A 144,179-nucleotide genomic window follows, 5' to 3' on the forward strand; every position below is an offset into this window, starting at 1 on the left:
AATAAACACAAAATGCAGAAGAGACAAGTTTTATCAATTTTCATCAAGGTTTCGCATTACAAAAAAATCATGACGTGGGCTGTTTTCTTGGGATGCAGGGATATATGGGATCTGGATTTAATTTTGAGAAATCCTCGGGGATATTCCTTCCCATCTGCGTACCATTGTGTCATGGAGTCACTGAGATATACAGACCGAAAATAGGCCTTTCTGCCCGACCTGTCCATGCTGAACAAGTTGCTCAACAAGAGCTGGTCCCATTTAGCTGGCTGTGTCAAGATCCTCACTAATAATCCTTCACTCCCAATAATACTATATTGGATGGAGACATTCGTGTTGTATTTGTCCTGTTCCAGTGCTGGCTCAAATGTCTCCAAAGCTCTCCTATTCCTGTACCCATGTTGCCACCTTTCGTTGGTCTGTCTAGCCAGTGGGACACTCCATAGCCAGGTGGAGGAGTCTGGCACATTATGTTGAACGAGGTATGATGCCGTAAGCATGACTTTCTGTTGGATGAGTGCAGCTCCTATAACACACAAGAAGCTTGAACCTTTCCAGGAAAAGCAGCCGCTTCAGTCTCCACCACTGACAGCCCATCAACTGGGGCTTCTGCCCTCTGCTCCAATACCTAAAGGGGCTGCTTCTAGCTTTCTGGCTGTACTTCACACCCACCCACCATCCTCATCTTTGGAAACCCTGTGCGTAGGGGAGAGGGCAGGGCTGACGATGTCCTGGTTGGGTTGTTCCTGGGCCTGGTCAAGCTGGCCAGCTGCGAGTCATGACGCCAGGCGGAAGAGGGCTATTCTCGAGCCAGCTGCCTGCCCTTTTCCAGGGTTATGACTGCGCCCAGGAGGTTTTAGAGAGGGACTATGCGCTGTTTATGGGTACCCTGGGGAGGGGGAATGTATCCTCAATAAGGATTGTGAAGTCGTTATTTAAGAATATTTGTACTATTTATTCTATGGTGGTGGGTTTATTTAGAATATTTTTCATATTGTAAATAGTATTGTAAATACTTGAATAAATCTATTTTTTGGTTAAAAAATAAAATCACAGAAAAAAACTGGGGCTTCTGCAGGTAGGACTTTTTTGGTGCCAGAACTGAGAAAAGCACATTAGATGAATCTTACAAATAAATCATTGTGGTACAGGACAAAATGTTATCGCACGTAAAAAGTTGTTAAACACAAATGGAATTGCCCGAGGATCTAGTCCCTGTGTAAGGAGAATTATATAATTATCTTTTAAAGGATTGACAACAAGATCCTCATGCATTTCCATTCAGGACTATTAATCTTTGACACCCAATAATATTAAAATGCAAGAAGACATTTTGTGTTGTATTTGTTCCATTGCAGTGCTGGGTCCTTGGCGGTATAATTTGAATATTTCTTCACCCTCATTCTTTCCACAAAGAGTTACAACACTCCCCCCCCCCCCCCCGCAAATATTAATTCAATTAACTTTTGGAAGCAAATATCGAATTTGATTCCACTCACCTTTCAGTGTATTCCTGATCAGAACTCACAGTGTACAAAATGTTCATCAGGCAATTATCTTACATCTGTGTCCCTTAGTTACTAACCATGCAGATTGTACAAACAGCACAGATCAGTTGACATCCCCCACCAGAACTGCTTCAGGGCCCTTCGTTTCCTCCCTAGAATAGGAGTCCAAACTGAACTCAATCATCACCTGCCTGAACTTGTTCTCACATTCAACAACCTATTGTTTGATGCCACTTAGCTCCCTCCAAGTAAAAGATGTTGCAACGGATATTCATATGGGTCTGGTTTAAGAGATACAATGGACACTCTGTATTCCAGCCTGCTCACTGACTCTTCCTCACAGCTTTCGCCAGAACATTAACTGTTCTGGTCCTGGTTCCTGCTCTCACTACAACATGGAAGCTACCTTCTAAATTCCACACTCCCTCATTTTCACTTAGTTCCTCCCTGAATTTTCCTTCTTCACTCCCAGAATATACTATCAGGCTGTATCTCAGCCCCTATTTAATAAAGAGAAACTGTAGATGTTGGTTTACACCAAATGCTAATTTTGCATGTCAGCTCCTACTGATTTCACCCCTCGTCCCACTGACACACGTCTTCACTCCTTTTCGTGTTCTGAAGAAATGCACACTCCATGATATCCTGGACCATTCCTTAACTATCCCCCACATTCTGACCGTTCCACAGCATGTTTCCTTGCAAAACTTAGGGTGCAATACACTTGCCTTTGCATTTCCTTTCTTCCCGTTAAGGAGGGCTCCAAATATTCCTTCTGAGCAAAACAAGTGATTTGTCCATTGTGCAATACCATGGTCACAGCTCACAGTGCAATCACTGTGGAGACCAAATGCAAGGTGTATGGGGCGACTCCACTCATTCAGCAAGTGCGACCTTGTCCTTAGGGCTTCCTAGCATTATAAAGTAAAATGTCAAGGGTTTGGACAGGAGGTGCAAGACATGAGTGATGGTTGAGGATGTATTATGCCTTGAAGTTCTTCAGCAGTGGATTTTGGCTGGTTCAACATGGATGGTTTAACACAATGAATTTTTCCAAGTATTATTGGCTCTTCTTATCCTGTCTGGTGCAATGGTAAAGGATCTCCATTCACTGAATCTTTGCGCCAAAACCTAACTATCCATAGCTCTTCCCTCCACTAGATTTTACTGACATCCATTTGAGAACCTTTACGGTGTGGTCCCCAGATATCCTTCCACTGCCTTGATCATTGCTCTGAAATCAGTGTCTGCTGAAGCAGTTTGATATAATTCTAATTATTGTTAATTTAAATTTAAATGGTGAATTTAATGATCCATAAGCTTTTAAGTTGTCAAAAGGTTTCAGATTCTGAAGCAGGACATTTCCCACTCCAAAATGTTTCCAGTCAGAAGTTCATCCTGAGCATTTCATCATCATCATATATATACACAGCCGGAAACAGGCCTTTTCGGCCCACCAAGTCCGTGCCGCCCAGCGATCCCCGAACATTAACACTATCCTACACCCACTAGGGACAATTTTTTTGGACGAGGTGAACTCAATTGGACTTAGTATTGATGCACTTAAAGTTATAGAGTCAAACAGCATGGAACACACACCCTCTGGCTCAAGGGTTCCCAACCTGGGGTAAATCTTCCCCCAGGGGGGGGAAATTTCACCTATCCAGGGGATAAATTTGAATAAAATAATAATAATGTGAAAAAAACCCCAGTATTTTTAAATTTCTCCTTTGTCGGTTGCTTTATTATGGTAGAAGTGTAAACTCAAATTACTGAACAAAACAGGGTGGGGGGGAATTTATTTTCGAAAAATTGCCAGGGGTAAACGGGACGAAAAAGGTTGGGACCGTTCAAGTTGCTCATGCCGACCAAGATTGATTCCAGATCACCAGATTGATTCCTGGGATGGCAGGACTTTCATATGAAGAAAGACTGGATAGACTCGGCTTGTACTCGCTGGAATTTAGAAGATTGAGGGGGGATCTTATAGAAACTTACAAAATTCTTAAGGGTAGATGCAGGAAGATTGTTCCCGATGTTGGGGAAGTCCAGAACAAGGGGTCACAGTTTAAGGATAAGGGGGAAGTCTTTTAGGACCGAGATGAGAATTTTTTTTTCACACAGAGTGGTGAATCTGTGGAATTCTCTGCCACAGAAGGTAGTTGAGGCCAGTTCATTGGCTATATTTAAGAGGGATTTAGATGTGGCCCTTGTGGCTAAAGGGATCAGGGGGTATGGAGAGAAGGCAAGTACGGGATACTGAGTTGGATGATCAGCCATGATCATATTGAATGGCGGTGCAGGCTCGAAGGGCCGCATGGCCTACTCCTGCACCTATTTTCTATGTTTCTATGTTTCTAAGATGCCCTATTTACACTAGTCTTACCTGCCCATGTTTGGCCCATATCTCTCTAAACCTTTCTTATCCATGTACCTGTCCAAATGTCTTTTAAATGTTGTTATAGTTCTTTCCTCAATACCACCTCTGGCAATTGGTTTCATATACCCACCATCCTATGTGTGATAAATTTGCCTCTCTGGTTCTTTTAAATCTTTCCCTTCTCACCGTAAATCTCTTTGTCTTTTGGTTTTTGATTCCTATTCTGCATGTAGTCACCGATTCCCCTCATGATTTTATACACCTGTATAAGATCGCCCTTCAGCTTCCTGCGCTCCAAGGAATATTGTCTTGTCCAGCCCAACCTCTCCCTATAACTCAGGCCCTCAAATCCTGGCAACATCGTCATAAATCGACTCTGCACACTTTCCCAAGCTAACAAAATCCTTTCAATGCAAGGTGACCGAAACTGAACATAATTCTCCGAATGCAGCCTCACCAAGGTGTTGTACAACGGTAACCTAACATCCCAACCTCTATACTCAATTCCCCGATTGAAGGCCAAACTGAAAGCCTTCTTGACCACCCTATCTACTTATCTATCTATCTAGCCACTTTCTCGGAACTACATACCTGCACTCCTATATCCCTCTGCACACCACTCCCAGGGCCCTGCCATTCACTGTGAAAGTCCTAACCTGGTTTGACTTCGTAAAATGCAACACCTTACACTTATCTGCATTAAACTCCAATAACAATTCCTCAGCCCACGATAAAGATCCTGCTGTAATTTTTCATAACCATCTTCGCTATCTACGATGCCACCCACTTCAGTGTCATCCTCAAACTTACTAATCATGCCTTCCATATTCTCATCCAAATCGTTGATATAAACCATAAACGGCACCAGGCCCAGCGACAATCCCTGAAGCACACCACTAGTCCCAGGCCTCCAGTCTGAAAAACCTTCCACCATCACCCTCTGCTTCCTTCCAGGAAGCCAATTCTCTATCCTGTCGGCTAGCTCTCGCTGCATCCGATGCAATCAAACCTTCCGGAGCAGCCTCTCATGTGGAACATGATCAAATGCCTTGCTGATGTCCATATCGACAACGTCTGCGACTTTGCCCTCATCAATAAATAACTTTTTGGTTATTTCATCAAAGAAACTCAAGATTCGCAGGACATGATCTCCCATACACAAAACCATGCTGACTATACCTACTCGGCCCCTGTCCATCTATATTATAACGGACTATAGGGATTCAGGCATTGCCAATTGGCTGGCCTCAAAAGACAAATTCATGTACACCAATCATTTGCTCTTCCCATTTTCTTACGAATAGATCAGGCTTTGCCCTCTCCCTTATATGGGCCTCGACATATTGCCTTAGGAAACTTTCCTGAACACATTTGACGAATTATACCCCGTCTAAGCCCTTGGCATTATGACATTCCCAGTCAATATTGGGAAAGTTAAAATCCCCTACTATGACAACCTTATTAGTCTTGCAGCTGTCTTCACTCTCCAGGCATATCTGTTCTTCTAATTCCTGTTGGTTCTTTGGTGGCCAATAGTACACTCCCAGCAAGGTGATCATCTTTTTATTTCTCAGCTCCACCCATATAGCATCACTGAAGGAACCATCAGTAATGTCATCTCAGACTAGTGCCATGACATTCTACATAATCAATAAAGCAAAACTCATTCCTCCTTTACCCCCATCTCTATTTCTCCTGTAGCATCTGTACCCTGGAACATTAAGCTGCCAGTCATGTCTCTCTCTTGGCTAGGTTTCTGTAATGGCTACCACACGTACCTATCCATGCCGAGCTCATCTGCCTTACCTGTCAGGTCTCTTGCATTAAAATAAATGCAAACCAATCCAACAGTCCTACCCGTGTAGGAAGGAACTGCAGATGCTGGTTTAAACCGAAGATAGACACAAAATGCTAGAGTAACTCAGCGGGACAGGCAGCATCTCTGGATAGAAGAAATGGGTGACGTTTCGGTTCAGAAGGGTCTTGATCTAAAACGTCACCCATTCCTATCCAGAGATGCTGCCTGTCCCTCTGAGTTATTCCAGCATTTTGTGTCTATCAACAGTCCTAACGTTCCCTGCCATGCTTATGCCTATTCTGTCCTTTGCACTTTCTTTCATCAACTTCCTTACTGACTTCCAGCCTCTCACCTACCTCAGTCCTATTGTCTCCCATTCCTAACCCCACCCCCCAATTGTTGAAAGGTCAGCAACTGGGATATTCGTTGGAAACTGAAAATAATGTTTATCAAATTAAATTTATGAATTTGTAGCTTAAGAATAATCAATTGGAGTTGACAGATTTAAAAGCATTCCTACAAAACATTCTGAGGAAATTGGTCAAATCCATATTTCTTTCAAATACTTCCAAACCTGGAATGCATTTCATGCCTTTGTTATTCACATAACATCGTTCTTAGTACCAAACCTAGTATGGAGATGGTAGATGGATCATTTGTGGATAATTTAGCCAAGGTTCTTTGCTTGAATCAGTCCAGAGGAAGGGTCTTGATCTGAAATGTCGACTGTCCATTGCCCTTCACAAATACTGCCAGACCCCCTGACACACATTAGAAATGGTGTTGGGTAGACTGATGGGACTGAAAGCAGATAAATCCCCAGGGCCTGATGGTCTGCATCCCAGGGTACTCAAGGAGGTGGCTCTAGAAATCGTGGACACATTGGTGATCATTTTCCAATGTTCTAGGTCAGTTCTGGATCAGTTCCTGTGGATTGGAGGCTAGCTAATGTTATTCCACTTTTCAAGAAAGGAGGGTGAGAGAAAGCAGAGAATTATAGGCTGGTTAGCCTGACTGTAGGGATAAATGGGTCCCTTTCAGAATGGCAGGCAGTGAGTGACTAGTGGGGTACTGCAAGGCTCGGTGCTGGGACCGGGGCTTGTATACGCTGGAATTTAGGACGAGAGAGGATCTTATAGAAACATATAAAATTATTAAAGAATTGGACACGCTAGATGCAGGAAACATGTTCCCGATGTTGGGGGAGTCCAGAACCAGGGGCCAGTTTAAGAATAAGGTGTAGGCCATTTAGAACTGAGATGAGGAAAAACCTTTTTTCATACAGAGTTGTGAATTTGTGAAATTCTCTATCAGATGGCAATGGAGGCCGATTCGCTGGATGCATTCAAAAGAGAGTTAGATAGAGCTCTTAGGTCGAGCGGAATCAAGGGATATGGGGAGGAGGCAGGAACGGGGTACTGATTGTGGATGATCAGCCATGATCATATTGAATGGCGGTGCTGGCTCGAAGGGCCGAATGACGTATTCCTGCACCTATTGTCTATGTATCTATGTATTCCTCCAGCAGTTTGTTTTTGCTTCCGATTCCAAAATCTGCATTCTTTTGTGCCTTCTCTCCTTGGATGAAGGTCCAATGACCTCTGCTGGTGAGTATACCTTGTTGACCTTGAGGGCAGAGCATCAGATTCATTTTCTGGAGTAACTCAGTGTGTCCGGCTGTATTTCTGGAGAACATGGAGAGGTGACATTTCGGGTCGGTCCCCTTCTTCAGACTGATTGTAGTGTCGGGGGGGGGGGAAGGATTAAGAAAACTGGAAGAGAGGAAGGGCAGGATAAAGCCTGGCAAGTATTAAAGAAAGACACCAAATATGAATAACTCAGTGGGTCAGGCAGCATCCCTGGAGAACAGAGATGGGCAACGTTTCAGATCAGAACCCTTCTTCAGACTGATTGCAGGGAGGTGGGAAAGAAAGCTGGAAAAGAGGAGGGGCAGGACAGAGCATGGCTGAAAATAGCTGAACACAGATGAGGAGGTTTTTTGATAGGCGGATTGTCAGACAAAGGCCAGGGATGAACAGACATGCGAGCCCGAAAATGATCAAAGAATTGTGAATTGTTACGCTCGGGGATAGAGAGGTTGCGAATTGTGTAGCTATTGGAAATGGTGCAGGTGGATGGAGAGGGGAGAAACTGGCGTAAGATCAGCCAGGATTCAGGGGAGGGGAGTGGGGGGGGTGGGTCTTGGTGTGAAAAGGGAGGAAGGAAGGTGGTCTGTTGTGGGCTAGTTACCTAAAATTGGAGAATTTAATGTTCATACCATTGGGATGTAAGATACCTGTGGAATACGAGCTGCTGTTCCTCCAATTTGCGCGTGGCCTCACTCTGACAGTGGAGGAGGCCCAGGACAGAATAATAATAATAATAATAATAATGCATTACATTTATATAGCGCTTTTCAAACACTCAAAGACGCTTTACAGGGATCAGTATGGGAAAGAGAGGGGGAGTTGCAATGTTTGGTAACCTTGAGATCACAGAGAGCTTGGCAGACCGAGCGTAAGTGTTCAGCGAAATGGTTGGCAAGTCGATATTAGGTCAGTAGTTACCTAAAAATGGAGAATTCAATGTTCATACTGTTGGGTCGTAACTGTTGTACAAAATAATCTATATTATTGTTGGTATTTTTACTTTTGATCAAAACTAGCTATAAAAGATTATCAACAAAAGAGCATTCAGTTTTGCAACAGACCAAAATCACAGTTAATTGTCTTCCCAGCTGGATTATCTCCCAACTAATGCAAAGGCCCATGAGATTACCTTTGTCATTTAGAGTTTGTCGTTTGCTACTTAGGAAAATTCCAAAAAAACACGTTGGAACTTGTGCAAGGTTAAGCCGTAAAAGTACAGAACATTCAACTGTGCCTGATTTCTCTGATTTGACGGAAGTCTACAGAACAATACCTTCTTCTCTCCTGATCTTTGATAGCCTTCCCTTGAGATATGAATAATTGACAAGGCAAGCAAAAAAAAAATCTTATTAAATATAACTGAACTTGTCTCAGTACAAAAAACAATGAATGTTTTGCAGGTGAACAAAAATATAAGCTGACATACAAGCAGAACACAAGGAGTCAAAGGAATATCCACCCATGTGATAATTTTAGATACTTAAGTGTGGTAACATTTCTTAACAATTACTCTTTGTATCTGTTAAAATAATTTCAGAATCCAAAAATGACCTCTGCACTTGAGTCAGCTCTTCAACCTTCTGTAGAGTCCTGTCTTTAAAATGCAAGACTGAAAGATTGCATCTTTCAAAAGATGCAGAGACCTTGGAAAGAAATGAAGGATAAAAATATTCCAGCGCCACAGAAATTATATTCATTTCACACACTCTGTAAGTAAACAAATGGAATGGTCCAAAATTGTATTCCAGCAAACCATTTTGATTATTTGTTATGGTTCAATGGGCTATTCAAGATGATTTAGTTGTACGAGCTGAATGAGGCTTTTTTCAATTGCTTTATGAAAATAGGAACAATAACATCTGATTTCATCACAGCTGCATTGGAGCATAAAAGCATTTGTGTCACTGCACAATTACAGCTTTATACCCCCTGTTAACTTTCAGTTACTTGAAACTAACAGCTCTTGTATCTGAATCATCAAAGACAAAAAATAATCAATGCGAGGAAAAATATCCAAGATTTTTGCTTTTGTGATTTCTTATATCATTACACAAAGACACGTGGCAGATAAGTAGATTTGGACAGAATGCATATAAAAAAACAAAAATTGACTAACAGATAATTAAGAAAGGAAAATAATAAACAGATGTGGACAGGATATTTCTCTTTTTGGGACAATCTACAATGAAGTGTCACCTTTAAAAAATAAGACATCACCCATTTAAGACAAAGATGAAGTGGATTATGTCTCTTAGTGGATCATGAATCCTTTAAACTCTCTTCCTCAAAGGGTGATGGAAGGAGAGTCCCTGGACATTTTAAGGCAGCAAAAGGAGAATGAATACTGCAGATTGACAAGAATATTGGAATGAAGTTACAATCAGATCAGCCTTGCTATCAAGTAGGGGTGCTGAATTGATAGGCCACATTGCCTTATTTGAATGCTCATAATAGCAGATGGATTATTCCCTTCAGTTATGCAATTCCTGAAGGTTTACAGTTTACTTTACTTTAACTCCGAGCTTGTAAATGAAGGATGTAAATGATTCAAAATGAGTGCTTCAGTAAAATGAAGTGCTATAGGGAGAGGTTGAGTAGGCTGGGTCTCTATTCCTTGGAGTGCATGAGGATGATCTTATTGAGGTGTATAAAATCATGAGAGGAATAGATCAGGTAGATGCACAGATTCTCTTGCCCAGATTAAGGGAATCGAGGACCAGAGGACAAAGGTTCATGGTGAAGTGGAAAAGATTTAATAGGAATCTGAGGGGTAACTTTTTCACACAAAGGGTGGTGGGTGTATGGAACAAGCTGCCAGAGGAGGTAGTTGAGGCTGGGACTATCCCAACATTTAAGAAACAGTTACTGGGACTATCCCAACGTTTAATAAACAGTTAAGAGGCAGGTACATGGATAGGGCAAGTTTGGAGCAATATCGACCAATAGCAGGCAGGTGGGACTAGTGTTGCTGGCACATGTTGGCCCGTGTGGGCAAGTTGTGCCGAAGGGCCTGCTTCCATGCTGTATCACTCTATGACTCTAATATTTTCTGCAAAATCTGCACCACAGTGGCAATATGCATTTACCTGATGAAATGGCAATACAATTTTCACTTCCCCATGTGTAATTACTCATCCCATTAAGTAATCAACCCATGCAGCACCTTGTTTTTTAACTTAGAAAATGTTTATCTTTAACAGTATTTTTGAAATCCACTAAATACTGATCATCTCTGGGGGAATGTTTTGCTTTTTAAATTTAATAATAGTTTTATGAATTGCTTATTAATATGGTACATTAATATTGTGCTAAACATTCAGACAAAGTAATCTCCAACTTTTGTTGACGCCTACCTTAAAGACTATCAGTTAAATTGCCACATAGAAATGCCTTTTCTACATGTTTGTTAAATTAAATTGCTATCATCATTCTGGGCTGTAAATATTCCTCTTCCCATCCCTACTTTAAAGATCTATCCTGATATTTCTGGTGTCGGTTCATGATCATTTGCTTTAGCATAATTATCTTTGGGACTGTGGCTCAATGCCGAGGGGTTTGATTTTTAAAATGCCTCCTTTATGATTCTTCATCAACACCAGTAGATCTGCCACAGGAAGATATGTTGGAAGACACAGGTAGTGGAATTCAATTGTGCCAAGGGTTCAAAATGGACCATAGCATATTGGCCACTTGTTAAACATGCTTCCTTTCCACCAAAATTAGAGATTAACACAAAAAGCTGGAGTAACTCAGCGGGTCAGGCATCATCTCTGGAGAAAAGAAATAGGTGACGTTTCAGGTTGAGACCCTTCTTCAGACGGAGATTAAGTTTTATATCCATTGTTTAGTGTTATTATCAGGATCAATAATATGCAGATAGTAAATAGCTTTTCCTTTCATTCTGTTCATGGCCATTTTTTTGTTCATTTTGCAGACAAAAATGGAATCACGGTATTCGGTGAAAATTAGCGATGAGATTTCTTTACTTGCATGCACAATTTTAAATCTCCTACCGATTTTTGAAAGGTCAACAAACAGCAGACCAAGTATGTACCGATATTTGTGGAAGAGCAGAATAGAATGACAGCAGGTGACATAAACTTTAGAATGCATTCGTAAATTACTTTTGTAGAATTAATTTAAAATTACACCTGTCAGTTGAAGATTTTAATAGATAGTGAAAATGTAATGAATTCTGTTTAGTACATGTATTAAGGGCAACATGAAATAAACTGCTACAAAGATCTCTATTGAAGCCACATCTTCCATCACCTAATCCAAGCATTGCTGTACAATGTTAACTTGCAAAGTAAGGTTATGCTTTGGTGTCTATATCTTACACTGGATAGAGAATTACGTGCACCTCCAGAGATAAGGAGTAGTCATTAACAACAGTTGCTGTGCAGGAGCTGGCCATATCTGAAACAGAAAATAGGTGCAGAAGTAGGCCATTCGGCCCTTCGAGCAAGCACCACCATTCAAAATGATCATGGCTGATCATCCAAAATCAGTACCCCGTTCTGGCTATTTCCCCATATACCTTGATTCCTTTAGCTGTAAGAGCTAAATCTCTCTTGAACACATCCAGTGAATTGGCCTCCACTGCCTTCTGTGGCTGTGAATTCCACAACTCTCTGGGTGAAAAGATTTTTTTCTTCTCAGTCCTAAATGGCCTACCCCTTTTTTCTGGAATCCTATATGGTTTAATAATGGGACTTACATTGTTCATCTTTAATAACCATTGGATAAAGTGACTGAGAATAATCTGCAGTCATGGTTGTGGATAATATGCAGATTTTTGTTGTTGTTGGATAATCCACCTGTGAATTGCCCTGGGTTATTTATCTTACATTACAGAAACCTTGTGAAAAGGAAGTTGTTATTGTACATTTAAACAAATTAGGTGTTTGCACAAATAAGCTCACAGGTAGAGTTCAAGACAACAGAAACGGACCACAATTGACAGATATTTTCAATACAGCCAAGCACTGCATGATACGTGAAAAAGATTACACTTTGGTGTTTCTGGCCTACAGCCACTAAAAGGGAGGCAGACCTGACCATTGTAATTCATGAAGCATTTAGAGCCAATGCACAGTATAATGAGGTTGTTGCAAATTGATTGATTAGTATGTATAGCTAGGTTAATTAAATGTAAAAGTGGAAGGACAATCCTCTTGTCGTGTTAGGCATTAATCACATTGTATCTACAATAATATTCCAGTTTTATATTCTTTCATTTCAGGGTTATCAAAATTCTGGAACAAGTTCAGAGGACAGATATTTGAGTGATATCTAATTCAATGGTCCCGAGTCACAACAGGTTTTGATAACTATTTTCTGTTTCCTTTTGAAAAGTGCAGAGATTGAGAAATAGAATGAAGGCATTTGTTTTTGCACAAGTAAATGGTTATCTGGATTAGACACAGGTATGAGAAATGGTTATAATGAAGATGTGTTAAGTCTCAAAGTGAACTAGACGGTAGGAAATCTCCCACCTTCTGAGGTGTATCGTCACTGAATGAAGTTAACTATGGATGCATTGGGTAGCAAAGCAGAGATTGAATATGCTGCGTTTGCTTTTATTGGAGTGTAGGAGGCTGTAGAGATGTGGTTGATGGCATGATGATGAGATAGACTTGATGGATCAGTCTTTTTACTCTGCTCTTTATCCTATGACCATTACTGGCCTAGTCAGTGCGCAATGATGAGCAAAACCTTTTCTACCATAACTTCTCCAAATTATTTTCCTGCCTTCCTCTCAGTTCAGTTTTAGCTTTTGTTGCATGTTTTCCAGTCAGCAGAAAGATAATACAATCGAGCCATTTACACTGTATAGATACATGATAAGGGAATAATGTTCAGTGCAAGGTAAAGCCAGTAAAGTCGATCAAAGATAGTCTGAGGGTCACCACGAGGTAGATAGAAGCTCAGCACTGCTCTCTGGTTGTGGTAGGATGATTCAGTTGCCTGATAACAGCTGGAAAGAAATTGTCCCTGAATCTTGTCTTACTCTCTCATTCTCTTCATATTGCCAATCTTTACTAAATAGGAAATAATGTAAGAGCCAATTTATTTAATAAAGAGGGAGAATTGAATTTCTTAACCTTTAAAAAATTAGGAGTATGGCCTTACACTTGCTATTATAAAGCTGGGATTAAACAATAAGTCTAACTGAAAGTGCATCAATTTAATACATGTCACAAATACATTACAAATTGCTTCAAATTCCTAGGAGTCAATATCACCAGCAACTTGTCCTGGACCACCCATATTGAAGCAATGACCAAGAAAGCACACCAATGCTTCCACTTCCTGAGAAGGCATAGGACGTTCGGCATGTCACCAACAACTCTACCAACTTCTACAGATTCGCGCAGAAAGCATTTTATCACGATGCATCACTGCATGGTTTGGGAACAGCTCCATCGAAGACTGCAAGGCATTGCAGAAAATTGTGGACGCAGCCCAGACCATCACGCAAACCAACCTCCCTCCCTTCCATTGACTTCATTTACACCTCACCCTGCCTCGGCAAGGCCACCAGCAGAATCAAGGACTCTGGCCACTCCCTCTTCTCCCCTCCCATCAGTCAAGAGGTATAAAAGTGTGAAAATGTACACCTCCAGATTCAGGAATAGTTTCTTCCCAGCTGTTATTGGGCAACTGAACCTTCCTACTAACTAGAATAGTCCTGAGCTACTATCTACCTCATTGGAGACTCTCTGACTCTTTTTGGTCGGACTTTACTGGACTTTATCTTGCACGTAACATTAATCACGTTATTCCCTTGATCATGTATCTGAACATTGTGGATGGCTCGATCGTGATCATGTATTGTCTTTCTGCTGACTGGTTAGCACGCAACAAAAGCTTTTCACTGTACCTCTGTACACGTGACAATAAACTCAACTCTAAAACTCTGGATTATTTAGCCGAAGTATGAGGATGAACAGCTATATTTTGGTTAGATTTTGACTTTGATAGGATTGATATGATTTGCAGTGGTGATGATTTGGTGGCACTTAAAAATAGTTCTGAGATTTGGTACAATTGTGTTTGGAGTACTGGAGTTTGATTGTACAATGGATCTACGTAAAGAATAAGGCAGCAAATACGGAAAGTATCTAACAGCACTGGGCATCTCAGGGCGTGGAGCAATCATTTGAGTCTTTTCAAAATATCTTTGTCAACATTTGGTAGAGATGTATGGTTGCTTCCTGTTTATAGCCATGTCTGTACATCTTGTCCATTCCCATACAAATGTAAACAATGTAAAAATTATATTTAGTAAATATGAAAACACTTGAAATTATGAGAATTTTCAAATTCAATTGGCCAAATATGTCGAGATGAATTAAAAAGATCTATGATTCTGACAGCTGTTAACAATGTGAAAGTCTGTGCCATTCTCGTTATGAACCAGACAAAAAGCATTTCCGCTTCAAAGTTGCAGGAATGTAAAGATTATTTGAATAATCCATACATACAATTCTACAGCAAGAGATGACAGTTTTCTAAAGATTACCGAATATATGATAAAATCTACTACTGCTGTGTAATCATTATTTTCATTTTTGCCCTGCAAGGCCTTCTCACCTGAAGAAATATTCTGACACTCGTCCTCCAATTTTTCTACAAATTAGAAAGTTTCTTGAAGCTCAAGAAATAAAAACATCAGTACACATAGGTACAGGTGTTCAAATTGCACGGGAAAAATTGTTGCAAACTCAGATTTGTCATTCAAATTCCACATTGCAGTTCCGTTGCAAAATATCGAAATCAAATTGAGACAGTTTAAATAAAATATTAACGTAGGAACACTATTCAATAGATAAATGTAACCACATTCTATCTAAAATATGTAACTTTTAAAACTAATACATCTTTTTAGTGTAATGTTTTGTTTAGGATATTTGAAGCTTCAATCATTCCAAAAAAAGTGGACAAATAATTGCAAAACCAATTTCACAACCAAAGGGAATTTGATTATCATTTTACACAAGCAGATTGTCAATAAGGGCCATAAGATCTTATGATGAAAAGGTCAAAACAAAATCTATGACAGCATTAGAAAATAGGTGCCGAAACAAGCAATTTTTCATAAAGTAATATAAATCTTACTCTTCTCGTTATTTAAATAGTGTAGTCTGGAAACTGTTCAATTGTATGATAACTAAATTTCAATATTGCTGCTTATTCACATGACAAAAGAAAGTCCTATATTTGTCACATTTTATCATTTTTGCATACACAGGAGTGTATAATTGGTACTGAGAATCAGTTTTACTCAAAGAATTTAGTACCAGATTTAACTTATTTAGTATATTTAAGCTCTGTTTTCTTTTATTATACTTCAACTTACCAAGAAACTGCTTTTGTTTCCAATTGTTTCTGTGGTACAATTGTAAAAAGCATAATAGTCTCCCCCACAAAATTCTTGACTCGGGATAAAGTTGTTCTTCAAAATAAAGTATGCCTGTGAAGTTCTTAATATCCAAATGAAACAACTTACACAACTAAATCACATTTGAGAGAAATAACAAATTTAAACCATTCCTCAAAATCAAAAGTTTATTTAAACACATGAGATCCGTGTGTACATGGATCTATTTTGAAGTGAAACAAACTATTTACTCTTTTATAAAAAATACTGGCTCACACAGAGGGCATAGTAACAAAAGTACAAAAGCTATATATATATATATATTACAACCTAAAATTTCATTACAATTGTTATCAGACAATATTAGGGAAGAATGAATCATTTACAAAACTTGGATTGGTGATCACTGGATTTCTCCACATTAAGTATGCCTGCTAGTTAAGGTGCTTAGTCTGTGAATTTACTTGTTTCTTTCATCTGCTTTCAATCACCTGACTTTAATCATGACTTCTGCTGATTGTCAAGACATTCACGGAGTTTGTCTTCTGTTAATGTAAGTCGCTGTTCAAGAATCGTCACTGTCTGAAGAATAAAATTAAAAGAAAAAACCTTGTTCACAAGTGGTAAAGAGACATGAAGCGCAATAAGGCCATTATATTTTATTTGTTGTGAACTTCTGCATCTTATATAAAAAGATGCCATGGACAAATATGCTTGACACAATATATATTAACAGGCTACGAGCAATCATATTCAAATGACATATTCTTTTCAAAAGGCCTCTCAAAAGTTTATGTTTCATGTTACGTTTGCTTTATGTTTAATCAGTTGTAGAATGAAAATGATTTAACACTAAACATTTATAACTCAGTAACACATATAAAATGATTCAAATCCTTTATCTGCTGCCATTTATTCTAATTCTGCCTCCAACACACAACCAAAGTCTGGAAAGGCAAGAGCATTTCTGCTCTCTTTCTGCCCACAATTCAGTTACCATAACTCTTAATCTTCCTTTAATTTATGACCTCCACATCTGGTAGTGTGCGATACCACTAAGCAGATCACAGTAATGCAGTTTCCTTTATAGTCCCTTGAGGTTGGGGCCCATATGGGACAGACCTTTGCAGAACAGAGTACAAGGAGTTTCTACTTCCTCAGAGCAGTACATTGTAAACTTCTTTCCATAAAGCTCCAAGTACAATAGCACCCCATTTATTAAATTCTTCATAAGAAACTGAAAGTTGAGGAATACTGGAAATACCAAAGTCACATTAAATAATTGTTTCCAATAATCTAACTTAATTCTTTATTTAATATGTGAATAAATACACAAAAATATTTAGCTAAGGCATTAAAATCTAAGTCAAAATCAAGACATGCGTATCCCATATTTTACAATCTATACGTGAGAAAAAGACCTGCTTTTATATGCCGTCCTCAAAAGGTCATAGAACACTTTAGAGCCAATACTTTAAGGACAATCATTATTGGGGTATTGATATGCCAAGTTAAAATGCACCAAGAAAAGGTGTTTGAAAGCTTTTTTGAGAACAATTTACTAAATTTCTCCAGTGAATTTCCGAGACAATTGAACATTAAAACATCTGAATTCACTCCCAAAATTGCACTTTGTTTTGAAATGTGTCCACAGCAAGATGTACACAAGATGTAACAGTTGGCACAAGTTAGCTGAGGCAGGAGGGTGTTTATCCTTCAAGTGGCAACAAATATTTATAATTTGGATTTTTATGGTCATCAATGTCATTGCATAACACTTGTACTACAGATTACTGGAATCAATGAAGTGATTTCAAAGTCACATGTGGGACAACTCTACCCACTAAAGATGGGAAAGAATGGGAGACATATAAGGGAAGGCACAAAAGGACATGGGAGGGAGCTAAATTCAAATTAAAATAAAGACAGAATGAGAAATAAAAGGAAAAGAGGAATTTAAGGTAAGAATGATGCATTCAAAATGCATCTCACAAACATAAAATGCGAGTATTCGAACTTAGAAAACTGTCCTATATCAGTGAGATGAAAAAACAAATTTGCAAACCAGCTAAAATTTCCACCCTTCACTAGGATACATCAAAAAATATCACCCTGCACTGATAAGTAAAAATAAAATTTCACCTCAATATCAAGTTGAACAATATCTAGTTACATTATACTTCAGAAGTCTATGTTGTGGATCAGAGATGAATAACTTCTCAAATTTGTTTGAATATCACATACAATGCAATGGAAACTTATAATGAGGTAAAAGATCGAATGCATGCCTTCCTAAATAATATTAAGACACTACAAATGGCTATTTGTTCGAGAAAATTGAAATGGTGGCACTGCCAGCAATGTGCTATACCTGCTCAAGTGCTATTAACACAACCCAAGCCTAAGTAACAGAAAAGCAGTATGTGAAGGCGGAATTCCTCTCAACTTGGCAATAAAGGAAAGTGATGATCCAAAGAGCACATAATGTATTTAAATAGTGATAGAATTCTGTCACCATGTCGTAGGCCAAAAAAACTATATAATTGGAAAACTCAGTGGACGAAAAGACTAAGATAACAAAGACAGAAGTTAATTGCCATCATTGTATCTTCACATTTTGGACAAATTTACATAAATAGCAAATCGCTGTACTGACCGTTCGACGATCAAATAGTTACGGGACTCATGGGAACTTAACATGTAAAGCTGAGCAAATGAGCACATTATTTTTGGAGGTATCACAAAATGCTGGAGTAACTCAGCAGGTCAGGCAGCATCTCAGGAGAGAAGGAATGGGTGACGTTTCGGGTCGAGACACTTCTTCAGACTGAAGAAGGGTTTCGACCCGAAACGTCACCCATTCCTTCTCTCCTGAGATGCTGCCTGACCTGCTGAGTTACTCCAGCATTTTGTGATACGTTCGATTTGTACCAGCATCTGCAGTTATTCTCCTACATTATTTTTGGAAATGTCTTTCCCATTATCACATCTCAGTCTGGACCTGTGCTCCAACACGTCATGTTACCAAGTAAAATCTTTCAAAAATGTTTGCAATAATAACACGGTGCATTGATTCGCAGGCATTTATGGCCCTTTTTATCCCAAAAGTTGTAATGTTGTAATGAGAAAATATGCATGAAAGAAGTAACAGTTCAAATAAAACGTATTTTCAAAGGTTGTATTCTCCTTTGAACAGATCAGAAACAATTAAAGTCTGCAACACGCATTCTCCACCTCCAGTTGTTGAAATACTTCACACTGGGTGTGATGTTTTCTTCTTAATTTTTAATTCATCACTGATTCATTTTCTCGGCAGAAAATCAATAAAAAAAACGAAGCATCGTCTTGCAGTAAACTTCATGAGGAAAATAAACCAATAGATTGTTCAATGTGTTCCTGCAGCCAAAAGCTGTTTTCAGTGGCAGATCAATAAATAAACGCGGTAAGCTGCTCTCTTCTGAGCTTCCGAGGGTCATTAAAGGAGGTGAATTTTGAAAGTAGCTCCAAGCCAATGTCACTTCCAACAGGAAATGTTATTAAAGAGAGAGAGAGCCAGCGTGATCAATTGACATACACATATCATGGGAAATCAGAAGAAGGTTAGGGTTATGAAATAAGGAAGAGGGACTGTAGGTTGATTGGCCTTTGTAAAAAATATATGCCCCTAATGTGCAGGGAGTGGATGAGAATGTGGGATAACTTAGTTCATAGTTAACAGGTGAACAATGGTCGGTGTGGACGCTGTGGGCCGAAAGGCCTGTTTCCATGCTGTTAAAAAAAAGAAATACAGCTCCATAAGCCTACTCCATTATTCGGTTAGGTCCTGGGTCATCTTTTACCACAATGCCATTTTCCTGGACTAATCCCATCTCTCTCAATTTTCTTAATATCTGAAATTCTGTCACATCCTCTCTTGCACTATATATTCAGCAACTCAAATAGTCTTGCAATAAAAGGCAACACACCATTTGCCCTCCTAATTGCATGCCATGCTTGCATATGATCCTTCACTAATATTTGTACAAGGCCACCCAGGTCCCCATGTAAACAAACATCTTTCTGACACTTAACATTTAAAAAGTACTCTGCACTTCTATTTTTTTCTATCAAAGTGGATGACCTCACATTTTCCACATTATATTTCACGAATCATGTACTACCTCATTCATTTGATCTGTCTATTTCCTTAAAGCCTCCCTACATCCTCCTGACAACCCATGCTGCCATTCAACGTTGTTTCATCAGCAACCAGCCTTATCTATATATCTCCTAATTTATAAAGTTATCATATAATATCATATATATACAGCCGGAAACAGGCCTTTTCGGCCCTCCAAGTCCGTGCCGCCCAGCGATCCCCGTACATTAACACTATCCTACACCCACTAGGGACAATTTTTTTTTACATTTACCCAGCCAATTAACCTACATACCTGTACGTCTTTGGAGTGTGGGAGGAAACCGAAGATCTCGGAGAAAACCCATGCAGGTCACGGGGAGAACGTACAAACTCCTTACAGTGCAGCACCCGTAGTCAGGATCGAACCTGAGTCTCCGGCGCTGCATTCGCTGTAAAGCAGCAACTCTACCGCTGCGCTACCGTGCCGCCCATCCTGAAAGAAGTATGTTCAGATCTGGGTCCAGGACGACTCTAGGAGCAGACCACACAATTTCGACTGGCACTTGACTCAATGTTGTGTTTCACAGATATTAACCTGCACTATGTGCATACCACTTTAATAATAAGACAAACCTATTGGCAACAAGGAGTACGTATGGCTTCATTCAGCAACCGTTGACTAATTAACTGATTTATTTGGCAGGGTGCACACAAATTGGCTACTGTATTTCTTCAACAACAACTTAAGTTGTTTCAAAACCAATTAATTGGCATAAAGTGTTTTGCTACATCTTAGAACATAGACTGGTACAGCACAGGAAAAGGCCTCTCAGCTTACATTGTCCTTCTGAACATTATGCCTTTAAACTAATCTCCTCTGTCTGCACGTGTTCCAAATCCCTTCATACCCTGCATACCTATGTGTCTGTCTAAAGGATCCATAAACACCACTGTTTTATATGCTTAAGAAGGTATAGCACATGATATTAATGTAATCTGTTTTTCTTTTAAACACAACCAAAGGATCAATTGAGTTATTCTGTCTTTGGAGGCCAGCAAGGGAGTTTTGGATACATTGCCTGGTATATCTATATATTCCCTGGCCATTAGCATACAGAAACAGAAATACTGGTCACCTAAATATATTGCAGCTTTGCAAGTGCAGTTGTTTTTCACGATTTATAGTTTGATCCACAACATAAACAATAGTTTATAAATGACCTGTTCAAAATAAAACATTATTCATGCAATATTAGCTGAAGTGAAATAAGTAGAAGCACAAGGATGAATAAAATCCTCTATAAATTGTAGACATATACAGAATATTAAAAATTATTTGGAAAGTAACTATTAAAACAAATCTAGGGAGTGAGATTTTCAGATCAAAGTGACCTGCTTTAGACAAAGTTATGAGTAAAGAATTAAATTGTTTTTCTGTAGGGAAATTTTCCCACTTTTAGAGCAATCACACTTTTAAAATGTCAGTACTCAAAAAAACTCATCCATTGACTCTGTACAGCTATGATCTTTGCTATAGTTTTACTGGCACCCACAATTAACTCAGATTAATAAGGGGAACCAATCTGGGCATCTTTATTGTGGCAGCAACACTGTTGAATCAGACTCCCGGGTCAGAGGGTAACAGTCCAAACAAATGATCAAGAGGATAGAATGTCAATAAATTCTCCAACATGCCTAGAAGCCTTTTTTTTTGTCAGACGTGCTATTTAACACATTCCACAAGAGAAACACAGTGGTTTACAAACCCATTTCCTCCAGCAATATAAGCCACATGTTGTTCCTCTCAGGTAGACAAAATGGTGGGTTTCAGGCCAAATATTAGAAACATGTGGAAACTAGTGGATTCCTCCGAATTCACAAAGGTTTTGCTCATATAATTTAGATGTTTTCAAATAAGAATTATTTTATTTCAGTCAGGAGATGTGACTGTATCATAAAGCTCATGTTAAAAAAGCTCTTGTTTAAATAGCGACAACTAACATTTTGGTTTAAAAAAATCTTTACCAGAATAGTTAAAGTAATGTAGTGCAATAAAACTCTTTAAATTTGAGAGTTGCACATGAAATGAGTAATTTGTAAGAACTATTTATATTATGAAAATCTGTGCAAAATCCACATAAACAAAACTTGTGTGATATGTACTTTAACACAGCATGAATTCTTCAAACACATTTGATGACATTGCCTTGATTTAAATTACTGTCACTTTCAGGTGGAAGTGGATTCCTAACAGTATTACTGAACCTACTGGAAATTGTATAGTGAAATATGTGGGAAATGTATTCTTGTTGTCAGACTCAATTTTCCAGTAGGATTGGGAGTAGAATCTAAAATTTCTGCTTTAACGATGGTCCCAATTCTTTGAATGAGGTTTAGCTTCATCAACAAATTCAACCCTACTACACTGACCACCCAAGAGTTACAACTATAACACATCTAAAACAAAATAACTAACTAATTGGTTCAAATAGTAGATTGAGAAGTGAGTATAGTACTGAAACACTGATTACCTACACAGCAGTAGAAGATCATGCTCAGGTTATGCTGTTGCACCATGTGTAGGAAGGTACTACATATGCTGGTTTACACCAAAGATAGACACAAAATGGTGGAGTAACTCAGCGGGTCAGGCAGCATCTCTGGAGAGAAGGAATGGGTAACGTTTCAGGTTGAGACCCTTCTTCAGTAGACGTTTTGGTTTGAGACCGTTCTTCAGAAGAAAGGTCTCAACCCGAAACGTCATCCATTCCTTCTCGAGAGATGCTGCCTGTCCCGCTGAGTTACTCCACCATTTTGTGTCTATCTTATGCTATTGCACCTGCAGAGGTGACAGCATGCACATGCTCCACACTACCCCAAACTTACAACCAACACTAACAAGCTGAATCACATTTCGAGAAAGAGCTAAGATGTAAAACCAACATTATTAGTTTGAACACTCATTTGTTTTATCTGCTGTGGTTGCCTTGGTTAAGTCAACATGGCTAATGCCCTTAAGCTAATAGCATGTTGACAAAAGATGGTGAACCCAACTGAAACACTTTATAAATCCTCTTCGAGCTTGCAGGATACAACAGTTCCTATGGCACTTGGATCATCCTGAGAATCAGGTGTTTTAAAAATAAATTTGCATTGGGTTTGTCCACATGGTACTCAGTCACAACATTCAGCACTGACTGTAAATGTTATATTCAACACAGATACATTTATTAGTGTTATCTCAGGCCAAATAAGATATTTTAGGTTTTATTCATTTTTTAGATTACCAAGATATTAGTGAAATGAGTTAATGCTTACATTTATAATTCACATCAGGTTAGGGTTATTCAAAGCCTGCATATTTAAATGAAGCACTATGTTGAGTGAGAAATGGTTATTACTTGTCGGTTTGGTTGTTTCCAGTAGTCTTCTCATAATTCTCATTATGTTTCTGTTATTTTCATATTTTTAAAAGAACTTGGTACATTTAACTTTGGTAAAAGTATAAGAAAAAAAGCTCTTATTACTTCGATGGGAAATCAGTGTAATGAGCAAATTGCATACTTTCAGTTTGATAGAGTTGCTTTCAATCTTCATCCTATTAAATAATAGACGATTTGTCAGCAAATCTACATTTATTTTAATAAAAATAGGCTTGTAGTGATACACTTAGCCAGGTGCCAGGAGTGGCCATCTCTGTGTTTTCAATTGCTTGCCCAATTAGATTTTTATGAGCAGGCTAATGTCTTGAAATCTGCTTTATATGTGGCAGTGTAAATCTTTAAAACTGAAATCAGCTTTCAGTCTGTGAAATTTTGGGGGAGTTTGAAACCAATATACTAGATTAAACAGGCCCAGCTACAATCAGCAGACTTTAAATACAGACACAAGGAACTGAAAATGCTGCTTTACAAAAGAATGTTGGAGTACTCAACGGGTCAAACAGCGTCTCTGGAACATGGACAGGTGACGTTTCAGGTCTTTTTCAGACTGATTATCCATTGGTGGGGAGGGAGAAAGTTGGAAGTGAAAGGGGGCAGGACAAAACATGGAAAGTGATAGGTGGATACAGATGAAGGGGAGTTTGATAGGCAGATGGCTGTGCAAAGGTCAGGGATGAAAAGACAAAAGGTGTGTGATAAGGATAGAAGAGGGGTAAATTGTGAAGCCAGAGGAAGGAATATAGGTGGAAGGGGACGGGGAGAGAATAAATGGGTGAGAATCCAGGCAGAGCACAAGTGAGAGGGAAAGGGTATGTGGGGTTTTGTGAATTGGAGAATTCAATGTTCAAACCATTGGATTGTAAGCTGCCCAAGCAGTTTGAATGTCGCCTCACTCTGGCAATGGAGGAGGCCAAGGACAGAATGGGAATGGAAGTTAAAATGGTTAGCAAACGTGAGATCCTGTAGGCCTTGGCAGTCCGAATGCAAGTGTTCAGCGAAACGGTTGCCTAGTTTACGCTTGGTCTCATCGAGGTAAAGGAGGCCACATCAGAAACACTGAATGCAGTATTTGAGGTTAGAGGAGGTGCACATCAACCTCTGTCTCACCTGGAAGGACTGCCAGGGTCCCTGGATGGATGTGAGGGAGAAGAGAAAGGGACAATGTGAGAATCTCCTGTGATTGGTGTACCTGGGAAGGGGATAGACAATAGACAATAGACAATAGGTGCAGGAGTAGGCCATTCAGCCCTTCGAGCCAGCACCGCCATTCAATGCGATCATGGCTGATCACTATCAATCAGTACCCCGTTCCTGCCTTCTCCCCATACCCCCTCACTCCGCTATCCTTAAGAGCTCTATCCAGCTCTCTCTTGAAAGCATCCAACGAACTGGCCTCCACTGCCTTCTGAGGCAGAGAATTCCACACCTTCACCACCCTCTGACTGAAAAAGTTCTTCCTCATCTCCGTTCTAAATGGCCTACCCCTTATTCTCAAACTGTGGCCCCTTGTTCTGGACTCCCCCAACATTGGGAACATGTTATCTGCCTCTAATGTGTCCAATCCCCTAATTATCTTATATGTTTCAATAAGATCCCCCCTCATCCTTCTAAATTCCAGTGTATACAAGCCCAATCGCTCCAGCCTTTCAACATACGACAGTCCCGCCATTCCGGGAATTAATCTAGTGAACCTACGCTGCACGCCCTCCATAGCAAGAATATCCTTCCTCAAATTTGGAGACCAAAACTGCACACAGTACTCCAGGTGCGGTCTCACCAGGGCCCGGTACAACTGTAGAAGGACCTCTTTGCTCCTATACTCAACTCCTCTTGTTACGAAGGCCAACATTCCATTGGCTTTCTTCACTGCCTGCTGAACCTGCATGCTTCCTTTCATTGACTGATGCACTAGGACACCCAGATCTCGTTGAACTCCCCCTCCTCCTAACTTGACACCATTCAGATAATAATCTGCCTTTCTATTCTTACTTCCAAAGTGAATAACCTCACACTTATCTACATTAAACTGCATCTGCCATGTATCCGCCCACTCACACAACCTGTCCAGGTCACCCTGCAGCCTTATTGCATCTTCCTCACAATTCACACTACCCCCCAGCTTAGTATCATCTGCAAATTTGCTAATGGTACTTTTAATCCCTCCGTCTAAGTCATTAATGTATATCGTAAATAGCTGGGGTCCCAGCACCGAACCTTGCGGTACCCCACTGGTCACTGCCTGCCATTCCGAAAGGGACCCATTTATCCCCACTCTTTGCTTTCTGTCTGTTAACCAATTTTCTATCCATGTCAGTACCCTACCCCCAATACCATGTGCCCTAATTTTGCCCACTAATCTCCTATGTGGGACCTTGTCGAAGGCTTTCTGAAAGTCGAGGTACACCACATCCACTGACTCTCCCTTGTCAATTTTCCTAGTTACATCCTCAAAAAATTCCAGTAGATTTGTCAAGCATGATTTCCCCTTCGTAAATCCATGCTGACTCGGAACGATCCCGTTACTGCTATCCAAATGCTCAGCAATTTCGTCTTTTATAATTGACTCCAGCATTTTCCCCACCACTGATGTCAGACTAACTGGTCTATAATTACCCGTTTTCTCTCTCCCTCCTTTCTTAAAAAGTGGGATAACATTTGCTATCCTCCAATCCACAGGAACTGATCCTGAATCTATAGAACATTGAAAAATGATCTCCAATGCTTCCACTATTTCTAGAGCCACCTCCTTAAGTACTCTGGGATGCAGACCATCAGGCCCTGGGGATTTATCAGCCTTCAGTCCCATCAGTCTACCCAAAACCATTTCCTGCCTAATGTGGATTTCCTTCAGTTCCTCCATCACCCTAGGTTCTCCAGCCCCTAGAACATTTGGGAGATTGTGTGTATCTTCCTCAGTGAAGACAGATCCAAAGTAACGGTTTAACTCGTCTGCCATTTCTTTGTTCCCCATAATAAATTCCCCTGCTTCTGTCTTCAAGGGACCCACATTTGCCTTGACTATTTTTTTCCTCTTCACGTACCTAAAAAAACTTTTGCTATCCTCCTTTATATTATTGGCTAGTTTACCCTCGTACCTCATCTTTTCTCCTCGTATTGCCTTTTTAGTTAACTTTTGTTGCTCTTTAAAAGAGTCCCAATCCTCTGTCTTCCCACTCTTCTTTGCTATGTTATACTTCCTCTCCTTAATATTTATGCTGTCCCTGACTTCCCTCGTCAGCCACAGGTGTCTCTTACTCCCCTTAGAGTCTTTCCACCTCTTTGGAATAAATTGATCCTGCAACCTCTGCATTATTCCCAGGAATACCTGCCATTGCTGTTCTACCGTCTTCCCTGCTAGGGCCTCCTTCCAATCAATTTTGGCCAGCTCCCGCCTCATGCCTCTGTAATCCCCTTTGCTATACTGTAATACTGACACTTCCGATTTTCCCTTCTGCCTTTCCATTTGCAGAGTAAAACTTATCATGTTGTGATCACTGCCTCCTAATGGCTCTTTTACCTCTAGTCCCCTTATCAGATGGATTGGGTGGGAAGGGACGAGTGAATCAAGAAGTTGTGGAGGAAGCGTTCTCTGTGGAAGGCAAAAAGGGGTGGGGATGGGAAGATGTGACATTAAATGTAAGTGAAATTAGACCAGTTTTTCGATCTTTACTCTGGTGATTCAGATAAGAAAAACCTCCTTCATATTTCACTAGAAATGTGTTGCAACTCATGCCACCCACCTGAGTAAGGACATCCAGCTGACCTACTATGTGCTCCAGAGTACTTGCAAGGGCGGAGGGAATGCCACTCCCTTCTTGAGGATGAGACTGGTTGAAGGGAAGAGCTGGTTCTGACTCTGATGCCGGAATATTGCTTGAATATTTCTTTTGTTGACTTGGGAAGTTTGACCCAGCATCTGAAAAATCTGTCTTCAACAGCTGCTACAATAAAAACAGAACATATTTAAAAGCTGGCATTTTGTTTGAGGCTAATCTTCGTCATAAAGATTTTTAGTAAAATCATCCAAGATCACTAACTGTCACATCCATGTGCTACACGTTAGGGGCAATTTACAGAGACCAATTAATCTACAAATCCGTGCATCTTTGGGATGTGGACGGAAACCAGAGCACCCGGAGGAAACACACGCAATCACAGGGAGAACAAGTAAACTCCACACAGACAGCATCAAACCCACGTCTCTGGTGCTATGATGCAGCTCTACCAGCTGCGCCACTGTGCCACCTCAGTTTAGTGGACTACAAGTAAACATGAATAAATACCCTCCCCTGACATCAGTCTGAAGAAGGGTCTCGACCCGAAACGTCACCCATTCCTTCTCTCCATAGATGCTGCCTGACCCGTTGAGTTACTGCAGCATCTTGTGTCTACCTCTGAATAAATAGCTTGATGCCTAATATTTGTTCGTCCTGCCAATGTGAAGTTCAAAAGTCCTCACCCATAGATTACTGCCTCTAGCACCATTTTCAATGTTGATGACATCAGCTGCAGCCAAAGCCTGAATATTCAGTTTCATGTCAATTAAGTTAAAAAATATGAAACTGTTGTTCTAATATACTGAAGCACAACCTCATATTTAACTTTCTTCAGTGTTAGGTTAAGACTCCAACTTGCAGGACATGTTTCATAACTTTCATCTGTCAGGATAGCTGCTATTTAAAGGTTCCAATCTGCTCATTCCACTACTTCCTAGCATTCTTATCATTAGCAGTTCTTAGTATTTATGCTTACAATCTCCTTTAAGGAAGGCAATTATTGTTTTACATTATATGTACAAACAAAGAACATTTGATAGTTTTCTATCCAATACAGCATCAATTCAATTCAAAAGTTTTTCAATCAAAACTACTGCATCATCTATTTTTAAAGATATGCTTATGTCAGCTCATTCGTCTAGTCTACCATAATCTGCGGCATGACTTTCTTCAGTGAATGAAGCAACCTTGGTTTATGCAATGCCTGGTCTCTGAAATGCCTGGTCACATTATATCTGAAATGGAAAGAGTGGGCCTTGCTCCATTTTTGGCCATGACCATGCAAACTCAGGGGTTTGCGGGTCATCTACTTTGATTAAGTGGAAAGAAAACTTATTAACTATAATACCGTTAAGAATGTGATACTTCCCCACGGCTTGTGGTTTTAAGTGGTATTTTGCAACAGATTTGCCAACTCATTTCTGGTTCTGCAAATGTATATTGAAACTGTTAACTTCTACCCTCAATAAATCACTGTGTCACCAACCACAATGTGATGCATTGCCCAGATATCATAAGTTCCTAACACTGCTTACTTCATTTGCCTTCCTTAAAGGAGATTATAAGCATAAATACTAAGAACTGCTAATAATAAGAACGTTAGGAAGTAGGTGCAGGAGTTGGTCACATGGTCTCTTGGGCCTAACTCACCAATGCATGTATCATGACTGATCTGCTCCTGGCCTATCTCCTCTCTCCCGACCTAGTTCTCCATTGCTATCGCTTGTCATAATTTCATGAATGTATCTACTTCCTCTTTAAATGCTCCCAGTAATCTAGCCTCCAAACCCTTTGGACTAGATAATTTCAGAGATATATCATCTTTGATTGAGTGATACTTTATTATCACATGACATGTCACAGTGAAATTCTTTGTTTTGCATACTGTACACGCTGTATGCAAAGTCGCCACGTACAGGGCACCGCCAAAGTTAAAGTGTTTAATGTAGTCGCCACCGGTCACTCCATATTCGGCGGCCCACCACACCCCCCCCTCTTTGATCTCTTGTCGGCCCCTCCAAGCCGGGCCCCCCTTTGTTCTCGACGGTGCATCCTCAAATGACTTCCAGCACCCAGCACGACCCCATCCAACCTCCGGCTCAGCCGGACCTCCGGGTCCACTCTTGGGCGGCTCCATGGCGCTCGGCAAGAGCTTCCGACGGCCCACCTCGCTCCTTGACGGTTGCGCGCAGATCCCGCCGATGTTCCTGGCAGGCGAGCTGGGCCGACCAGAGAGCTTGACACCCCTTGCTGGGAACACCCGTGGACGTAGAGGGTGATGTACTTCAGGTTTAAATGAATGTCCCCATATCTTGTAATGTTCTCTAATTTGATATTCGCCATGGAGTGGATAGACATAACATCTACCTTATTACGCCTTCTAAGGATCTTACATATTTCAATAAGATCACCCCTCATTCTTCCAAACTAAAAAAGATAGATGTTACTTTATTGAGCTGCTTGTGATTCAGAAATGCCAGTAATTAGCCCAGTGAATCTCTTTTGGCTTACATCCAAGGATAACAGATCGTTAAACGACAGGACCATAAAAGGAAATCATCTAAATCCAACTTTTGAAAAACTTCAAGTAGCAAACTCCACACTCAAATAGTCATTCAAGTATGAAAAATCTAATATCGTCCATAAGACAAAATTATAACTTGGGTCATGCAAATTGAACTTGAATTAATATGACAGTTTGAAAAATAAAGGAAGACTAGCAAATGTAGCAGAAGTATTTATACAGATATGAGGAACAAACTTATATCTCGCTACTTTATACACTTGAAAATTTTGGTATATTTTACAACACAAAAAATTAAAAATTCATTAGTATTCAATTCAGCTTCAAATACTAGCCTGCTTCTCGACATGGAAGTGTCTCATTTTTTAAGATGATTCAAGAAAAAACAGTATGCAATGGAAAATATATGACAGACAGGTATTTCCTGCTGAGACAGATCCAAAACAGGTTAGTGAACATCTTCCAGTGTTTCAGAATTCCAGTCTGCTTTGCAGTACCTTATTGAAAAAAACAATCAATTTGGACAAGCTACAATAAAGATTGTCCTCTCATCTCAGAAATCATTTTGCAACGTAACACAAAACTATAATTCCCCAGAAAAAAAGATAACACCTCATATTTTTACCACTTTAACTGAAACTGCCAGTTGATTGACTCATATTAAGCTAGTGTAGGAAAATAACTGCAGATGCTGGTACAAATCGAAGATATCACAAAATGCTGGAGTAACTCAGCGGGTCAGGCAGCATCTCTGGAGAGAAGGAATGGGTGACGTTTCGGGTCGAGACCCTTCTTCAGATTGATGTGTAGGAAAATAACTGCAGATGCTGGTACAAATCCACATCAGTCTGAAGAAGGGTCTCGACCCAAAATGTCACCCATTCCTTCTCTCCTGAGATGCTGCCTGACCTGCTGAGTTACTCCAGCATTTTGTGAATAAATACCTTTGATTTGTACCAGCATCTGCAGTTATTTTCTTACACACCAGCAGGTTACATTCCAAGGTGGAAATCATCAGCAGTATTTACTGAATGCAATGATAGCATTAAATAGTAGATCCTATGAATTACCTCAATTGTCAACTATTTTCCCATTATTAATTTGTTCAGGTCCTGTTCAAAACCAACATTAAACTTTGTGGGGTTTTTTGGCTAAATTGACCAATGGCGTTCTTTATTCAGACATTTGGTCCTGACGTTCTTTATTCTGTTTGAGGAGAGATTTACAAACTTAATATCTGCCTGCACAGAAATACATTTTGATTTTAAATGTGTTTTTCAGTATTTAAGCATCACGGGCAAGGCCAGCAATTATGGAGGTCTAAACTTCTGCTGGTGGTGAGCTACCTTCTTGAACCGTTGTACGCCTTTGGCATTAATGTACTCCTACAATGCTTCTGGTGGGGAGGGGCGAGGGAAGATGATGAAGAAATCTCAATATATTTTTAAAGTAAGGATGGTATGCAATTTGGAGAGTAATCCAATTGATGGTGTTGTCAGAGTAACCGAGGCAATCAATTTGTAAATGGTACACTACTGCAATTGCAGACGAGAGAATGACCATGCAGGGTGGTGGATAACCTCCCAATCAAGCAGGCTGTATTGTCCTACCAGTTTTTCACATCTTTAGTGTTGAGTGTTGTTTGAGCCACACCCAGGCAAGCAAAGAGTATTCCATCATATTCCTGATTACAGGCTTTGGGGTGTCAGGTTTTAAGTCGGATCATAGGGATATCAGCCTCTGGACCTTTCTTACATATAGCACACTTGTGTACAGCATTATGCAAGCTGATCCAGTTGACGATTGGGGACTCTGCCATTGATGTCAAGTATAGATGATTAAATTCCACGCTAGAAATGATCAATGGAAGGCAATTTTGTGGCATGAATATTACGTGCTGGTTAATAGTCTGAACTTAAATGCATCCTAGGCCTTGCTGCATAGGCATGGACTGTGTCATTTCAAGAGAATTATAAATGGAATTGAACACTGCAAACATTTACATTCCTTCTCACTTATGACATGATGATAGGTCATTGAAGTAGCCGAGAAGGATGGCCTAAGGAACTCCTTATGTCCCAAGCCTCAGAAATGTGATCTGCAACAACACAACCAAATTCCTTTGTTCGAGATATGTTCAACCGTTGAAGTGCTATCCTCTTAATTTCCAGCGAGTTCAGCTTTATCAAGACTCCGTTAAGATACATTTGGTCAAATGCTGTCTTACTGTCAAGGGAAGCTTATCTCACCTTGCCTCTGGATTCTGCATGTAGATTCATATTTGGACCAAGCTTGTGATTAAATCTATAACTGTTTGATCCTGGTGAAGCCCAAAGTGGGCATTAGTGAGCAAGTTCCTGGGCATGAAATGCTACTTCAGAAAAATACAAAATGCTGGAGTAACTCAGCGGGTCAGACAGTATCTCTGGAGAAGATGGATAGGTGACGTTTTGGGTCGGGGCCCTTCTGAAGAAGGGTTGTAACTGAAACGTCATCTCGCCATGTTCTTCAGAGATGCTGCCTGACCCTCTGAGGAACTTCAGCATTTTGTGTCTTTCTTTGGTACACCCACATCTGCAGTTCCTGGTTATAGCAAATGCTACTTGATGACATAATCATCAGTAAAGTGATGGAAGATGTTAAGCATAGACTGATTGGGCTTTAATTGGTTGGACTGAATTTGTCCTGCTGAACAGGATATACCTGGGCAATTTTCCACATTGTTGGGCAAATGTCAGCATTGTACCTAAAGTGGAGCAGCTTGGCTTGATAAAAGTATTTCAAAAGCTCACGAGAAAAGAAACAGGAAACAAGCTGCATCTGCAACCTATAAATTATATCGTGAACAAACCTATCTAGTGGGTACCTGGAAATGATCAAACAAACAAATGTAAAACATGTGTTAATATCAGCTTTTAAAATAAGTTTCTGATGTCAACATAAGAGTGTAACTACGACTGGCATGTCGCAGAGATGCAAGTTGTAAAATCTTGCCTTCATTTGGTCTTAAGTCATTTGTGTTTCCTACTTAAAGTTGTATTATTTTTATTGAAATATGAATCAAATTGACATTATTAAAAATACCAGTGAAAAATGTGTATATCCACTCACTTAAGGGATTTCTTTTTTAAAATCTTTGCTTGCATAACAGCAAACCAACTATAATATGAACATGCCATAAATCAGATCAAGTTCAAGAATTTTGTAGTTAAATGTATTGTAAATTTTTCATATTTTAATGAAATCTATTAATATTGTTTACAGACAGACATTTAGCAATACTTCTAACAGAAATCACAGTTATGCAATTACCTTTCTTCAAATTTAATTAGGTGTTGAGTTAGTCAAGTTTTTTGCCACAACTTAGTGAAAATGCCAAAGTTGATCAGGAGTTACAATTTCTTTAATATAAAGCCAGTCAACAGTGATACATATGACAACCAGGCTTAATTCAGGACTAATGATCCCAATAAACAATTTATTCCCAATCCCTCAGAGAAAGTTAGCAAGTTCACACAGAAAGTATGATCACCATTAATCAATAGCAGACTAGCCATGGAAGAAATGGCCACCTTCTTCACGAGTAAAATCCAAAACTTCAAATGAAACAGTGGATATCAGATCATAAACCCCTATTCAAAATGAAAGTGTGTAGGCAAACCATACAAAGACAATGGCTTCATGAATGGGACATAACACTTTACTCTTCCAAATTTAACGAGTATATTTTTGATAGTCTAGAGGTCATTGGTGCTGAAGACTGGCATATCTTCAATTTCCTTAACCAAAGCCAGGTATAAAGTGGACACAGATTAATGTTGCTCTAGTCTGCTTCGGCGATGTACTTTAGTTACAATCTCAAAGTTCCTAATGCATGAGAGCTTGTTGGCTTCCCACAGTTAAGTGCTTGCAGAGTAGCAGTTTCTTTAGTAACAGTGCTTCATGACAGCAGAAGCAGATTAAAAACCAAAACTGTGAAAGGAGTAACAAGCAGCATATTCAATAGGTCAGTTTTATGAGCATACTAATGAGGATACTCAGACATTGCACTGGAGCTGAATAAGAGAATTAGGTTGCTGCTTTATGACGGTCAGCTGTAGAAAACCACCCCTCACGAAGAGGTTGAGCTGGCCAGGATTTCATTCCTTGGAGCACAGGAGGACGAGAATGATCTTATAGAGGTGTATAAGATCATGAGAGGAATAGATTCACAGAGTCTTTTACCCAGAGTAGGAGAATCAAGAACCAGAGTACATAGGTTTAAGGTGGGGGGGGGGGGGGGGGGGGGGGTGGATTTAATAAGAATCTGAGTGGCAACTTTGTCACACATTCTACACATTGCCTTTCCTTTACTCCACCATCGACAGTTGTATTTTCAACAATTTGTTGTTGTGTTTGGAACTTCTCCAAACTACCTCTTGCACTACCATGGAGTTGTTTTGAGTGGTGTTCATGTATTGATTTTTTTTTGTCCAGTTGTCTTGGATAATTTATGCATAATTTGTATATGTATGTTGTCTGGGTCTATGTGCCTTTAATGCTGCTATAAGCAGCACTATACCAAAATCTCATTGCACTTATAGATATGACAATAAATATTTGACATGAACCCTGCCTGTACCTCATGTTCAATCCCTTCAGCTTGAAACTTATGCAATCCAGGGGCCACGCTAATCTTTTGCAGCCTTGTGTGTTTTACCATGAGGATAACCACTTTCAGGTGCGTTTATTTCCGAACGTTCTCTGACTCAAGATGACTCTTTTTATCCTTGAATTGAAAAACTCTGTCACAGGCACTCTTTAAATAGAAAGCATTGTTGCTATGGTTTCTCCTACAAATATTACTATGTGACCTTTTAGCCATTCCATGCTAATTGAAGAACTCTTCAAAATAATGCCATGTTGATCTCTTCGATAAGCAGTTTGCAATTCATTGCAGATGTATAATAATTGAAAAAGTAACGTAGTGGTCAGCTTAGTTTCTCCATAGGAGTTACTCTGTTGTCTTCTCCAGCTGAAATGGGCCTCCACTTATTGTCCCAATCAGCATCAATTGTGTCAAAGTTGAGATGGTGGTGAGCTTCAATTTTCAATGCTAAAATATCATCAACAATCTATCCTGGACCATCACATTGATGCTATGGCCAAGAAAACACTAGCTTCTCTACTTCCGCAGAAGACTAAGGACATTGGGCAGGTCTCCAAAGACTCTTACCAACTTCTACAGATGCACTCTTAAGTTTGTATTTGACTTGTCTGATAGCTGGAAAAACAAATGTGCAATAAAATGAATCCGTTTTATTTGTGGAAATAATAACCACCAAACCTAAGAGGGACAAGTTTGAGGCAATGTTTCATTGCCCTAGCTCGACCTACATAAATTATTCCCTCACGAAGTGCAAAATGTAATGTTTTAGAAATATTTGACGTTAACATTATTCTGCTGTACTTTAATTTTTACACTTCAAGAGGAGTTATTTAAAATATAATATTTGGAGCTTGGCAGTTGCAATAATATTATGGTATCGATCTCTAAACACTGATGGAATACAACTAAAGTCCTGAACAACTTCAAGCTAGAAGCATAATCATTCTGAGAAGCTTCAGAGATCCGAGTGGGACTGTAATCAAATTTCTCTATGTACCCAGTACACAGGCTGTGGAAACTTTCAGATGATACTTTTTTGCACAAATAAGATGAAACCAATTTAATTGGTTAAATGAGAACTTAGTACTGACACATGATAAGTTAAGCAATAAGTAAAGGATAAATACTGGAATATTATAGGTTGGTGGGATGCATTGCACAAAGCAGGCATAACAAAATCCAATTCTGAAGCCGTAATTTTTCAACCCAAAATGCCTTGGAGATATTTGGACCAATTTTCTCTTAAATGATTTTCAAGCAGTGCTCGGAAGGCCTTAAATCAGTGTTATTCTGCTTTTGTCTGCACAAATTTAATTTAATCCTAACTTTGGGACCCTTTGGAAATCTGACGTCCAGGGAAACAAGGCAGACTTCCAGTTTACTTGTTAAGTTTTACTTTGTTTGGATGATGCACAAGGCCAAGATATGTATCAAAAGTTAAGTTTTGGTTTGACATGGAACACACGTGCTCTTCCAACTTCCTCAGAGCTGCCCATGGACATTGCTGATAGCAGTAAATTCCCCAAAATCAACATAAGACTGCTGTCTTTCAGGCAGGAGGACCAATATTCTTTGTGTACAGAAATACAAGCAGTTGCATATAGAAGTATGACATAAATTTGCAACTCACCCAATTTATTTAGACGCGGCCCAATCTCATGTCAGCCTTGATTTTTCCAATTTGTGCATTCAGCCACATTCTTAAATTTGGACCCAAAATCCAATGCTGATAATGGTTTTTAGTCCTTGGGGTCAATGTCAAATTCTGAATGCTATTATATTCAAACCGAATAAGCAAGTATATTTCAAAACAAACTTAATGATCATGGTAACCGTTAATCCAGTATGAACCAAGAGAGCATTGAATAGGACCAGAATCAAAAAGAAACTTCTCAATCAGATCAATAAGCACCTTTAATGCTGATGGCTGGAATTCAATGAGGCAAAACGATAAACGATTCATTTTGTGCAAAATAACAGAAACGGAACAAATTATTTAAGGAACACCTGAGAAAAAGATTTGCACAAACATGACAGAATTTCAAGTAAAAAATAAAGGGCATTAAATAACTCAGATTCAAATATCCAGTTGAACCTCGGGGGAAACCCTTGGATTAGAATAGATTGAGAGTCAAAATGTAGGGAAATGTTTTGGTTTGAAATAACACAATTTAGGAAATCTCAGCAGGAGAATCTCATGTGCTCTTAGACTCTCATCCACACAATTGTTATCTCCAGATTTGACTATTCTAATATTGTTCTGGCCTGCCTCTCATCTCCCACTACAGAAATATAGCCAAAACTCTAGTTCCCTGTATCTAGAACAATGCTAAATTTTGAACATCGATACTTTGAGTTGGGGGGAAAAGAACAAGTTACAATGATGGTGGAGTGGAAGGTTCTTCAGAATAACTAACAGCACATGAAAATTGATTATCTGGTTATTACCATGATGCTACTTTGTGAGTTATTTATGCATAAATTATCTGCAGCACATTCAACAGGTTTACAGTGCTGATACTTCACTTCATTACTAACATTGGCTCCTGATACGAAAAAATCAAGTTTTTAAATTTTCATCCTAGTTTTAAAAATTCTTCTTGCCGTCTTTCCCCTCAACTCCGTAGTTTCTCAAACCTTGTTTGTTTGTGGCAACCAGTCTTCTCCACAGGTAACATCTCCTCAGTTTAGTTTGAGTTACTATTAAGGCTCATGCTTTCCTTTCTTAGTCCACAACTCTGAAATTGCCAACCCAAAAATCATGCATCTCCAAATTGTACCTCGAATCCTTCCCCTTTTGACTAAATGCTTGCAGTGTTTATGTTACTTGCCACTTATCAGTCCATTCCTGAATTATTTTATAGTCTTGCGTCATTGTATAAGTGTCATGCAACGACCATCCACAGTGAGAAGCTAGCCTTGACACTCAACAGCAAGAGTAGGTCAAACTCCAGGTATGCCAAGGCATATAAAACATCCTCTGACATCCAAAAATATCTGTACTGTCTAGGTCCAGGAGCACATTCGAATACTCTTTGTTTTATAAGATGTGAAGCTCTAATAACATTCAACCCCCAAACCATCCAGAACTAAGCTGCCTACTTGATTGGCAGTCCATGCCTTCCGTATGTCTACAAAGTGCACATCAGTTGCTTACCTAGACGATTCTGATAGCACTTTTGAAACTGCAAACTTCATTACAAAAACGGACAGGATTGGCAAATGCCTTGGAACACCACCACCTGCAGAATCCCCTCCAAGCCGCATATTGCCCTGAATTGGAAATCGTGTTCCTTTATTGTTGCAGGATCTAAATTCGGCAGTTACCTATCCAACAAATGGGCTGTAGTGGTACATCGGCAGCTCACTCAACTTGCATTAACATAATTAGAGATGGGCATTTAATCTAAGGGTCTGCATCCGTTAGACTTTTTCTCTGGGACTGTTATGCCACAACGTTGAGAAACGATATTCAGCCCTCTGGTATTTTTCTCTTCGCTCAACTTTGTGTTTGACTTGATTGTATTTGTGCATTGTATTATCTGATTTGATTGCGCAGCACACAAACAAAAGCGTCTCACTATATCTTGATATGGGTGACAATAAACCTAAACCTGAAAAATGAATTCAAAGTCGTCAGACTTCCATCTACGCATCGCAAAATATGGACATAACAATCTGCCACCTCCGGACTTCCCACAGAGAGCCCAGTCTCGCTATGTCAATTGTGACTAATTCCATGCCTAGTCAGAGCTGGTAAAGAGTGAAAGACGCCACTGAATTCAATGGCAATTCAAGGACAGCAAATTTGGAGATAAAGAGGAAGACAGGTCATTTTTTTCCCCTAATTATTTTACTGTAACACATTACCACAAACTAAATTTTCCTGTACAACAGCATCTTCTGTCAAACCCACAAGGTTTGTTCTAGAGGCAGGTTTTCTGCATACTGCACCTGAGCGCCATTTGCAACTCTCCAACTGAGAGTGTGTTGTACATCTACAGGATTACCTCTTTGTATTGGGATGAAGGAAGGTCCCGAGATCGAGCTCCACAGGCAGTCACTCCTACCAGTAGAACAGGTCCAGCAAGATCCAGACCCATATTTCATAAACTAGCAGTTATTTTCACCAGGTTTGCAAACTTTATATCTCACTTTAATACATTTTACATTCACTTAAAACCTCAGTGCTTGAAATAAAGAAAAAGATTTGTCTCTCTGAAACATCTTAAACTAGTTATTGTAACTAGAGGGCAAATTCACTAAAAATGTTTCCAACTTAATCAGAGTTCTAGGGACATGTTTTTTTAAACACATAAAATACTTTGGATTCTACTAGAGTCAATTCCTGGAACTAGATGCATGCATCCTGAAAATGAGCAAGATTTAGGATTGTGCAATGACACCAGGGAAAGTCCTCTTGCCATTTCCCCTGTTATGTCTACTGTTATTAACTGTTATTCTGTGGTGATTCTGTGAAACTAAATAATACATTTCCAGAACTGGACCAGTAGACTGATCTGGAAATCTGATCAGGACAGACTGCTCTATTTTAGGTATAAACAGGTCAATCACTGTCAAGACCTTACCACATCTAATGAATAATCTGTGATAAAATGCTCATTACAATGCCATCAAACTTATTGGCTTTCATGCTTGAGGGCATGAGGAGCAACACAGGTGCCTGGAATAATATGTTGTTACCTGACGATTATTAAATTTGATCAGGGTGATCAAACCTTTGAAAAAAAAACAACAGGTTCATCTAATTTTTTTTCATTTAAATGAAAATTTAATTTTAATTATAATTCACTCCCGAGAATGAATTCTAAATATGTTTTAAAATAGTGATATTTGACTTAAATTCTACAGGTGATTTAACCTAGAAGTGGGTTAACCTAGAAATCAGTCCGGCTGAACAGAGCAAGTCTCTGCGCCTCGTATGATGGCCTGCTAATTTTCATCTTTCATGGGAAACCAAGAATAAGTAAATTGTAAATCAAACAATGAAAGGCCTTGATAGATTAGATGTGCAAAGGATGTTTCGAGTAGTGGGAGAGTCTCGGACCAGAGGCACAGCCTCAGAACAAAAGGGAGTACTTTTAGAATGGAGATGAGGAGGAATTTCTCTAGCCAGAGGGTGGTGAATCTGTGGAATTCATTGCCACAACTAGCTGCGGAGGGAGGTATTTTTAAAGCAGAGATTAATAAGTTTGTTATTAGTAAGGATGTCAAGGGTTACAGAGAGAAGGCAGAACAATGGGATTGAGAGAGTAAAATAGATCAGCCAGATCAGCAGACTCGATGTGCTGAATGGCCTAATTCTGCTCCAATGTTTTATGGTCTTATACATGAACATACAGGTTTCTGCTTATGATGCTCACCTTTAAATGGAGAATGCCTTCACCACTAATGAGATTAAAGAATCTGATGAAAGAGATTAATTCACTTCTCAAGAACAGAGATTGTTTGGCATATTGGATCTATGCCAGCTCCCAGCAGAACCTCATCAATCCCATTCAATGTTCTTATTTCCATATCAGCAACTCGCTCTCTCACATGGCCATCAACATCCCTTTCGATTCATTTGCCCTTATCTTCACCATGGGTAATGCAATTAACATAAGAGCACATATTTGGATTGAGGGAGAAAACTGAAGCATCCAGAGGGAAACCCATTTAGTCATGGGCAGAACATGCAAACTCCACACAGACAGCACCAGAGGCCAAGATTTACCCTGGGTTGTTAGAGCGATGAGGAAGCAGCACCATCACGATGCCCACAGATAACGGCACTAGCATACAGGATATTGAAAATAAATAAAAATTAAAGACTGCATCTATAAACAAGAAACATAGACGAACCCTGGAAATTAATCCTGTTTTGATTTCTGTAATTTGGATGACTAAACCAGTCTAAGCAACTTAATTTTCCCCAGATTCAAAACTGGTGTCTTTTCTTCCTATAAATACATAAATGAAGCAGCTACCAAATCAGAAGCGCAAAATGAAAAGAAACGTGGCCTCACAATTACAAGCATGCAAAAATGATGCTTAAAGACCAGAATATCATGTTCCCATCCAGTCCCCCAAAAATAAAGACCTCCGATCACTCACTCCCTGACCATCTCTTCACTGCACCTCTTCATACAATCATTTCAACCAGAACTTTTTTCCCCGTTTGCAAGCTCCTTTCTCTGCAAATGAAATCTTTTTTCAAAACCCACCCTCTTTCTGGCAACACTGAACTCACCACTGAGCTCTGGCAACACCTGAGCTCGACAAGACAGTCCCTGACTGAGACTCCAGATCCAAGCTGAGATTAGGATCCAAATATCTAACTCGGGTGCATTAAGGTGGAAAGGGTCGGGAGAAGATTTACCAGGATGTTGCCAGGTTTCGAGGGCCTGAGCCACAGGAAGAGTCTGAGACTTAATTTCTTGGAGCGCAGGAGGATGAGGGGTGATCTTATAGAGGTGGATAAGATCATGAGAGGGATAGATAGGGTAAATGCAGAGTCTTTTACCCAGAAAATCAAGAACCAGAGGACACTGACTTAACATGGGGGGGGGGGGGGGGGGGGGGAGGGAAAGATAACACAAAGGGCAGTAGTTATATGGAACAAGCTACCGCAGGAGGTAGTTGAGGCAGGTACTATCACAAAGTTTAAAAAATATTTGGACAGGCGCATGAATAAGATAGATTTTGAAGAATATGGGCCAAATGCAGGCAGGTGGGACTAGCATAGATGGGGCATGTTGGTCGGCATGGACAAGTTGAGCTGAAGGATCTGCTTCCATGCAGCATGACTAAAAAAAAAAAGAGCATTACAATCTGACATAGGAATAAGGCCCAAGACCCATCAAACTTATTCCAATATTCAATAAGAAGATGGCCGATGCTGCAACTTGTCCATTTTCCCACCCATTTCCCTTCGTTGCTTCGGTGTCCAAGGAGAGCTATTAACCCGTTTTGAATATACTCAGCAAATGAGCATCCACAGTGATAACAGGTAAAGAATTCCAAAGATTCACATGTTCTAAATAAAGAAATGTCCAATACCAGTAGCAAGTGATTGAGTGCGTATTGTGAAATTGTAACCACATTTCTGGGCTTTTCAAACATTCGCAGCATCTACCATACTCAGAATCTTAAATATTTCTTCTGAATTCCAGACAGCAGAGGTCAATCCTACACAATCTTTGCGTCACAGACCAAGCCTCCACACGAGACATCAGCCCTGCACTCTACTTCCTCCAATTATATCAGGCACAAAGCATTCCTACTTGTAATAAAGGTTAACATTCAAATTGCCTAATCCTCCCAAATATATGCACATTTACATTTCTGCACCATGAAACAGCACACTAAGATTTTCATGTACACTAACATGTTTTCATAGTTTCTGTTAAACCTAACATCCTTACTTTTCCGCATCATTCCTTGTCATTTTCTTGACCACTCATTTTAACCTATTTATTTCCCATTGTAGTCATTTAAAAGGACATAAACAAGCTGGAGTAACTCAGCGGGACAGGCAGCATCTCTGGACAGAAGGAATGGGTGACATTTCGGGTCTGAAGAAGGGTCTCGACCCGAAACGTCACCCATTCCTTTTCTCCAGAGATGCTGCCGGTCCCGCTGAGTTACTCAGCATTTTGTGTCTATCTTCGGTTTAAACCAGCATCTGCAGTTCCTTCTTACACAAGCACAACATGGGTCCCTTTTCCAGAAGAATAGAATTGAAAACCAGAGCAACTATATTAGTTGCATAGAGTCTTGGTTAGAACATACTTTAGCACTGTGTTCAGTTCTGGTTTTGGTGTGTTAAAAGAGAGAGATTCTGGAGAACATATAAAAAGACATTAGTATTAAAACTGAAAGCTTTAAGGAAAAAATGAACACGACAACTCTTTTCTCTCTTTGTAAAATAAGCTTCATCTTAGTTTTCTTCTCCGGTCAACGGAAATTTAAGGGCATGTTGGTGCTGCAAGGTGGATGGACCAAGATGTATTTTGTGAACCTAGCTATGTACAAAACAGCGCTGCATTACCACAGTGACATAATTTTTAAAAATTCTTTCTAACATATCTGGAAATTATCCTACATTAAATGCCAGTTCCATTTAAAAAAAATATGCGTCTTTGTTAAACCCAACAGCATGTTTAATATATAGGATTATTTTGTTCCATTTAGTGCAATGATGCCAAATAGCAATCGCTATGCATTGAGGAAAACTCGATATTCAATAAAAATCAGTCAGATTAGTTGAACTATATTCAGTGGTCCAATTTATCTAAGAATTAGGAGACATTATCAGATGCTGAAAAAAGTATGCATCCTGAATATTCAATTACTGCTATGTTGATTTCAATAAAGGCCTCAAGAATTATTTAACAAAACGGAGATACTCTATTCCCAAATTATAAACAGACAAGGTACTTCAAGATATAATTGTTGGCACAGTCCCATTTATCAGCATAAATTTGGATGCTGCCCAATTTGTGATGCTGGCCAATTTGTGATTCATTATACAGAACATAGACCCAAGAGTGAAACAATGTGGAAACAGGCCCTTCGGCCCAACTTGCCCACACCGGCCAACATGTCCCAGCTACTTTAGTCCCTCCTGCCCGCGTTTGGTCCATATCCCTCAAAACCTGTCCTACCCATGTACCTGTCTAACTGTTTCTTAAATGTCAGGATAGTCCCTGCCTCAACTACCTCCCCTGGCAGCTTGTTCCATACACCCACCATCCTTTGTGTGAAAACGTTACCCTTCAGATTCCTATTAAATCTTTTCCCTTCACCTTGAACCTATGTCCTCTGGTCCTCGATTCACCTAGTCTGGGCAAAAGGTTCTGTGCACCTACCTGATCTATTCCCCTCATGATTTCATACGCCTCTATAAGATCAACCCTCATCCTCCTGCGCTCCAAGGAATAGAGTCAGAGCCTACTCAACCTCTACCCATAGCTCAGACCCTCTAGTCCTGGCAACAGCCTCGTGAATCTTCTCTGTACCCTTTCCAGCTTGACAACATCTTTCCTGTAGCATGGTGCCCAGAACTTAACACAATACTCTAAATGCAGCCTCAGCAACATTATGAATGGTGCTGCAGTGATCAGAATTATCAGAAAATACTTCGACTTTTGACATTTAAAATAGTTGGAAAGTCTTTGAGGAAGTTTCCCTCAAAAAATCTACAGGACATGCTGAGGCTTTAATTATTGGTCTCCAACAACAATTATTTTCCTCTGTATAGTTTCACTGGAATGTTTTCCTCTTACTTTCAGTTTTGTAAAGCCTCAGTGATGATACAAATCGCTAAATGTTACTAACTGCTTAAAACAATTATCCTCATCTTTCCATTGGTGTTCACCTGAAAGGAAAATTACAATTTCTGAAAAAATATGCTGCAAAATCTCAGCAGCTGTTTCCCTTTGCTTAAACATCTCCGCGGAGGTTAAAAACAACAGACACGTTTCTATTGTTTTTAACCTCCAGCAAGAAGTTTATGAAAAAGTGACGTTTCTATCATCGAGATTATAACAATTACATTTCTGTTCACAATAGAATCAGACTAGCAACACAAGTCGAGGACATTTAAAGAAGCCGAATCGCTACTCTTCATTTGAGATCATTTAGCAAGCTGTAAGCAATGGAACCATGGAGACTTGAAAGGTGCATAAACATTATTACCTCTGCGCATTTGGTGGAATAATGTCACACAAGGACAATTTCTTGATTTTCTCTTTTCATATTTCATTTGCTGTTTCAGATATGCATCTAGAGATACAAAGCGATAGAAAACAGGAAATTGCCTATTTTCGAGCTATAATGAGGTTTGCATTACAGCACCATATGTCATCAATGTATTCTGGTCAGACATTATCAGTGACATTGAATCACTCAAAACCAGATAGTCATTATTAACAAAACAAGCAAATTGACAGAGAGCTAATCCTTCCGCCTAAACCATAACAGATGGTTTCAGCATTTGCACCGTGTGTTTCTGTCACAAATTTACTTTAATAAAACAAGGTTCTTTAACTTTAACACCACACCATGATATTCTTTAAACTTTTGTGTGTCAGAATTTAACAAAAGCGCATGGACCAGCCCAGTTATGTGTCACTTTAGATTTCCATCTCATTCTGACCTCTGTCTTTGAGTTTTTACGTTGTTCCATGGGAGCTCTAAAGCAAACATGAGTAACAAGAAGCCACCCTCAAATCAGGCACATTACAGCCCCCAGGACTCTCCACAATAAATCATTTCAGATAACTTGCCATTCTACGCTGTATCAGAATTGGCCAGTTCTGACAAAAGGTCATCAACCAGTAACATAAACGTTCTTTTTCTCTTTTCACAGTGCTGCCACATCCATATATTTCCAGAATTCCCTCATTTCAGAGTTCCAACAATACTGGATGTTTTATATGTCATAGTACCAGCAGTACATACATCTTTTCTTTCATCCCCTTCTATTTGCATTGGCTCCAAAAAGATTATCCGCAACTAATCCTTCACCACCCTCTCTCTCAACCAGTGCCCTTACTATGATCAAATCTCTTGGTCTCCACCGACACCACACACATTCCCTTTCTTCTTTCCAGTTCTCACTTTTCTCTGCTGCCTAAAACATGACTGATTTCCAAATTCCTAGCTCTGATGAAAGATCATCTACCTGAAATTTAACTGTTTCCCCACTTACATTTACCTGTCTAAACGTTCCAAAAGTACTTATCCTAATTTAATCATTCTTGCTCCATTTCTTTGAGTTTAAGGCATTATATCAATGAAAATTATTGTTCTTGCAGAAAGATAACCAACATGGAAAAGATAGTTGGACTGCACAATACATCAATATATAAGGGATGGACAAATTACAGAGTGGGGTGATGTTGAACTGAAAACTATGAAGAAAAATCAGCTATTTCAGTGTTTTAAACAAATGAGAATTTACAGGCTTTGGAGTTCCAGGCCAATGCAGGAAATGGGTACAGGCACACAAGATAAATAGGATGGTGTGGGTCAGGAAAATTAAAGTGAAGTTTTGAGCACACTAAATCTTAAAATGACTACAGCCTTATTGGCAAATTTTGTAAAAAGTCAGTTTTAAGTTCGACCAAATGTTTCCCAACTCTCCAAAACCGATAATTGAAAAATACCACACATAAAATAACATACATTTCACAAAATGCCAGAGTAACTCAGCAGGTCAGGCAGCATCTCAGGAGAGAAGGAATGGGTGACGTTTCGGGTCGAGACCCTTCCTCAGACTTAAAATAACATACAGGTCAGTTGGACAGAGGCCCAAGAAAAAAAGTCTGAGATAAACCCCACAGAGCACTGGAATAGTAATTAGTTTAAAAAGTTTACGTTTCAGAAAACAACCTTTGCTGAGGCCGCAGCAGAACACACAATTTTATACAGGTAAAGATCGGTAAACCTTAGAAAGGAAAGCTCAGGTCATCTCAGATTTGTGAACTAGCTTGAATTTTGTTGCTAGACCTATCCTTCCAATCAAACATTTACTTTCACTTGAAACCAATTCCATTGTCCTTACTGTTGTGGAGAATAAGTTCATTGCCATTTGTCCTTATCGCCACCTGTTCTGCTGTATAACGACTCATCTAGCCGATTTAGGCCGGCATAGTTCGTAGAGCTTCTGCCTTCTAGTCCCTATGACCCAGATTCAATAATGACCTTCAGTGTTGGCTGTGTGGAGTTTGCATTGTCTGCCTGTGACTGCTTAGGTTTCCTTCAGGTGTTTCCTCTCACAGCCTAAAAATGTGCAGGTTGACACATTAATTGGCCACATGAGGACAAATATGTATAATAATATCTGGGTGGGAATTGATGGAATGTTTGGAGAATTAAATGGGTTAGGATAGGACTTGTGGGTGCATGATGGTCAGCATAGACTCCGAGTCTGAGGGCCTGTTTCCATGTGCTGACTATTTTATGATTGGTTGCGTGACAAGCTGATGTGGTCCTTTTCCAAAATGCCACAGATCCTCTTTCAGTTTTGCTAGACTGCAAGTCATGACAGCATTTGGTAAATTGGTACCCTCGACAGAGATGACTAAATCTTTGAAACTAGGTTTCTTCAGGGTCATTGACATGCACCAGTCTTCCCCTGCTGACTTCAAAATCTATATCCAGATTTTCATGCATTTCCACAGATATTTTTTCACAAAACTGCTTGAATAAAGAGAAGCTTTTATATATTGAAGTATTCATCCGGTTACCAATACTGATGTATCAGAAATGACCCGCTCTTAGGCGAGAAAAAACAGATTCCTAAAAAAAAGAGCCTTTTCTTCCAGTAGAGGTCAGTAACATCCTTAACTTTAAAAAATAAACTTACTGAATATCTACTTTATATGCAAGGCTGGCATTTACTGTCCATTCTTAAATCCATTGATAGTTATAGAGTCGTAGAAAATCATAGTCATAAAGTGTGGAAATAGGGAATGGGAACAGCGCCATCTATGACTGCGAGAAATTGCAGAGTTGTGGACGTAGCCCAGACCATCACACAAACCACACCCCTTCCTTTGACTCCATCCACACTTGACGCTGCCTCAACAAGGCCACCAACATAATCCAAGACGAGTCTCACCCCAGTCAATCTCTCGTCTCCCCTCTTCCATGAGGCAAGAGGTATAGACGTTTGAAAATGCATACCTCCAGATTCTGGGACAGTTTCTTCCCAGCTGCTATCAGGCATCTGAACCATCCTTTCACTAGCTAGTGTGGTCCTGACCTCCCATCTACCTCAGAAACCTTTGAACTACAGGTGCTCCTCAACTTACAATGGGGTTACGTTCCGATAAACCCATCGTAAACCGAAAATATCGCAAGTCGAAATGCATTTAAATACACCTAATCACGTGGCCGGAAGCGAGCTGCAGGTCGCTGTCGTTGCCCAGCGTTTGCACCATTGTAAAGTCAAAATATCATAAGTCGAAGCATCGTTAGTCGGGGAGCATCTGTGTCTTTAATTGGGCTTTACAGGACTTTATCGTGCACTAAATGTTATATTCTTTGTCCTGTATCTGGACACTGTAGACGGTTGATTGTAATCACGCATAGTCTTTTCACTGATTGGATAGCTTTACACTGTACCTCAGTACACGTGACAACAATAAATTAAACTAGTATACCCATCCTCTACCTGGTCTTATTGTCACAGTATTCATGTGGCTGACCCGGTTGAGTTTTCAAATTAATGATGACCCCCATGATACTAGTGTAGTAGATTTCATTCCCTCAAGTACATTAGCAAACAATGTGGGCATGTTTGAGAATTTCACGAGAATATAATTACAGATTATTTAATGAACCAAATTTAAAATTCCCCTATGTCATGGTGGAATTTGAATTTACATCTCCAAATCAGAATCCAGGGCTTTGAATCAATAGCCCTCAAATTTAGCAACTGTTATCGGTACTGGTTAATTTAGTGTTTGACAGTTCAAACGCCCACAATGAACTTTAGTGACTGAAGGCCAAAAAAGTCACTCATTTAACTTTTCTGCCCAGTGCTATTCCAGTCTGATCCTGACAATGGCTTCATCCAATTTAACCTGTGCCCCAAATAGCCATCATAACCAGAAAAGGGATTATCCAATAGCAGTTATTCCAAATCCTTCACAACGTTGAATACTAATTTCTTGATCAATTTGTTGAAGGACTTCTGGTGCAAACAATTAATTAGAAACAGATTGTTATTCACTGGCTCAGATTAAAAGGACAACATCAATATATAACCTGCTTTGTTTGAGTAGCACCAAGTAGAAAAACATATTTTGTGAAATTTAATTTAATTTGTAAAATGCACAGAAACAAACTTCCTTGTGCACTTAACAGACGATTTACTACATCTGGCTAATACTCAGTAGTTTACCTGACCAGCCAAACAAACAAAGCAGATCTTTGACATGAACAATAGACCCAAGATCATGACAGTAGATGCTGCAAAACTTTCAACATTCTCAGAATATTAGGAATGCTATAATATATCATGAACAGTTTTGCAATTGTCATGACTTTATGCATAATTTTTCTTTAAAAGCCTTTGCCTTCATTGACTAGAATCATAAGAATTACATAAATAGCCCAAGCATTGATATGGGTATTTGTTTAAAAAAAATATCATAAGCTATTAAACTGATTCATCATCAGCAATAATATTTTGCCATCTTATTCACTTCTGAATTCTTTGGCTGGAATCAGTGGATAGCAGTTACTTACCAAGTATGGATAACATCACCATACCTTTAGAATGAAATGCCACATATGTCAGTTATCATATGTCAGTAACATTCCAAACTCTGATTCAAACGTAGAAGAGTTTGGAACAACACTCCAAATGATGCTCTAATGCAACAAAATATATATTGAAATTCCCTGGGGTACATCCAGTAGTGGGAATGGCACCTGTCATCTGGAGCAAGTAACACTTAACTATACTAAAACACAACTATTTGAAGAGCTCAGCCAGACTGACCCTTACTCAGTCACTAACCCAAAATGTTAACCCAGTCTGAAGGGTCTAACTCGAAACGTCACCCATTCCTTCTCTCCAGAGATGTTGTCTGTCCCGCTGAGTTACTCCAGCATTTTGTGTCTATCTTCGGTGTAGACGAGCATCTGCAGCTCCTTCCCACACATCCCTTTAATTCTAAATGTATAGCCATAAAGTAAACTTACTCCAGTCTTACTCAAACATGACCCCCTGTTGTCCCTGACCTATGAAATTGACACAAATGGTTTGCATAAATACAATTTAATCATCCAAATCTGATGACCTATCGGAAATAGACCCAGCTCATTTGGTCTGTCTAAGCAAGTTATTTTAGACTAGGGATACATCTCATGGCTATTCCCTGTATTTGTAAAGCTTCAATTATCTGAAGACAACCCAGGGAGCTGAACAAAGGCAAAACGGCAGATAGATTGATAATCTTGTATTGCTATTGTGTTTTTTTACAATCTCACTCCCCTCCTCCATCTCCCCCCCACCACCCCCCAAGTGTTTTTCATAACGTCAGCATGTTCTAAAGAACTGTACAGCCAGTACTTTAAAGAGTAGTCATTGTTGTGATGTATCTAGATGCTCACTTTTGCAAGGGAGTGTGTTTGTCAACTTTAGCAGCCAATGGCATCTGACTGAAGGGATACGGAGGGAGGGCACACAAATAGTAACTAGAATTATAATTTGATTGCAAAGCAAGGAACCATTAGCTCACACAAATGTGAAAGTAGAGGTTTGTATGAATTAACTTTGTGTGCAGACAAGAAAAATATGGTAAACTGGTTACGTAAACAGTATTCTCATTTTTTTATCTAACAATCTAAGTACTACTTCACTCTGGTTACAGTTTAAGTTTTTGCAGGGAAAATATTTGTAGATATGCACATTGTGGTTTTACAGCAGACAGTTTTTTAAAAAACTGAAAGCCAAAACTAATTACAGGAAATCACAGATACAGTTTTAAGTAATCAAAGTTAAGTATCAGGAAAAATATAGACATTTCACATCCCTGAGTCTTTAATGTTCAACTTCCTCATACAAAATGTGAAAGATTTAAGTTATTTAAACGACAGGATTCTGTTTCAAATTAGATGGCAACCACACAAGGACCACCAAATTAAAATGACTACCAAATGCAGAGGAAAAAGAACTTGATTTCCTGCCAACACAAGAACAGGAGACAAGAAAGGTGCCACCTTGTGGAAGCCATAGAAATTCCATTCTAAAAAACAGGCATGAAGGAAATTACGGTTGAAGAGAGAAATCATGCAAAGGCAAATTATTTCAGTATCTGATTTCACCCCCTAAACATTCACACTATGGCAGCTAACATCATCTGTTTATTCATAAGGTAGGTACTGCTGATCAAGGTACTATGGCTCCAAAATAGGATGATTTTTTTAACCAGTTCTACCAGTTTTATTGGTGGAAATTAAAAAAAACTGAAGCAGATTCTATCAAGAGCTCTGGGTATGTTTATAACCTAAAGTTAACTCCTTAACATTTATAGGGCAAACAATGGTGAAGGATGTAGATTCCCTAAACTAAGAAAAGAAGAATGCAATCCATCTGGCACAATGCTAATGAGCCGGACGGCAACCAGTCATTGGTACTTGGTCTGTGTAGGAAGGAACTGCAGATGCTGGCTTAGACCGAAGATGGGCACAAAAAGCTGCAGTAACTCAGCGGGACAGCAGTATCTTTGGAGAGAAGGAATGGGTGATGTTTCGGGTTGAGACTTTCCTTCAGACTTGGTCGTTAAGAGTGCATGGTGGGCAACACGTGAAACAAGGAAAATTCAACAAAATCTGGCTTCAAGACTCACACAACTTTTCAAAAAAATAAGTTTTGTAGTTGAAGCAGCCAAATTTGGAGTTGGGAATTTCGGGGTATCTTGGCATTCATCAGAAAAGTCAACTCCTCGCTTTTTGGCAGGATATATCTTGTCTTATGGTCATTTTTCCATGGTTTAAAGCTTTCCCACATGATGCCAATAATACTAAAAAAGTTTTTTCAAATTGGATTTAAATTCACGGGTCTGAAAAATACGTTTTTATTTAATCACAGAACAACCAGATTTAATCAACAACATTCCTTGCGCTTTTTAAGGACCAACATTCAAATACATTCTTAGTCCTTGCTGAAAACAGCAACCTCCTGCAATATCAAACAGAGCCGGGACTGCTTTGCTTTTGGAGCCGAGGGTTATGGTCATTTTGAGCTTCCCGACAATCATTAAACCTCAGAATCATTCAAGGCTGCTGCTGAACCCCACAACATTGGGAGATCACCCCAAATACATTTTTAATGGGAGAAAACTTCACCTGCTTTACTTTCAGCACTGAGGTACGTACAGACACAGATATTTCTAACATTTCAAGCTTCCACAAATTGTCCTTTGAAAAAGCTTGCCTGGTTGAATCTACGGAGGGATTCAATCGACCTCAAGTAAAATATAGAAACAAAGAAAATAGGTGCAGGAGGAGGCCATTTGGCCCTTCGAGCCTGCACCGCCATTCATTGTGATCAAGTAAATTTTCTTGTCATATGTACCAGTGAGGTGCAATGAAAATCTTGCTTGCAGCAGCATTACAGGCATTAGACTCGTGCAACACACAAAACCAAAGTACACATACAAACTCTGCAAGACAGCAAAAAGAAAAAGACTGCAATAAAGGTACTAGTGTAAAACATACTAAGAAAAAGTCAATGGTGGTCAAAGAGGTGGGCCGTAGCGTTCAGTTGTTGAACTAGGATTGTGCAAGTCAGTTCAAGAATCTAATGGCTGTGGGAAAAGTAGTTGTTCTTGAGCCTCATGGTGTGTGATTTTAGGCTTCTACATTTCTCGCAGCAAAAAGGGCATGGCCCCAATGGTGGGGAAGATTGGGTCCACATTGGAGTGGGTAGAGCTGCAATCATCCAGCAGATGGTGAATCTGGTTGAAATGGTCGGGAACCAATGCAAAGAACATGTCTCCGAGGATGAACTGTTCTTCACTAACCTGCCAGGTTCTTTAGATCAAAACTCACGATAGCGTGATGAAATAGGGCTGAGAAGGGTAAAGGGAGAAGTTCTCCTTTCACTTTACAGTTCAATAGGTTGCTCCCAAAAAGTGTATAAGCAAGTTGTGACTTACCTGACCCTTCAACCTTCATGTTGGTAAAGATGAAGAGTAATGCAAGAGAAGAGAACCACTGCTTAATAAACTTTAAGGTGCTGTGTAACAGTTCTCTAATATAGTGTCCTGATGTGGCTATTGTGGCAACAGAGGTGGATGCTCAGTGTAGTACGAAAAGTGCAGATCAAGTCACCTGTTCTGGAAGGTGCTGAGTTCCTAAGAAGTTGTCGCTGAAACCTTCCATCAAATGGTGAGTTTGAGAGAAAGGGTAAGGAATAAGTAAAAAAGTACCAAAGTCTCTCTCATTCTCCGGTAACTATTTTTTTGATATATTTATTTGATTAACTTACGATCAACAGTGATTCCCGTTAGGTACAGAGACTCGGTCTAAAACACGGTGTCTGTTCTAACAGACTGTCTGATATAACAGAGTAAGGATTCCCCCCCCGCATTGATATCACTGCCCAGGGTCAGACAGCGTGTATTCCTAAATGTGTATTCAGGAAAGTATAAAGTAACATAAAAACAGATAAATTAATCAAATTTTAAGAAAACTTACCTCTGCAGCATGTGTCTTTGAAGCACATTCTGGTAACTGAGAAGAAAACGCCAAGCCCTTCAGCACACAATTAACAGGTTGAGATTGATTTTTCAATTTCTCCTCATAATTTGCAGCATCAAAATTGGTCTTCCATACCATAACCTGAAAATGTATTGTATTTGGTTAGTTATCAGCATAACTCAATATTGAACATCATCCCAATTAGGGACATCACTTCATTTATGATCTATGAAAAAGAAAACATGGAAGCAAGAGTGAATCAACTTCAAAGAAAAATAAGTGCAATAGGTTTGTCTTAATACATGGATATAAAGTTGACATAACCTGGATTGACAGAGCATTTTTACAATTTTATGAAATGATTAAAATGCTCTTCAGTTGATGGTTCACTACTCGTGTGGCCACTGATGTAATGCAGGAACTAGTGGTAACCAAATTATCAACAATGTGGAAAGAACATTAATACAAATACTTAAGCTGTTACATTAGTGTCGATTGAGGATTACATTTTGGCTAGAATACCAGGACAGCGTGCATCCTTTTTGAAAAATGGAGATCAAGGCTGCTTATCAGTCATGGTATCGAGTAGAAAAGTTGGGAATATTATGTTACATTTCATCGATATCCAGATAAAGCTGCAGTTGGAGTATTATGTCCAATTTTGTCAAATTTGAAGAATGTCTAAGCTGGAAAGAGAGCAGAGAAGATTTAGGAGGATGGTGCCAGGACTCGAAGGTCTGAGTTATGGGGAGAGGTGGACAGGCTAGAACTTTATTTTTTTGGAGCGCAGGACGCTATGGGGTGTATAAAATCATGAGAACAGATAGGTTAAATTCATAGAATCTTTTTCCAAGATAAGGGAATCACACACCAGATGACACGGGTTTCAGGTGAGAGGTGTAAAGATTTAATTGCAAGTTGAGAGGCAACCTTAACACACAGAGAGTGGTGGGCACATGGAACGAACAGCTAGAGGAGGTTGTTGAGGCAGGGACTATGACAACATTTAAAAGACAATTGGACAGGGACATGGATAGGAAAGATTTAGAGGGACACTTCAATCAGTCTTATGCCCAAACAATAATGTAAACAGACTATCTGCTATCAGAAAACCAACATCAGAAGTCTCAAAAACCCCATGAAGAACATTCTCAGCCAGTGCCCCACAGATAGTCTTCAGGGCTTGTTTGATGAGAATAACCTGGAGATCCAAAAGGAAATTAACCAAAATACAAGGCCTTCATGGATAGGAAACTTAATCAGACTTTAAGACAAAAACAAAATATATGACTCCTGAGAGGTGGGATACAAAAATTTGTGCACACCTAAGGAACAGATAGCAGAAAAAATACAAGATCGAGTGCTGTAGAATCCAGGCATATTGGGGTTGGCAGTTTGTGGCTGAACAAGTAAATGCCCCCTCTTCCATATCTCCATCATTTAATCTGCCTCTTGCCAGTATCAGGGTTCTGTTTCCTCCCTTGATATTAGTAGAATTACCACCACTATTAAGCAGCACTTTGGTTTGTTTTTCCTCACCAAGGGAAAACAAATCCCATTAAACAAATTCCCCAAATCCATCAGAAGATAAGTGAACCAATATCACTCTGTTACATCAGCTCTTCTCCCTGACGAATATCCCCGAGAGGCTCTAATTACAACACTCACAGCATCTGCATGCCTGACACCAATTCATGAAACAGATACTCTGCTCGAAGCTCCAAGACAGGAAAAGGTTTCTGGAAAAAAAATAAAAGCTTCATGGATTTCCTTGCATTTTCTTCAGACAAAATACACCATCCTCATTGAGTTGTGACTGCTCAAAATGGAGAATAAGTCTGAGGCAAGACACTGGGCACCTCTCGTCTCTTTGACGAGCGCACAAACGCTAAATAAAACTGTTTATAGTTTAGTTTATTGTCACGTGTACCAAGGTACGGTGAAAAGCTTTTCATTGCGTGCCATTCAGTCAACGGAAAGACAATACATGATAACAATCGAGCCATTTAAAGTGCCATTTACATTATGTGGTAAGGGAATAACAGTTTGTGCAAGGTAAAGCCAGCAAAGTCCGATCAAGACGTCAGAAGGTCACCAATGAGGTAGATAGTAGATCAGGACTGATCTCTAGTTGAGGTAGGATGATTCAGTTGCCCGATAACAGCTGGGAAGAAACTGTCCCTGAATCTGGAAATGCGCGTTTTCACATTTCTATACCTGTTGACTGATGGGAGAGGGGAGAAGGAGGAGTGGCCAGTGTGCGACTCGTCCTTGATTATGCTGCTGCCCTTGACGAGGCAGCGTGAGGAAAAATGGAGTCAATAGAAGGGAAGTTGGTTTGCGTGACGGTCTGGGCAGCATCCACAATTCGCTGTAATTTCTTGCGGTCTTGGACGGAGCTGTTCCCAAACCAAGATGTGATGCATCTTGATAAAATGCTTTCTATTTGGCCTGTAGAAGTTGGTGCGAGTTTGAGGGGACAAGCCGAACTTCCGAAGCCTTCTAAGGAAGTTGAGGTATGTGAAAGTGACAAAAGGAGCACAGAACAACCCACACATCCTTCCTGTTAAGCAGTACAGTCTGCAGATCATGCACCTTGGGGACTTTTCAACTTGGAGCTCCCAGAGCTGGAGGAGATCCACTTAATGCTCAATCCTGAGGGACGATCTAGGAGGCAGCAGCTGTGTAGAGATTGGCTGCTATTTTATATAATAGTGACTACACTTGTAAATGTACCAAGTAATCATTGATTTTTTAATTTATTTTTAACTAATTTACAAAATTAGGGTGTCATTGCCAAATCCTGAAATTACTGTTTATTTCCCATTGCCTTCGAAAGGGGATATAGAATCACCTTCATGAACTACTTCATTTTGTGCAGTGAAGGATCATTCAGTGCTCCTGGGTAGGGAGTTCCAGTATTTTGACCCGATGAAAATTAATGATGATGCATTTCTAAGTCAGAATAATTCGTACCTTGGAAAGAACCGTGCAGGTGGTTTACTTTCCCATTTCCTTGCGTTTCTACATATTAGATGGTTTGATAGTGTGTAATTTGCAGCCACAGTTAAATCAGAGGTGGAATGACTGAACATGCAGGTTTTTAGATAGGGGTTTCAATTAATTGGGCTGCTTTGTTCAGAATGGTACTGAATATCAGCAAGAACATCAACGGCCCAAACTCCCAATGGACCTGCCTGTTGAGAGCTAAGAACCAAGGAGAGCTTATCTGGGACAGCAAATGGGCCAGAACCTACTGAAAGAAGCACTGCAAAGAAATCTTTAACTAAGGTTTGCTTTCCATCATAATCCCTGGTGAAGTTCTTAGAAATGACATTTAGAATAATGCAAGTAGTCAGAGGAAACCTAGATGCCTAAAAAAAGAAAAAACAGCAGGAACATTGTGGGTTTTTTTTTAAGCCCGCCATGCAGTCATTTTGCTGAAATCTTGCGATAACAAATGAGCCACAATCGTAGAATGTTAAAATTCCACAATAAATTCCATGGAAACAAAGTGTACCTTTCTCAATAAACTTATATAATTTTAAGTTGCAACACAATGAATGCAACATTCGGATGCTATACTGAAAATTCTTGAATGATGAGATTCTTTAGTTCTACACTAGCCTTCTTATTTTAATGGAACAGCTAGTTCATACTGGCCAGTATAATTGTAGTAAAATCAACGTATTAATTTCTTGGGAATGCTGGAATTGTAGCAATAGCTGTAGGATCATTACAAATAACTCTTTTTAAGAAACAGCCTAAAACAGAAATTAAAATAAATTAGTAGTGGCAAATATTCCACTGCACATTTCCAAAGTAAGCTCAATATATGGCAATAGAAACAGAATGCCGCTCTAAACTTCCCTATAAAACTGGCTTTCCACAATATTTTTTAAAACTCCATGAGATTAAAAAAGTCTTTAAAAATTGTGAATGTAATTGCTATTTAGAAATATTTCTAAACTGAATTGAAAAGGATCTGTACAGTTAGAAAAAAACATAAATCAATGGAATAGGTTTAGAGCTTTGAGGCTTAACAATAGTTCAGTCGATCATTATACATCATGGTTTTAAGAAAAGGTGCATAAACCAATAATATCTCGGTTGGTTCTGAGACAAGAAGCACTTGTCTGCCCCTCGTACTATTGCTGCCTGCACTGATGCAGCGAAGCTTAGCATTCTCCCTGGAGCATCAATGATCCCAGCACCCTAAGATGGAGGGAGACCTCAAAACACAACTGTCGCCCATCCCTGATATCCTGGAGGTACCCAGGGAGGACCTACTTGGCCATTGATCAAGAGGGAGACTGCAATAGAATTTTGTTTTGAAAGATGCCGCCTGCTGAAAGTATTTCTGGTATAGTCTGTTGTCTGCAATAAAAAGTTTCTCATATTTACTCTGTCCAAAAAACGATGGATTTGATCACCACTATAAAATCTCCCCTTCACCTTCAGTTTTGAGGAGCTCCCGGTTTCTCCAACTCGGCTAACATTCCAGTAATTTTTCCACTGGACTCTAACCAAAGCTCAAATTCTATTCTAGTTTGGCATTCAAAATTAGCCACCATGACCCACAAAGCTTACTTACTCTTGTGTTATCAAGGTTACAACTTTTAAACTCAAGTGCAATCATCGACCTCCCCATTCTGTTTGGATACTTAGTGGTCAGCGTGAACTTGGAGGCTGAGGTGTGTAGGAAGGCACTGCAGATGGTGGCTTAAACTGACGATGGACACAAAATGCTGGAGTATCTTAGCGGGACAGGCAACATCTCTGGAGAGAAGGAATGAGATTCCTTCTCTCCAAAGATGCTGCCTGTCCCGCTGAGTTACTCCAGCATTTAGCGTCTACCTTTGGAGGCTGAAGCACCTGCTTCGGTTCTGTGTGACCCAATGACTGAAAAGAAATACAGTAAAAATGTAACATTTCTAATTCAAATCTTATTAATAAAACAATGTTTAATAATACTTTGAATATTTAAGGTACAACTACATTTTAAACGCAAGGAAGTTATAAATAAATTTTGAATGTACGTTTTGCAATGTTGTTATGGCAAAGTCGAGACACTCACCTGTTCATCTGAACCACCCGAAGCAAAGAAATCTCCGGCAGTGGAAAAAACGACACAAGTGGCAGGACCCTTCAAATAGACAATAAGGAACATGTTCAAATGAGAGAGCATGCTGAGAAACCTTCAAAGAAAAACGCTATGCATGCAGGCAGTCAACATACAATGCTGAAAACGCTTCCAAAGTGGACAACCTTCCTCTGCCCTGCTCATAAAAATAGAACTTTAATTCTCACCATTTATTCTGCTCATTTAAATAACAGTTCATTCAAACTCACACAATAGCTTTTTTAAAAATTGGAATCCAGTTATCATTTCTATTCAAGGAAGCCAACAAAATTCTACATCAAAAGACTGCAAACACATGGTTCCCAAACCGCATTAGATGAAGATAAGGCAAAAAAAAAATCTGTCCATACAAAAGTAGTGTTACCACCACAATCAACTCCCTTGCGTAAATACTCCGAATAAAAATACGTTTCTCCTTTTCCCTTGTAATAAGTGGAAGTCAACCAATGGGCGATACGGTGGCATAGCGGTAGATTGGCTGCCTTACAGCACCAGAGACCCTGGTATGATCCTGACTACGGGTGCTTGTCTGTACAGAGTTTGTACGTTCACCCAGTGACCTATGTGGGTTTTCTCAGAGATCTTCGGTTTCATCCCACACCAAAGATGGACAAGTTTGTAGGTTAATTGGCTTGTTACAAAATGTAAAATTGTCCCTAGTGTGTGGAGGGTAGCGGTAATGTGCGGGGATCGCTGGTCGGTGCGGACCCGGTGAGCTGAAGGGCCTGTTTCCACGCTGTATCTCCAAACTAAACTAGGTCAGTCTCTTAGATTCTGCCATCATAAGTAAATTTAAAATTCATCCACATTAGCCTTGAAAATTAACATTCCTATTCCATAAATTATTGAAACTAATTCAATATCAGTTATTATTTGAGCTCAACAATAATAACTTGTAACTACATAGTGCATTTAACAAAGCAAGCATCCCAAGGCATTTGACAAGAGCAGATGACCAAAAGATAGACCTCGAGAAGCATTTTAACAGAGGAAAAAATAAAGGTGAGGTTAATCGAAAAGAACTTCAGTTTATCACCTCGGCAGCCAACATCATAGTGTAATTATTAAAATCATACACATGTGATAGCACTAACTTGAACGAAAAACGTATTTCCAAGCTTATGGAGTTTAGAGATAGGAAGAAGCACAATCATGAAGAGATTTGAAAACAAGATAATTTCAAAACAGAAATATTGCTTAACTGGGTATTGATGCAGATCAAAGAAGACAGAAACAATAGACAAGTAGCAATCAATGAGAGTTCAATTTTGGACAGCAATCTAGGATGCTTAAATCTATGGTAGTTAGAAGCACGAGGCTGGTCAGGAATGTGTTTAAGGGAACATAGGAAAGGATTAGATTTTCATAACAGACAATCTCATTCAGAAGTGGAATGGAGGGATATTAATAAAGTTGAAAAAAAATAGAGATAGTGCGACTATCAGAGCTCAAATAGGACAGCAGAGTTATGAGTGGTCTGATTTACTCTCAGTCAGTAGTGGGATGAATTTAGTTAATGGTTTGGCAGTGTCTGGCATGCACAAAAATACACGATTTAATCTTAGTTGCTTGAAATTCTTGCCACTGAATGAGCAGCCTGACAATTTACAAAAACACAGAAATTATAGTGATGACAGCAAGATAGAATTGTATTAGTGTACATATGGATAAAATGTGCTGCAGACATTTATTCTAGATTACTCCTTTGTAGATTTGCACTTTCTACCAGGAAATTGGTCCATGCTCCTCTGATATTTTTCCGTCTTTTTAGAAATTAAGCATTGTCCATGAAGTACCATGGTTTTTGCTTATACTTTTTAATACTTTGCATTCAAGAGAGAGCTAGATAGAGCTCTTAAGGATAGCGGAGTCAGGGGGTATGGGGAGAAGGCAGGAACGGGGTACTGATTGAGAATGATCAGCCATGATCACATTGAATGGCGGTGCTGGCTCGAAGGGCCGAATGGCCTCCTCCTGCACTTATTGTCTATTGTAAAAACGACACAATGATAGAATTCCTATAAAATGACTACACTGTAATATGAAAGGCTGAAATATACTTGCATCCGGCTGGCAATTCCTTTGAGAACTATTGCCAATGCCCTCCTTGTGGACGAGACCATCTCTGACTCTGCGCTTGTTCATTGAAAAACAGAAGGCAGAGACCGACCCCAGGCAAGATGTTGACGCATTTGACCTCCACCCAGTCTCTGAATTTATCACTGACTCCAGTGGAGAGAAGCAGGAATACCAAGAGCAATTTGCATCCAATCCATCAGCTCTACACTAAGTAGCTCAACTCCATTCATTTCATTGTGGTCACCAATGAAATTGTGGTACAACCGTTTAAAAATTGTACTTTATTTTTCTTTATTATTGTGCTTTTGATGAATCAAATTATTTTAAGTAATCTTAACTATTATAAGTATTTAAAGCAATTTGCACTGTCCAATTGTCAGAATCTTTTAAAAAACGATTAAAAAAGTGATAACAGCAAGCTGTCAAAGGCCAATAGAATGCTCTGGGGATGGGGCTTCAGGTCCTCTGATCTGCTATTGCAGTTTGTCACTGAACATTTTCTCATGACATGCCACCATTTAAAATGCTTTGGAAATATATGAAAGACGGTGGCATGCCATTTTAGAAGTAATGTTTGAAAATAATGTTTGCCACTTTAAAATGTAAACTCTGATATGCTACTTCAATTGAAGAATAGTTAGAGAAAAATAACAAGTCTATGAAATGCAATATTTAATTTAGTCCAGATTAAAACTGGTCCATGGTTATGAACAACAATTTCAAATCATACAGGTGTCTGTTTTTTATATATATATATATATATATATATATATATATATATATATAGATAGAACGCACACTCTTAAATAACTAGTATAAGAAAATAACTGCAGATGCTGGTACAAATCGAAGGTATTTATTCACAAAATGCTGGAGTAACTCAGCAGATCAGGCAGCATCTCAGGAGAGAAGGAATGGGTGACGTTTCGGGTCGAGACCGTTCTTCAGACTGATGTCAGGGGGGAGGGACAAAGGAAGGATATAGGTGGAGACACGAAGATAGAGGGAGATCTGGGAAGGAGGAGGGGAAGAGAGGGACAGAGGAACTATCTAAAGTTGGAGAAGTCGATGTTCATACCACTGGGCTGCAAGCTGCCCAGGCGAAATATGAGGTGCTGTTCCTCCAATTTCCGGTGGGCCTCACTATGGCACTGGAGGAGGCCCATGACAGAAAGGTCAGACTGGGAATGGGAGGGGGAGTTGAAGTGCTCGGCCACCGGGAGATCAGTTTGATTGGAATAGCACACAGTTGAAGAATGAAAGCCCACACACCAGAATAAATGTTACTTAGCCAATTATGTATTAGAATAAGTACTATTGCTCTCAATTTATTTGTCCCAAATGCAAATGATCGCTTGTGAAAATGCATGCAAATACATCAAACACTTTTCTAATATAAATGACTTGGGTAATTACTGAAAGAGAACAAATTTTGCGCTGTTAGATTAAAACAGATTTAGAGTAATCTGATGTTAAATTAACACTCCAAAACTCTTAACCCTCCTGGTTCAATTAACCCATCGCTAACTTCCTATAAAAAACAGGTGCATATATGGAAAAGCAGCTGTAAAATGTCAGTCTGAAACAGACAAGCTCTTGCTTAACACCAACCTTGGAAAGGAAGGACCATCTAAGTTATAATTATACACAGGAATGTAAACTTGGCCACACTCCCTGGGTAAACGAACGACGATCAGCTGGTATCTTACATACCAGGCGCTTGAAACAGAGGTCTTATTACGTCAAAGCATATTTCTGGAATACTATCACTTCCCCTTCTAATCTATCACTTCCTCAGTTCCCTCCCAGAATACTAGTGAGCTGCCAGAGAAAAACATATGTCAAGTCTGGAACAGGCACATTCACCCATATAAATAAATACAGCTGGCATATTTCTCAGAACAGGCTGTTCTGCAAGCACAAACACTATTCTGAACTGCTGCACATAGTCCACTTTTTATTCTGATGAATGGTGTTCTATTCTATATGTACTTTACCAACTTCACATCAATGGATACCAAACAAAAAAAACCCAGATATACTCATCCTAATCATATTCAAAATATTTGTCTTCAAAGATAGTGATAGCACAACTTTATTTTTAAAATTAGACAGGATAGATAGTATTTCCTTTCCGTCCTTCCTAAGTTAATCAGTGTCAGTTGTCAGAAACGTCGAATCAAATGCAGTTTACAAATGCAGAATCTGAGTATCAAAATACTAATTTATCACCAAGGTCATTAAAAAGCTTATATATTGAAAAAGGACAGTGAAAGAACTTCAAGGTTTACAAAATAAAAAACGAAATAACTATAAAAGCATTGGAATTAAATAAACTGGAGACGCTACAGATGGTATTCTCCAACTACAATTATGAGGAGAGACTTGATATGCTGGAAGTATTTTTATGGGGGGAAAATGATAAATTGCATTAGGATTTTAATGCAAATGTTCAAGTACTTTAACAGAATGAATTGGAATTGGATAATACTGGGCATAATCAGGCTGTAGTGGGTCCCACTTCCTAGGATCAATACCCATAGACCACACATTTTAGGTTTAGATTTATTATTGTCATGTATACTGAGGTACAACTGATTAGATCAGGCAATACTGTACATAAATGCAATCAAATCACACTCAAGTACAATATTGTAGAACAAAGAGCAAGATGTAGAGTGCAGAATATAGTTCTCAGCATTGTAGCACAAAAGTTCCATAGTCCAATGTCTGGAATGGGGTAGAGGTGAATCAGACAGTACCCTGGCTTACGCAACGACCATTCAGTAGGCTGATAACAAAGGGGAAGAAGCCGTTCCTGAGATAACAGAGAAGCCGCCGTTTCTGCCTTCTGTAACTGAAGGTGAAACTTTTTCAGTTGCAAAATCTTAAATGATCTTAGGTTTTTAAGATGAGAGTAAATAACTAAAATGAAAATAAATTGAAAAATAAAATTTATCGGCCGCATTTAAAAACAAATTAAACAAAAAACTTGAAAAATTTGCCTTTGGTTTTGCTACCTAATTCACAAGCCCAAATCCCTCATTGAAATCAAACCTGGACCAGAATGGACCTGGCATTGGATTTGTGAGATAATTCCTCAGCACAAGGATGGAAAATTCCACGCAGAGTATCGTGATGGAGTGTAATAATATATGGGATACCACCTGTCATTCAGCAAATCCCAGGCTTCCAGAATTGACATGGCACATGTAGTAATCAGGGAAAAAATGTGTAGGAAAGAACTGCAGATGCGATTAAATTGAAGGTAGACACAAAATGCTGGAGCAACTCGGCGGGACAGGCAGGCAGCAGAGAAGGAATGGGTGACGTTTCAGGTCGTGACCCTTCTTCAGACTGGGAAGCTATTCAAACAGATGAGTGCAGTCGTTCCATCTGGGACTACCAGAAAAAAAAAAACAGGATGATGAGGCTTACTTCATCTCCTGGCAAAGGAGCTAATGACACACGATCACCAAATTTCAAATGATCACAGAGTGCAATTAAATGGACGAGAAGTTACTGTAAACAGGATGTTGTTTGACATATACTTTAAAAATAACACTACATAAATATATGCACTGGGGTTTGTACATTATAGGCAGAGAGTACGGCTGTGGGATCATTTTTTGATTCCTCTGATACAGAGCAATTCATTGGGCATACGAGTATTATTTTTCATCCACGAAACCTCGCGAATGGGAATAAAGAGAACTGCAAACATTAGAAGCAGTGTTTAATTTACTCAGACTGTCAATGGTTGTGTTGGCACTAACAGAGCCAAAGACAGATGATTGCCAAATAATTTGTTTTAATGCGATGGCCGGCTGTCAGCCAGAAACGTTAGGAGGTCAGGTAATGAATAAAACTGCTGTTCCATGCAGGGAACTAACGGCCAGTTAAAATGTTAAGATAGTGTAGCAAGCAGGAAACCTGAAGGTAAAGTCTGCTTACTACAATCACTTATTTAAATAAGGTATCTAATAAATGTACCAAGATACCTGACAACAGGGAACAGGAGAGAGCCATTTGATAGACACCAAGAGTTTGATCAAATCACTCTTTAATCTTCTATATTCATAGAGGATAACCCAGGTTGAAGTCAACTCTTTGCATAATTAGAGATTGTCCTGGTATTACAATATATTACAAGACAAATACATTTAACCCAAGGCACTGTGTCAAACTTCTCAGATGGTGCAATCAGTGCAAAAATTCATTTTTGAACTTGAACCTCCAATAGAGCATCATTTTTGTTTTGCTTTTCATTCAGAAATCAGATGTTCTCTCTTTTTTAAATACAAGAACAAATGCACTTTATTTTTAAAAAACATTTCAACTGCTGTTTTCATTCCCAAGCTGGTCAGCTTACAAACAGAAACATTATGTGCCAAACAGAGAAATTACAAATGCACAATTAGAGAACTACAAACAGAATGTTTATAGATATGGGATAGGCATTTAAAGGCTTAGTTTAGTTTTGAGATACAGCATGGAAACAGGCCCCTCAGCCCAGCTAGTCCATGCAGACCATTGATCGCCTCTTCACGCCGGTTCTAAACCACTTTCTGCACACATGGGGCAATTTACAGCAGCCAATTAATCTATAAACCTGCACATCTTTGGGAGGAAACTAGACCACTCAGCAAAAACCCAAGTGGTCACAAGGAGAACGTACAAACTCCAGACAGACAGCACCCAAGGTTAGGATTGAACCTGGGTCTCTGGCGCTGTGAAACAGCAGCTGTACCAGCTGCACCACTGTGTCGGCCATGTGCGGACCAATGCTCTGATGAGTGAGATCAGTTAAATTCCTTTAATTTGTATTTATTTATTCGTGTCATCACACAACTGTTTGCCAATAGCGAGCAAATTCTAGTGCCACGTGGTTGGCCTCTGCAAGATCCTTTCCAGTGCATGTGTCATGCAGCATGTCACAGCTCAGGAGATGTTCCGTAGTCTGGCGGCCCCGTCCACACTCGCAGTCTGCCGCATCTTCAGCATATCCCCACTTTAGCATGTTCGATTAGCTCCTCCCCATGCCTGTCCGCAGTCTGTTGAGACTGCGCCAGGTTATCCATGGTTGGTTGGAACCTGGTGTGAGTTTCTCAGAGGGATCGATTGCCATGTGTGTGTCTTCCGGAGATTTCTCTAGTCTCTCTTCCCAGAGTTTGAGCCTCCTGGGTGATGCACTGCAGTCCAGGGGATGGACAGAAGAGAGGAAACGTCTGTGTGATTTCAAACGCTGAGGTAGCAAAGGGTGGTCATGTAGGGGGTGTCTTTCACCCTCTGATTGTCTGAGGTGTTCTTTTTGACTGGCTACGGATCTTCTGATTCCAGGAGGTGCAATGCCGGAGAGCAGGTAGATGTTGTCAGTCTTGGTAGGAATTCCTTTAATCAACGGCTATAATGATGACCACCCTATTACCAAATTGTTGTTTAACCAGAAACACCACCACTAAGATCTACATGTGACTTCAGGTCTTGAACAATATGGTTGATTCATCAATCCTCCAAAATGGAATCAAAAGTAAATGGCTTGCTTCGAAATGTTACGTCAAAACAAAATTGTTAAACCAGATGGTCTACCCACATCAATCCTTGGACTGGAATTTGGACATGGTTGAATCGCTCCTTGTGAATTACTTCGAAATGTAAGCAAATCCTAAGGGAAAAAACCCCAAAATGCTGGAGGAACTCAGTGGGCCAGGCAGCATCTGTGGAGGGAAAGGACAGTCGGCATTTCCGACTCTTTTTCAGGCTGTGTTTTTTGCTTGCGACTTAGTTCTCAGTAAGGACATAACTGGCGGACTGGATCTGCACTGGCTTGTGGGAGAATCAAAATGATAAAACACACTCGCCCCTAGCATCATAATCTACCAAATTTTGCAGATGTCCTTGAAAGCACTGGGTGGAAAGATTATGACACAATCCTTGAGAAGAGCCAAGATTGCTTCTTCAACACCAAGGACACTGTAATTGTGGTGCAGATCAAGAACAGAGCCGGCAGCTCCAAACTGGGCACGAGGCACTGTGGGCAATCAGCAGCAGTGCATTGCACCACGACAGTACACTCAAGCCAGTGGCTTGACTGTAATCATGCATTGTCTTTCCGCTGACAGGTTAACATGCAATAAAAGCTTTTCACCGTACCTCAGTACACGTGACAATAAACTAAACTGAAACTGAAGGGTAACAACCTTGATTCAATGAATGCGTGACAACATGCCAGGACCAGGTAAATCTAAAATAGAAAAGTGGTGACAACCTGATGAAGTTTCAACAGCACTATTCTCAACAGAGGTGCAAGCCCAGCATATGAATGGCAAAAACAAGATTGAAGCATCTACAATCTATATTATTGGTCAAAATAAATGAAATTAAAATATTTGAAAGAAATGCCATGAGAAACTACTCTGAAATACAATAACTTCAAACATCAATCTTTGGTCAAAATGTCCAAAATTTACTTTATTCAAACAAACAAAATTCTTATAAAAGGTGGATCAGCACCGGCGACAACCAAAGTCACCTGGCTACAACCTACGACAGCGCCCATCACAGGAGACGACAAGCTACAATCATTGGCGTAAAGCCAGCAGTCGCCCAAAATTTTCGAGCAGGGAGAAAATTCCACGGCGACCAGAAAAAAGCTACGACTTTTTTGGCGACTACTCACGACCATGCCCGCGACACACTGGCGACCGTGCGGCGACTGCCTAGTCACCTGAAAAAATCGCCAAAGTGGGACAGGCCCTTTAGGTTACTCACCCTTCCTACACCCCCCACACTTGTCTGAACAGGAGCAAGAAATCTCAGATAAACTCAAGGGCTGAGGCTCCTTTGACATTGCCTCTTGAATCCTCCTACCTGCCTCACTTGAAGTCACACCCTCCTTCTCCTGACCACGGACCAAATTGGAGGCAGTTAATCTAATGGGTGTGACTGCCTCCAGAAACACAGCATCCAGCTGATTCTCCCTGTCTCTGATATGCTGCAGCATTTGAAGTACAGACTCCAGGAGGTCAACTTTGAGCCAGAGTTCCTCAATCAACCAACACTAGATGCCAATGTGGTCACCAGGAACCGCCAAGGGGTCCACCAGCTTCCACACCACATGATCCTGCATGCCTCCTTGATTTATTTCCAACAATTCGTATTTGCACGTCCCACCTTCTGCTGCTCTGGGTCTGATATGGCAGCACTCTTTTCCCTCAGTCCTTCTCAATAAACTTCTCAGACCTCAAGTTGCACTTTTCCTCCACACGGCAGTTCGCCTCAATATGGCCGCTCCGCTGTGCATCGCTTTCCTTCTATTTGTACTCTGCCTTTTGCTCAGCCAATCGGGACACCTGCTTCTCTCTATATCCCATCTTTTTTTAAATTTTATTTATTTGTCATATGTAGGTTGGCACAGGGTCAACGGTACAATGAAATATATTTGACAAGACAACGGGTCACCTCAGCAGTAATATTCCAAGGATAGTAAAAAGTAAATCCACACAAGTTTGCCGAGTTGACTCGGAGCTCTCGTTAGTACAGCCATCTGCACGGCGCACCATGTGACTTCTCAATCAAGTACACACTAAACGAGCAAAAACAAACATTTCACTTTTCCCATCGATTTAAAAAAAATCACCTTCATCTCTTTCATCCTGACCATGAGATAATCAGAAACAATATGATACAATGGAACTTTATTTATCCCAGGATAGAAATTGATCTGCCAACAGTCATAAAACACAAGATACATGAAACATTAAATTAAGTGATGAGTGGATAGGGTTGGGGATGTGCAAAGATTTGAAGAGGTGGGGGAGGGAGAAGGAGAGTCAGTCTACCCCACGACAGAAGGGGGAGGAATTGTACAGTTTAATAGCCACAGGGAATAAGGACTTCCTATGGCGTTCTGTGCTGCATCTTGGTGGAAACAGTCTGTTGCTGAAGGTACTCCTCAGGTTGACCAGTGTGTCATGAAGGGGGTGAGCTGTATTGTCCAAGATGCTCTGCAGTTTGAGGAACATCCTCCCCTCCAAGACCCTCCCATGAATCCAACTCCACCCCCAGGAGGACGTCAGCCTTCCTAATGAGTTTGTTGATCCTGTTGGCGTCCTTGGCCTTCGCCCTGCTGCCCCAGCAAACAACAGCGAAGAAGATGTCACTGGCAACCACCGGTAGGTTGAACATCTTGCTGCAGGCGTTGAAGGAGCGGAGCCTTCTCAAAATGTACAGCCGGGTTCTGTCCCTTCTTGTACAAGGCCTCAACAATCCAGGACCAGTCCAGTTTACTGTCCCAGTACACTCCAAGGTATTTGTACTCCTTGGTAAACTGCACATCCACACCATTGATGGAGACAGGGGACAGGGGCGTTCCTCACTTCCTAAAGTCCATCACTAACTCCTCAGTCTTGTAAGTGTTGAGGTGCAGGTGATTCAGGCCACACCACTCAAAGTTGTTGACTACACCTCTGTATTCAGCTTCCCTCCCATCACTGATGCAGCCCTCAATTGCAGAGTCATCCGAAAACATCTGCAGGTGGCAGAAGTCCGAGCTATATCTGAGGTCCGAGGTGTAGATGGTGAACAGGAAGAGAGGTCCTCATGGTTCCCTATAGGGCCCATGTTGCTCACTATCACTTCCGAGACACAGTTCTGTAGCCTGACATATTGTGGTTGTCCAGTCAGGTAGTTAGTGATCCAGGACACCAATGGAGATTCCACCCGCATCTTCGTCAGTTTGTTCACTAGCTGTGCAGGTGGAATGGTGTTAAAAGCACTGGAGAGGTAAAAAAAAACATGACTTTCAATGCTTCCCGGCTTAGGCAGGTGAGCAAAGGAACGGTGGAGCAGGTGGATGATGGCGTCCTCAACCCCCATCTTTTTATTTGGTAAGCGAACTGCAGGGGATCCAGATTGGGTTTAACCAGGGGTCGCAGGTAAGTGAGTACCAGCCTCTCCAGGGACTTCATGATGTGTGAAGTCAGCACCACCAGGCTGTAGTCATTGCAGCATACAAGAGCCAAAAAAATTGCCATTTCCAACAGTGAGACTGTAATTGTCAGCCAATGATATTCAATGCCATCCAGCAAATCCCTCAACATCAACTTCACTGACAAGATACCATGTGCCAGAATGTTGAAATATGAAAGATGACCAATGTCATGAATATTCTGCACAATTCCCAACATAAAAACTCAAATATTGTACATACAATGGTGCCTGGAAGCATCATGTTTTTGCAAATGTTTTGGCTTTCACTTGTATAAGACATGTTAAATTAATAATTAGAACACTGCAAACTGAAACCTCTCAACATATTGGACAAATTTATGTTTTGCAATAGTTCCAGTGGAGATTTTGTGAAATTCAAAAGAGATGAAAGATTTTTTTTTTTTTTAAAGAATTGCTGTCTTTGTAACCTTAAGAAGAATTCTCACCATAACTTGGACTTTAGTTTAGTTTTAGTGATTTTAGTGATGCAGCATGGAAACAGGACTTCGGCCCACCATCCACACTGACCAGCAATCACCTGTACACTAGTTCTATCCGACACACTAGGTGCAATTTGCAGAGGCCAATTAACCTACAAACCTGCACGTCTTGGAATGTGGGAGGAGCACCCGGAGAAAACCCACGCAGTCACACGGAGAATGTACAAACTCTATACAATCAGCACCCGTAGTCAGGATTGAATCTGGGTCTCTAGGGCTGTAAGGCAGCAACTCTACCATTGTGCCATCCGACTTCTTTGACAAGATGTGAAAATAAGTAATTAGTTGAGAATTTGGTATACTTGAGGGGGGGGGGGGGGGGGGGAAATAAAATCAAACTGTCACCCCGCTATAGGAGAAATGTATTTAAACTGTATAGGATGCAGAAAAGATTTGCCAGAAGGTTAACAGGAGCCACAGACATGAGTTATAAAGAGAGGCCAGATAGGCTGGGCCATTTTTTCCCACTGGCGTATAGAAGTGACGTTAAAAATGTATACGAAATTATGAGTGACATATAAAAGGCAAATGTTCACTATTTTTCCCCGGAGCACAGGAGCGAAGTGGACTGCATAGGTTTATGGTGAGAGTGGAAAAATCTAAGAGACCAGAGGGCAATTTCTACCCACAGAGGATGGTGCTTATAAGGAATAAGCTTCCCAAAACTGTAGAGGTGTGTACAATGGCAATTTTTAAAAGACATTTGGACAGGTTTAGAGGGATATGCACCATGTGCAGGCAAAAGGGACGAGTTCTGCTCTCAAACCTGGTCGGAATGAACAAGTTGGGCTGAAGGATCTATTCACATGCTGTATGACTCCATGATAGACACAAAATGCTCGCATAACTCAGCGTTACTCCAGCATTTTGTGCCTATCTTCGGTGTAAACTGGCATCTACAGTTCCTTCCTGCACCGTATGTCTCTCAATCAAATGAGGATCCTGGCTGAAGTGCCAAACTCTAATGAAACCAGCTCACCTGATGACCATGGAGCGTGTAGAGCAACTTTCCCTCCAACAAATCAAGTATCTTCAGCGTTGAATCATTGGATGCAGTGATGAGATAATTTCCAGTTGGATGAAATGAGAGGCAGTTTACCACAGCACTATGCACTGCAAAAAAAAAAAAGATTACCTCACAAATTAAACTAGCAAAAGATATTCTACAAAAGAATACCCTAAACAATTTAGAATTAATGACTTTTATTTAATGCCGTATTCCACTATCTGCTAAAAATCATATTCAGCCCAAAACCTAGAAAACAAAATGAAAGTCATCATCGGCGATCACTCAAAGCGAGTATGACTGTCCTCTTAAAGGACGCCTGTGCGTGACTTTGTTTAATGTGGGGAGACTGGTGCACAGACAGCCACCACACGGTGACAGATTTGGGTCAGGATCCAGTGGCATGGAGTCCAAGACGACCGGGGACCCTTTTCTGCTGCAGCCTTCATCCGCCTTCCCAGCTGTTGTGATGCTCCACTAAAGTCAGCCATCATCCTCTGCCTGTTCCACCGTTGAGGTCCTGGATGAATTGCTCTTTGTCAGGGACCTCCCCCTCGACCTTACCGCCGTGGGTGATCCTACCAGGAGCATAGCTCCAGATGGCATCACTCTCAGAATCTCAGGACCACACAAGCTTCTCCACCATGACAAGGTGACAATTAAAGTAACCTCCTGATGTGTGGAGCCTTCCTACCAGACTGGCGAGCTTTAGGTCCTCGTTTACCAAGCATCATGAATTAGTAGGATTTAGTTTTGAAATCAATGCAAAATGATCAGGCCAGGTATTCCTACAGAGTGGGTACTCACTCAAGCCACTATGATCAGCATAACTTGCTTCCAGCATCTTGCGCCACATCTTAACACTGATAAAATTTCTCTCTTATGCCAGACCAACATTTTTTTCCAAGCAATTATTTCTCCCTAATTACAAGCACTCTTTCATGTGTAAAATGTTCATACCAATAGTTAAGACACCATAACAGTTACATGATTAAATTTGTAATCCAGCAGTCTGGATTAACGGTCGTGGGACCTAAATTCCAATCTTGCTATGGCAACCAATTAATTTAAGTTCAACTAATTAATGAAATAAATCTGTCATTATTTCAGTTACCGCCTTTCTTACAATAAACTATGATGATATCATTAAAAAAACATCCAGTTAATTAATATTCTTTCGGGGAAGAAATCTGCTGTCTTGTCGGGTTACATACAACTCCAGAAGCATATCAATGGGTGGTTGAGAAGGCCGAACTAATCCCATAATTGCATCAAAAACACCATACACCACAGGAGCGTTCATTCCATGGACTGCAATATTCATAGTGAGCTCTCCTTCGTCTTCTCAAAGGCAAACAGAAGCTTGTGATAAATTCCCATATTCCATGAATAAATAACAATGATTAAAAAAAATGGTATTAATACTAGATTCATATTCAGCCTGTGGACAGAGTTTGTTCTTACGATTATCAAATACTCCCTGCAAGGGAAGTCACTTCAACATTTGTATGGTTCGCCAGAAAGTCAAATGATTACAAAACATGTTAAAAAGTCCATAAGGTATATACTCAAGAGTTATGTTGTGGATGTAATCATGGAAGAATAATTTATGGAAATGAATAGGCAAACCTGTGTTGTAGTCCACATTACAGGTATTACAAACTCATTTTCAGCTCTCAAACCCTCTTTGTGATTGAAGGAAACTAGGTGACAGGAATTACTTTCATAAATTATCGACAGCAGGATGCAGGCGACTATTATAAACCCATTTAAGGTTGTTATTATTTCAAGCACATTTTACCTCCAGCTACCCAAGGCACATAACAGAAAATACAATCTCCTTACCTCGATAATGTTGAAGAAGCTTGTTCATACGAATATCCCAAAGTTTTACAGTATTGTCCGTTCCTGCTGCTGCGATACAGGTTCCATTGGGATGAAAATCTACATAGTTAACAAATCTTTGAGGAGGACGAAAAAGTAATTTTTAGTTGCTTCTTATAGAAAGCTGTAGTACTAAGCTTTCTCTTCCATACATACATTGAGAACCAATTTGCAACGATAGCATCATAATTGATCACAATGTAGAAAATGTAAGAAATTTAACAGACTTGGAATTTTATAAAACAATGACCTTCTATATCCAGGTGGGATATCTACCTCCTTCATTGTTCTTCCCAAATGAAATAAATTTGTAAACTTTCACAAAACAAAACAATTGACTAATTTCATCACCTACTGAATATGACACGAAAGAGAACATGGCAAATTGCTGAATAAGTGAGAATTAACACTTGGGCGGAAAAAATACTGGGGATTGATTTGTTGTGCATATAATTGCGAGACAGAGCTCACCATTATTTATGCATAAATTAAACAAGTTACAACTTGTTTATGCATAACTAATACGCACTTATTACTCAATGATATCTAAAATCATGGACTGCTGTTTAAAATACACTTACACTTCTCTGTTAGAAATAGACTGCTCCTTTGCAGAAGCATGGGAAGGGGGGGGGGGGGGGAACAACATTCTTACTCACTCTTCAAAAACTGCCACTGAAGATTTGACCTTAAATTCTTGAAGTCTAAATGATTTTATGTATTGTTAATTTCTACCCAACAGCCTTACAGCGCCAGAGACCCGGGTTCGATCCTGTCTACGGGTGCTTGTCTGTACGTAGATTGTATGTTCTCCCCATGATTTGCGTGGGTTTTCTACGTGATCTTCAGTTTCCTCCCACACTCCAAAGATGTACAGTTTTTTAGGTAAATTGGCTTGGTATAAATGTAAATTGTCCCTACTGTGTGTAGGATAGTGTAAGTGTGCGGGGATCGCTGGCCGGTGGGCTGAAGGGGCTGTTTCTACACTGTATCTCTAAACTAAACTAAACCTCTGCGTCACTAAAAACATGCCCAATTGTTGTTAAAGATTGCTTCTTTTCCTCACTCCCTTATTCTAATCTTTATTTTATTCTATTTTACTTTCTGCACTGAAATAGTTTGAAGCAAATCCGGTTTAACGTCTGGAGTACCACAACAAATAACATGTAGGTCATTGAAATATGTCACATAATAGAATATACGGAAAGTATCGAACACCAGATTCCTCCCTTTCCTTCTGTGGAAGCTCAAAAACCTTTGTGTGCAGTTGTGAACTGATATAAAGGTCAGGAACTTGGTATGCAGGAAAATCATGAGTCCAAATGGCTATCATTTCTTTCCAATGCACAACGTGACAATGCAAGCAGTACAATTTGCCTATGTTCGACTTTTGATACACTAGATATTTATTAATCAAAAAGTGCTCACCCTCCATGTTCATAAAATGAATATATACATTCCCTAGTTGCTTTGTCCCAAATTTTAATAGTTTTATCATCACTGGCAGAAACAATGAGTCGCCCATCTGGAGAAAACCTAAAATTTAAATTTTAAAATGTTAACCACTTACAATCCAAATTATTTTATTAATAGTAGTAGACATTTGTTCCAACAAAAGAGTAAATCATAGAAAAATTACAAAATGTAAAATCCCACATTATTGAAATCTCAAAACATGCAAGTTTTACTGAAGCAAAAAAAAAATCAGATAATCTCTTCCTCAGTCTGTATCAGTACAAATCGTTTTACAATACAAATTTTATTATAGCTACTATAATTACATGCAGTCATAGAGGGACTAATCTAAATTTCAAAGTACATGCAAGATCACACCTCCCATCATTTCCACCTCTTTCCTTTTATAGGTTGATTGCTTGCATTTAAGTTCTTACTTGGCACAACGGACCCAATTTATATGCTGGCTCAGAGAAAAAAGAAACTTCTGACGATGAACAGTCCAAACTTTAATCGTTTTGTCATCAGAAGCAGTAACTAGCGATTGTCCATCTCTGGAGAACTGAACACTTCGTATGGTCCCTGTGTGAGCTTTTAATACTGTTGACTCGCCCTTCCTAATAAGAAACGGGACAAGGAAAAACTTAGTCAATCCATAAAATACAGTACTACACAGAAGATCACAGACCACATGTAGAACAACAGACTACATTACTTTCTCTGAACTAAAGTTCACTTCCACCCTTTCTCAAGTTCCCAATGTTATGTAAGAAATAATTAACTCACTAGAGAGGAGGTAGGAGCTAAGAGACCAAGAGAAAGGAATGCAGACACTGCAAAGGAAAGGTGAAAGATAACTGCATGCATTTGAACACATAACAAATTTCAACAGGCTTGTTAAATTCATGTTTCCAGCATTAAAAAAAAATGCAGTCCATTGATTATATTATTCAATATGTTATACAGGTTGCCATTCTGAGGCATAATTACATGATTGGCACATCCTCTCCGATGGCAAGATGGCGCCCAACCCAGGCAACAATTTGTGTGCCAGCCAAATGAGCAGATCTACAATTACTAACTAACATCCACGAGAACCAAGTCAAAAGAAACACTTTTCCATGCTTTGCCATAGATCTGTTAACTTCCTTCCACTCAATTCATCTATACTGTAGACTTTAGCAATGCATCAGGATACTCCTGTAGAATTTTAATGAGCATCTAAGGCAAATGTGAAGTTTATTTTCCAAAAATGGAATACGTCTGTAGATTAGAACCTACATATGGTTCAACACGAACACAAAAATCATATTGGCCAATGCAAAAACCTTTATTTGAATTTCTTTATTTGTCATTCAAAAAGTTTTGAATGAAATTTAGTTACCATGCAGTCATAAGCAGTAAAAACACCCTGCTACATAATTCAACACAAACATCCATCACAGTGACTCTCCTCCAGGCACCATCTCACTGTGATGGAAGGTAAGAAAGTTTTATCTCTTTCTTGCTTCTTCATCAGGCATTCAAAACTGCTGCGTCGAGGCGATCTAGGCTCCCGATTCTGAAGCCCCGCCAGGCGATGGAAGATCCCGCGGCCGATTTTAAGCTGCGCTGGACGATGAAAGGTCCTGCAACGGGCCGACCCAAGCCCCACGATTCTGGGCGGACGAAGATGCTGTTGCTCCCGAAATCGTTGGCAACCAGGGACCTGCGAGCTCCCGATGTCACAGTCCACAGGGCCCGCAGCTGAAGCCTCCGAAGTCCAGTCCAGATGATTATAATGTTGGTAAGATACTTCATAAGAATGAGGATTAAGAAACACAAAAATGAGCCAAAGCTTGATAAATAGGAATCAATCAAATTGAGCTTGGATTGTTTTCTCTGGAGCATCGAAGATTGAGAGGAAACCTGATACAACCATACAAAATTATGAGAGGCACAGATAGGGTAGCTCGTCAGAACATTTTTCGCCATGGTGGAAATGTCAAACATCAGAGGGCATAGCTTTAAGGTCAAAGGGGGATAGTTTTTAAAGAGATATGTTGGGCAAGTTTCTTTGTATTCGCAGAAAATGATGTGTTCCTGGAACACGTCGCCAGGAGTGGTAAGAGAGTTATACAGCGTAGAAACAAGCCCTTTGGCCCAACTTCTCCATACCGACCAATGTCCCCCTCCCTTTCCAGCTTGACAACATCTTTCTTATAACCTGGCGACCAAAACTGAACACAATACTCTAAATGGGGCCTCACCAATATCTTGTAAATCTATAACCTGACCTCCCAACTTCAATACTCAATACTCTGACTGATGAAGGCCAATGTGTCGAAAGCCTGTTTGACCACCCCATCCATCTGTGATGCAACTGTCAAGGAACTATGCACCTGCACTCCTAGATCCCTCTGCTCGACAGCACTCCCCAGACCCCTACCATTCACCATGTAGGTCCTGCCCTTGTTAGACTTCCCAAAATGCAACACCTCACAGTTCTCTGTATGAAATTCCATCAACCATTCCTCAGCCCACCTGCCCAGCCGATCTTGCTGTAATTTCTGGCAACCATCTTCATTATCTATAATACCATCCATTTTAGTGTCATCTGCAAGCCTGCTAATCATGCCTTGTATGTTCTCATCCAAATCATTGATATAGATGACAAACAGTAACGTGCCCAGCACCAAACCTGGTGGCACACCTCTTATCACAGGCCTCCAGTCCGAAAAACAACTGTCCACCATCACCTTCTGCTTCCTTCCATGAAGCCACTTTTCTCTCCATTCAGTTATCTCTCCGTGGATCCCATGCGATCTAACCTTCCAGAGAAGCCTACCATGTGGAACCTTGTCAAATGCCTTGCTGATATCCATACGTACAAAGTCTGCAACTCTGCCATCAACAATCTTTTTGGTCACGTCTTCCAAAAACTCAGATTCGTGAGACTTGATCTCCAACGTACAAAACCATGCTGACTGCCTCTAATCAGCCCTTCTCCTTCTAAATGCATGTATATCTTATCCCTCAAAATACTCTTTAGTAACTTTCCGACCATAGCATTTGGTTCCCAAGCTTTACTCTGCAGCCCTCCCTAAATAGACACACAAAGGTCTTCTGGCACCTCACCTGTATTTTATGATGGCTCCTAAATCTCAGCCAGGGCACCTGCAATTACCTCTACTTCCCACAGTATCCTCGGATATATCTGATCAGGGCCGGGAGATTTGTCTACCTTCATATGTGTCAGGACTTGATGTGTGGTCGTTGAGGCAGATACAACAGCAGCTTTTAAGAGAGATATATATATATGGGTATGCAGGGAATGGAAGGATATGGTTCATGTGCAGGCAGAGGAGATTAGTTTAACTTGGTATCATGTGAACTGAAGGGTCTGGTCTTGTGTATTTTTCGATGTTCAATGTAAGCAAATCTTGCCTCATAATTGTACTGGAGTTCTTCCTATAAATGACAGGAATTCTGTGAATGTAATGTATTTGGATTTCACCCATCAGTATGGTGTAAATATGCTGTATGAGAGTCAAGCAGAGAAACATAATGGTAGATATCAGTGAAACTACATTGAAGTGGCAAGAGGTGCCCAGCGGTGTACCACAGGCCCAGTACAGGCAATGCATATTTAAATAACTTGGAGCTGGACACCAAAACAGATCAGCGTAATTGTGTGGATGACAAGAAAATAATAAACCACAAACGATATACCAATGGGATTTGAATAGGTCGAAGTCGTGTTGATGAGAGGCAAATGGCATTTAATGTGAACAAATGCAAGGTAATGAGACCAAGGAAGCATGAACAATGAGAATGTGAACTAAATGGTTCCAGAGGGACATAGCTCACAAAAACAGTACAGTGTGTGCAGTAGTAACAAAAGCTAACTAGATCCTGGCACAGGTAATGCCAAGAACTATCCCCATTGTGAGTTTCTTTTGCTCGATCATTGCAAGAACAGCGAATACACTTGTGGTTACTACAGCAAAGATATGTAGGCATCTGATTCGGCACAGAAAGAGTTGAAATAGCTCATTAAGAATACTTATTACTATAACAAAATTTATAGTAACAACATATCCATCGCACAAACCAGCCTGCCACATTAACACCATCTACATTTCATGCTGTCTCAGGAAAGCAGCCTACATTATCAAGGACCATTTTCACCCAGTTTATTACTTCCTCTCTCCTCTACCAGACCCAATAGATAACTGCCATATTGAATGTCCAAAAAAAATGTATCCTCCTCTGCCAAAAATATATATAACCACAAGTTCATATAAACAAAATTTTGCAGACAAAAATTGAGTAATAGTCAACTTCATATAAACAAAACTTGACTATTACTCAATTTGTTTCTGCAAAATCAGAACAGTAGAAAACTGGTTTGAAGGTAGAAATAGAGATTGGTGGTTGAGGGTCATTTTTTGAAGGCCTGTAACAAGTGTTGTGCCACAGAGATCAGTGCTGGATCCACAGTTGTTTATGTTCACGATTTGCAGGAGAATGTAAATGGCGGCAAATTTACGAATGTCACTATTGCAGATGACTGAATTGCTGGTATAATTGACAGAGAAGATGGCAAATTAGGATTATAACAGGTACTAGCTTGAAGATTGATGACCTGTACATATACATAAAAGTTAAAAATACATAAATTAACGAAACTGACCACTTAAGTGACTTGGATAAAAAAGTAGGTGATCTGATTAGCGAGTTTATAGAGATGACACTACATTTTAATTGTGGATAGTAAGTTCACAAATAATTATTCAGAAAGTAAATTAGTGAAAGTTTGAATAGGGAAATGGTAGCTGGAGTTTAATCTGGCAAAATGTGAGGTGGTCCATTTTGGGAGCGAGAGGAAAGTATGCAAGACTCTTACGAGCACTGATATACAAAGGGATCTTGGGGTGCAAGTCTACAATTCCCTGAAGGCTGCACTGCAAGTAGTATTGAATGGTAAAGAAGGCAAATGGTCTGCTTACCTTCATTGATCAGGGCATTGAGTATAAAAGTAGACATGGCGTGTTGCATCTGTATAAAACTTTGGTTACATATTTGGAGTACTGTGCGCAGTTGTGGTCATCATACCACAGGAAGGATATGGAGCCTTCAGAGAGAATGTAGAGGAGATTCACCAGATCTTGTCTGGGTAGGTAGGCATTCACTACAAGACGTTGGACAAATGTGGATTGTCCAAATTGAGCGGAGGAGTCTGAACTGATAAAACTATATAAAATTATGATAGCCATAGATAGGGAAGATTGAATCTTTCTCCCTGGAATAAAAGTGGCAAATACTAAAGGGCATAGTTTTAAGGCGAGAGTGAGAATGTTTAAAGGTGAATTGCAAGGAAAGATTTATTTTTAAACTCAGGTCAGTGCCAAGAACTTGCTGCCAGGGGAAATGGTAGAAGCAGATACAATAGCAACACTTAGAAAGCATTAGATAGGCAAGACTGTGGGCCAAAGAGCCTGCTTTTTTTTCATTCTAGTAATATATTTAAAAAAATCTAAAATCCAAAATCAGAATCAATGGTTCTGCACACTGAACTAAATATGTACAGAAGCCCTGACCTGGTTGCAACTTAAAATGATAAATGGCAACAGTGTCATCCAGAAATATTGTAAAAATCCAGTCCAAGGTGTTTAATACCATTGTTCATTTTTTGCTTTGTATTAAAAGGATTCTAAGTAAAATGACATTTATTTTTGATCAGACTGTTGGAGTAGCGCATCACACACTTGAAAAATATTACATTCCCGCATTTTAAATTGAAGAGCATAACCTGAAGGCCTGTATGTGAAAACAAACTGCTTTAAGCCGATGCTGCTAAATATAGTTACCGCCTCTCTTTATCACCAACCATAATTGTTACATTTATTTTCTGATTTTTATTTGAACACTCAGTGTTGCCCAGCAACAACCTAGAAGTACCTTCAGACCTTTAAATTCAATCATCAGTTCTTTTGGTCACGAACCTTTCTAAAAATGGATTAAGGGGATTTTTCTTCAGAAGATGTTAAGAAGTTATTGTAATTTTCAAACGAACAAATGTGAGCACTAAATTTCTTCAATATATTAACAACAGTTTTGCTTTCAAATCAAGTACATTCATATTATTTCATAACCAAAATTCATAACGGTTTGCTGCAATTCATAGGACTTAGAAAGGCAGACCATTCTTTGCAATCATTCTCAATGTGTGTGCAAAACACTTTATAATCAACCTGTTGTTTTCAATGTACAATTTGCTAATATGTTTAGCAAGGCTCACCAAGCATACATATTTCCAAGCAACATCATTAAAAATAAATTTGAGGGCAAAAACTCTGATTACTTTCCATTAGGCTTGTCGGTTTCTAATTACTGACAGTAACCATTCATGAGGGGATTTTATTCACATCACCTTCAAGCCATTGCTGTTGAGCGATGGAAACATCTGATGGAGAACAAGGAGAGATGGGAATGACAGAACTCCTGCCGAAGACCAGAACTCCAAAGTGGGCATGCCTTGAAGAGAATTTGCAGTGCACTAGTGGTATGGAGACACGAGACTCGAGCAAAAAAAAACCCAAACTGCAACTCAGCAGGCCATCTGTGGAGACAAGGAATGGTCGACATTTTGGGTTGAGACCCTCCAAAAGATTGCCATATTTAAAAAAAATCTGCTATGAAGGTTGAAAAATCAGCCACCCTCATCCCGTCCGATCTAGATGCCATACCAAATATGTAACATATCATTGATTCTTAACCAGGCTTGAAATGCCCACTCAGACCATCACAATTGCTATTTTCAACCAGAAAAGTGATAAAACCAGAATGGCCACTTGGCATTGTTCTCTCGGCCAAATTCAGGCACAGAAAAAGCACTTTCCTGCTAGCATTACAATTAATATGCCAGGGGTACAATCTTGTTATGTTAAGTTGGAAGATATGCTGGAAGCAGTCCCAGATAAGCATTACAGTGAGATTGCAACTTAGCGATCTTGCAGAACAGCATGCAATAAACAAAGCCAAGTAATCCCACAATCAACAGATCTAATCAAAGCTTTGTAATCCTGCCATATCTTGTCACAAAAGCTGGTCCAGGGGTAAAGAGCTAACAGGAGGAGGCATTTGCGTCATCAACTGTGGCAGGATCCAGCATGCAAGTATTAAAGACAAAGATGAAGCAGGAGCATCTAGACTTAGCCAGAATCATTTCGGCATTTCAGCTTCCTCCTAAGACCACCACAAATCAAAAAGGCCAATCCTCAAACAATCCATTCACTCCATGCATCATCAAGAAACAGGTGAGAGTATTGGATCAAGCTAACTTTAGAGACCATAACAAAACACCCCAGCTGTAACACTGTAAATAACCATACTTCTATCCAAGTAATTTCAGTACAATTACACCAGCAGCATCTAACCAAGCAAAGTGGAAAATTACCCATTAATGTCCCATCTCACAAAAAAAGGTCAAATCCAGCTAATACCTGTCCTATCAATCTACTTTCAATTAGCAGCTAATCATTGAGTGTCATGAAAATTATATCAAATAACGCTTACACATAAGCGACGTAGTCATTAATAGCTACCTTGTATCGCTAGGAACACTCAGATGCAAACTTAATTGAAATCTTGCTCCAAATGAAAAAACAGACCATTTGCCATTTCCAAGTCAAAAGGACTGCCTTTGGTGTCGAAAAAGACTTGACCGGCATGTGCCACCAAATGACACCAGAATGTGTCAAAACTAAAATCAGTAGACAAAAAGGAGAAAACACTCCCAATGATAGGGTCTCATCCTGTACAAAGGAAGAACAGTTTTGGACATTAATTATAAATGGAGAATCTAACATCTATGCCAGAAAAATGATTGGAAAATTTCTGAGGCACAGGATTGGTCTGCACTTGGAGACCAAAATTAATCAAGGGTAGCCAGTGTGCCTCTAAAGGGCAATCCCATTTGGCTCATTTAGATCAATTTTTCAGATCTAACTAAATGTGTTGAAAGGATAATGTGGTTGATGCAGTCTACATTTACTTCAGTAAGGCCCTTGACAAGATCACAAATGAGTAACTGGTCCAAAAGCTAAGAGCCCTTGGGATCCAGAGCAATTTGACAAATTGGATCTGAAATCAGTTTGGTGGAAGGATGCAGAAGTCAAGAATTGTTTTGTGATTGAAACGTTGGGACCAGCTTAAAGTGTAGGGAACAGAACTGAGATGTTGGCTGTTTGTTATATATATTATCTATCTGGATATGAATGGAAGAGGTATGATTAATGTGTTCCCAGATGACACACAAAAATGGTGCTGTTGATAATGATGAAAGTGGTCTTCAGAAGGATACTGACGAGTGAGTTAAAAGGGAAGAGGAATGGTCGATGAAATTTTAGGAGGACTAATAAGGCTGGAAAATGCACAAGGATTGGAAGGTTCTTTGGGAGTACTAAGGAGCAGAGCAACCTTGGAAAGCAATATCATAGGTAGACAAGGTAGTGTTTAAGAAGACAAACAGAATTATTTCTTTCATTTGTTGGGACAGAATACAATAGAGAAGTTACAACTATCTAAAATATTAGTAAGGTGACATTTTGGGTACTACGTGCCATTCTGGTCACCACAGAACAGTAAGGGCATGATTGAATTGGACAGAGTCCAGGAACATTTGCCGGAGTGTTGCCTGGTGTGGAGCATTTCAGCTATGAGGCTGTTTTTTTGCAGTGGAAGAGTGTTTTCCGGGGGCGGTGGAGACACCCAACGAGGGTATAAAATCTATGAGTATATATAGGATAATGACAAGATGAGAACAGGATGATGAGAAAGACACCACCTACAGGTTCCCCACCAAGTCACACACTAGTCTGACTTGGAAATTTAATGCTGTTCTTTCATTGCTGCTGGATCGATATCCCAGAACTCACTAACCAGCAACATTATAGGAGTACTTTCACCAGAAAACATGCCTCAAAGTGGCTCACCACTACCTTCAGAAGAGCAATAAATGAAGCTCTTGCCAGCAATGCTCGCACCCCAAATCAGAAATTAGCATTCCACTCCATTTCCAAAATTGGAAATTTTGGCTTCAATGAAACAGAATGAGAAAAAAAAAAGAGTACAATATAGAACAGCTACTATACTGCACGTTTTGCCCATGGGACTGAGTTTAAATGGTCTAACCTTTCCATTTTCAATAGAGCAGTGGCAACAGCACCATCTAGTGACGGTTTTGAAATAAGAAAAAAAAGCGAGATGCTATATATACAAATAAATATTTATGTTAGTAATGCCATATATTGTGCTAAAAATATTATAAATTATTAGGCTACAGTAACAGTTGCACAAATGTGATAATCATTTGAACTGAAAAAAATGATGCAATGAAACAGATAAAATTTGCTTTGGATGTGCAGTGCTAGGCAGCCCTTTACAGAAAGAATGTGGAGGTTTTGATAGGGTGCAGAAGAAGTTCTTAGAGGATGTTAACTATAAAGAAAAGTTGGACAAATTAGGATCATTTTCTCTTGAACGTTAAAGTTTGAGGGGCAACGTGATAGAACTATATAAAAATTCTGAGAGGTATAGAAAGGATAGACAGTCAGAACCTTTTTACCAGGGCAGAAATGTCAAAGTACATTAGATTAGATACTTTTATTGTCACATGCGACTGGCCACAGTGAGGTGCTTTGTTTTGCATACCTAGGCATACTTTAAGATGACAGGGGCAAAATTTAAATGAGCTGTGCGCAACAAGTTCTTTACACAGAAAGCAGCGAGTCCTTGGAATGTGCTGACAGGGATGGCGAAGGAAGATACTATTGTGGTATTTAAGGGGCTGTGACCTCCACCACCATAGAGAACAATGCTAAAGGAGGATGACAAAATTATACCACCTACTTCCCCCACCAAGTTGGAAATGTAGCGATTCTTTACACAGAGAGTGGTGGGTGCTTGGAACGTACTGGTAGGGCTGGCCTCAGAAGATACTATGGTGGCATTTAAGGAGCTAGTGGCGGGCTGAATCATTTTGGTTCCCAACCTTCCCTTGTCAGGATTGAACTCTCACGTGGACTGGCGTGATCTGGGCCGACCAGGGGGTCCTGGGGGCGGGTTAGAATTTGTGTGTGGGCGGTTAGAATTTGAACTCGGGGATGCGCATGTGAGCGATGGGGTAGTATTGGTTAATTTAAAACGGAGTGTTTACACAATGCATGGACCTCTACAGTGGTGACCCTGACGATCCAAAACGGCCTATTTTGGATTGTATCATGTCTGCAACACAGACCAGCAGAACGCAGTTTTGATCAAACTGCCCGCTTTCTGGACATCACAGCCCCACGTGTGGTTTCAATAGGCTGAAGCCCTGTTCCACATCCGCCAGATCACCGCCAATGCCACCAAATACTACTATGATCTCAGTGCACTGGACCAGGACACCGCCGGGCGCATAATCGATTACCTTCGCCACCCACCAGCCAATGGCAAGTACGAGGGCCTCAAAACGCTCCCCATGCGCACTTTTGGTCTCAGCCGCCACAACATGGCAGCCAGACTCCTGCACATGGATGGCCTAGGCGACCCCAAGCCGTCTGTGCTTATGGATGAAATGCTCGCCTTGATGGACGGACACAAGTCCTGCCTCCTGTTTGAACAGGTTTTCCTTGAGCAGATGCCTGAGGACATGCGCCTGCTCCTTGTGGACGACGATTTCACCGACCCCCGACGGCCTGTGCGGACATGCTGTGGCAGGCAAAACAGCAGAGTGGCGCCACCATCACCTGGGATCGTCATTTGGGGAGGCGTTTTCTCGTGGACACGCAAGCAGAGGTTAGTGTTTTGCCCCCATTGGGTGCTGACTCTCATTCCGGAATGAGGGCCATTCTCTGGCCGCCGCCAACGGCAGCAACATCAAGACGACAACCGCTGCTGGACGCCGATGTCCTCCGGGCGCACTCCCCGCTGGTCGACGTGAAGGGATGTTAATTCTGAGACGACCGAGTCGATCGCCTTGCACCATGCCGAATTGACTGCGCCACATCTCGGCTAGGTGGCCTTCTCTGATAACAAGTACGCCAGGATCTTGGCCGGTTTCCTTGACATCATAACACCACAGGGGGAAATGGACATAGTGAGCGGTTCAGACAGCCCGTGGGCATCCCCGCTTCACATGGTCCCCAAAGCGTCTGGGGGCTGGAGACCCTGTGGGGACTACCGCCGACTCAATGACGTCACAATGGCCGACTGGTACCCTGTCCCTCACATCCAGGACTTCACGGCCAATCTGGACGGTGCCAAGGTTTTTTCCAAAATCGACCTGGTACATGGTTACCATCAGATTCCAATCCACCCGGACGACATCCCCAAGACGGCTCTCATCACCCCGTCTGGGCTCTGAGTTCCTATGCTCAATGAGCAGGGCCTGGCCATCAACCTTGCCAAGTGTCAGTTTGGCCTCCGTTCCATCAGCTTCCTCGGCCACCACATCAACCAGCACGGTGCGGTCCCGCTCCCGACCAAGGATAAGGCCATTATCAAGTTTCCCAAACCCTTTTCGGTGAAGGGATTCCAATAGTTGTCGGCATGGTCAACTTCCATCACCGCTTCGTGTCAGCAGCCGCCAGAATCATGCAACCGCTGTTCAAGGCCCTGGCCAACAAGCCGAAAGAGCTCGTTTGGAACGACACAACCACGTTCGCGTTCAACAATGCCAAAGAGGTGCAGGCAAAGGCGATGATGCTGGTACATCTGTGGGCCAACGCGCCAACAGCTCTCACGGTTGATGCATCTAGCACAGCGGTGGGCAGAGTGCTGGAACAACTGATCAATGGAAGCTGGCAGCCCCTCGTTTTTTTCAGTCGTCACCCGAGACCCCCCCGAGCAGAAATACAGCGCTTTCGACCGGGAGCTCCTCACATTCTACCTGGCCATCCGGCAATTCCGCGACTTGCTCAAGGGCAGGGATTTCACAGCTTTCACCGACCACAAACCGCTCACGTTTGCCTTTGCCAAAGTGTCTGATCCCTGGTCATCCCGGCAACAGCGTCACTTGGCATACATCTCACAGTACACGACTTGCGTCCAGCACATCGCAGGCAAGAGCAACCGTGTGGCAGATGCTTTGTCCCGCACCGCCATCAATGCCATCCACACTTTGGCCCCAAGTGTCGACTACACGGTCGTGGCGGCCGCCCAGCGAGAGGATGAGGAGATGCTCGCCTACCGCACCGCCATCTCAGGCCTGTGTTGGAGGATGTGCAATTCGGGCCCGCTGACTCCACGCTCCTTTGCGATGTGTCCCAGGGGACTTCATCCCGGCGGCATGTGGACATCAGAAACTGCCCACGACCACGCTGACACACCTCCTTGAGAAGGTGGGCACGCTCTCTCCTGTCCCAACGTCCCGCCATGGACTCGCTACCACGTACATCTCACCCACCGTCCACGACTGCCAGTACGTTTTCCTTTGCTGCGATTCCTACCGTACGCCACTGCAAAGGCTTTACAAGGGACCCTTCAAGGTACTGCAACACGGCACCACGACTTCCGCCATCAACTGGGCGGAAGGCACAAGACTGTCTCCGTGGACCATCTTTAGCCGGCACACTTGGACATTGATCAAACAGTGCAGGTGGAACAACCCCCTCCGCAGAGGGCATCCACCGTCACGACCGCACCTGCCCTCATCTCTGCCAGCTGCGACCCCGAACGCAGGAGACATGTACACGAGATCAGGCCGCCTCACTCGTCAACCTAACCGCCTCCATTACTCTGGTTCTGGGGGGGTCATGTGTCGGGCTGAGTCATTTTGGTTTCAAACCGTTGTTTGTTGGGCTCGAACTCTTGCGTTGACAGGCGTGATGTGGGCCGACCTATCACAGGGTCTGGGCCTTCGCATGCGAGCGGGTAGAATTTGAAGTCGGGGATGCATGCGTGAGCGACGGGGCTGTATCGGTTAATTAAAAACGGAGTGTTTACACAACACGTGGACCTCTACAAGCTTTTAGATAGGAACATGGATGCGCAGAGAATGGAGGGTTATGGATCACGTGCAGACAGAGCAGATTAGTTTTGGCAACATGTTCTGCATGGACATTGTGAGCTGAAGGGCCTGTTTCTGCGCTGCACTGTTCTGTGTTATAAAGATGTCCAACATAAAAGTCTGCCCCTCTCCCCACCCTTCAAAAAGTGCAACATGATCTTTAATAGTTAAACAAAACTTAGTTTAGTATCTCATTTCAAGAATTGTACCCGAGAAAATAATGCACTCACTGCAACCCTAATTATTGCGTTGGTGCGAAAGTTAATAATACGTTCAGGACTTTAAAATAACAAACAAAATCAAAATACGGGAGCTATGCTAAATGAACTTCTATGAATTAACAGCTGACTGCAGAATCAAGTGACAAACCCCCCATGTTACTCGGCCATCAATAGCTTATTTTCATTTTGGAAAAAAGCAAGTGCCAAAATAACACTCGAGGTAAGAATGGCTTTACTGTGTGATGTAGGAATGTAGAAACCAGGACCTGCAGATGCTGGTTTACATCGTGCTGGAGTAATTCAGCGACTCAGGCAGCATTTCTGGAGGACGTGGATAGGCGACATTTTGTGTCGGAACCCTTCCTCAGATGGATTTGTGGGGGCGGGTGGGGGGTAGGGTTGAGGAAAGCTAGAAGAGGAAGAACAAAACGTCGCAGGTAATAAATGGACACAGGTGAGGGAGGTTTTAGAGGAAGGTGGTTGGAACAAAGGCCAAAGATAAAAGCAGAAGGTTTGAGACAGGACTAAAGAGTTACGAATTGTTAAATCTAAAAGAGGACTGTAGGAGCAGGGGGTGGGAAGTACCCCCATCGTTTAAGAAACAGTTAGACAGGTACATGGAAAGGACAGGTTTGGAGGGATATGGACCAAGCTTGGATATGGGTTGCAAGCTATCCAAGACGTGCTGTTCCTACGGTTTGCATGTGGTCTCACTCTGGCAATGGAGGAGGCCCAGGACGGAAAGGTCACTGTGGGAATGGAATGGGAGGCTAAAATGGTTAGCAACCGGGAGATCTTGTAGGCCAAGGTGGACCAAGCACAAATGTTCAGCAAAACGGAGGCTAATGGTTGGATTTGGGATACAAACACCACTGCAGCTGCAAATAGTCTACAGGATAATACATAATTTCCAGATGGACAACTTTAAACTACACTGATCATATTCCGGTGATGGAAAAATATCGCCACAAAGTACAGGTTTGTACAAATTAGAAGAGGCCACTTATTTCCAATTTTTCTGCATTTTGTTGGCTTATTAACACATATTTCAGCGGCATTTTATTAAAATAGTTCCCTGCCAGTCAACCCATGCCATATCTTAACCCCACTTTTTTTCCTCTTCCTTCTTATTCCTTTCATGATTTTTATTTTGTCCCTACAGCAACATATCACCGCGTCTATTCTATCTGCAAACCATGCAGTTCCCCGATTATGTCCCTTGCTCAAACCCTCTCAAGGCGACCCAAAGTTTTAGTTTTAGAGGTACAGTGTGGAAACAGGCCCTTCAGCCTACCAAGTCCATGATGACCACAGATCACCCATTCACATTAGATCTAATTTATGTTATCCTACTTTCTCACTGACTTCTAAGACACCGGGAGCAATTCTATCGAGGCCAATTAACCTAAAACCTGCACATCTTTGGGATGTGGAAGGAAACCGGAGGAAAAGCACGCAATCACAGGGAGAAAGTGCAAATTCCGCACATACACCCAAGGTCAGGATCAAACCTGGGATTCTGGCATTGTGAGGCAGCAGCTCTACCAGCTGCACCACTGTGCCGCCCTTAATCTGTAGCCTCTTCTGGTTTACCAACTGGAACTCAGCCTTTGTGAGAAGCAACAACTTGTGCAGATCTGACATCTTGTAATAATCATCCGCTTCTTTAACCTTCTCCCTCCAAGTGCCCATCAGCAAGGTACATATAGGAATACGAATACTTTATTGTCACATGTGACTAGGCACAGTGAAATTCTTTGCTTGCATACCCAATGTATACAAATAGCGGCCACCTACAGCGCTACTAAAGTTACAAAGCACGGCGGCTCCTCCTTTTGTCGTGTCCCCCCCCCCCCCCCAACAGCAGTACCCCCAATCCGGGTCCCCATTGTCCTTTGTTCCCCCTCCTATTGTCCATTGTTCTCCCCCCACCTCCCTCACGGCAGTCCCCTCACGCTGGGTCCTCCATTGTTCTTCTCCCCCCCCCCCCCTCACGGCGGTCCCATATCATCAATGCCCTGCGTAGACACATCCATGAAGAACACACACGGAAACAGCAGAGGGTCAACTGACCCATCACCCAATATTGACCATGGACAATTTGGCTTCAGCCCTCAACTTCTCTTCTGTGCTACACAACCCCCATTTCCCAATCTTTAAAAAATGTATCTAGCTGCACTCTAAATACTTTCAATGATCACGATCTCCACAATTCTCAGGGAAGAAATGTGCGAGTACGTTGGGATATGGGGGGGGGGGGGGGGGGGGAAGCAGCAGTAAGGGAAAGAGAGATGGAGAGTGTAGGTTACCCCAGTGTTCATCTCCCATCTCCATTTTCCATTTCTCTTTCATCCTACTTTTTCCCCTCCCCAATCACGTCCATCCAAATCCTTACCTCCAGTTTAACGTTTCACTGCACTCCTTTTCGTATCTAGCCTTTGTCACCCACCTGCCAATTACTGCCCTTCCACACCTATCACTCACCAACCTTTGTCCCATCTCTCTTATTCAGTTTTCACCCGCACCCCCCTTGTCCAATCAGTCCAAAGAAGGGTCCCGACCCAAAACGTCGCCTGCCCACAGATGCCAAGCGACCTGCTGTGTTTCTCCAGCACTTGCAGTCGTTTTCTGCTCCGTGGGCAGTTATGATCAATTGCGTTGTTCTTAACTTTTACGCAATGGTGTCATTCATGTTGATCTGATTCTCTAGCCGGGCAATAGTGGCAGGGTCGACATCGACTACTGTTGCAGTGCATGAGACTTCAGCCAATAAACTTTTAACTCCAAACTTTACATGATCTCTCAAAAATCATCCCTTCCAAGAAGAGGAAAACAAATTCTCACGTTCACACAAATTCCTACCTCTAAAACATTGTCATTTTTACAATATTCAAGGCATCATAATTTTTTTAATTTCATTTCACTTAGCTCTCATCATAAATTTCACCCTGGCACTACAGTGATCCACTTCACACCAGACATTTATTGGACTGATCCATTACAATCATGCAAAATTACTACTCAGAAGAGGATATAAAAAAACTTTTAAAATAAAACTTAAAATCAAACAGAGCTTCAGATGCACAGAAAGAGGGGGGAAATGGTTTAAGAAACAAAAACTCACTTTAAAAAAAAGCTGAAACAAAGACATGCTGCTAAGATTTATGGCCCCAATAACATATTTTGTCCAGCTTGGAAGCCCTTTGGGAAAGAAGAAATTATAAAGTGATTACAGAAAAGAATTACCAAGATGCTACCAGGAGCAAAAGGCTCAAGTTTGAAAGATGCATCTGAGAAAATGATGGTCTTTTGAACAGAACAGAACAGGGGGGTGCTGAGGAGGGAAAAGGGGAAATCCCAGCCTGTGTCAATGAGACAGTGGATGGAAATGTTATACTGTTATCATACGAATGTATGAAAGGTATTATGAGAATTCTCTACCAAGGAACATACTTACATAAACTTAGGTACAGTAAAAATAGGAACCCATCTGAAACAAAATCCACAGATCAAGAGCAGTAAAATGTATTAATAAAAAAAATATTTCCTTACACACTGGGAACCCAGAGGCGAACTGTTTTATCTCGTGAAGCAGAAGCCAGTAAATGACCAGAGGGAGAGAACTGGATTGAGAGAACTGCATCTTTGTGACCAACAAATCGATAAGCTCTCATCTGTGGTTTCAAATTCCAGACCATGACACATGAATCCATGGATCCTGTTGCTGTAAAAGAAAATACCCATTATATTTTAACTATTAATTATTAATAACAATTAAATTTTTAAAAAATTTAAATTTACATTTTCCAATAATTGGCACAATTTTCTTATAAACTTTCCTACCTAAAATTAATAAAAATACCAGAACCAAACAGCAATATCTTTGGAACAGTGATTTCTATGAATATACAATTATCCTGCACCCTATTGAAAGAAGCTGCAATTAAACCAATGGCATTTTGTTTTTTTGAAGGCAATCCCCTTGCCCATTTCAACACGAGCTACCCAAAGACTCCTTGCAAAAGTACTAGTGTCAGGCATCCTTTCCCTCAACCTTTCCTCCATTGGCATTGAGTCTATATACAGTTATTATACACCCTCCGAGTCATAGAGTCATAGAGTGATACAGCGTTGGAACAGGCCCTTCGGCCCAACTTTCCAACACTGGCCAACATGTCCCAGCTACACTAGTCCTACCTGCCAGCATACGAGCCATATATCACTCTAAATCACACTCTAAGTATAAAGATGCTCCAACCAAACCTCCTCCAACAATTGCGTGCAAACTACTTTCGGGAATCACTGGACACACAACAGAGCAAGACTGCATGAAGGTTCAGGAGGTTTGAAACCAATGGAACCCTCACTGGTGCTCTGGGGATTCAAGAGGGAATCTTGAGTTTTCCTGATATTTAGAGTGGTCTTGGAGAAAATAATCAACATTAAATGAACAAAGCAAACATCAAAACAAACATTTAAAAAGGCAACTATCTGACTGCATTATTAATGTGGATAAAATAGATGATGGTGCCACCCTGTGGCAAAATATGATTATGCTGAACTTAATTGCCAATTATAAAACACAAAAAATTGGCTGTGACAGATGACCAATGTTGCTCTATCCTATATATCTTTTTTTAAATGCTTAAAGGCTGATAATTGGCCATGGCTCAATCAACACTTTCAATTCTGAACCACCTTCTCATGAACCTTCCCTTCTCCTCTTAAGAATGATTAGTCTGAACCTGAAATTGTCTACGCCTTTAACAAGAAAAAGATTAGCACTTTCATAACACCATTTCTGTTTCAGGACTTCCAAAATACTAAACACACAATGGGCCACACATGTACCATGTGTCTGCGATTGGCTGAGTGACAGCACTAGTTTTCGCTGCACTCCATTATTGAATTCAAATGGAATACAGCTATAATGTCCATCTTTCTAGTTTCCTTTAGCATTAACCTGCAAGGGAAAAAACACAATCATCTCCAAGATGCTGCACAAAGATCAGACTTGGCACAGGTTACAAGTCCTTATTGACTTCGATGGGAATCATAGGGCATACATTTAGGAGATTAAATAAGGTTATCACAATAACTTTTATAGTTGTAATTATTTATTTTAGAAACAGTAGTTTTTAAAAAGCCATTAGAATTGACAGCAGGTTTGAGATATGACAAATTTCCACAGCAAGTTTGTTCTAAACAGCAAGTTTGGTCTTATGTTAAAGCCTGTCACAGGATTTCAGGGAATGAACTACTGCACCACGCTACCCAAGGCCTTGTACTATCTGGACCTTGCCATCCAATTTGAGAATGTGGTCCAGCAAAATCAGCTCTCTACATCCAGTCAAGATATGCACAGACACTCCCCGACTTACGCAATAGGCGACTTACCCAAACAATTCTGTATTCAGTCCCGAGTGCAATCAAGACATTTTATAATTTCCACAACACTGTACAATCACTCATTTGCACTGGAAATATGGCAGCAGTGCTTACCCAGAAGGCTGCCCACCACAGAAAGTGTCCCACCACAGAAAGTGTCCCACCACAGAAAGTGTCCCACCACAGAAAGTGTCCCACCACAGAAAGTGTCCCACCACAGAAAGTGTCCCAAAGGCGCAATGGAGCTCAAGCTGGCAATGGCGGCAGTGCTGACCTAGAAGGCTGCAGTTAGAGCCTCCACGGCGAGAGTCAGTGATTCCGACTTACGTAATGTCTGACTTACGCAAGGGTTCACGGAACGTAACCCTTATGCAAGTCATGGAGTGCCTGTATAGATATTTGGTGTCTACAGATGACATTGTTCGATAGCCAGCCAAATCCACCAAGACGCAGATAATGGCATTTCTGCACTGTGGGAAATACTAATACTGATTGCTTCTCGTGAAAAGACCTTTTACATTAAAAGTTATGTAAATTTATGCAAACATACGATTCTGTGCTAGTCAGCTAGGTTTTCATTTCCAATTCCAATTCAGCAGCAATGTCTGTTGTGCTGACATTTGTAAGCAACAGGATTAGGTGCAATTATGATAACCTTCCTTGTAGCTCACCAAGCAAATCAAAACAGTTAGCCATAGACTTGGGCACATTAGTACACGTTGAAGTATGCACTTGGCAGTACACGGGTACTGCTGGAAGCGCCGCTGTCTCACAGCTTCAACAAACCGGGTTCAATTCTGACCTCTGCTTACAACTGCATGGACTTGGCAGATTGTCCTTGTGATCATCTGGGTTCTCCCTTTCCAATTCCAAAAGCCTGTTGATTCTTATATTAATAGCTAAATTGCCTTAGTGCAAGTGGACGTTAAGAGAATCAGTGGGCATTAATGGGCATGTGAATAAGAATTATTTGGGGGGAAATAAGTGAGATAATGGGATTGACACTATTTCTGAGATTTGACATAGACTTGATGAATCAAATAGCTTCCTTTTCTGCAAGGAGACATACAAATGATTGCCAATTCTTTTTTTCATAAGTTAACTGTCTGTATTCATCCATTGTAATTGGTTATATTCTACTGGACCTGTAAAAGCATGTGGTATTGACAGGCATTTGTTCCAGAACTTCCTTTCTTGGCTTAGAGAAGGAAAAGTTAAGCAGAACTTTTCCTAATGTCATTGAGTAATGGAATAATGTTCATGTGACTAGAGATCATGCATAGAAAGCACAAGAGAGGTAGAGCTAACAAGTCATTTACTTTGTGACCAACTTACTCTGTGACCAATCCCAACATTTGTATTAGTTAACTTTAGAGATACAGCCCTTCAGCCCACTGAGTCCATACCAACCATTGATCACCAGTTCGCACTAGTTCCATGTCAACCCACTTTCTCATCTACTCCCTACAAAATTTTCTGTAGCAGCCAATTAACCTGTAATCCCAGGGGTCACCAGAGCACCACGTGGAATGCCACGTAGTCACAGGGAGAACATGCAAACTTCACACAGATAACACCCAAGAGCAGAATCAATGCTAAGTCCTTGACAGTATGAGGCAGCAGCTCTACCTGCTGCGTCGTTGCACTGCCAGCACGGTGTATTCTTAATGCTGTAGTCACTTTCACCATCTAGAGCAACAGCAAGTCAAGTTCATGATACCCAACATAAAATTGGATGTTATGATTGTAGGTGATAGATAGAGATGTTGATTGATCTCAGATTATAGTGGGAAAAAGATCTTGAGGAGCACCATTTTGTTTAATATCAGAATAAGTGGCTTATTGTGCTCTTGCAGCACAATGTCTTGGGGATACATCTTCTGATTTATCTGACAACCTCCCCCTTAACTTATGCCTCTCCCTAAACGTTATTAACAGAGCTTGATCAAGAAGTGAAACATACCCAATTGCTTCATGTTAGCATTAAAGTCAATACTTGTGATGGTGTCACGATGGCCTTTAAAATGCTGTTCCAACGATGGATCCTCCTGTAAAAACAAAAGTTAGACTAAATGTGATTGTACAAATCTTAATCACAGTATGCAACATTTTAAATAATAGTGCATGTCATATCTCTGTGTAAAATACTGTTCCATAAAAGACAATTGTTCATTTTTTAAAACATTGATCAGCTTGCAAGGAAACCTTGCAGCATTTTTGTTCTGCTAACCTACAATCACAGAGTTGCAATGGAACGTCTGATGGTCACTGACAGTTCTCTGGCTACGAGGGGGAGTTGAGGGTGGGATGGGTTTGGGTGGGGGGGTATAGTTTGACAGGGAAATTGAGAGTCAGAAAGCACTGGAGTATGAGCTGAGCTTAGCTGAGGGAAACTATAACTCCACTGTTACAGTCCAGGACATTCTCAGACTACCCAGCCAATGAACAAATTTAATATCAGGAAAATGATTGTAGGTTGAAAATTCTCTAGTCTGGTGTTCTTTGGTTTGGCAACTCTTGGGGTCCAGTATATTTTTTAATCTGTAGCACAGTTCTGTACAAATTAACTATTTCTAACTAAGATTTAAAATTAAAATCTGTACTAAACTGCAGCTAAACCTACCAGTTCAACTTTGGCAATGGCAGCATTTCCAACTAAATGAAACTTTGGGTTGTGGATGGTTCTCGACATCCTAATACAACCCTGGGAGGATCTATACTTAAAAAGAACAAATCTCCTCCCCAGAGGAAGATGATCAGAGGTGATTTCTGTTGTCCGGCAAGGAGATGCACACAGTCTAGGCAGCTATATAATGTGGAACATTATGGGGACATCCACTTTGATAGAATATATAGAAAAGTTAAATTGGGTGTCCTTTCACATGAGTAACTGAAAGGTAATATGCAGGAAAAGCTATCAAAGAGAAGGCAAATAGTATTGGTCTTTATTGCATAGAGCCCTGTTGAGATTGAAAGTCAAATATTGCAATCTCTCTATGTAAGGAATGATCTACTTCCAATAGCTGGAATGCAACAAAAATTCATTAGATTGATTGATTCCTCGAAACTTGTGCTGGTCCCAAAAGAAGAGATAAAACAGAATGGGCCAGTCTCATGATTCTGGAGATCTCATTAAAACACACTAATTCATTAGGGGCATGACAGAGTAGACGTAGGAATGATGATTCCCTAGCGAAGGCATCTAGAACAACCATTACTGTCTAAAAATAAAGATTTGGTCATTTAGAACTGAAACAAGGAGAAAGTTCTTCGCCCAGAGGATGGTGAATCATCTGAATTATCTCTCGAAGGCAGCTGATTCTCTCTCTAAGCTCAGGCACTGAGGAGATTCAAGACGGGGACTGAATCATTTTTGGATATTGAAGGGAATCAGGGGATACTGGATTATTCTAAGGTAAAAAAGACACGGGCGCTTATTGGATGTGGAGAGGATGTTTCCACTAGTGCGAGAGTCTAGGACTAGAGGTCATAGCCTCAGATTTCTACCTTAGAAATACCAATGCTGCTGGCAATATCACTGTTGCAATATACCAAATCTAATGTGACCCAATGCCCACAAACACCAAAATAATGACAACCAGATAAATTGTATTTTGATATGATTTGCTAAGAGATAAACAGGACACCAGGAATAACTCCCAAGATCTTCGTCACAATACTGCTAAGGGTCTTTGTACATCCACCCAAGAATCAGACTTCTGCTTAACATCTCATCATGAAACCTCTTACAACATATTACTCTCTAATAACCATTGAAGTGCCAGGCAAGATTTTTGTACTGTGCTCTGAATGAGCCTCCAACCCCAAAGGCAAGGGTGCCACCAAAAGAGTCAAACAAGTGGAATCAAACAAGGACTGGAGTTGACTGACACAGAAAAGATGAGCAAATCCAACTAAAGGTGTTAGCAGTAACAAGCACTGGAACTATTTCAATATTGCATTGGGGACAAAAATGTGACTTGAAAAAAAGGTTCAAAACTAAAAATACATGAAGGACAAGTCTGAATTTGGAAGGTTTCAGTGCATTCAACAATTTGAGAGAACAGGGAATTTTGTACATCAATCAGCTGCTTGTGAGCAGTGAGGGGCACAAGCGAGACATCTTAAAAAAACAAGGCGGCTGAAATGCTGGAATAACTCGGCAGGTCAGACAGCATCTGTGAGAACGTACTCCATTGATGCTGCCTGACCTGCAGAGTTACTCCAATACTTTCCGTCATTTTTTTTGTAAACCAGCATCTGTAGTTCCTTGCATCTTCTCTTAAAATAGCGAAATCAGCTAGTAATCAGACATCATTACCATCATGGACAGTCTGTCAGTTTCATAGCCGGTGGCTACAGAAATTGACAAGAATTGCACCTATTGACACGTGTTATATTATACTTTATTTAATCACTCAACCGTTAGTGCTTTGGCAGTAACAAAAATAAACTTATACCTATTTTAAAAACGTTATTTTTTGCAAATCGTGCACAAAGTAACTTTAGTTGAGAGTCTAAAACTCTCTTGCCTGTAACCCCCTTGACACAATTGTTTTAATAATGCGTTTTCCCCCCATAACACTTGGTTTCATAGCAACACAACTACTGCACAGCCTTGTGGCAGGACTACCAGCATTTGCACAAAAGATTACACTCTGGTTTAAAATATTGGGTCACAGGCTGGTCCGTTAAATGACAAGGTATCTGTGAACAGGAGCACACATGTAGAGCAGGGCCTGATATTGATCTGTTATGGGCTCACGTTAATATGAAGAGATTGCACCGAGCCAGTACCCATGCATGTCCGGGCAACCTGCAAAGTCCGGGTATCCAGCCCAGGGTGACGGGGCAACTAGGGGGTGGGGGGCAACTAGGGGGTGGGGGGGGCAACTAGGGGGTGGGGGGGGGCAACTAGGGGGTGGGGGGGGGGGCAGCTAGGGGGGGGGGGGGCAGCTAGGGGGTGGGGGGGGCAGCTAGGGGGTGGGGGGGGCAGCTAGGGGGTGGGGGGGGCAGCTAGGGGGTGGGGGGGCAGCTAGGGGGTGGGGGGGCAGCTAGGGGGTGGGGGGGCAGCTAGGGGGTGGGGGGGCAGCTAGGGGGTGGGGGGGGCAGCTAGGGGGTGGGAGGGGCAGCTAGGGGGTGGGAGGGGCAGCTAGGGGGTGGGAGGGGCAGCTAGGGGGTGGGAGGGGCAGCTAGGGGGTGGGAGGGGCAGCTAGGGGGTGGGAGGGGCAGCTAGGGGGTGGGAGGGGCAGCTAGGGGGTGGGAGGGGCAGCTAGGGGGTGGGAGGGGCAGCTAGGGGGTGGGAGGGGCAGCTAGGGGGTGGGAGGGGCAGCTAGGGGGTGGGAGGGGCAGCTAGGGGGTGGGAGGGGCAGCTAGGGGGTGGGAGGGGCAGCTCGGGGGTGGGGGGGCAGCTCGGGGGTGGGGGGGCAGCTCGGGGGTGGGGGGGCAGCTCGGGGGTGGGGGGGCAGCTCGGGGGTGGGGGGGCAGCTCGGGGGTGGGGGGGCAGCTCGGGGGTGGGGGGGCAGCTCGGGGGTGGGGGGGCAGCTCGGGGGTGGGGGGGCAGCTCGGAGGTGGGGAATTAGGGGGTGGGGAGGGCAGCTAGGGGTAGGGTGGGGGGGCAGCTAGGGGGTGGGGGGGCAGCTAGGGGGTGGGGGGGGCAGCTAAGGGGGGAGGGCAGCTAGGGGGTGGGGTGGGGTGGGGTGGGAGCTATGGGGTGGGGTGGGGTGGGAGCTAGGGGGTGGGGGGGCAGCTAGGGGGTGGGGGGGGGCAGCTAGGGGGTGGGGGGGGCAGCTAGGGGGTGGGGGGGCAGCTAGGGGGTGGGGGGGCAGGAGCTAGGAGGTGGGGGGGGCAGCTAGGGGGTGGGGGGGGCAGCTAGGGGGTGGGGGGGGCAGCTAGGGGGTGGGGGGCAGCTAGGGGGGGGGCAGCTAGGGGGGGGGGGCAGCTAGGGGGTGGGGGGCAGCTAGGGGGTGGGGGGCAGCTAGGGGGTGGGGGGGCAGCTAAGGGGGGAGGGCAGCTAAGGGGGGAGGGCAGCTAGGGGGTGGGGGGCAGCTATGGGGTGGGGGTGGGGGGGGCAGCTAGAGAGTGGGGGGGGCAGCTAGAGAGTGGGGGGGCAGCTAGAGAGTGGGGGGGCAGCTAGAGAGTGGGGGAGCAGCTAGAGAGTGGGGGGGGCAGCTAGGGGGGGGTGGGGTGGGGGGGGCAGCTAGGGGGTGGGGGGCAGCTAGGGGGTGGGGGGCAGCTAGGGGGTGGGGAGCAGCTAGGGGGTGGGGGGCAGCTAGTGGGGGGCAGCTAGGGGGTGGGGGGGCAGCTAGGGGGTGGGGGGCAGCTAGGGGGTGGGGGTGGGCAGCTAGGGGGTGGGGGGGGCAGCTAGTGGGGGGCAGCTAGGGGGTGGGGGGGGCAGCTAGGGGGTGGGGGGGGCAGCTAGGGGGTGGGGGGGGCAGCTAGTGGGGGGCAGCTAGGGGGTGGGGGGGTCAGCTAGGGGGTGGGGGGGGTGGGGGGGCAGCTAGGGGGTGGGGGGGGCAGCTAGGGGGTGGGGGGGGCAGCTAGTGGGGGGCAGCTAGGGGGTGGGGGGCAGCTAGGGGGTGGGGGGCAGCTAGGGGGTGAGGGTGGGGGTGGGGGAGGCAGCTAGGGGGTGGGGGGGCAGCTAGGGGGTGGGGGGCAGCTAGTGGGGGGCAGCTAGGGGGTGGGGGGCAGCTAGTGGGGGGCAGCTAGGGGGTGGGGGGGGCTGGGGAGTTAGGGGGTGGTGGGAGGCCGCTGGGCGCGGGTCAACCAAGCCGGGCAAACAGAGTCAGACACAGGTTAGCGACGAGACGGGCACCGGTCCCCGCGCACGGTGAAGGCCGCACTCACCAGCAGGGAAGTCATGGTGTTGACGCTAAGGCAGCGGTGGTGTGGATGATGGCGCCGCTGTGCCCTAGGCCGCGTTGCCGTGGTTACCGTCGCCCTGACCGGGCACGGCTCCCGCGTAACGCGCCGCCGCTCCGCTAAAAGGGGAGGGCGAACCCCTCCGTTAAAGGCACACAGCTCAGCCGACAAAAAATATATTCATTCACAACATGCACACCTCCCAATTTCTGAAGACCATCCCCATATAAAGGCTCCAAAACCAAAACTACTTGAAAGATGAATATGGGCATTGGAAGGAACTGCAGATGCTGGTTTAAACCGAAGAGAGACACAAAATGTCTATCTCCACAACTTGATCAAAAAGGCCCACTTCAAAATGTAATCACTACTCCACTCACTCCGACCTGCGCGAGATAACTACAATACAATACAATACAATATATCTTTATTGTCATTGTACAGGGGTACAACGAGATTGGGAATACGCCTCCCATACGATGCAATAAATCAATTAGCTAATCAATATTAATTTAAACAACCCAATGAAACAAATTAGAACAGTTTTAAAACAGAATAAAGTGCAAGTAGATCTGTGCCGGATCACTGTGCGATGTGACCATCCGGCTCAGCAGGACCGGTTCATAGCAGCTATGGCCCTGGGGATGAAGCTGTTCCTGAGTCTGGAGTAACTCAGCAGGTCAGGCAGCATCTCTGGAGAGAAGGAATAGGTGATATTTCGGGTCGAGACCCTTCCTCAGTATCTGAAGAAGAGTCTTGACCCGAAACGTCACCCATTCCTTCTCTTTCGAGATGCTGCCTGTCCAACTGAGTTACTCCAGCATTTTGTGTCTATCTATGAAATTGGAAGGATTCAGTTCAAAACCATCCCCATAAGACATTGATAGGACGGTGGTATTTTAGACTGGTGAACAAAATCCTAGAAGGATATCCAGGATTTAGATCCAGGGACGAAGAGACAGTCAGGATCCAGTGAGATTCAGATTGCAGCATCAATCGCTGAAAGATCTTGCTCTTTTGAAGGAATGTACGACTTGTTTCATGCACCTCTTCCAATTGCTGAATCGTTGGTACTCTAAACTATAAAGAGCATGTCATTTCATTGAAACATTTGGAAAGGGAGAGATCTTCGCATTGCACTTTTTGGTCAAGAACATTTTGCTCAATTTTATTAGAAACAATACTTCTGTCATCTTTGCCAGTTGATTATTTTTGTTTATATTTTGAGGCCGATATATAAATATCAGCAACAATTAGAAGAAACAAGTTTAACTTTTTTTTTACAGACTGTGTAATGCATCCTTCACCCTCTGTTGCCTCTGTGCCCATAGTTCTGCACTCATTCTACCCCCCCCCCTCCCTCGCCCCACCCCAATGGAACAAGGATAGAGATTCCCTGGTCCTTACCATTCACCCCACCAGCCTCTGCATGCAACACATCACTCTCTGACATTTCCACCACCTGCAACATGATCCCACCACTAGACATCTCTTCCCGTCCCCATCCCGTTCTGTAGAAATCACGCTCTGCAACTCCTTGGTTCACTCATCCCTTCCCACCCATCTCCCCTGTAGCTGCAGGAGATGTAACACCTCCCCCTACACCTCCTTGCACCTCCAGCTGGGCACCCTTTAAAACTGAGGTGAGAAGGAACTTTCTCACCCAGAGAGTTGTGAATTTGTGGAATTCTCCGCCACAGAGGGCAGTGGAGGCCAAATCACTGGAAGGATTTAAGAGAGAGTTAGATAGAGCTCTTGGGGCTAGTGGAATCAAGGGATGTGGGGAGAAGGCAGGCACGGGTTATAGTTGTGGACGATCAATAGACATTAGACAATAGGTGCAGGAGTAGGCCATTCGGCCCTTCGAGCCAGCACCACCATTCAATGTGATCATGGCTGATCATTCCCAATCAGTACCCTGTTCCTGCCTTCTCCCCATACCCCCGGACTCCGCTATCCTTAAGAGCTCTATCGAGCTCTCTCTTGAAAGCACTCAGAGAATTGGCCTCCACCGCCTTCTGAGGCAGAGAATTCCACAGATTTACAACTCTGACTGAAAAAGTTTTTCCTTATCATCATCATCATCATATCATATCATATATATACAGCCGGAAACAGGCCTTTTTTTTTGGCCCACCAAGTCCGTGCCGCCCATCGATCCCCATACATTAACACTATCCTACACCCACTGGGGACAATTTTTACATTTACCCAGCCAATTAACCTACATACTTGTACGTCTCCGTTCTAAATGGCCTACCCCTTATTCTTAAACTGTGGCCCCTGGTTCTGGACTCCCCCAACATTGGGGACATGTTTCCATCCTCTAATATGTCCAACCCCTTAATAATCTTATATGTTTCAATAAGATCCCCTCTCATCCTTCTAAATTCCAGTGTATACAAGCCTAGTCGATCCAGTCTTTCAACATAAGTCCTCAACAGCCATGAGCACAATAAATGGTGCTGCTGACTCGAAGGGCCAAATGGCTTCCTCCTGCACCTATTTTCTATATTTTCTATGACCCCAGCAACCCTTGCAGGTGAGACAGAGGTTCGTATGCATCTAAGATAGACACAAAAAGCTGGAGTAACTCAGCGGGACAGACAGCATCTCTGGACAGAAGGTATGGGTGTTGTTTCGTGTCAAGGCCCTTCTTCAGATCAGTCAGGGAAAAGGGAAACGCGAGACCTCGGACAGAAAGGTCAGTGTGGGAATGGGAAGGAGAATTAAAGTGTTTAGCAACCAGGAGATCAGGAAAGTCCAGGTGGACTGAGCGAAGGTGTTCAGCGAAACGATCGCCCAGTCTACGTGTGCTCTCGCTAATGTATAAGAGTCCACGTCTTTACAACGGATACAGTAGATGAGGTTGGAGGAGGTGCAAGTGAACCTCTGCATAAGCTGAAAGGATTGTTGGGGTCCCTGGTCAGAGTTGAGGGAGGAGGTATAGGGACAGGTGTTGCATCTCCTGCGGTTGCAGGGGAAGGTATCTGGGGGGGGGGGGTGGTTTGGGTGGAAAGGGATGAGTTAACCAAGGAGTTGCCGAGGGAATGGTCTCTGTGGAAGGCGGAAAGGGGTGGAGATGGGAAGATGTGGCTAGTGTGGGATCCCGTTGGAGGTGGCGAAAATGTCGCATGATTATGTGTTGTATGCGACGGCTGATGGGGTGAAAGGTAAGGATTAGGGGGACTCTGTCTCCGTTGTGACTAGGGGGAGGGGGAGAAAGGACGGAGCTGCAGGGTACCGAGGAGATATGTGTCATATGCACCTCCTCTAACCTCATCTACTGCATTCAGTATTCCCATCAAATTTTTGTCCCCTTATGCCACCCTTTTTTCACCCTTTTGTGTCCTCATCCACTCCAACCTCTATTCACCCATCTGCTAAGAAAAAATACTCTTTTTCACCCGTATCCAACAATCACTCGCTGGGCTTTATCCCGCCCCCATCTGTTTTGTAGCTTTCTCTCCTCCACTACAATCAGTCTGAAGCTGACCTGAAACACCGCCTAGGCATCTTCTTCAGAGATGCTGCCTGACCTGCTGAATTCCTTGTTTTTTGCTGTTTATGGAGGCCCAAGTCAGAACGATCAGTATAAGGAGGGGCAGGGGAGTTAAAATGGTTAGCAAGTGGAAGATGGTTAGCCAGTAAGTCTTGGTGGACCAAATGTTCAGCGAAATGGAAGCCGACGCCACGCTTCGTCTTGGCGATGTACAGGAGGCCACATCGGGAACACCGGATGCAGTAGATGAGGTTTGAGGAGGTGCACATGAGCCTCTGTCTCACCTGGAAGGACTGTTGGGGACCCTGGATGAAAAATTACTTTTGTTCGCCCTGTGTAAACAAACATGAAAAGTAAAGGTTCTTCTTCAAATACAGGCAGAGGAAATTGCACCCAGATTGTTTCTGAAATCACAAAAATTGAAGGGGTATGAAATTAATGAAGTTCATGAGGGAAATAAGAATTACGTTCAGACAGTTTGCGAATTGTTTTTCAAGGAAGGCAGCAAATTGTATTTTACACAGTGCGCATCCCTGTTTATCACACCACTGAAACCTATAGAATGAAATGAACATTGAGCTTCCTCTAGACATTTATTATACATTTGCAGATGACTATTCACAGTGTGTAACTCTAAAATAATTCATTCTTCTCATAGAAATTATTATCCAATGGTACTCCAACACAGGCAGAGAATAAATCAATAAACAGGAAGCATTTCACGCATCAACTGACAGAAAGTCATTAAACAATAAATGATGACCAACTATCTGTCTCCCCATAGAGAGATTCAGTCAAATGAAGCGTAAACAGGAGAATCAATGGCATGCTGTTGTTTCAGTATTTCTAACTCATGTTCTTTCTGTTCACCCAAACTCCTATCTGATATTTTGAGTTTAAAATGACTAAAATAAAAAGGGAGAATTCTGTGAATGCACGGCAGATTTTTTAAGTTTCCAAAAAACAGTAAAAAGAAAGATCAATGTTCTTAACTGATCAGGAGCAGATAAGACTGGACGAAACAAAGAACAGACAAGAAAATAACAGACCTTGATCAACCGAAGATAGACACAAAATGCTGGAGCAACTCAGCGGGATAGGCAGCATCTCTGGAGAGAAGGAATGGGTAATGTTTTGGGTCGAGACCCTTCTTCAGACTGAAGGCAATCAGTGAGAATTGAGTCTTCCAGCATCTCTGGAGAGAAGGAATGGATGACATTTCAGGTCGAGACCCTTCTTCAGTCTGAAGAAGGGTCTCGACCTGAAATGTCATCCATTCTTGACCCAAAACATTACCCATTCCTTCTCTCTGGAGATGTTGCCTGTCCCATTGAGTTGCACCAGCATTTTGTGTCTATCTTCGGTGTAAACCAGCATCTGCAATTCCTTTCTACACAGACCTTAATCAACCACTGAAATTCCTGAAAAGATTGGAAGACTCAATTCACACTGATTGCCTGCAGAGGGCAGACATTTGTGATAAAAACACATCGAATGGGTTAAGGGACTATTTGAGATCCACTAAAAATCCTGATCAATTGGAGAAATGAGCAAGAAATCTCCCTGAAGTCCAAACGAAAATAAATTGCTAGAAAGACTGGCAGGTTGTAAGAGGTAAACATGCTTGAAGATGCAGAGAAAGGTGACGGGGAACAAACAACAAAATGGATGACCTGTTGCAGGAGTGATCACATAACAAAAAAGATAAAGATGAAGGGAAATGGAAGTGGAGCAATTGAAGAAGAAAGAATATGAAGTGGAAGTCTAAAAAGAATAGCAGATTTTAAAAGTGGCTATCAACAAGCAACTGTTGAGGTACAAAATGCTGGAGTAACTCAGCAGGTCAGCCAGCATCTCTGGAGACCGCGACCCTAAGGGTCCCCAATAAAGCATAATCTATCCATGTTCTTCAGAGATGTGGAATGACCTGCTGAGTTAATCCAGCATTTTGTGATTTTTTAAAATTGTAAACCTGTATCTGCAGTTCCTTGATCAACAAGCAACTGTCACATCAACTGTCCCGAAATGTCACCCATTCCTTCTATCCAGAGATGCTGTCTGTCCCGCTGAGTTACTCCAGCATTTGTGTCTATGTTCGGTTTATTTTCCACCAATTGTTTGCCAGCTCTTTCCCACTCACAACTGTTTATACTGGCTCATTTCCATCCACAGGTTCTAATTGACCTGATGGGTTCCTCCAGGCTATTTACCCAAATTTCCTGAAGTTTAGGTAGGACTTTAAAATTAATGATGCCTAACTCCTCTGTAAAATGTGGTGTCACCTCCTTAGTGTTTCAGTCGTGCAATTCAGATAGAGTGTTCTTTGATTATTCATTTAGATCATTTCGGTGCAACCATTAAACTGTCAAATTAAGATGTATACTGTAGCAACAATAAATTCTCATTATTTAATGTTTGGTTTATTGAAATATCGCAAAGAACATCAGCCAGTCATTAACTGCCACAATTTTAGACTGAGGTACGTTAAGAAGACAAAAAGGAACTGCAGATGCAGGAATCTTTCGTAGAACGCAAGAGCAATTTTGGGCCCCATGTCTGAGGAAGGATGTGCTGGCGCTGGAGAGGGTCCAGAGGAGGTTTACGAGAATGATCCCAGCAATGAGTGGGTTTACATATGATGCGAATTTGAAGGTGCTGGGCCTGTACTCGCTGGGGTTTAGAGGAATGAGGGGGGAACTCATTGAAACTTAGCAAATAGTGAAAAGCCCAGATAGAGTGGATGTGGAGAGGATGTTTCCACTAGTGGGAGAGTCTAGGACCAGAGGTCATAGCCTCAGAATAAAAGGACGTTCCTTTAGGAAGGAGATGAGGAGGAATTTCTTTGGTCAGAAGGTAGTGAATCTGTGGAACTCATTGCCGCAGAGGCCAAGTCAAAAGATATTTTTAAGGCAGTGATACGTAGATAGATTCTTGATTAGTATGCGTGTCAGAGGTTATGGGGAGAAGGCAGGAGAATGGACTTAAGAGGAAGAGATAGATAAGCCATGATTGAATGGCCAAGTAGACTTGCTGGGCCAAATATACTAATTCTGCTCCTATCACATAAACTTACGATCACAAAGTGCTGGAGTAACTCGGTGTGTTAGGCAGCATTTCTGGAGGACATGGATGGGCAACCTTGCAGTCAGGCCTCTTCTTCAGACTGGAGAATTAAGGAGATAATAGGACATGTAGAGATAATTATTAAAAAATAACTTGAAGGAGAAGAGGTATGCGACCAAAGAAGAATCTGTAACATCCTCTCTTATGGATAATTTACAGTCTTCTGCCTGGTGATTTTGAAAACAAATCCAGCAACACTTAATAGATCAGCTTTCATTTGTTTAGTTTAGAGATACAGCGCAGAAGCAGGCCCTTCGGCTCACTGAGTCCGCGCCGACCAGCGATCCCCACACATTAACACTATCCTACACACACTAGGGACAATTTACATTTATACCAAGCCAATTAACCTACAAACCTGAACGTCTTTGGAGTGCAGGAGGAATCCGAAGATTTCAGAGAAAATCCACGCAGATGCAGTCAGGATCGAACCCGGGTCTCTGGCACTGTAAAGCAGCAACTCTACCGCTGCGCCACCATGCCACTCCTATCCAATTGCAGCCCTAAAACATGCTTGGTCTCTATCCAGAACAACACCAATCCAGGACCTCGTCGATGACTAAAGGAGATATCCTTGAGCTGTCACTTCTCAGAACACCACAAGGGCAGGCATCTGACATTCCTCAGAGAATAACTCAGAAACACACTGGAGACTGAATCAGATGAATGAGGCACAGGTTGTAGAGATCCATCTATTTGTGATTCCCTATGAGGATCAATCTGCAGTGCAAGAAATTCCAGCTCAGCCCAAACAATCCTTCCTACTCTGGATGCAAGCACTACTCATCACCACGTTACACTTATGTAAATCTTGGAAAAGAAAAATGAAGGGCTCTTTTGCATACCTGGGGAAGCATGGTATGAAAACAAATGGAACTCACTTATACAAAAAAAGTTTTATATTTTAAATAGTATTTTTAGAGAAGAAAAATGGCCCAAACCACAAGTAAAAAGAATAATCAAACAAAAACAGACAATAGCTTACTGAGGTATTAACATTGTACCTAAAAGGAGTGAAAGTGGTGGTGATATTAAAAGGGGGGATAAACTAAGGCATGGCAGCCGGTTATGGGGAAAAGGGAATGGATACTGCATAGAATAGTTGTATAAGAAAATAACTGCAGATGCTGGTACAAATCGATTTATTCACAAAATGCTGGAGTAACTCAGCAGGTCAGGCAGCATCTCGGGAGAGAAGGAATGGGTGACGTTTCGGGTCGAGACCCTTCTTCAGACTGATGTCGGGGGTGGGACAAAGGAAGGATATAGGTGGAGACAGGAAGATAGAGGGAGATCTGGGAAGGAGGAGGGGAAGGGAGGGACAGAGGAGCTATCTGAAGTTGGAGAAGTCGACGTTCATACCACTGGGCCGCAAACTGCCCAGGTGAAATATGAGGTGCTGCTCCTCCAATTTCCGGCGGGCCTCACTATGGCACTGGAGGAGGCCCATGACAGAGAGGTCAGACTGGGAATGGGAGGGGGAGTTAAAGTGCTGGGCCACCGGGAGATCAGTTGCGTTAATGCGGACCGAGCACAGGTGTTCAGCGAAGCGATCGCCGAGCCTGCGCTTGGTTTCGCCGATATAGATAAGTTGTTGTTGCGGAGTGAGTTGAGGGCTGCACGTTCAGGAGGGGAGAGGTTGGAGTTAGTCAGGGGAGTGGAAAATTTGAGGCGGCCGATGTCACGTTGTTGCGGAGTGAGTTGCGGAGTGAGTTGCGGAGTGAGTTGCGGCATAGAATAGTTGGATGGCTTCTGTGAGGAAATTTTCCAATGATGTTGATCAAACTAGAATTGAGTAGAATCAACATGAGTAAAATCTTTTCTGTATGAGTGCAAACTTAAATCTTTTAAACTTTATATTGTGTTTGTATGGTTATCTGCACACTTCAAGTATTTGAAGGTTTTCTATTATAGAGTCATAGAGCAATGCAGCATGGAAACAAATCCTTGGCCCACGACAATCAAAATGCTTCATCGAAGCCCACTTGTCCGTGTTTGGCTCACATCCCTTTAAACCTTTTCTATCCATGTACCTTTTAAATATTGTTATTGTACTGTGGCTATTAGTACATCATTTTAGACAATAGACAATAGGTGCAGGAGTTGGCCATTCGGCTCTTCGAGCCAGCACCGCCATTCACCGTGATCATGGCTGATCACGCTGATTTTGACTGTAACGACAAGGATCTATGCTTATTAACTATTGCATTCATTGTTGCTTGGAAGATCATAAATGCTGAATACATACCATGAGATAGCTTAATATTTGTGTGCGTGTGCATTATCATCTACTGTTGAATTCCTTTATCCACATTCTAATGAGTAAATGAATGAAGCAAGTCAAATTCATTAAATACTTTGGCTCCTGCTACCACTTAAAAATAAATCCTGTGAACTAAGCAATGGGCACTGCTTGATTCAATGTCACCTTTAAATCAGTGTTTGATCCAACACTGGGTCGTTGAGGCAACGTGCCCAGTCATGCCACTAAATCACTGCTCAGTTCTATCATATATATACAGCCGGAAACAGGCCTTTTCGGCCCACCAAGTCCGTGCCGCCCAGCGATCCCCGTACATTAACACTATCCTACACCCACTAGGGACAATTTTTACATTTACCCAGCCAATTAACCTACATACCTGTACGTCTTTGGAGTGTGGGAGGAAACCGAAGATCTCGGAGAAAACCCACGCAGGTCACGGGGAGAACGTACAAACTCCTTACAGTGCAGCACCCGTAGTCAGGATCGAACCTGAGTCTCCGGCGCTGCATTCGCTGTAAAGCAGCAACTCTACCGCTGCGCTACCGTGGTAGTTGATATTATAGTTGGTTGTTGATATTATATGGGAAGGATTAAAACCCACAGCTGCATTTGGCTGGATCTGGGTATAGACCATTATGACACATGTTTCTCTGCCCAATATTGAGAAGCATGCTGCCATGCCAATATTCATCATTCCATAAGTCACAGGAGCAGAGTTAGGCTATTTGGCCTATCGAGTCTACTCTGCCATTCAATCATAGCTGATTTGTCTTTCCATCTCAACGCCATTCTCTTGCCTTCAACCTGTAGCCCTTGACAGCCTAGAACCTGTCAATCTACGCTTTAAAAATATCCGAAAACCTGCCCTGCACAACTGTCTGTGGCATGAATTCCACAGATTAACCATCCTCTGACTAATAAAATTCTTCCTCTTCTCCTTTCTAAAGGTATGCCCTTTTTTTCTGAGGCTGTGCCCTCTCGTACTTGACTCTCTCTCTCTATTGGAAACATCCTGTCCACATCCACTCTATCTGGGCCTTTCATTAGTTGGTAAATTTCAATGAGGTCACCCCTCATCCTAACTCCAGCGCGTACAGGCCTAGATCCTGTCAATTTAAGCACACTTTTACCTTGACATTATTCTGCTCTCTACTATTGCCGTGGGTGGGGTGGATGCTATCCAAGAACAATTCTGGATCCACACATCACTTGCCATTTCTTGCCCCACTGCCTCCCCTCACCTCTTTCTAACAACTATCTCTTCTCTATTCCATCAATCTGAAGAAGTGCCTGACCTGAAACGCCATCTGTCCATTTCCCTCTGCAGAGGCTGCCTGATCTGTCAAGTCTCTCCAGCAGTTTGCTTTTCACTCATGATTCCAGCATCTAGTCTCTTGTATCCCCAGTTCCATATTGTTCACATTGGCTTCAATGCTGCGAAGATTTCCTTTCTTCTTGTTCAAACGTCCTTTCAATAGTGAACCACACTGTTAAAATTGCTTTGGTTGACTATCTTGGCTTTGGACTTGCATGCTGAGCATATGTGATCTTTTTTCTTTGTAGTAAAAATATTTTGCTATTTTAAATTGACATATGTGCAGTAAATGGCTTCCAATATATCTCCAACAGCAATTCACACCAGACTCAACCGCATGCTTCAGATTCTCTTTTGGAATTTGTGCTTCTGTTGCTGCTCTGTGGTATGTGCATCTTGCACTTGACAAAAATCTTAAGCTTTCCCAGATGTCATCTCCATATACATTAGTATTTAGTCTGGAAATGTCAGATTCCTTGGGTTGAATAACTTTGATTAATTTGGTCAGCGATTAAAACCACAAATTTCTCACACATCGTATGGCCTAAAAAGGCCGTAATGTTACTGTTGGAGAAGATTTCGTGTTTAACTTGTACCTTGAATCTGCCTTCACATGGGGCCCTATTGCCCTTTTAATTACAGCTCAGACAGGAACAGACACAAAGAACATCTCATAGAGCAGTGATGAGTTAAACAAATCAGTTTATTCCAGACTTTAACAGAGTTCACTGCAAAGCACTCTGAGAGAACCCAAAGTGTTTCAAAGATTCACAGCACCCACTGCATTTTTACTATGGTTACATGTGGATTTAACATTTTTGAAATAATTCATCAATGATGCCTTTCATCTTTGTTTTCTCACCAGAGTAAGGGAACCTTATATTCCCTGTTAATTAGAAAACCACTCTCCCATTTGTCCAAATAAATGGGCGCAATAAAAAAAACAGTATTCCCTGATCAGTTTTATTTCCCTCAGCTTAGTTTACAACCCCCAATGTTTATTTCAACTTAGCTATGCTGTCGAATCTAAATATCATGATAAATTGATTCATTGCCTCTCCACACTGTATCAGTCTTTGACTCTGCAAAAGGGTGCAGCCCTTTTCGGGTGCAACCCAGTGAGGGAAGTGCCCAGTGAGAAAAGTGCGAGTCTTTGGCTGCGAGTCTTCGGCGAGGAGGCTGAGGTGAGGAGGATTCAATTGTTTTAAGCCAGAACTGGTTATAGACACAAGGTAATGGCGGAAAAGTTGGTGCAGTGTGTTTCCTGCAGGATGTGGGAAGACAGGGACGTTGCTGGAGCTTCTGGGAGCTACACCTGCAAGAACTGTGTCCAGGTGCAGCTCCTGAAGGGACGTGTGGTGGAGTTGGAGAGGCAGTTGGATGACCTCAGGGCCATCCGGGAATGCGAGAGTTTCCTCGACAGGACCTATTGTGAGACGGTCACGCCAAGGGTCCAGGTCGAGCGAAGGTGGGATACTGTTTCAGGGGGGAGTGGACGAGGACTACAGGAGACCCCAGTGGCTGTGCCTATTGCAAATACGTATACCCTCTTGGGAACTGTCGGGGCAGAAGACGTTTCCAGTCCGAGTGGCGGACCTGTTGGCAAGTGATCAGCCATGATCGCATTGAATGGCGGTGCTGGCTCGAAGGGCTGAATGGCCTACTCCTGCACCTATTGTCTATTGTCTATTGATACTCGACAGGGGAGACCGAAGTCAGGAAGAGCCGTAGTGGTCGGTGACTCCATCGTCCGAGGGACGGACAGAAGATTCTGTGGCAGCAGGAGGGACTTGAGGATGGTCTGTTGCCTCCCTGGTGCAGGGTTCAACACATCACGGAACGGCTTCAGAAAATCCTAGTGAGGGAAGGCGATCAACCTGAAGTCGTTGTGCACGTGGGCACGAATGACGTCGGGCGGAAGAGGAAGGAGGTGCTACAGCGGGAGTTTAGAGAGTTGGGAAAAACACTGAGAAGTAGGACGTCGAAGGTGGTTATCTCTGGACTGCTACCGGTACCTCGTGCTGGTGAGGCCAGGAACAGAGAGATAGAGGGTATGAATTTATGGCTGAGGGGCTGGTGCAGAGAGCAGGGATTTAGATTTCTGGACCACTGGGATCTCTTCTGGGCTAGGGGTGACTTGTACAAAAGGGACGGGTTACATCTTAACAGCAGGGGGACAAACATTCTGGCAGGCAAGTTTGCTAGTGTGACACCTGTGGCTTTAAACTAAGTAGTGGGGGGGAGGGGTTAACAAATTGTGAATATGAAGATGAGGTAAAAGGGAATACAGGAGATATTGCAAAAGACTCTCGGAAGAATGGGAACAGAAGTTCTAGAGGGGAAAAGAAATTAAGGGCAGGGCCAATTGTGACCGATGTGAGGGGGGAGGTAAATACAGAAGTTAAAGTATTGTACTTAAATGCGCGTAGTATAAAAAATAAAGTGGATGAGCTTGAGGCTCAGTTAGTCATGGGCAAGTATGATGTTGTAGGGATCACTGAGACATGGCTACAAGAGGACCAGGGCTGGGAACTGAATATTCAGGGGTACACAACGTATAGAAAAGACAGACAGGTGGGCAGAGGGGGTGGGGTTGCTCTGATGGTAAGGAATGATATTCATTCCCTTGCAAGGGGTGACATAGAATCAGGAGATGTTGAATCAGTATGGATAGAAATGAGGAATTGTAAGGGTAAAAAGACCCTAATGGGAGTTATCTATAGGCCCCCAAACAGTAGCCTCGACATAGGGTGCAAGTTGAATCAGGAGATAAAATTGGCGTGTCAAAAATGTAATGCTACGGTGGTTATGGGAGATTTCAACATGCAGGTAGACTGGGAAAATCAGGTTGGAAATGGACCCCAGGAAAGAGAGTTTGTAGAGTGCCTTCGAGATGGATTCTTAGAACAGCTTGTACTGGAGCCTACCAGGGAGAAGGCAATTCTGGATTTAGTGTTGTGTAATGATCCTGATCTGATAAGGGGACTAGAGGTAAAAGAGCCATTAGGAGGCAGTGATCACAACATGATAAGTTTTACTCTGCAAATGGAAAGGCAGAAGGGAAAATCGGAAGTGTCGGTATTACAGTATAGCAAAGGGGATTACAGAGGCATGAGGCAGGAGCTGGCCAAAATTGACTGGAAGGAGGCCCTAGCAGGGAAGACGGTAGAACAGCAATGGCAGGTATTCCTGGGAATAATGCAGATGTTGCAGGATCAATTTATTCCAAAGAGGCGGAAAGACTCTAAGGGGAGTAAGAGACACCTGTGGCTGACAAGGGAAGTCAGAGACAGCATAAAAATTAAGGAGAGGAAGTATAACATAGCAAAGAAGAGTGGGAAGACAGAGGATTGGGACTCTTTTAAAGAGCAACAAAAGTCAACTAAAAAGGCAATACGGGGAGAAAAGATGAGGTACGAGGGTAAACTAGCCAATAATATAAAGGAGGATAGCAAAAGTTTTTTTAGGTACGTGAAGAGGAAAAAAATAGTCAAGGCAAATGTGGGTCCCTTGAAGACAGAAGCTGGGAAATTTATTATGGGGAACAAAGAAATGGCAGACGAGTTAAACCGTTACTTTGGATCTGTCTTCACTGAGGAAGATACACACAATCTCCCAAATGTTCTAGGGGCCGGAGAACCTAGGGTGATGGAGGAACTGAAGGAAATCCACATTAGGCAGGAAATGGTTTTGGGTAGACTGATGGGACTGAAGGCTGATAAATCCCCAGGGCCTGATGGTCTGCATCCCAGAGTACTTAAGGAGGTGGCTCTAGAAATAGTGGAAGCATTGGAGATCATTTTTCAATGTTCTATAGATTCAGGATCAGTTCCTGTGGATTGGAGGATAGCAAATGTTATCCCACTTTTTAAGAAAGGAGGGAGAGAGAAAACGGGTAATTATAGACCAGTTAGTCTGACATCAGTGGTGGGGAAGATGCTGGAGTCAATTATAAAAGACGAAATTGCTGAGCATTTGGATAGCAGTAACAGGATCATTCCGAGTCAGCATGGATTTACGAAGGGGAAATCATGCTTGACAAATCTACTGGAATTTTTTGAGGATGTAACTAGGAAAATTGACAGGGGAGAGTCAGTGGATGTGGTGTACCTTGACTTTCAGAAAGCCTTCGACAAGGTCCCACATAGGAGATTAGTGGGCAAAATTAGGGCACATGGTATTGGGGGTAGGGTACTGACATGGATAGAAAATTGGTTGACAGACAGAAAGCAAAGAGTGGGGATAAATGGGTCCCTTTCGGAATGGGAGGCAGTGACCAGTGGGGTACCGAAGGTTCGGTGCTGGGACCCCAGCTATTTACGATATACATTAATGACTTAGACGAAGGGATTAAAAGTACCATAAGCAAATTTGCAGATGATACTAAGCTGGGGGGTAGTGTGAATTGTGAGGAAGATGCAATAAGGCTGCAGGGTGACTTGGACAGGTTGTGTGAGTGGGCGGATACATGGCAGATGCAGTTTAATGTAGATAAGTGTGAGGTTATTCACTTTGGAAGTAAGAATAGAAAGGCAGATTATTATCTGAATGGTGTCAAGTTAGGAGGAGGGGGAGTTCAACGAGATCTGGGTGTCCTAGTGCATCAGTCAATGAAAGGAAGCATGCAGGTACAGCAGGCAGTGAAGAAAGCCAATGGAATGTTGGCCTTCATAACAAGAGGAGTTGAGTATAGGAGCAAAGAGGTCCTTCTACAGTTGTACCGGGCCCTGGTGAGACCGCACCTGGAGTACTGTGTGCAGTTTTGGTCTCCAAATTTGAGGAAGGATATTCTTGCTATGGAGGGCGTGCAGCATAGGTTCACTAGGTTAATTCCCGGAATGGCGGGACTGTCGTATGTTGAAAGGCTGGAGCGATTGGGCTTGTATACACTGGAATTTAGAAGGATGAGGGGGGATCTTATTGAAACATATAAGATAATTAGGGGATTGGACACATTAGAGGCAGGAAACATGTTCCCAATGTTGGGGGAGTCCAGAACAAGGGGCCACAGTTTAAGAATAAGGGGTAGGCCATTTAGAACGGAGATGAGGAAGAACGTTTTCAGTCAGAGAGTGGTGAAGGTGTGGAATTCTCTGCCTCAGAAGGCAGTGGAGGCCAGTTCGTTGGATGCTTTCAAGAGAGAGCTGGATAGAGCTCTTAAGGATAGCGGAATGAGGGGTTATGGGGAGAAGGCAGGAACGGGGTACTGATTGAGAGTGATCAGCCATGATCGCATTGAATGGCGGTGCTGGCTCGAAGGGCTGAATGGCCTACTCCTGCACCTATTGTCTATTGTCTATTGTCTATTGTCTATTGTCTGACTCTATGAATTAATGAAGTTCCCTTCATTATGTTGGCCACTTTTCCCATCATATTTCCCCAGCATGTAAGCTGCTGGGTTAAAAATATTACAAACTACTCATCTTCCTAATAATTTTCAGAATTTCCTACATCAGTTACTGTCTCAACACAGGTCATTCAGCAAACAATGGCAGTCGTTGACTGTCTCGACTGGTCCCTGATTTTTTTACAAATAGATCTAGTTCTCCTCAATGTCTGATGGTTTGGGATTGAAATGTAACCTTGTCCCAATTATTGAACAAAACACTATTTACCTTCTGAGACATCAGACGATTTGCTCATGAGGTGGACATTTTGGAACCATTACAATTAGAAGGCTGGCTTTCTTCAGTTCCTCTGTTGTTCAAAACAATTTATTGCTATCAATGTTAATTTCTATATGTTATCACATTACCGGAATTCGTTTATAAAGCTGCTTCATTAGCTTTATTCGAAAGAAATTACACTCACTCATTTCTTCCCACCCAAACTACTCTCCCCAGGTACTTGCCCCTGCAACCGCAGAAGATGTAACACCTGTCTCTATACCTCCTCCCATGCATCAATCTATAGGCCACAGCAGTCCTTCCAGGTGAGATGGAAGTTCGCATGCACCTCCTCTAACCTCATCTACTGTATCTCGTGCTCCCGATGCGGCTTCCATTGCATCCGCGAGAGAGACCAAGCGTAGGACACTTGTGTTCAGTCTGCAAGGCCTGCTTTATCTCACGGTTGCTAACCATTTTAACTCCCCTTCCCCATTCTGATCTTTCTGTCCTGGGCCCCCTCCATTGCCAGAGTGAGGCCACATGCAAAATGGAGGAACTTAGAACTGAGATGAGGAAAAGCTTTTTTAGAACTGAGATGAGGAAAAACTTTTTTTAGAACTGAGATGAGGAAAAACTTTTTCAGTCAGAGAGTTGTGAATCTGTGGAATTCTCTGCCTCAGAAGGCAGTAGAGGCCAATTAACTGAATGCATTCAAGAGAGAGCTGGATAGAGCTCTTAAGGATAGCGGAGTCAGGGGGTATGGGGAGAAAGCAGGAACGGGGTACTGATTGAGAATGATCAGCCATGATCACATTGAATGGCGTTGCTGGCTCGAAGGACCGAATGGCCTCCTCCTGCACCTATTGTCTATTGTCTATTGTCTAAACCTACAAATGCCCCACCCCCTTCTTTCTCCACCTGGACTCACACCCTTTGTCCCCTCCCACACCCTCTCTGCCTATATTTCTTTCTCTGGTTTCATAATTTTCACCTCTTCTATCCTCATCTCACACCTTGTTTTTTCACCTCTGCTCTTTGTCCAACCATCTGCCTACCAACCCCTTCCCCCCCCCCCCCCGCCTATATCCATCTATCATTGCCCAGGCTTTATCCCCAACTCTCTTCCAGCTTTCTCCCCTCCACCACTATCAGTCTGAAGAAGCATCACCTATGATCAGCCATAATTTCATCATCGGCTCGAACGGGCGAATGGCTTACTACTGCGCCTATTTTCTATATTTCTATGTTTCAATGTTTCTATTCACGTTCTCCAGTGATACTGCCTGAGCCACTGAGTCATTCCAGCACTTTGTGTCTTTTTTATAAACCAGCATCTGCAGTTGCTTGTTTCTTTATATTCCCCTTATATATTGCCATGGATGGCTGGAATGCCAGTAGAAATGGCACTCACAAGGGAGGTGGTGGAGGGATATGGATCACGTGCAGGCAGGCGGAGTAGATTAGATTAATTAGGCATCATATTCGGCACTAACATTATGGGCTGAATGGTCTGTTTCTGTGCTGTAGCGTTCTATGTTCTAAGTACCAAAAATAACAGGGATGTCAGAGTTTCTCAGTACAATGCATACTTACGTAATGGATTGATGTTTCGAGAAGGATTTAATCAATAGCCACAGAAAACTTTCTGACTTTGTATATTGCTTGTTAATTTTTCACATATTATCATACGAGTTAAAAATAGAGCATACAATTGGTCACCTATAGGCTGAAATGAATATGTTTCCAGAAGGTTGATCATTTGTTGTTTCATCACTTATAATATGAATATAACTCATGTTATAGTCAAATGTCTTTTATTGCAAACTAAAACGATTTATCAATCAGACTGAAATCTAGATTACACATGGTTATCTACAACTCAATGTTAATATTCATGCAAATCTAGTTAATTCAAAGTGCCTTAATTTGATCATTAAGGTTATTATTTCACTTTTTTATCTCTTTTGCTATGGTGTCTAATTATAATTATTGGATAATTTCTTATTTTTAATTGGAAATATAATTTTTAATTATCTGGAGCAAGCCATAAAGAAGACATTCTAACTAGAAACTTCCAGGATTCGTGACCAGCTACAAATAAGCTCCATGTTTATTTCCATTTACCATTATATCTAGGAGTCCACACATCAATGAATCATCAAAATGAAATATTTTTAATTGCATGAACTTGCTGATTAGTTTCTTCAGAGATATTTCTCATTCACTAAACACCATCATTTATAAAGCACATAAAATGTTAATAAAATGAACCCACGATAATGAAAACTAAAAATATATCAGTAAACTCAACACATTATAAACTATTTATCTTCATATTTACCCAGTAGCGAAAATATTAAAATATTTCTGAATATTTCTCTAAAGAAAGAAGGGTCTCGACCCGAAACGTCACCCATTCCTTCTCTTCAGAGATGCTGCCTGTCCCGCTGAGTTACTCCAGCATTTTATGTCTATCTTCAGTTTAAAGCAGCATCTATAGTTCCTTCCTACATATTAAAATCATTCATTTATTTTTAGAATGAACAATATGAATGTATACATCGAGTCATACAGCTCAGAAAAAAAGGCCATTGGGCCCAAATTGCCCATACCAACCAAGATCCCCCATCTATACTAGTTCCACCTGCCCACTTTTGGCCAATATCCCTTTAAACCATTCCCATCCATGTACCTGTCCAAATGTCTTTTAAATGTTGCCACAGTACCTGCTTCAACCATCTCCTCTGGCAGCTCTTCCATATATCCTCAATCCCTCTGCGTGAAAAAGTTGCCCTTCAGGTTCCTACTAAATCTTTCCCCTCTCACCTTAAATCTGTGTCCTCTGGTTCTTGATTCCCCGATCCTGGGTAAAATACTCAGTGCACTTACCCTATCTTTTCCCCTCATGATCTTATACCCCTCTATAATATCACCCCTCTTCCTCCTGCACTCCAAGGAATAAAGTCCTAGCCTGCCCAATTTCTCCTGATAGCTCAGGCCCTCAAGTCCTGGCAACATAAATAATGTAATAGGTAAAAAAACATTTTGCTCCTTTGAACTGATGTATATGCATTGGATGGCTTCTGATATATCTCCACCAGCAAGTCACACCAGAGTCCACTGCATGCTTCTGCTCTTGAAAATTGTGTTTCTGTTGTTGCTCTGTTGTATTTGTATCTTACCCTGGATAACGATCTTGTGCTTTCCCAGATGTCATTCCCATGTTCTGTACATTGGAATTTTGTTTGCAAATGTGACTTTCTGTGGGTTTAATAATTTTATTTAAATGATAAATGTTATCAATGATGAAATCCAACAAACTTCTTACACATTGCATGTTCTAAAAAAGTGTAAATGTTACTGTGTCATCACAGGTCATTCAGCACACAATAGAGTCATTGACAATCTCACGTGGCTTCCGATTTCTTGATCCATGTATGTAGCTCTCCTCAATGTCTGATGGTTTGGGATAGAAATGATCCTGTAACCTTGTATCAATTTCTGAACAAAACGCTGTCTACTCTCTGTGACATCAGGCAATTTGCTTACAAGGGGGAAATTTTGGAACCATTTCAATTAGAAGGTTGGATTTCTTAGGTTTCTCTGTTGTTTTGAGCAAATTCTGGGTATCTGCACGTTGTAGCGACCATAGGGATTGGTCCTGAGAGTCAAACCCTCGGATTGGCCAGCAAGGTCACGTGGTGGTTTTGGCGCCCAAAACCAGTCAGTGGGAAGAGAACTTCGATGTGAATAGTTTAAGTTAATGGTCGTCTGTAATCTCGGTTGTTATCCTTTGTAATTGAATATTGCTACCGCAATAAACTTCTTTAACAAAGTACAAGCCTCCAGACTCGCCATAACATATAAACTGAAAAGCTCTCACAACTAATTGTCTGCATTAAATCTTCTAATGTAAACTGCTTGAATCCAAGCAGCCATTTTGACCCATGCCTAGTCTTATGTTCACAACAGATTCTTTTTGAGGTTAATTTTTCACTATGTCGCTGTTTGCCTTGCTTTTGCAATGTAATATTTGATATGGGCTGTTATTAATCTCTCTGCATGGCTGAAATTTCATGGGATTTCGGAATCATCCTATAAATTGATTACTGCCATTTGTCAACAGATTTGAAGTCTGTTGATGTTCGTTGTTCCACTATCACCTTTTATATTGTTGATCTTCTGTCCACGTAATCAATTTGCAATGTATATGTGTAAGCACTTGTTCCTTCTAACCAGGACAAGCAGAGAATAGAGGAAAATGCAGTTCAAAACACACACAACAGGTTTATTCAAATAAATAACTCCACTGCAAAAATATTAATACGTGCAAGTCTTTTACAGACATCACACTCTTCATTTACAAAAGCCATAGATGGAAAGAATTGGAATAGTTAAACTTGGAGGAGGCAAAAAATATAGATAAGGGTTCTATTAATCTGCAAATTGGGTGGCTGTAGAACATAGAAGAATATAGCACAAGAACAGGACCTTCAGCCCACAATATCTGTGCCGAACATAATGCCGAAGCCATCTCTTATCTGCCTGCACATAATCTGCATCCCTCTATTCCCTGCGTAATCATCTGCCCATCCAAAAGTCTTTAAAATGCCACAACCCAATTTGCCTCAACCACCATCCCTGGCACTTACCACCCTCTGTGTAAAAACAAATTTGCTTTGCACATCTCCTTTAAACTTTACCCCTCTCACCTGAAGGCTGTGCGCAAGATAGACACAAAATGCTGGAGTAACTCAGCGGGACAGGCAGCATCTCTGGACAGGAATGGGTGATGTTTTGGATCGAGATCTCTCTAGAGATCCTGCCTGTTACTCCAGCATTTTGTGTTTATCTTCGGTTTAAACCAGCATCTGTAGTTCCTTCTTGCAACTTAAAGCTATGCCCTCTCGACTTTGCTTGTTCCATCCTTCCATTCTGACAAACATTCTGACTGTCTAGTCTAACTATACCCCCCATAATTTTTATAAACTTCTATCAAGTATCCCGCCACCTCCGGCGTTCCAGGGAAAACAATTCAAGTCTATCCAACATCTCTCTGCAGCTAATGCCCATAATCCAGGCATCATACTGGTAAACCTGCTCTGCACCTTTTGCAAATCCTCCACATCCTCGCTGAAATGGGGCGACCAGAACTGCACACAATGCTCCTAATGTGGCCTAAACAGAGTTCCATAGAGCTGCATCATGGCTTTACACTACAGGCCCGAACCAGTGAAGTCAAGCATATCAGATCCATTCTTTTCCACTCTATCTGATCGAGCTGCCACTTTAAAGGAATTATGGACTTGGACCCCAAGATCCCTCTGCACACCAAGGCTGTTACTGTAAGTGTCATGCCATTAACTGTATATTTTTCCCCTGACATTCATACTCCCAAAGCACAACACTTCCCAATTGCCAAATTAAATTCCATCTCCACTTTTTCCACCCATTTCTGTCGCTGATATTTATCCCGCTGTATACCTTTACAGCCATCCTCATAAGCCGTGACCCCAGCAATCTTGTTGTTATCTGCAAACTTACCAACCAACCTATCTACATTTGTGCTCAAGTCATTCATCAGTTTTGCGGTTCTGATTGTGGAAATCCAAAGAGCAATAGCCAACATAACAGCCCTTGGGACTAAAACTACCACATAAAAACTGTCTCGTCTCATCTCCCCCTTCTGCATTTAAAATAAGAAGGCTGTGTTAAATGGATATCTGAAGCTAAAAAAAAAAAAACTGCTTCGTCGGCATTATTTAAAAGATACTATATTATTTAAAAGATACTATATTCCCCTTACAAATTGTTGTGGATGGTTAGAAATCCATAAAAAAAAACAGGAATGCTTGAGTTTCTTGGTCCAATGCAAACGTATGTAATGGATTCATGCTCAATCAATAGCCACAGAAAACTATTGGACTGTGCACATTGCAAATTATTTTTTTCACATACTAGTAATAAGTAGTACATACACCAATCTCCTTTAAACTGGATTAGATATGTTTCCAGATGATTGATGTTTTGTTGTTTCATCACTCACAATATGAGCATAAACCCGATGGAGCAAAAGTACCTGTCACTGCAAAATGAAGGTACTTAACAGTTATACTTAAATCTTGATTACACATGGTCATCTACCACACAATGTTAATATCCGTGCAACTCTTATTTATTCAAAGTGTCTTAATATGATAATTACATTTTGTATTTCACTTATTTATATCTTTACTATGGTCATTAATTGTAATTAATTGAAATTAATTGTAATTATCGGATAATTTTTTTTAAATGCTTGGGAAAATAAAATGTAATTATCTGGAGCACATCATAAAGTGGACATGGGCAACGATTAACACCAGAGTCTTCCATGGTTCAAGGCCGTGAACAAATAATGTCCATATTTATTTCCAATTACTATTATGTGCCCCTTTCCGCATTTAGCAGTCAATTAATCATCAAAATGAAAGATTTTTAATTGCATGAACTATATTTTATTTATTTTATTTCAGATACAGCGCGGAAACAGGCCTTTTCGGCCCACCAAGTCCGCATCGCCCAGCGATCCCCGCACATTAACACTATCCTACACACACTGGGGATAGGTAGGGACAATTTTTTACATTTTACCCAGTCAATTAACCTACATACCTGTACGTCTTTGGAGTCCATAGATAGTCTTATTATTTGATGATTAGTTCCTTCAGATATAAATCTCACTCACTAAATACCATCATATATAAAAAACTTCATAAATTTAACACACTATAACAAAAGCTAAAAACAAATTAATTAACTCAGTAGGTTATTTATCTTCACATTTACACAGCAGAGAAAAAAAAGATTATTTGTATATTTTTAGAATGAGCAATATGAATGTTTACATCTTTCCTTAGTTTCACAGAAGTGATAAACATGTCTAAAAAGGCCCAAATATTTTTTGTGTTGGCACAGATGATTGGTGTTTTGAATTGACATAGGGGAGGGGAATGGCCTCTGATATATCTTTAACAGCAATTCACAGCAAACTCAACGTTATGCTTCTGTTTATCTTTTGGAATTTGGGTTTCTGTTGCTGCTCTGTTGTGTTTGTATCTATACTGGACAAAAATCCTGCACTTTCCCAGATGTCATCTCCATATACATTCAAATCTTGTGTGCAAATTTAGTTTAGTTTACTTCAGAGATACAACGCGGAAACGGGCCCTTCGGCTCACCGATTCTGCATGGACCAACGATCCCCGCACATTAACATTATCCTACTAGGGACAATTTAAATTTCTACCTAGCCAATTAACCTACAAACTTGTACGTCTTTGGAGTGTGGGAGGAAACCGAAGAGATAAGAGGAAACCTACGTAGTCACAGGGTGAACATACAAACGCTGTACAGATAGTTGGAATCGAAACAAAGAGGAAGGTGATTGGACTTTATTACCTTCCATCACAGTGAGGAATGTAGAATCCGCTGTGGTGGATGTTTATGTTAAATTTTATTTTATGTGGCTGTGTGTCTTGTTGCATTTTACTTAGTATGGCTGTATGGTAACTCAAATTTCACTGTACCTTAATTGGTACATGTGGCAATAAATTGAATCTTGAACCTTGAAACTGGGTCTCTAGCACTGTAAGTGCCGTAAAGGCAGCAACGTTACCGCTGTGCCACCGTGGCCGCACCGTGTGAGATTCCCTGGGTTGAATATCTTTGATTCATTTCTCAGCAATTAAATGACAAACAAATTTTGTGCCGTTGGGTCATACAGCACAGAAACAGGCTCTTTGGCCCAGCTTGTCCATGCTGACCATCATGCCCCACCTAAGCTTCTCACACTTTGCATTGTCTAATGAGGCCCAAATATTATTGTGTTGACACAGATGATTCAACTGACAACAAAAGGTTATAGATTCCCAGACTCATCCAATGAACTGATCACTGCCATATGTCAAAAGACTTGAAGTCTGTGGATATTCATTGTTCCACTATCGCATTTTATATTGTTGACCTTCTATCCGCGCCATCAATTTGCAAGGTGTAAGTGTAAGCACTTGTTCCTTCTAACCACGACAAGGCAGAGAAATTAGAGACACACGAAAGGGCTGAAGAGTTGTGAAACACACAGACAGATGTACTCAACCAACTAACTCCACTGTGAACATAGTAATACATGGATGTCTTACACAGGCATCACACTATTAATTGTCAATAAATCACAGAAGGAAAGAATTGGAGTAGTTGCACTTGAAGGAGACATAAAAAAAGATTTTTATCAGAGTGAGGCCAAACACAAATTGGATCAACAACATCTCATATTTTGCTTGGGAGCTGACAACCCAGTGGTATGAATATTGAGTATAAGAAAATAACTGCAGATGCTGGTACAAATCGATTTATTCACAAAATGTTGGAGTAACTCAGCAGGTCAGGCAGCATTTTGGGTATGAATATTGACATCTCTAACTTCAATTAACCCTTTCATCTCCTCTCTTCATCCCTCTCCCACCCTAGTCATGGTATTAGTGCCACTGTCGTCCTGGTGAGTTTCATTGTCTGTATAACTCGTTCTCACCTCGCCCACAGCTAACAATGGATTGTTTCCATTATCATCTTTTTTGCATATTTTTCATTCATCTGTTCTCTGTCTCTCTTTATCACCGTCTATATCTCTCATTTCCTCCCCCTGACTCTCAGTCTGAAGAAGGGTCTCGACCCGAAATGTCACCTATTCCTTTTCTCCAGAGATGCTGTCTGACCCGCTGAGTTACTCCAGCTTTTTGTGTCTGTCTTCGGTTGAAACCAGCATCCGCAGTTCCTTCCTACACAATATAGATAAGGGTTTGTGTTAATCTGTAAATTGGGTGGGCTTGTGGTTCTGGTTTTGAAAATACCAAGAAGCAACTGCCAACATGACAAACTTGGGGCTAAAAATGATCACAGAAAAACTCATCTATCTCCTTCTGCATTTGGGAAGGGAATTACCACTATAGGTTCATTTCCATGCTTATCAATGAATCATCGGTAAGAAAGGTTTTTAATTGCACTAACAATATATAGTTCCATTATTTGCTGCTTAGTTCTTTCAGATATAATTCACATTAACCATCAGGTACAAAACACTTAAAAAATATTAATAGCTTTAACTCACCATAACAAAAGCTAAAAACAAATTAATTATCTCAATAGGTTATAAACTATTTATCTTCATGTTTACATAACAGAAGAAATATTCAAAAACCACTCATACATTTTTATAATGAGCCATGTGAATGTTTACATCTTTCCCTAATCTCCCAGTAGTGCTAAATATTGTAATAGAAAAGTCATATTTTAGAAACATTGATAAGAGGCAGTTACCATAGAGATCTTTGCATTGCAGATTCTGACAGATTTCCAAGCAGTTGCTTCACTTACACTAAACATTATGGATAGTGAATTCAAAGGCCACTGTATTGTAATGTCAGGTCAGCAGCAAGTCAACCATGTTGCTTTTCAGCCAGATGCTTGAACAGGGGTTCAATGTTATGTGGCTTGTGCTGGTTAAAGCTGGCCTGCACTGCGGAAAAACAGCAGATAGACACAAAATGTTAGAGTAACTCTGTGGGTCAGACAGCAACTCTGGAGAAAAGGAATAGGTGACGTTTCGGGTCGAGACCCTTTCTTCAGACAATGAAGACTGTAAAGCAGCTATGTTTTTAGGCAAAGGTGAGGGAGTGCAATGCAGTGGGGAAAAAATACCTGCCGGGATTGCACATTGTGACTCAAATACTAATTCCCTACAAACATTGACTTTCTTCAGAAGTCATAACAAGCTGCAGAAACTTGTTTCCTTCAGTGCATCCCACTCACTAAACACTAGGACCTCCAATATTCCTGTGAGAATATTTGTATCCTATCCTCCATTGTGGAATCTGAAGAAGGGTCTCGACCCGAAACATCACCTATTCCTTTTCTCCTGAAATGCTGCCTGACCTGCTGAGTTACTCCAGCTTTTTGTGTCTATCCTCCATTGTGAAGACAGACCAAAGTATTTGCTTAATTGATCTGCCATATCTTTGTTCCCATTCTACAGTTCCCTGTAGTGGTTGACTTTAAGGGACCTTTATTCATGTTCACTAATTTTTTCAACTTACACATCTATGGAGGTTTTTACAAATTATTTTCATATTCCCTGTAAGCCTACTCTTACACTGTATTTTGCCATTCGCCTCATGCCTCCACCCCCAACCCAACCTTTAGTCATCTTTTGGTTATTGTTTGCTAAATTCTAAATTGTTCCAGGTCCTCAGATTTGCTGATTTTTTGGGGGCAACAATTTGTTGGTCTCCATGGAGATAATAAAATCCCAATTTCACTTGTTAGCAAAACGGAACAATCCTTCTAGTTTTAGACATAAGGAACTGCAGATGCTGGTTTACAAACAAAAAAACATAAAGTGCTGGAGCACCTCAGATGGGTGGACACAGGCCAGAGATGGGAAAAAGACAAAAAGGCTGTTGAGGTGCAAGGTATGAAGCTAGAGGAAAGGATAAAAGTGGAAGGGGACAGGGGAGTGGGTAAGGGGAGGTGGGACGATCGGAGAAATTAGTGGACATCCTGTTGGGGTGTAGGGAAGAGAAGGGAGGGAAGAGAAGGGGGGAAAGAGAGCAGGGGGGCAGGGGAGGGGTTGTCCAAGATGCCCTCTTTTCTTAGTGATGAGGCTTTCCAGTCTAGGACAACCAAGATGTTCTCTTTCTTTAATAAACGTGTTTTATCCCTTAGTGTTGTAGATGGGCCCCTTACCCATATATCCTGTGTTCCTTAGTTCTGCTCTCACTCCGCCTCCATTCAGATGGAAAAAGGATAGAGTTCCCCTTGCCCTTACCGATCACCCCATCAACCTCTGTATCCAACACATCATTTCCACCACTTTCAACGTGATCCCACCACCAGCCACATCTTCCCATTCCCACCCCTTTCTGTTTTCCGCAATACCACCCCTTCCCCAAGTACTTTCCCCTACAACCAACGGCAAGAGATATAATATCTGTCCCCACACTCCTCCCGCACATCCATTCAGAGACCCCAGCAGCCCTTCCAGGTGAGACAGATGATCTCGTGCACCTCCTCTCACCTCGTCTACTGTAATCGGTGTTCCTGATGTGGCCTCCTTTGCATTGGTGAGATCAAGCAAAGACTAGGCGACAGCTTTGCAGAGCACTTGTGCTTGGTCTGCCAAGGCCTGCTGGATCTTCTGGTTGGTAACCGTTGTAACTTCTCCCACACCAATCTTTTTGATCCACTGCCACACATAAACTGGAGCAAAAGCAACTCATACTCCACGTAGGTAGCTTACTACCCATTGGTACGTGCATTGAATTCTCCAATTTTAGGAAATTAACCAACAACAAACCACCCCCACCCCCACCCCCTGAGCCCCATCTGAATGCACATCCATTTTCCCAATATTCCTACTTTTGCCTTCTACTTTCACCTATACCTCTTCCTATGGCTTCACATTTCACTCATCTTCTCTCCTTATCTCATTGTATTTTGTCTTCTTCACTTCTCTGGCTTTTATCGATCCATCTGCTAATCAAGATATCCCCCCCCCCCCCCCCCCCTCCCCCCTGTACGGCTTTGGAGTGTGGGAGGAAACCGAAGATCTCGGAGATCCCGGTCACGGGGAGAACGTACAAACTCCGGACCGCCAAGTACCCGTAATCAGGATTGAACCCGGGTCCCTGGTGCTGTAAAGCAGTAGCTCCACCGCAATGCCACCGTTCCGCCCACAGTGAGGACTTAAGCAGGAAATTAAGTTGCAAGACTAAGTGCCGTTGTAAATCATTCTATGGGTATATCAGGAACAAAGGAGGCGATTGCTGGTACTTTGCATCTTTACTAGCCATGGGGCAGCTACCAGAAGACCAGAGGATGTTTAATGTTGTATCACTGCCAAAGGAGGGCAGCAGGGATTGATTTTGTTTAGTTTATTGGGAGAAGTTTTTTTGTTGCATGCATTGCAATCAGCGGAAAGACTATACAATCAAGACTATACAATGATTACAATCAAGCCATCCACAGAGTACCGATACAGGATAAAGGGAATAACTTTTAGTGGAAGATAAAGTCCAGTAAAGCCTGATTAAAAGTATTTCAAGGGTTTCCAATGAGGCACTTGGTAGATCAGGACCGCTTTCTAGTTGGTAATAGGATGGTTCAGTTATAGTAGCCGGGAAGAAACTGTCCCTGAATCTGCAGGTATGCGTTTTCACACTTCTGTATCTCTTGCCTGACGGGAAAGGGGAAGAGGTATAGAAGTGTGATAATGCGTACCTCCAGAATCAGGGACAGTTTCTTCCCAGCTGTTCTTCCCAGCTGATTAGTCAGCTAAAAGAGGGCTAGTGCATCTTATGTTAGTAGTAGGAAAATCACTGGAGAAAATTCTAAGGAACGGAATTTATGTGCATTTGGAAAGGGCATTTGACAAGGTTGTGGAAATAGGTTGGCCCAGAAGGTTAAAACTCATGGGATACCAGGTAAGCCAACTAATTGCATTCAAAAAATGCTGGAGTAACTCAGCAAGTCAGTCTGAAGAAGGGTCTCGAACCGAAACATCACCCATTCCTTCTCTCCCGAGATGCTGCCTGACCTGCTGAGTTACTCCAACATTTTGTGAATAAATACCTTCGATTTGTACCAGCATCTGCAGTTATCTTCTTATACTAATTGCATTCAAAATTAGCTTGGTGTTAGGAAGCAGCGGGCAATGGTGGAAATACGTTTTACCTATTGCTAGTCCGTTGCGAGTAGTGTACCACGGAGATCGAAGATAGAACCTTATATTTAGTGATATACTAGACCGAGGACCTGTTGGGCCCAAACCTCTCCTGCATTGGTGCAGCACCATCTCCTCCCACCCCCCCCCCCCCCCCCCCCCTCCCTCCTAGGAGATAGATTTAAACTTTAAAATGTGAATAACTTAAAAAATATAACACCGATTTCAATGAAACTTCTTCCATTAGCACCAAAGGGACGACGGTGAGTAAGGTGGGCCTAAAATTGTCGCGCTATCATGTACCGTTTTGGCTGTAGTTCAGGAACAAACAAACAAACAAACAAGAGTTTTAGTATATAGATAATATATGCTTATTGACGAATTGGATGAGTATGTATGAAGTATCAATACTATGTCTGCATCTGACATGAAAATTGGTGGTGTTTTGATAGTGAGCAAGGTTGTCCCAGGCTACAGCAGGATATTGATCAATTGGAAAATTGGTCAGGGCAATGGTAAATGGAAATTAATCCTAATCCTGACAAGTGAAGGTGCTGTATTTTTGGAAGTCAAAAAAGTGTAAGTTATGTATAGTAAATGATATGGCACTGGGCAATGTTTAATGATCTTAGAGACTTAAGGGTCTAAGCCTGTAGGTCACAAAGAGTGGTGACACATGTTGATTGGATGGTAAAGAAGGCATATGGCATGCTTGCCGTTATAGTTCAGAGATGGATTGCAAGCATTCCGGCAGTAGAGTTGCTGCCTCACAGCGCCAGAGACCCTGGTTCAATCCTGACTACGGGTGCTGTGTGTACGGAGTTTGTACGTTCCCCCCTTGACTTGTGTGGGTTTTCTCCGGGATCTCCGGTTTCCTCCCACACTCCAAAGATGTACAGCATTGTAGGTTAATTGGCTTGATATATAATTGTAAATTGTCCGTAGAGTGTGTGTAGAATAGCGTTAGTGTGCAGGGATCGCTGGTTGGCGCGGACTCGGTGGGCCGAAGGGCCTGTCTCCGCGCTGTGTCTCTAAAAGTTAAAACAACTAAAAAGTTGGGATGTTATGTTGCAACTTTGTAAAGCTTTGGTTAGGCCACACGGAGTATTGGGAGCAGTTCCAGTCTACACACTGTGTGAAGGATTTGATTACACTACAGAGAGTGGTGGATAGTGTCAAAGTGAGTCACGTAGATGCACTGCATAAAATAACGAGTCCTTCAGCTCACCACATCTACGCCAACCTTTGTGCCCATCCACACTAAGTAAAGACCAAGGGAACTCCATCCTTGTTCCACCTGGGGTGGAAGGGGAGCGAGAGCAGAACTACAGGACACCGAGGAGACATGGATGTGTGATCCATCCACGTAGAAAGAGGATGTCCTAGAACGGTAAGCCTCATCTTGGGATCTGATATGGTGCAGGTGGAGAAAGTGAGATTAGGGATGGTGTCTTTGCAAGGGCCAGGCTGCGAGGAAGTGTAGCCCAGATAATTACGGGAGTCAGTGGGTTCATAGTAGACATCTGTCGATAGTCATTGATGGAGAAAGACAGATTGACAAAGATGAGGGAGGTGCCTGAGATAGTCCAAGGGTGGAAGTTAGTGGAAAAGTTGGTAAAGTCAACGGGTTTTGCACCGGCACAGGAGGCTGCCCCATGCAGCCATCGTTGCAGTGGAGAAAGAGACGGGAGATAGTGCCAGTGTACATTTGGAACAAGGACTGTTCCGGGCATTGCTGGAGCCCAAGCGAGTTCCCATGGCAACACCTCTAACTTGGAGAAAGTGAGAGGAGTCATAAAAGAAGTTGTCGAGGGTGAGGACAAGTTTGGCCAGGTGTAAGAGAATGTTGGTACAGGGGAACTGGTTAGACCTCTGTTGAAGGAAGAACCAGAGGGCCTTGAGACCATCCTGGTTGGGAATGGAGGTGTAAAGGGACTGGACGTCCATGGTAAAGATGAGATACTGGGGGCCTCGGAATTGAAAGTTATTTAAGTGTTAGATGTGTGTGAGATGTCTTAGATGGAGGTCGGAAAGGACTGAACGAGGGGGTGGGGGGGGGGTTGACGAAATGGAATAGAGGTATTTGGAGATGAGTTCTGTGGGGCAGGAGCAGACAGGAACATTGGGTCTGACAGGACAGTTCAGTTTGTGGAGTTTGGGAGGGACATGGACATGGGTTGGACGGGGCTGGGGAACCGTATGTTTGGAGGCTGTGGAGGGGAGGGGATGAGATCAGTAACAGTCTGGGTGACGGGGGCCTGGTGTTCGTCTGTGGGGTTGGTATGAGGAGGTGCCCAAGGAGAAATTTGGGCCCGGAAGGGCTGGTTTATGCGGTGGAATTCTTGCACAGATCCGGGCGTGACCTCATCAACGTGGCCAAAAAGAGAACCAACATTATCCCCATCATCGAAGACGCCAGACACCCCCACAATCACCGCATGATACTGGGTGAGGCCGCGGGAGATGGGGACGAGGGGGATGGGGGGAGGACCCCCGTTTTAAAAATACATTTTCCGCGTGATTCCCGCGTTTCTTTCACTTCGCCAAAACCTCCGTTCACCGGCGGAGAAATGGGATCGGGAAAAAAGAAAATGAAAATAAACGATGTAGATTATTAAGGGGTTGGACACGTTAGAGGCAGGAAACATGTTCCCAATGTTGGGGGAGTCCAGAACCAGGGGCCACAGTGTAAGAATAAGGGGTAGGCCATTGAGAACGGAGATGAGGGAAAAACCTTTTCAGTCAGAGAGTTGTGAATCTGTGGAATTCTCTGTCTCAGAAGGCAGTGGAGGCCAAGTCTCTGAATGCATTCAAGAGAGAGCTAGATGGAGCTCTTAAGGATAGCGGAGTCAGGGGGTATGGGGAGAAGGCAGGAACGGGGTACTGATTGAGAATGATCAGCCATGATCACATTGAATGGTGGTGCTGGCTCGAAGGGCCGAATGGCCTACTCCTGCACCTATTGTCTATTGTCTAAATTTCTTGATTCCACAAATATGATCAGAACAGTGGTCTCAGTTGTGTGCATCTCGTGTTGGGGAGCGCATTGTGCTGTTGGACCTCTGGACAAAACATTTTCACTCCATCATAATTAGTTGACGACCTTGTGTTGGATTGCCACACAACAACTGAAATAGAAAATGCTTCCACAGTGGTGGACGAGCCACTGCTTTTATTCATTGTTGGAACGTATCCCCAAATTTTCTAATTACAGTAAAATATCTGCTGTCCAAATTATTGAAAGTTACAGTGTGGAAACGGGCCCTTCAACCCATGCCAACCATCGATCCCCGTTCACACCCGTTCTATGGTGTCCCACTTTTATATCAACTCCCCACACACTAGGAGTAATTTACAGAGCTCAATTAAACTACAGACCCCCACGTCTTTGGGATGTGCGAGGAAACCCGAGCACCTAGAGGAAACCCACGTGAAAACTCCACACTGTCAGCACCAAGGTGTGGATCGCACCCAGCCTCTGGTACTATGAAGCAACAGCTCTACCCGCTGTGCCATTGTGCCAACCACAAGAGTAAACGTGACATTTTATATTTAATGAAAATTAGTTAATAATCAGATGCCTGCTCGACTAAAGATCGTCTGCTTGCGAATTAATTCTTTAACATTTAACTATTTAAAATTCAGATAACTTTTATAAGTGACTTGGGAAAAAAGGAACCAAGTCCTGCAATAACCCAGTGGGTCAGGCAGCATCTCTGGAGAACATGGAAAGTGACATTTCAGGTGGAGACCCTTCTTCAGACTGATTGTGAGGAGGGGTGGTGGGGTGTACAAAATCTGGACGAGAGCAGGGGCAGGACAAAGCCTGGTAGATACAGATGAGAGGGGTGTTTGATAAGCAGATGATTGGACAAAGGCCAGAGGTATGAGACAAAAGGATTGGAGTTGCAAATTGTGAAGCTAGAGGAAGGAATGGAAGGGAAGGGGAGAGGAGAAATAGGTGCAAGTCCAGGTGGGGCACAAGGGAGAGGGGGAGGGGAGGGAGAGCGAGGCGGGGATAGGGGAATGAGGTGGGGGAGGGAGAGCAAGGTGGAGATAGGGGAATGAAGGGGGGGGAGAGCGAGGCGGGGATAGGGGACTGAGAGGGGGGGAGGGAGTGCGAGGCGGGGATAGGGGAATGAGAGGGGGGGGAGGGAGAGCGAGGCGGGGATAGGGGAATAAGAGGGAGGGGAGGGAGAGCGAGGCGGGGATAGGGGAATGAGAGGGAGGGGGTGGGGGTTTATGTCGCCTAAAATTGGAGGATTCAATGTTCACACTTTTGGCTTTATACCATTCCCACTTCCAGCTTTCCACCACTCAGTCTGAAGAATTTCCCGATCCAAAACGTCACTTATCCATGTTCTCCAGAGATGCTGCCTGACCTGAGAAGTTACTCCAGCACCTTGTTTGTGTCTTCTTTTGAAAAAAATGAAATATGATCTTATGTTCTTATGATCTTATGTAAGATTGTGTTAAAATTGTAAACTTTCCATCTTGAACCTGCATCTACAGTTCCTTGCTTCTATAAGTGATAAGGATTTTGGTACGGGAAGGGGGAGGAGGGGATTTAATTTGTGAAATTGTTTCATTTTGTTGTAATCATATCAAAGTGTATCGTTACTAATGTAGTTTTCAGCACTTTTTAACTTACAAAAAATTCAGACAATTTTAATTTCCTGGAGACCACAGGTGAATAATACTCCCTTTATGTAAGGTCCTGTCATTTTCAAGATCAATAATTATAATATATATATATATATATTCATGCATTAAACAGGGAATGTTGCACAGAAGTTTGTAGACTTAATTATGGTAGTTTAATAAATTGAATGCTAGGTAAATAGAGAAGGAAAGTTATGCTTTTAATGTTTTTAATATCATGGAGGTTTAAGTATCTCAGAAATGCAGTGTAGGAAGGAATTGCAGATGCTGGTTTTAACCGAAGATAGACACAAAAAGCTGGAGTAAAAGCTGGAGGTCAGACAGCATCTCTGGAGAGAAGGAATGGGTGACGTTTCGGGTCGTGATCCTTCTTCAGAATTGCAGTAATATCATCCCTCAGGCAACCAGTTTGTACACGTCAAGATCCAGCTGTGACTGAGAAGGTCAGTGAGATATAGTGCTCGTTTGCTGTGTTCTCTTGCAGCTCTCTAATACCGATCGATCTCGCGGCCAGGCTGGTACAACTGCTGCCCCTTGATGTGAGCCATCAGCAGTAATCAGACCTGGGGAGGGGGAGGAACCAAGGGGGACCAGGCGTAGTGGGGACTGCAGTGAGGGAGGGGGAAGAACAATGGAAGATCCGGTGTGGGGGGGATCGCCGTGAGGGGACAACAAAAGAGGGCCTGGCGCGGGACACTTTGTAACTTTGTCAGCACCCTTTAAGTGATGACTTGGGTATGCAAGCGAAGAATTTCACTGGAATTTGTCACATGTGACAATAAAATATTCATTCATTCATTCCAACTGTGGAGCTGGAGGCTCTGGTCCGAGATTGCCCTTGCCGGCTTTACAACAACTTGTCACCATCGAGGGCCTGAAAAATATTTTAAATACCTATGGTAATCAAAAATAACTTGTCAATTAAAAATAATTTAAGAAATTAAAATTCTGAAAAGAAGCTGAAATAAATAAATCTCACTTAAAATATCTTAAAGTGAATGATACAGATAAAGACAAAGAAATGTAATGAAAAATAACTAACGTAACCCATATTTGGATCCATATCAGGACAAATCTTTTTTTGTTTGTTTTTATGTCTTGTTTGCTTTGTAAAGCATCTCTGAGTATCTTGAAAAGCGCTATATAAAATAAATGTATCATATCATATCATATCATATCATATATATACAGCCGGAAACAGGCCTTTTCAGCCCTCCAAGTCCGTGCCGCCCAGTGATCTCCGCATATTAACACTATCCTACACCCACTAGGGACAATTTTTACATTTACCCAACCAATTAACCCACATACCTGTACGTCTTTGGAGTGTGGGAGGAAACCGAAGATCTCGGAGAAAACCCACGCAGGTCACGGGGAGAACGTACAAACTCCTTACAGTGCAGCACCCGTAGTCAGGATTGAACCTGAGTCTCCGGCGCTGCATTCGCTGTAAAGCAGCAACTCTACCGCTGCGCTATTATATTTGCATTTCTACTCGAGGTTGGCAATTCCACTGATACCATCGGTACAGATGGTGGTAGCCACACCAGTCACCAAATGGAAGGTGCATCCAGCACCTCATGACTAAAGTTCAGTGCAGGGCAGAGCGAATTACGCACAGAGTGAGAGGTTAGACGCACCATAATCTGACCTCCAGCTCATCTCTAACATCAGAGCTTCAGCATGCAGGTGCAGGAGTCAGTGATGAACTGACTTTTGAGGAAGATGCCTTTGTTGCATCTCTGTCAAACCTCTAGTCCAAGCATGTATGCTTCAGTTGGTTTACGAGGTTATTGGGAATGATCCCAGGAATGAGTGGGTTAACATATGATGAGCGTTTGACGGCACTGGGCCTCTTCTTGCTGGAGTTTAGAAGGATGAGGGGGGACCTCATTGAAACGTACAGAATAGTGAAAGGCCTGGATAGAGTGGATATGAAGATGTTTTCATTAGTGGGAAAATCTAGGACCAGAGGTCATAGACTCAGAATTAAAGGATGTTCCTTTAGGAAAGAGATACAGAGGGAATTTCTTCAGTCAGAGGGTGAATATGTGGAAATCATTGCCAACTAAGGCTGTGGAGGTCGTCAATGGATATTTTTAAAGCAGAGATAGATAGATTCTTGATTGGTATGGGTGTCAGGGGTTATGGGGAGAAGGCAAGAAAAGAGGGAAAGGTAGATCAGCCATGATTGAATGGCAGAGTAGAGTTAGTGGGCCGATTGCCCTAATTCTGCTCCTTTTGCTTATGAACATGAAGTTCGATAAAATTTGTCCAGGGCCACAGGAGAAGCCTACTGCTCTTTAAATATATCAATGGTTTCCTTACTACCATTGAAACTTGAAACCAGAGAGAAACTTAACGATATCCAGGACAAAGCAGCCAGGTTAATTGACATCCTGAGTGCTAATTTATACAATAACTTTCACCATTAACCAAGGTCACATCTGCAGTATGCCATCTACACAATGCATGGCTCAAGTTGCCCTGGGCCTCTGACAGCAGGAAAAGGTATCAAACGGTGATCTTGTTCGCTTCAGCCACATCTGGTCCCGTGAATTAATACAAGATAGTACCTGCAATAATATTATGCTACGCAGAGGCGAACGAAAGTTTCAACGCATGACCTTCTGACTTAGTAGTTCTGAGCCAAATGCAAAATATTTAAGTTTGATGTTTTTTAAAAATATTATGAGATATCATGTGGCATTTTAATTTTTTGAACATCTTTTTTTATCCTGACTTGCCAAGTTGGAAGAATCAACAGGCTCCATGGAGCTGAAAGGAAGTGTTGCTCTACTCCCTGAGGAGTCCAACCACTGCCTATTTAAGATCACAGAACAGTACAGCATAGGAGCAGGCCCTTCCACCTACAATGTCCATGCTAAACATGATGCCGTTAAACTAATATCACCTGCAGATATCTCCAATCCTTGCATATTTGTGTGTATTTAAAAAGCTTCATGAATGCCACTATCATATCTGCTTCAATAACCATCCCTGGCAGTATGTTCCAAACACCCACTACTATCTCTGTAAAACAAAGCTGCCCCCGCACATCTATATACTAAAACTCTCGTTTGTTTGTTTGTTTGTTCCTGAACTACAGCCAGCACGATAGTGCGACAATTTTAGGCTCACCTTACTCACCGTCGTCCCTTTGGTTCTAATGGAAGAGGTTTCATTGAAATCGGTGTTATATTTTTTAAGTTATTCACATTTTAAAGTTTAAATCTATCTCCTAGGGAGGGAGGGAGAAAGGGATGGGGGTTGAGAGGGGAGAGAGGAAGGTAGGGGGGGGGGGGGTGGAGGGAGAGGGGGAGGGAGGGAGGATAAGAGAGGTTGAGGGGGATGTTTGGGGAGGGAGGGGAAGGGGAGGGGGAGGGGGTACAGGGAGGGAAGGGGGGAGGGGGAAGGAAGGTGGGGGGAAGGGGGAGGGGAGAGGGGGAGGGAGTAGGGAGGGAGGGGGGAGAGTAGGGAGGGAGGGGGGAGAGGAGTGGGGGAGGAGAGGGTGCTGCACCAATGCAGAAGAGGTTTGGGCCCAACAGGTCCACTTGGTCTAGTCCCCTTTAAATGTCACCCCTCTCATCTTAAAGCAATGTCTTCTTGTCCTTGGCATGCCCACCCTAGGAAAATGATTCTGGCTGTCTACCCTATCTATGCCACTCATTCTGTCTTGCCAATAACTGCTTGAAATCAATCGTCCTGAAATTTGATGGCTGGCAGAATTAGGAATGGCCCAGGAACAAACATCTTGTGAGCACAGTACTACCCAAACTCCGCTCCCTTGGGTAGCATTCTGGAATTACTTCTCAGCTTTTAAAATGATACTCAGCAAGATGATGAGTTCTTCATGTAATCAAGTGTCATCTCAGTTTGAAACTATTGTTAAGTGCAACATTGTATGGGGCGCTTTAAGACATGATAGCACCGTGGCAATTAAATTTAAAAAATAAAATATATTCCATAATCACCACCTTTCGCTGTGAGGCAACAGAAACAGTTATAAATAATACAAAACCTATGGATTGCAAGACAGGTTGAGTTTTATAAAATGCATGGGGACATGGTTGATGTTTAAAGTTGAATGTGGATTTAATGGATAAACATTTGTGAAATTAAATCTTAAGTCCATTGTTTCACAAATTCATTCCCAGTTTGAAACTATTCTTAACTCTGCCAGCTCATGAACCTTCAGGACAATCGATCTCAAGCGGTTAGTGGCAAGACAGAATGTGAAGCATTGGCTGATTTGCTGAAGTGTGTCTAAGCTGATATGTAGGGAATACTCAAAATGTTACAGCTTGATTCATTAATATAGAATTACATTGGAAAAAAAGTAGGCTGTCTGCACTGTTGTGTTGTAATTGCAGTGGAATAACTGATGAATAATGCAGACCCGAGTTTGTTTAGACACAAAACAAATGTCATTTCCACCAAAATTATATGCTCACTGCAACTGGTGAAAGTGGCAGAGTAACTCTGCTATGGATAGCCTGATTGAAAAATGAACAGTTAAGTCACTGGAACACAACTAAGGCGCGCGCACACACGCACAATGGAAAGTCTAGGTAATTGGCCCATAGAAAATGAGGCCAATTGTCACAACCCATATCATTTATACCTTTAAGTGGGGGCAGTAATGAGTGTAAAAGCTGCAGGAAATAAAGCACCAATTTACCACGAGGGACCCACCCTTTCTGATTTTTTGTTGTTGGATTCTTGGTTTAGGCAGCCAATGACCCCGTCCTGAAAAAGTAAAGTTAATATTGCATTGTGGGTTAGATGAAGCTGTTAAGATCATAGTGCAATTCTTGTGTTGCTTAGCCTTGCCGTTGTTATTTCCTTAACAAGGCCACACATTATAGGACAACAGGTCAGAAGCCAAGCATGTCCACTGCCTTGGAAATAACCTATTAACTTCAAGAATGGCGAGCTGCAACCAAGTCTTGTCGATGCTCATTTTTCATGGTGTTTTGGCAATTTAGAACATTAACGTGACTATGTCTTGCTACCCCAGATAGTCTCTTCAAATGTTGACAATGCTGAAACAGAATTTGTCCTTGACTCACCTCCCTCTTGCTCTTTCTGATTTAGATGCTGTGGTACACATTGATGGAAGAGATAGCCCTCTTCCAATGGGCACATTACCTGGTAACCCAGCTTTTAATACCAGTGGATCATCTCCATGTGTCAGTGGTGTCCAACTGGGAAGATGATTTTGGCCTCAAACTAATATTAATTAGTGGTGGAAACATTTAAATTTGATTTGGAGATAAATGCTTCAGGCCATGACCTTGAGTGAAGTGATCTGGTATCTTCTCGTAACCTTGCAATTGAGTTTTTAAAATGATGTTGGAGGTTTCTCTTTATCACCATATCTGTGAATGGCACAGCAATGCAGCTATAAGGACTGCCGCCTCACAGCACCAGCGACTTGCGTTCAATCTTGATCTCCAATGTGATGCATGTAGAGTTTGCATGATTTTCCTGGGACTTCAGCGTGACCCAGTTTTCTCTCGCATCTGAAACCCATGCGCGGGGGTTGTCCAGTTTCCATAAATTAAACCAGGTTGTGTGCTAGAGTCTGGGATGAGTTGACAGGAAAGTAGGGAGAATAGGTCGCAGGGAACATTCGTGGAAGAAAAGGACTGCTTTGTGAGCTCGCAAGGCCTCAGTCGACTGGATGGCCTTCTTCTATTGTGCATGGAAATAGATGGAAATATGGAGTTGTTGCCATCCTACTGTGAACTCCGAAAGAACATGTTGGTGTTAAATTCAAAAATATTGGGCTTGCGTCTGGTGGATGAGAATATTAAAAAATTTCAAACTTGATCCAAATTAACCCATTTTAACACAGGTGGGCAAACTATTCATTGCCATGGCTGCATTCATCATATAAACACGATAAACAAAAGGCATACCTCATATTTCAGATTCCACCCTGATCATTCAACATTCGCACACTTTAGAAAACCCATTAGCTAAAGATGAGGTCTGAAAAAATATATTAATGAAAAATATATATTTAGACTACTATTTGTAGGTCAGGAGAGGCCTCCAAGTGCATTTATTTATTTGCCTCCTCCCCAACCATTTTTTGCCATCGCCCGTTCCCTTGCTCCAGATTAAGGGCTTTTATCCTACCCACCACTGCACCGATTCAGTGATCATTCCCCACCCCTCATTCCCACCACCTCTCCATGGATGCCCTTGCTAATGCACAGGTCTTCATTCTGCATCTAAGCCCAATCTCATGCTCAATTGGGAGCCATACCTGTCATGCTCCTGTATTTCCATGTGTAACCCCCCTTACCAACGTAGAAATCCTACTCCGAACACTATCTGCGCCAAATCTTCTTGAGCGAAATTGCTCCACAATGTTGGCGCCAGCCAGGCAGCAAGCAGGAAATGAATGCAGCCAGAACTTCTGATGTTGGCTGAGTTATGAGATTATTAGCAGTGAAATTCAAACTATCGACCCGGATTAAACCAAGTTTATGATGGAATTTAGACTTGTCTTAAAGGGTGAGGTGTATGCTTGCAGAATGTTGTGGGTAATTTAGAGACGACTTAAGTATGATTTATATTTGAATGTGTTTGTCTGAGTTTATATGGCTGAGTTTAGGTGCCTGTGATGCTGCAAGCAATATGTTCACTGCACTGGTACCACACCATGTTTGTGCATATGACAACACACTCGTCAATAATCAATAATACTTTGCTTTGTCAGGTTGTTTTTGTGTAACAAAATGTGTGCTGATCATCCCTGATTACATGAGTTGAAACATCTTTTGAGCAATAAGGAAAGGCTAAACGCAAGGCTTCCTTCTGAGCTGAGAATATCCATGATGCTTCAGACACTGGCAATGAAGGCCCTTGTAACATTTCCCAGCAGTGATCAGGTTAACAAAGCTGGTTTTGATACTCACCCCAGACGTGAAGGGAAGACACAAAAGCAAGGATGCTGACGTGAAGACATGTATGATTCATGCTGCTCTGTGAATTTATTAATTTTTTTTGTTTTGTTTCCACTTGTGCTCCTGCCACCAGATAATCTAATCATTTGACAGTTAGCAGCAAGAGCCAGTTCATGGTTTTCAAACTATAAAATAATTTACATCACATGGTTTACTGACTTTTTAAACCACAAACATTCCAGCAACACACTTGTAGGAATATGAGAATAACAATCATAAAGCATAACCTTTTTGCATAGTATTAAATGAACATAGACATTTAGTTCTTTATTTACAATTATTGTCTGGGTAAAAAATTCATAAAAACAGATGGATGAACTCATGTCATTGGCCAGACAGGGCCCATTGCCAATTGTTCAGCTGCAATTTTTTATTATTTATTATTTTCACAAAACTCATGCTGATAAATACATTATGTAGAAGCAAGCAAGTTTGTATTGCAGAATGACCTTAATAAATTGATCCTTCAACTTCGCTCATTCTAGGCTGTCCTTCACTAAACAGAAGCCAAAGAAACAACATTCTTTGGAGCTTGTGACCTGTGGTGGTGACTGGCTGAAATTTCACCTAATTAGATTATAAACAAAAGCTACATCACACATGCATGCCCACAGAAGCCCAGATTTATATGTCTTACTTTAAGTGTGTCTTATTTTATATGTGTTGCTATATATATATACACAAGATTTACTGGCAAATTCAGAAATGCCTGAACTCAGAATTACAGGCAAGTTCCTTTTTAGCAGAGCACAGATAGTTCTTCAATATTTTATCTTTCTAAATGGACCTCTGCAAGTCACAGAATCAAAGTGAAAGTTTAAAAAAAAAAGTTTCACACTGCCCATGACATAAAGATTGTTTTATGCTTACAGCCTGATTGGCATTTAGCCCCAATCCCAATAAAAAATATTTTGGGCTGTTATCATCTTGAAGCGCTTTTGGTTTCACCCTTGTGACAAGCTTTAAATGGCCGCCCCTTAAGGAAGCAGAGTAAGTAGATTTAAACCATACTGCTGGGATGGTATAATGTATTTAGTAGATGTCCGCGGAAAGACAAGCTTGATAAAACCACGCAAAGCACATCTAAATACTTTACAGAAAGTTTCATTCATATTTGCAGAGTGCTGATTATGAAGATTGTCCTTTAAAAAAAACTAAATTAAAAAATAAACAAAAGCAACCCAGATTGTTTTGCAATTTTTGACAGCCTTCAAGCTGATTTAAAAAAAATTCCAATTAGCCACCAAAGGGAAAGAAAAATTAGAAATCAACACAATATCACAAGATTTCAACACTACTTTGATTTTTTTGCCCATATAGACAAAGCCAAATATAACTTATTTTGCAATCAGCTCTAATAAACCCATCACAAGCTTGGATAGTTACAGTTATTTTGAAACATCTTATTTTAACAAGCAGGTGTCTATATATAGCAGACAGTTCAATCAAATTACATTTCAAGTTGGCCTTTGCGAGTCTGAGAAAGACCAAAATTAAATTCAAGCATTTATATGAAAGAAAAAAATCCAGAGGACTTTAGGTACTAAAGATATATTCTAGGAAATAAAGGAAGCCATGCTGCATTTTTGTCCACGATCATTTAACATTAGTGTACCACTTTAAACAATATTTCCCTGTTATATTTTGGCTTCTTTGTTTCTGCTAGCAATATCTACAATATTTAACAAAAAAGCAGCCAAATTCAGTACACAATTGTAATGAAACAACTAGAATTCAATATTACAGATGTACTTAACCAGAAGAGCTGCTTGTACTACTCAGCAGAACTTATACTCTACAAATAAACAAGAAAGTTATCTACAGGTTTTGTAAACAAATTACATTCTCTTAAGGACATAAATAAGTAAGAGCCATTAAGCAGGGCAACATGCCAAGAAACAAAGAAGATAAACTCTGCAGGTATTTCATAAATGCTTAGAAAGTCCCTCTGTTCAATTGGTGCAATTCTACTGTGCAAGTTGAGCTTTGCAAATTCAATTGTTTAAAGTTTTTTTTTCTTAAATTAATCTATACAATTAAGTCCATGCCACACAAGCACTTCAAAAGTCACAGACCAGTGGATTGGATAAATTGCCTTAGATGCACTCAGCTGTGGTCCTTCCAGTGAAAGTTTGGGAAATGTACATTCATGCAGGATCTCTATCTTGAGGAGGGTCAGCCGAACAAGAAATCACCTTTCCAGCAAATTCCCTTCTTGCTACAGAGCATAGAAGAGCACGTTCAGAACAGTTTATCAGCCAGCAGGTTTTGTTTTTGTAGATTCTGTTTTTGCACAGAAATGGTCAGCTAAAGTGATGTTTCCAGGCTATGTAGTGGGCTCCCAGGACTAGAAGAGGTAGCTGATTTACTGGTGTCAGTTGTAAGGTTTATTCCACTATCAATAGCATTGTTGTTCTTGTTAGGAGATGAGGGCGGACTGGAGTTTAGCTTAAGGGCAGCATCTTCTTCTATATCGGTGTCGTCGATAAGGGGAATGTGTGGCTGTGAGTCATCTATCCTAAACTCGGGATGGGTCATGAAGTTGTGAATTGAGGATCTCGATTCCGGTTTCTCTAATCCTTCATAGAGAGAGCTACGGAATGCCTTCACAACGCGGATCTGCAAAAGAGAAAACCAGGTCAAAGGTAAACGGAGGTCTCCAGTGGCAGCTGCAGAATGGAAAGTAGGAAAACAACAAAGGGGGCAGAATATTTAAGGCAGTGCGGTTATCTGAGATCCACAGTCACAAGATTATATAAGCACACATAAGTGTCTCAGTTTCGTGCACAGTGAGGTCGGTGAGAACTGCAATAAAACTGGGAAAAAAAGGCAACCGTGTAGAACTCATGGAAAGCATTGGTTAAATAAGCAAAGATCCAATGGGTATAACCTTGTAAAAGCCACGTCATTTAGTTACTTAAAATGTTAATGCAATGTATATCCATGCAGGTGAGATAATCTTGCAGTAGGTAGAAGGGTGAAAAGTGAGAAGTAGATTTAATTACATTTGTAGGATATAAATATATATAAATACACAGATATATATATTTATATATTCAGTATGACAACATACAAAAAACATAGACTACATGATTGCACAATTAAAGTAACCGCTCATTACAAGATGAACACTAAACAGAACGAGGAAAGCTGACTGCAGAAAACTGGGAGATAAAATGGTGTCTCGCTGATGTGGATGGAGCAGCCAGGAAGCACATTGCTGGTAATCAGGAATACAAATCATGCCACAGAACTAGAAGGCCAAGTGTAGATGGAATGGTCTGGCACAGTATGGAGACAGCCATATTCAGAAGCCTGGTTATTTGAAACATTAACAAGCATATTGCATATCCATGCACATTGGGGTAAACATTCGAGTATAGGCCCAGTGTTTTATCTCCGGTCTCCAAATAGGCAGTTTTTTGGGTTTGTGTGGTTGTTAGGAATGTAAAAGTTTCTGATTTCTCAACACAATCTTCCTTTTCTCAGTCAGTTCCAAAAAAGATAAAGAAACCTTGTACCATGTTAATTTGACCGTCTGGTAGCGACTTTGGGCCGGATGGTTGAATTGCTATTACGAGAGCCCTGGTTTTATTTTCTGCTTCAGGCACATTTCATTTAAATGTTTAGTTCAAACAGAGTCCCATTAACATGCCACAGGGTATAGGAGCTATTTAATCTGGGATGTAATAGATGGCAAGGGGAGTCAATGAAATGGATGCAAAATGTACCTTAATTACTAAAATAAATTTTACTTGTCATAAGTTTGCTCACTGTGTTTCTGTTGCTAAAGATACCATATTTTCACATTTGTACTGCTGATCATCTAACAGTTTGCAATCTGATTTAAAATGTAAGCACAACTTAAATAACTGAGAGAACACACAGAACCACATGATCAGAATGGTGCCACAATTCTCAGATACTGGTAACACATCATTCATCACAAACAATGTACTACAGATGTCACCAAACGTCCTCTTCACGCCCTCCCTGTTATCAATGCCCACATCTGCCTGTCCATCATGTTAGACACAAAATACTGGAGTAACTCAGCGGGTCAGGTAGCATCTCTGGGGAGAAGGAATGGGTGACATTTCGGGTCGAAACCCTTCTTCAGAAGAAGGATCTTGAAGAAGGGTCACGACCCGAAACGTCACCCATTCCTTCTCTCCAGAGATGCTGTCTGACCCGCTGAGTTACTCCAGCACTTTGGGTCTATCTTCGGTTTAAACCAGGTCCTCCCTACACATATCCATCATGTTAATTCTATTTGGATTTTACTTGTACACAGTCCTAACATTTTACCTCTGATCTTCCGAATAATCCCCGAGTACATTCATTCTGTAGTTTGGCACTGTATTACAAAATGTTTGCGTCTGCATCAACATAAAGAGGTAATTGGTAACACTCACTCCATGTATTTCTTTCCATAGGTTGGCCTCCATAAAATTGCAACAGCTTCCATGTTCAGCAGTTCTTTCCTACATTGTGCTCCCTTTTTCCTGTATAATTATCGTAACTATTTCTACTTCTTTGACATTTATATTTTCCGTCAGTGACTGAGAGCAGAGGACTGGCATTCGGCATGTCCTCGGGACATCCTGAAGTACTTTGCCACTTTTGAAATGCAGAAAAAAAGCAGTACCACAATAAGCTCCTAAGAATGATCAGCTAATTTGTGTTAGTAACATTTAATTAGATAGAAATAAAAGTAAATGCACTAGAGATAGCTCTTCTAGAATTTAAAAGTGAGGATGTAATGCTGAGGCTTTCTCGGGCACAGGTCAGACCTCATCTGCAGGACTGTGAGCAGCTTTGGGCCCCATGTCTGAGGAGTGCTAGCATTGGAGATGGTCCAGAGGAGGTTCACAAAAATGATTCTGGGATGACTGGGTTCTGTGTGATGAGCGACTGATGGCTCAGGGCCTGTACTCACTGGAG

At 41.7% G+C, this 144,179-nt stretch overlaps 2 protein-coding genes across 15 annotated transcripts in view; both read right to left on the reverse strand.

The window, feature by feature from the left end:
• Positions 1-15,949: 15,949 nt before the first annotated feature.
• Positions 15,950-99,128, reverse strand: poc1a (POC1 centriolar protein A). 2 transcript variants are annotated; one of them, XM_078413796.1, is made up of 11 exons: positions 99,010-99,128; positions 94,127-94,211; positions 90,328-90,499; positions 73,956-74,135; positions 73,492-73,599; positions 72,025-72,140; positions 70,153-70,286; positions 57,538-57,606; positions 52,458-52,601; positions 27,025-27,222; positions 15,950-16,303 (listed from the first exon to the last, which is right to left on the reverse strand). In XM_078413796.1, the coding sequence occupies exons 1-11, from the start codon at positions 99,022-99,024 to the stop codon at positions 16,223-16,225; spliced, it is 1,302 nt and encodes a 433-aa protein (XP_078269922.1). In that variant the 5' UTR covers positions 99,025-99,128; the 3' UTR covers positions 15,950-16,222. The 2 variants fall into 2 exon arrangements, with proteins under 2 accessions (XP_078269922.1, XP_078269921.1); XM_078413795.1 differs by having other exon boundaries at positions 27,025-27,225.
• Positions 99,129-139,246: 40,118 nt separating this feature from the next.
• Positions 139,247-144,179, reverse strand: part of atp2b2 (ATPase plasma membrane Ca2+ transporting 2) — a 1,022,617-nt gene continuing 1,017,684 nt past the window's right edge. For 9 of the 13 annotated variants that reach the window (XM_078414003.1, XM_078414006.1, XM_078414002.1 and 6 more), the window contains one exon: positions 139,247-141,854. In XM_078414003.1, the coding sequence (XP_078270129.1) occupies positions 141,543-141,854 (312 nt within the window). In that variant the 3' untranslated portion in view covers positions 139,247-141,542. The remainder of the gene's footprint in view (positions 141,855-144,179) is intronic. The other 4 variants (XM_078414012.1, XM_078414015.1, XM_078414014.1 and 1 more) reach the window with 3 other exon arrangements.

Source organism: Rhinoraja longicauda, chromosome 17 (assembly GCF_053455715.1).
Source record: "Rhinoraja longicauda isolate Sanriku21f chromosome 17, sRhiLon1.1, whole genome shotgun sequence".
In the NCBI taxonomy this organism is placed as follows: Eukaryota; Metazoa; Chordata; class Chondrichthyes; order Rajiformes; family Arhynchobatidae; genus Rhinoraja; species Rhinoraja longicauda.

Excerpts from the sequence above, each read along its gene's own strand:
- poc1a (XM_078413795.1), bottom strand. Across the intron at positions 90,500-94,126 it reads TGCTAACATGAAGCAATTGG|CAACAGGATCCATGGATTCA; the intron begins GTATGTTTCACT and ends TTTCTTTTACAG. Across the intron at positions 52,602-57,537 it reads CGGGTGGTTCAGATGAACAG|GTTATGGTATGGAAGACCAA; the intron begins GTGAGTGTCTCG and ends ATACATTTTCAG.